General features: G+C 40.6%; 1 protein-coding gene across 2 annotated transcripts; it reads left to right on the forward strand.

Moving 5' to 3' along the window:
- The first annotated feature begins 12,190 nt into the window (after window positions 1–12,190).
- ATP10A (ATPase phospholipid transporting 10A (putative)) lies at window positions 12,191–120,585 on the forward strand. 2 transcript variants are annotated; one of them, XM_061377890.1, is made up of 21 exons: window positions 12,191–12,782; window positions 52,272–52,476; window positions 69,472–69,557; window positions 76,948–77,054; window positions 77,160–77,291; window positions 79,619–79,752; window positions 81,294–81,546; window positions 91,479–91,696; window positions 93,186–93,380; window positions 94,776–95,337; window positions 101,550–101,653; window positions 101,825–101,951; window positions 104,120–104,304; window positions 105,616–105,937; window positions 107,986–108,062; window positions 111,811–111,936; window positions 115,757–115,957; window positions 118,033–118,113; window positions 118,201–118,305; window positions 118,636–118,823; window positions 119,484–120,585. In XM_061377890.1, exons 1-21 carry the CDS (start codon window positions 12,340–12,342, stop codon window positions 120,187–120,189), a joined length of 4,557 nt encoding a protein of 1,518 aa, XP_061233874.1. In that variant the 5' UTR covers window positions 12,191–12,339; the 3' UTR covers window positions 120,190–120,585. The 2 variants fall into 2 exon arrangements, with proteins under 2 accessions (XP_061233874.1, XP_061233875.1); XM_061377891.1 differs by lacking the exons at window positions 12,191–12,782; window positions 52,272–52,476; window positions 69,472–69,557 and adding an exon at window positions 74,986–75,776.
- The last annotated feature ends 23,594 nt before the right edge of the window (window positions 120,586–144,179 follow it).

Genomic DNA, 144,179 nt, shown 5'->3' on the forward strand with positions numbered 1-144,179 from the left:
GACAGCAATAAGTGACTCACCCACCCACCTACGCTCCAAGGACACCAGGGCCTGATGTCTCTATCATGAAGTTGTCACACACTGAGTTCAGACAAACAGTTTTTCCTACTGCCCACAGTCTGTACAGTACTCATCACTTGTTCACTTTTCCAGGTCATCAACCCCTAAAATATCTCAAGGTGAAAATGAGTGGGAGTGACATTAAACAAACACTTCCCTTTATTAGTAAGCTTGTACTAATATTTGCTTTAAAATCTGTTTGTTGATAAATGCTAATTAAATACTAACTCAAAGCTTCATTTTGACTCTCTCTTGGGGACTTTTGGACTCCTTAATTTTCAGGGCAATCCATATCCCACCTAATGTTTTTTGTAAGGTGATTATAACCACAACTTGGGGGGGAAAAGAAGAGGATTTATATAATGGGGAAAAAGTTAAGAGAAGCATCTGGAACAGAGAGATTATGAGAATTCCCAACTGCGTCATCAATTTATTGATGATGTGAAAATGAAGAATGGCAGTGACTTTTTCAAGTGATGGTCAATGAGCTGCAGAGAATAGTCCATCTGCAAAGAGACTCAAAACCTGGTTTGTCCAACAAGACATCAGCCAGTTCTTCCAGAGCTTGAGGAAGACGCATCTGCCAAGGTCTAGCACACTACCTTATTTTGTTGTGCGTTGCACGGACATAGGAATTGGGGTGAATGTTGTCTAGAGATCAAAAAGAAATACTTTCTTGGTTCAATGTGGGAACAAAGCAAGCTAGTCAGGTGGAGAAGAGATCATAAAGAGAAGAGACAAAAACAATGGGTTAAATGGAAATGTGAAAGGACAAAATTTCAGCCTTGGAAACTGCTTGCATAAATCAAATGGGCCAGGAACTGATCTCTTCAGGCTATTAGGACAGTACTGCTCACATCTGAAGAGCTAAACTATCTCCTTCACAATCCCCTCCCAAATACCTGGTACATACTATGCTACAAGCCATTGGCCAGACATTGCCTGAAAGACCGGTAGGTGGCACAGACCAAAACAGTATTGGGGACCAAAAACTGAGCTAAAAATTAAGAATTTCAGGTGATTATATGCTGGTGCTGTGCCCAAGGTTTATTTTGGCTTTGCTTTTCAGCATGGAGGAGTCAAAGAAGACAGAGTTCTGCCCCAAGGATTACATATGTGACCCTTACCCACAGAGAACCTTAAGGCGAGGAGGAACAATCTGACTGAACTCTGTACTATTTGCACAGTTGCTCCATCTATTTTATTAAGTCAAATTGAGTAAATTGATATTTAAATAACATATACTCACCTAAGTTCCAAGTCTCCCAGAAGAACCTGGAGGCTTCCAAACCTAACAATTACTCTGTGATTCTGTGATTCATGTACACTTGCTAAAAGGCAGGATCTCAGCCCCTGCAGTCAGTGACCACTGTATCTTAGCAAGGGCTGGACCCCCTTCATGAAGCATCCCTTACTTTCAGGGTTCTTAGACATTTTCTCAGGAGTGATGTTAATTCCTCAGTATACTAGCAGAACTGTAACCCCACAGGGTCATTCTGCATGCACAGCAGAACCAGAAGCTCCTGTCTCTTTGATAGGGTGAGACATCTTTTCCTTCCTGAATTAGCTGCCCTGTGGTGAATGAAGCCTTAGTACTGAACTTGAAGGGTGACTAGTCAGATACGACCATTTTGGTATGAACAGCTGCCAGCAATGGTTCTGCAGCTCAGGTCTGGGTGTGTGTTCTTGCCACCTTCTCCCCTCATCACATAGCCTGAACTTGGGGATAGATTAGGTGGTTTTCACTGGGTTTTTTAGGCAGAGGACAAAGAAGTATTGTAGAATTTGAACTAGTTTGTTCAGCAAAAGGCAGGTGGTGAAAAATAATAATAATCCCTAAACCCCCTGATAATCAGATTGTGTTACTATTTGAGAATCTCCATTTTCACATAAGAACTGAATCAGGAATTTAGTCCTGATTGCCTGAAAATAACTCCCAACACTCCGAATGCCAGATGGAAAATAAAAAAGGCCCAAATGTACTATTTTTTCTTTTATACATTAGAACGGCTTGGGGAGGAAAATACTCATTTTTATGTGCCTAGCTTTAGCAGACTGATGCAAAAATGCTCATATCTAGGTAATAGGAAGATAATTTTTGAAGGGCAGGCATGAGGTAATAGAAAGTGTGTGGAGAATGTGACAACACAGATCAGACTACACAGGATAAATAGTGGTGAGGTGAAATATATGGTCTGGATATGTTTGAGATGAATGAGACAGAGCAAAGCAAGACAATGACTAAGAAAGTGGGCAAAGAGAGAGCCAAGGCCATGGTGTGAGTTTAGGTTACATACTTATTACCATTGATCTGTGGTGTGCACAAAGGCAAATTTATGTTATGAGTGCTGTATGAGGTCACTTGGTATTGATAGGCTACACTCTGGCAAAATGGTCATATTCCAGTTGCACATTAGACTGGGAAAACTCCACTTCTGCTGATAGCGCTTGTTTCAGCCCTCTTGAGAGAATAAAAAACCCAACCAGGTATCCTGTAAAAGAGTACTTTTGCTGATACATCTTAATCCTTACTAGGGGTTTCTGCTGGCACAGCTATGCTGGTTGCAGATCACACTTCAGCACTCCTCTGATTGATGTGCATACCTTGCAATGGTTTGCACAGTGATCTGGCCAAGGTCTGTGCTAGGAGAGGGGGAGTCAGAGGACCAGGCAAGGAGGGTCAGAGAGCAGAAGAGTAGAGAGGTTTCCATGTGGCAACCAATTGGAGAGTGAGTAACAGTGGAAAGAAAATGAACATATTATGAATAAACAGTACTCACCACAGTTTATTGGCTGGACTTCTAATTCCAGCCATATATAAACTTGGAGATTTTTTTGTTGAAAAAAGAAGTCTCTGGTTTCCATTGCTGTGTTGGCTGTCTGGTGTTTTTGTTGAAAGAGAATTATAAGATATATTGTTTCTTAATATGAAAATATATTAGCTTGTAAACTTGAAAGGCTGCCTGAAAGGTTGTTGAATGCATGGGTCTTTAAAAACCATGGGCTAGTGCTTCATCACATGTAAAAACTGCTTTATTTTGTTCAAAACATTGTGTTGCCATTGCAGTTCTCCTCCACCCTTTAAATTTATTATGCTGGCTGCTCTTCAGATTTCTTCTGCTGTTGATGCACCACCCTTTCACTGGCATTCCTCTGGTTTCCCACATATTATTTATTTAAAACATTCGTTATCTCAGGTCCAGTGCTTTTTTTGCAAGGCATACAGGAGCTTGAGTTGCAGTGTGAAATTATTGCTGTGGCTTAATGAATGTCATTGATTTAATAGAGGCAAGCAATACCCTACTGAAATCTCTCAGATTACAGTGTCATTACTCCACGCTGTACTACATCTCTGCATACCATGTATAGATCCAGTGTGTGTATGCACAGACTATGTGTATAAATACAATGGGTGAATGTATATGTGTATATATTGTGTACATATGGTGGGTGCTGTATAATATATATAGCCTATTTATGGCCACTCTCAAACATGCAGGGCTTAATAGTGTTACCTGATGATATAAAAATACAATCAATAAAAACCTGCTTAAATTAAGGCCAGAAGGGAAGACTGGAGTAAGGAAAGAAACACGGATTATTGACACTGCTGACAAAGCAGAAGTAGAAATTTCCTGAGCCAATCAGACAGCACAGCACCATGGCAGTATTGTTCACAGGGAACTGGATGGAAGTTTCATTTTCTGGGCAACAGCAGGGGAAGAAAGAACCATTTTTTCCATCACTGAGAGTTACTTCCAGATCAGAAGAATGCCAGCACTCATTTTCTATTTTTCCAAACAGGAAAATCTAGTTGATTACAAAAAGCCTCCCCTCCCATTTCAATACATGGTCTTTGATGTATAAGCTTCTATTTATTGCATTAGTTAACACTGAATTTGAAATTGGTTTTCAGCTGTTTCTGTGACATACATTCCCTACTGGTACCTAGCTGTATCTGATGCTTATATACAATGCACTGCAATACAACCTTGACTAGCTATAATTTACTATTCAATAGAAGGATCCACAGAACAGTAATATGAATTGTTACAGCTAGAAAATACCAATTTCACTATTACACACACAAAAAACCTAAACCAACCAAACAAAAAAAACCCAACCAAAAATCACCCCCCCCCAAAACCCCCAACTAACCAACCAGCCAACCAACCAAACCCAACAACAACAACAATAAAAAAGAGAGTGCATCTGAAACTTTACAGGATTTTAAACTGTTGGAAAATTCTAGGGCATTCATGAGATCTCTTGAACCAACTTTAATAGGAACCAGATAAGGTCTATTTAGCATTGAAGAAACACTTGGTTAGATACTTTTATTAAAAGCAGGTCTCCACTGAAGTTAATTAGTTTTAATAGGCCAAAAGTATGACTTATTTCCTATGATCAGCAGCATATAATTTAAACAGACACAATAAGTTTGACACGTATCACAGTGTTCTTAAAGTATGCAGTCTTCTAGCAGTCTGTGCTTGGAATTTTTAAGTGAGTAGCAAATGACTGTGTGGTTGGATCTTGGCATTCAGCACTGAATTTGGATATAGGTATTAAAAGCGGAAGTAGGAATTTTCTACTTTTTGTTATATTATTTTGTAGATAGTCTGAATTGGTCCCAAACCACTCCTTTACTTAAAGTATTTTTCAGGATGCAAGTTATTGTAATACTGAATTTGACAGTTTCTTTGCTAATAGGAACAGACACTTTAAGAATCCTGAAAGTTGCCTGAGCAGCTGGAAGGGTCTCAGCTGCCAGGGGCCAATGATTTGGAGTCAGGGATCCCAGACCTTAGGGGACCCCTTGCCGCTGGAGCAAGTGGAACAGCAGGGTGGGCAAACCTCCCCATGAGCAGTATCACAAGTCCCTTGACAAACCCAGCAAGCACCACACAGAATGCTGCCTTAATTTCAGCAAAAGCTCTTCAGGCTATTAGGTTTCAAACAAAGCAGTCAGGCTCAATGAACCAGAATTTCTTCTGATCAGTTCTACTTACAGATGAGCTCCCCAAAGGCGGGAAAGTCACCCTTTTGCTCTCACACTGTTTAGGGTTTTTTCTTCCTTTTCCTTTCAAATCTTGTTGTTTACAGCCCATTTACACCATTTTGTACTAAGCCTGGCTGTTCTGAGTCAGCACTAGGCAGGAGACAATTGATCACTACTGCTCTAGACCTGCAGCAGACTGAAAGTGGCAGTTGCCTTCCCAGGAGAAAAAGCCTGCAACCACCTCTTTTCTTTGCACACCCAGCATCTGATCTGAATGGGAGTCTTGTTTTCATGTTGCAGAGTCACAAAATCTGACCACAGTGACTACCCAGCAAATAAACCATGTGGTAATAGTGGTTTGCACAACTTTCTCTTCAAGCAATCCTGACTAATGACCAAATAGCACAAGAGCCCTCACTTCCCTTTGTTAGTTCTCCAGTGAAGGCATAGGTCCCCTCAGACAAATGTAAAAACTCATTCAAGCAGCTCTTATTAGCCTTTTTAGGAGAAGTTTTTAAGAAACCTAGGTATAGCAGAATATAAGCATGATCGGTCATTAGTTATCTCTTAATTTGAAAAGACTCAACTTGGCATTCAGGAACAATCTCTTCAGACAGTATTTTCTTTTTAGAGATGTGAAACTCTGTAAAAAGGGTTTTACTCCATGCATACAGGAAATCTTACAGCAGCTTCTATACAAGTAGAATCATTGCCAAGTGCTTGATGCTAAAAAATTACCAGGATTAAAAAACGTCACAGAATTGCTTTAAGAGCTATGGTGTTTTCTAAAACATAAACTTAGGTCTTTTTATATTCTCCCATTTATTTTCTGCTTCTGGGGTTCCCACTGTCAAGCTTTTTCCAGTCAGAGTTTCTTGAGTTAGTGAGCTGAGGTTGTTGAAAGATCCCATTATACAAGGATATGCAGTTTTAAGAACAGCAACAAATACTGAGAGACTGGCCATAAAATAGCAAGAGTTGGCAGTGCCGCAGTAAGGATATTAACTTTTGTGTCCTCCCAAACTGCAGTTTCTATAAATAGCTCCTGCCTGCTTTTACTCCTGCAGTTAATTACACAGATTTTCCTGCATTTCCTTTTCTGCAGTGTCTCTGTGAATCGGTATCTTAGCTGATAGACTGAAGCAATGCTTGTGGATGTTCCCCAGTAAAGACCTTCGACATTAAGCATTAATACAATGCAAGTGGGGAGTTTAAGTGGCTAAGGAGCTGTCTCTGCTTTTCCACTGCAGAATGGGGCAACTTTAATATATTTTATACATATATATATGTAAAATTATATTTTTGGCAGGTGTGCCAGGCACAGCTGAGTACCCACAGGATCATGACGTGGCTGGGGTTTCTCCTGCATGCATCTCTTATTGCTTGTGCCCTATTCAGTTTAACCTTGTCTTTCAAAGTTGAGAACTGGTTGTTCTGTGCTCTGGACTGGTGTGGGCAAGACATTAAGAGGGAAATTCACCTCATCCAGGTTTAGAAACACCTTTCTCTGCGCTGTTATTTAGGAATCCTACAGTCTGTGGAGTGCTTTTGAGCTTTTTTTACCTACTGACCCACTTTAGGATGTTCCTGATGCCCTAGAAGTGCCAGTCTCTCTCCATCAACTGTGATGGCACTTTTTCAGTTATTTGAGATCATTAAAGTTCCAGATTTGAAAGCTACAGCAGTGTGGAATACACACCTTTGATCTGTGTCTTTTGTGGAAAGAAGCCTGCTGTAGCTTCCTTCTTATTCCAGACAGTTTATCTGTGAATCACATATCAGGCTGAGCAGCTGGGTCAGGCTTATAGTGTGGTGGGGCAGGAGATCCTGCAACATGCTGGCAGGATGAGAAATGTAGGTACTCTCAGGGCACAGTAGAGGGGTGAAACATTTCATTGAAATGCACACAGAATGTGAGGTCCCTGTAGCACTGCTCTCACTTCCAAAGGGCAGAAGCTGTTCCTCAGTCGGGTCTTATCATTGCACTGAAAAGGTCCAGCAGGGCTGCTGAGGCCCCGCAAAAGATCCACTTCCTTTAATGCCGTGGCACAGAACATCCCTCTTTGTCTTTCACAAGTGGCTTCTGCTCATCTAGGACTGAAGCCTCCCCTCTGGCTGTGGAGAAGCTAAGGAATTGAATACGGAGGCTGCTTGTGGTATATATGACTCCATGCGTGCATGTGTGTGCCTGTGTGTATCTGTGTATCTCTCACAGAATGGAAAAAAATGAGGAATTATGCCATTTTGACTGTTGTCTCTCCCCATCCAATTCTGGCATTTTTAGCAGGCTGTTCACACTCAAAGCCTCTTGCCTTCTTTCTGCTAGTTCAAAACAACCTGTCCCCTTTATAGAGAGCCAGATGGGATATGTCTCATCTGCAAAGGGCAGAACAGATTTTGTCTGATGTGTGCTACCATGTCTTTATAGCTATTTTTATAGTTCTTAAAGCCCCAGACTCTTACTGAGGCCTCTGGCTGCTTCCACAATATTAAGCAATTAATATTAAAATAAGTCCTCTAGAACAAAGGTGATTCTTTATGAGAATTGAGCATAATTTAATAGATGTTTCTGGCAATATCCAACATGATAAATCTTTATTTTAGGATCATATAAATATTACAAAAGTGGCCTGGTAAATTAGACAATGTGTTAAAATTAGATTTGCTTCACCTTCTGATGACAGGAAGAAGTTAATTGTTAAAACGGAGTAAAGATAACTCCAAGCATTTAAAAACCATTACAACTTAAATCATTAGTTGTATCAGTAACATATTTGGGATCCTTTCTCCTTGCCTATGGTTCAGGTGGAGGCCATTTTCAAACTGTTCCATGCAACTATCAGGCCAAAGGCATTTTTTGTTCGAAGTTATGATTCTCACATATCCACAAAACCCCAAACCAGAGAAAATACTTAAAATATAATCAGAGCTGATGACTCTGGGAATAGGAAAAAAATGATATTTCATCTCTAAACAACCAGCCTGATCATCTAATAAGAACTCAATAATGATTTCAAGCTGTAGGGCGTGTGGCATCTAGAAGGCCAAATCAATACAGTATCTTGGGTCGGGCAATTCTGCAGTTCTGTAGCCTTAAAAGCAGTGTCATACCTAACATAGCCTAGGCTATCAAAGATGAGCTCATTATGCATATTATCAGCATAACGGATGTTTAAAACGACCACTCTTCAACTTTAATCCTTGATTTGAAGGAAATATGTGCAGTTGAAGGAAAGAGTCACGCACTGGGAAAGGTTCTGGTAAGAGCCTGAAATTCAAAAGCTACTGGGTCTTCAGAGGCTGGGTTCAGGTTAATGGCAGGAGAAATCAGACAACAGATACCCAGCAAAATGCAGAGCATTTTGACCACTGAAATGGAGGACAATCAGAAGCAGTAATGTGACAACAAAGGAAGAGCTCTGTACAGGAAGGAGACATCAATGGATGGCATGGATTGCATTGGAGCAAAGAGTAATCCTCAAACATTCTCCAGTTTTAGTGCTTTGCCCCAATGACCCTAAAAAATAGGAAAGGGCCCATATTTTATTTCAGGTTACCCAGTAAATCTAATTCTTGACTTCTGGCTCCTCAGGCTTTTCCAGTTATCTCACGTTTCTTGAGGGTGATATTTCTTAGGGACCATGCATCATCTGGACTGATTTAAAGCCAGTCTCTTTCCATGCTCTTTCCTCTAGAAGACCCCATAAAAAGCACATGCAGGTGTACTGCAGTTAGCAATAGAAGCAACACACTCATCATTTAGCAGTCCAAAAGCTAGGACCAGACTTGCGCATGTGTAGTTTTACCAGCTGAAAATTTAATTCGCTGTCTGCCTCTTATTTGCAGCCTCACATACTTGGACTGTGTGGGCAGGGAGAGCTCGAATATGAGTTCAGATACAAACATTTACACTTCCTCAAATCTTTCATGCACAGTTTTATTTAGAAGGGGAAATACTAAATTCTTGGGAGTGTCTAGATTGCTGAAATCTTTGGCTAGCAAAGCCTGAGAGACACTAGATTTTATAGTTGGTTGTTTTTTTTTAAATAAGGCCAACTCTTGCTTTTATTTATCATGGATTACACGTCCTCGGGTTTTAATATAAATAGCCAGGACTTTGGATTCCTTATGTGACTGAGAGGATATTATAGACAGTGGAAAAACTTTCACTGCCTTGGAATACTTGAGCTTGCCTATATTAATAAAAAAATGGTTTACTGGCAAAAGAGAAAGTCCCTGTTGATGATCGGAGAACAAGAGTTTTTCCACTGTTGACCAATGGGATATTTCATACTTTCTACTCTTTTTTTACAGTTACAGTGAAGTTTTGCAAGGCTGGCCCTTGACTCTGGCATGCTCAAATACAAAGGCTTTAAACTGTTTTGAAATTAAGGATTTAGCAAACAAACACAGGAATCTTCAGAGGCTCCCACCCAATTGTTTGTTATCTTTCTGCTGCTGTATGTATTTGTAAAACTCAGCTATGCGAGCTGGGGATTACATAAGAACTTTCAGCTTCTGTCTGATATCTTTAAAGTTCTCTCCTGCTACTCCTTTGTGGAAGAAATGTGCTTCTTAATGTGAATCCTGAGCACTCCAAAGCAGAATGCAAGTAAAATGGGTTTAAAAATATAGCTTGTAACTGACAATTTTGGAGTATCTCATATCACAGGTTCAGCCAATATCACTAAGTGTAAGCACAATTCATCCCAGGTTAGGCTCTCCAAACATGCCAATACACAGGTGTTTTCCCCTTTGTCTTGAGGACCATGACTGAAAGTTCAGTGTTACTGCATACCAATCCTTACTTCACTGTCAGTTACTGTTTGCTCAATATGCAGTGCAAAACCAGAACTATTCATGATTTCTTAAACACCATCAGTGTGGAGAGCTCACCTGTTTCCCAGCGGCTCAGCAAGCGGCTTGCTTCCCCTCCCAGCACTGGCTAACACTACCCTGCAGCACTGGTGCATGCATCATCTTTCTGCTCAGACATGCCACACTCAAGGTGCCATTCATGAGTAACCTGGCATTGATAAAGATACGAATGGTTTTCTCTGAGAGGTGATATGCTTTGACATTAGAAAAGAGCAAAGGTTATTGTTGCTTCTCCTTTAACTACCAACCATTGCATAAACAAGCTACAGGGTCAACCAGAGGAAAGATGAATCCGGAACAGTGCTTGAGCTCCTGGGGGCCAGGGGTGAACCAAAGGCCCTCAAAACAGTGGGTCACAGAGGCCAGCAGGAAAGTGGCAGAAAGTCCAGCAATCTGCTTTCTGCTGCCTGCAAGGAGCCCTCAGGTGGGTAAAGGTTGGTTTCTGGGAACACTGCACCATGATACTATGTCCTATCTACCCCATTTCAGCATTTCTGAAGCAGAGGAAAAGCATTTTTGTTCATTCCAACTTACCTTTCAAATGCAAGCAAGTCAGGAACTTGTTAATGAAGGCAAAAACCAAACACACACACACACACAAATTAAATTGAGAGTCTTTTTTATCTCCCTTTTCTGGATGGTGTAACATTTTTGTACTTTTCCCTTTATCAATAAAGTAGCAGACTTAGCAAAGAAACCCATGCCAGTCCTCACTTTTTCCCTTGCACAAAGTAAAACCATATTCCAAGAGCTGGGAAACCCAGAAAATCCCTGTGAAGTTTGCAGCAGCATCAGAGTTGACAGAAGGATTGGAAAGGGTTTGTGGTTTCACACAGTGCCAATATCAGGCCATGTGTCAGGGCCCCTGAAAGGGGTTCATGATTATCTACACACTTTTAAAAACAAGCATACAGTAAATAGGGGAAGGGCAGATTAAGACACAGCACTGTGTTACGGCTACACGCTCAGAGGTAATGGCTTTCACCTCTTCGTTTTCAGGAATTTTGTCCTGGTAGCATTGGTAGCATCTGAATCATGGAACCCAGGTACTCTCCACAGAAGATGCCCCAGTCCTATCCTGACCTCATATCAAGACTAGACATGTACACTTTATGCCTGTTTTCTTTGATAAGAAGAAACATGCTGACAAGTATCAGGGGCTTGCTATTGACCCCAGTTTGGGATATCACAGCATAAGCGCCCATGTATCACAAAATACATCTCTGCTACAGTTTAGACACAGCCTGGAATGACTTGTTGGCAGCCTTTTATGCTACCTGAGGAATCCCAGATTCAAAGGGTCTGCTCTTAAATCCCAACCTAAAGTGATGTCGCAAAGACTCATATCATGCTTAGTATCAATAAACTTTGTACTATTTGTTCTTTAAACATATGTATACCTTCATTTGCTTGTGACTTTGGCCTAAGTCTTTCAAACTGGATTATTCTCTCCTGTATTTCAGGTCTGTCTTTCTGTATTTCCTGTCTTCACCCACAACTGTGTCTCTCCCCACAAAGCGAGGTGCGCACACCCTAGAGTGAGAGATAGGCATTTTCCATCCCTGGCTGGAAAGACCCACCACACGGGAATAGAAAATTCCACATAGACCCAAACACACGTTACAGCACACCGCAGCCTGGCCGTGTGTGGGGCTGGCAGTGCCCAACACCTCCCATCAGAAACCCCATCACTTTCGGTTGCCACCTTCGGGATTGTCCCGAGCACTAACTGCTCTGGCACTGCATCGCCTGTGCCAGGCACAGAGACCGGCACTCGTGGCACAAGCTTTCACTCAGAAAGTGGAGAATTTTGACATGAGTCAGCGCAAAAACTCCCGCCCGCCGCTGCTCGTCGGGGTCCTTGGATAAAGGCCGGTGCAGAGCTGGAGCGCTTCAGTGGAATGTTTTAGTTCCTGCACCCAAGCCTCCCCATCCTCCCCGTCCCCATGTGTAAACCCGAGAGTCAAGGCAGCCGCTAACGTGTCACCCAGGGGCGGCGGCGCGGCCGCTGGGGCCGGCGTGGAGGCTCTCGCCCCGTTTCCCTACCACGGCCCCCGGCCCCCTCCCGCCCCGCCATGTCCCCCGGGGCGGCGGCCGCCCCAGTCCCCGCGCCCTGGGCCGGCCCGCCAACGGGACAGGGCGAGGCCCGCGGGAGGAGGGCTCCGCTCGCCGCCGGCCCACGTCCCCTCCCCGGCCGGGGAGGAGGGGAAAACGAGAGAGGTCCCGGCAGAGCGGCTGGGAGAGGGTTTTGAGAGAGCCCTCCTCCCCCCCCCCCGCCTTGAGGGGAAGAGGAAAGGAGAGCCGTGGCGGGCGGCGGAGGATGATGATAACTTAGGGCCGTGACTGGCCGTGGAAGCTGGCCGTGCTGCCTGGGCGAGGCGGCTGGGAGGGCGACAGAGATGTCCCAGGGCACGGTAGGGGGAGCGGGAGCACCCCAGGTGCTGCCGGAGGGGAAGGAGAGACAGAGGAAGAGGAGGCGGAGGAAGAAGAAGGAGAATAAGACACGGCTGGTGCACTCCAACTTGCTGTTACCTGAGGCTGAGCTGGAGAAGCCCAAGGGCACAGTCCTGGCCTGCAACCGCCTCAAGACCACCAAGTACACAGCACTCTCCTTCCTGCCCAAAAACCTCTTTGAGCAGTTCCACCGGTTGGCCAATGTCTACTTTGTGTTCATCGCGCTCCTCAACTTCGTGCCGGCTGTCAACGCCTTCCAGCCGGAGCTGGCCTTGGCCCCCGTGCTCTTCATCTTGGCGGTCACTGCCATCAAGGACCTGTGGGAGGACTACAGCCGCTACCGCTCCGATAAGGAGATCAACCACATGGAGTGCCTGGTGTACAGCAGGTGAGATGGAGCGGGTGGGTGCATGGTGGCAGCCCGTGGTGGGGCCCTGCTGGGCACGAGGACTTGGGCGAGCGGAGGTGGTCAGCAGGTCCATTGTGGAAGGCTTTCGTTTCCAGTCCATGTGCGAAGAAACTTAGGAGTTGCTCCTGGAGCTGGTGTCTCCATCTCCTTACTCAGAACTGCAGGAGACCCTGCAGTCCTGTACCTTGTGGTGACAGCGAATCTGCACTGTTCGATGGTGGCCCACTGTAAATCACTGATTTATGAGTAGGCAGCATTTTTTATAGGTATACACATGTGCTCCAGGCTTGTTAGTGTTTTACGCTTTAAAGGAGAGACAGCAGACAAAGTGAGTGTAAGCATCACAGAAGCAGTGTTTGATTTGCAAGCCTTTCTGTGAGCATTTCCCAGTGTGAGTGGTCAGTTACACCAGTGAATAGTTTAAGTCATTAATTTGGTTACAGCAATATGAGACCTCACTCAAGTAATCTACTATTAAGCCTTCACTGAGTGAAGGAAGGATAGAGGCCATAGGCTTCTGCATTAGGTCTGTGAGGTTTCATGACGTGAATTAGTGAGCTTAAGCTGTGTCTGCTTTTCTACAGAATGAGGCAGCCTTTTCTTTCAACATTCAGTTTTAAGCAAATGCTTTTTATTTATCATCTCAAGTGTTATTATTCCCTGTGACTTAGTGATTTGCCAGTGCTCATGAATAGAGCATTAGGTCATTTATCTTCTAGAGATTTTATTTTTTTTTCCCCTAAATGATCCAGGCTATATATTTAGATCACAGCCTTGGTATCCATAAATCAGACTGAAACGAGTTCTGCACCAATATATATGCCCTCAGAATCCAGCTTTACTGAATTTTTGGTTTGCTTTTCTCTCAGTGCCAGATAGTCATCTTGTAATAGCTAAGGCTATGGTTTTCTGGGAACTGAGAGAAGAATGTCTGTTTTGTGAGAGCAGGTTTTAGTTTTGTTTCTGAGGCTTCTAAGTTTAGCAGAAACAAAACATGTGCCAAGAAACTTGCACTGTGATTCCACAGGCTGGCTGGGAGGGGTCCTCTGGGCTGTCCTAAGCACTGAGGCAGGGAGTAACTCTCCTATTGCAAGGAAGGTGTGTGGGAAGAAAACCCCAAAAGCTAAAAAGAACTCAGAACAAACTGATTTTTCAACATCAGCAGTATCAGTTTGTTATTTCACAAAATCGTATAATGCAAGAAATCTCACCCTGGGATATTCCCCCACCAGTAGGGATGCATGCATGGGAGCACAAGTAAAATGGATTATTTCTGTAAACTAAACCAAAAATATCCTAGCCAAATCAGACATGTAGGCATTGCTAACCTGAGGCTGTGCTTATTGCCTTGCTTTTCTGTAGTTGTCCTTAACTGTGAACACTTTTGGTGATGGGTGACAGGAAGGCTAATAAAGGACTACGCTTTCAGTAAAGGATGATAGTGCTGATGAGGATGGTTAAACTAGCCTTTACCAAATGAAATCAGTTCAGAAATAAGCTTTCATATCTCCTAGGTTGAAAAGAAAGAAGTACCTATTGCAGAAGCTAATCAGAATATTAATGAATACCAGTACTGGGATATCAGTTCTAGAATGTTTCTTCCCCCTGCAATTTTCCATATCTTTCTCTGCTGCCAAAAAAGTAGACATGACTGTGAGAAAAGGTGTACCTTTGGTGTTAAAATCACTTGTGCTCTCTTAGGCATCCTAGCTGACTGCATTGCCCTTTATAATGCCTGTGCTGTTCCAGAGTAAAAGTTAGAATTGTTCCTTTTACTGCAGAGTTTAGATTACTACTGAGTGACACATAGATTAATCTGGGAATAGTTTGCCGCCTTATTTGTATCGGCCTAATCCCTGTGGGGCATCAAACGTGTAAGCTTAGGAACTCCATTAGCTCTGCAGGCACAGCTTTCTGGCTGGGAGCAGAGCTGAACAGTGAGTCCATACAGTCTGTTGCAGAAGCCTGGTTCAAGGTATCAGCTCACCTATTTCCACCTTCCAGCAATCCCTAGGAAAAGCTTCCCTCCCACAGTTTAAAAACAAAACAGAAGGTTAAAATAATTTGCTTTCTAAGATGACCACTTTTTTTTCTTTTTTAGCCTTTTTTAAACTTCAGGTTTTTAAACTTCACCAATCCACCTTTTTGAACATCCTCCAGCCCCAGTGAGCGAGGTGGGACTAGAAACTTGCTATTTTGGGAGATAGAAGCTAAGATTCTCACTAATTCGAATGAGAGGGAACCGAGATTGAGAGATTTGTATCAAGGTCATGAAAGTTGCTGGGTGTGAGTTCAGAAAAGCTGTTTTCTCAGAAAGGTATCATGCCAGGAGAAACACAAGGGATTGGACGTGACTTTTTGTTTCCTCATTTTGTTTCTGGAAAAATGTTGAAGTATAAATGTCACGTAAGGAAGCAATAAATGACAGCTTTTCTCGCCACATCCGTTTTATCTTGATCACTGCATCAGTTTTAACACTTTTGACCAAGCCAGACTCTCTCTCACACCTGCCCCCTGCTCTGCCACTTCCTCGTGGTATGGTGGAGGCAGACTTTCATGCAAATGCTGTCCTCGATAGAGATGATTCTGTAGGTAGGGCAGGTTAATGAACATAGCTGTATTTGTGTGCTCCCCTAAGGGCTGCCAGAGAGCAATGACTCCTCTTGCTGGTCAGTACTTCGTAACTTTGAAGGAGGCCTTCTGCACTGTGATGGGCTCTCTTTCCTGCCAGCCTCCCACACAGCTGCAGGAGAGACACCTGAAACGTGGACCACGGCATTCAAACACAGACTACAGCAAATGACAGCTAATTGTAACAGTCAGCAACTTGAGACAGGGACTTTTGCCTCACAGGAGCAGAGAAAACTCTATCTCACCCCACCAAGTAATGATTTGAGTCGTATCCTGTGTGTTCTGTCATATATCCTCCATGTGCTGCTTTCTGGGCTGCTGAAGTACATGTTCTCGTCAAATACAAGCAGCAATTGATGCAAGATCTACAGGACAAGGAGAAAGCATAGGGATGGGCAGAGCCTACTGCTACTCATTAGAAGGAGGTTCAACAGCATGTCAGCAGTGTCCACTGTGAGGTCTCTAGAACACCCCATGCAGGCAGATCATGTCTGTAGTCTGATCTGGGGGAAGATACTGTTCTGCTACGCTGACTGCTTGACAGCTGGTGTACAGACTATGCCTTCTTCCTCCTGTTTGCCCAGTCGTGTAGACTCAGATGACATATTCTCATGCAGGTACTGCTGAATCAATGACTCAGTGGCTTATAGTTGGCAATTCTTATCATACGATAGAATAGCAAAGGATGATGCAACCTAAAGTAAAAAGCTGAAAAGAAATGCAGCTTGTTTTCTCAGAAAGACTGCTTTAATTTAGAAATTCTGGATGTTTTTGGATAGTCCTTCCAAAGATACTGCTTTATAGAGTCAGATGGTGGAAAGGGGAAAGACCTGGTTCTTTGAATAATTTGAAAGAAGCTGTTGAGTTTGAATTGGCAACATATGTCAAAGAATGAAACATGCTGGAGAACTGCAGACTTCTGCTGCTCTCTGATGGAGTTTGCAGGTCTGCCTGTAAGAGTAGCCGGGGCCTTGACAGGCAAAGAGGGAGGGTTTCTTAACCAAGAGAAGTTAATAGGACCTTTAAGGATACCTCTCCCATTTGGCAATACAGAGAAAATTAGGCACTTATTTAGGAGGACAGTTTTACAGGTCACCTAGAATTTAGATTCCATGCAGGTGCTTAAGTTAGGAGTGCTGGATCACAGCCAAGACTCTTTCTTAGTTTATTTAAATGGAGAGAAGCTGCAAAGGTATAAGAGCCCAGCTTGAAGAAAATTGCTTTGTGTACATAACCTCTTGCAAACCCGTGATGATCTTAGCCTCCTCCCTTTGTTCCTTTCCCTTATTTCCATCACCCAGAAATGGACATGGAAGGCTGGAGAGTACAAGTTCACAATGCTAGCAGTGTAATCTTGTTCGGATAGTTATGTTTCTTCATTATCTTGGACTTGGACAGTGGGAAGGTGATTTTTCTCTTTGCAGTTACTGCCCTCCGGCTCTCACCAGCTTTGGGTGGAGTTGTGGATCGCACATGTAAATGTTTGTTCCAGATAATTCCAGGATGCACACATTGCTGCCATTGTTAAATATTCGATAGAACTAAATTTGCTACTGGAGCAGAAGTGTTAAAATTCTTCTAAGCAGGGGCTTTGTTTTCAGTGTGCTGTTACAAAGTATGGTATACATTTACATGGTATGTAAATAGAAGATGAATAGTGATAACTACAATCACAACAAATAATGGCACTCATCCAGCAGGGAATTACTCAGTGGTGTGTTGGTGAAATAATCTCTGCTATCGTTTTTCTTTGAGCCTCATGTTCAAAACCAATGTGCTTTGCTTTTTAAATCTGCTTTCTAACTCTTGCTGTGTCCATTGAAGAGTACTGCTGAAGAGTGTAACGGTATCTGCATACTGATCAGAGTGTTAACTACTTCTTCTATCAACCTGTGACTTAAAAAATCCATGAGAAATTGGAATTTATGACCGGATATTTGTCTTCCCTGAGGTGTGGAAAATGTTTAATGGGGCACTGAGGCAGCTATCAAAGCAGGCTGTTTTACATTAAATGTTATTTTTTTTCTGTAAAACTCGAGGAGAGAAGAGAGTTTGATGTGGGCAATGTGTTTCATACAATTTCCAAAATACGCTCCCATCTTCCTCCCCCTCTGTCAGCCTGCCAGTGAAAGCAATTCAAGCCTTGGAGAAAAAAGATACAGCAGTTTCCAAATCCTCCCAAGGGCACAGCAGATCCCACTCATGGCCTCTGAAATAGCCATATGACTTCAACCGCTTCACTTCTAGGTGCCTTATTTTGCTGGCAACACCAGCCTTTAGGGAGTTGGATTGTGATTATCTCCCACTACTTCTTGAATAAACCAGAGTAGTTTCTTGTACCAAGATGTGCTGGCTGGGTAAGACATTTCTCACCAAAAGAAATAAGCTTGTCTTATCCGTTTCAGAATACAAGTGTCAATATAAGTATGATTCAAAAGGAAACTACCTGGGATTACTCAGTTTCCTCTGTGAGTGAGCTTAGTGCATGAAAGCTGAAAGCAGAAAGTAGGGCTCTGAATCTGAATCTGTTGGTGAAGTCGGTGCTGCCTCCTTGAGTTTTCAGAAGGGTGCAGCTTTGTGCATTTTACCATGTCTTTCTTTATCCTTTGCTTCAGTTTTGGCTGGGCTGTCAGTGAAAAAACTCACTGGGAGACGTAGTAGAGGCTTTTCTGTTAGACTTACAGGGAGTGTTTTCATTCTGCAGTAGAGTTTATCCTGGTAGCAAGGAATGCCTGTGTTAATCTACTGAGATATAGCCATCTTCAGTGCGCAGGAGACCCCATCTGTCTGTCCAGCTATGTGCATGCAGTTTATTTGCTGTTCAGTGTAAGGCAATTTTCTAAGTGCCTGAGCTTCACTACTCGAAAAGAAAAATGTTTGCCTCTTATTACTAAGCTCTTTCACTTGTATAGGATGTCATGAGAGTAGTTGTAGGCTGTTTCACATGCCTCTGGCTAACTGCCAAAGATGTTGTTAATCTCTACTGAAAGACCTAGTGATGTCCCCAAATTAACTTCTGCAGATACATGCTGTGCTCCGGAGAGACACCAAAGCTTGTGCTAAGCAGACCACAGCCCAGAAGCATATGCAGCCACCCTGTGCACAGATCAACTTGCTCTAGTGTGTCAGTTTTACCTTGATACCATGATTATTGCTAGAGGTGGCTGAAAGAATAACAGAATCTGAAAAAGGATTTGCTTGATTCTGTCAGAATACATTTCCAAAGAAACTATATAAGAGGAAATTGCATGTGTTGTTCAACTCTGCCAATACTGTAATTCCAGATTCCACCTTCCACATGTCAGCAGAACTGAAAACCAGAATTGAAAACCCTGATACCATACTATAGATACATGTTTTATAGAGCTGCTTGTTAGCTAGCATGGCATAATTTAGTTAGGGCATTGCTCTCACTAGCAGATGAGTCCTCAAGAAGTACTTATTAAAGTAATGCTCCCAAACTCTGCCTGGGAGGCCCTAATTTTACTATGGGAGTGTTGAAGGACTCCAGGGAATGAAGAAGACTGAAATCACTTGTTGTGATTCTTCTTCTTCTGACTAATCTTAGCTGATAAGGAAAAAGAAAATAGAGGAAAAAAGCAGAGTTCCTGCCACAGGGCAGGATTTAGACTAGGCTTCCACATCTAGCTGTATCTAGGCTTTCAGAAGACTTATGGGTGGACATACCATGGTATAGCAGTAAAAGTCAGAGTGCTGAGTCACTCTTTGCCATGTAATCCAGCATACTTTCCCCTTTGCAGGATAGTCAATCCACCCAAGAGCAGTCAAAGACATGCCTTCTCTGCCTGCAACACCAGGCCTTTTTGACCTTTTGAATGTATGGAGCTTTTTTGTATATACACAGTATGGGCAGTGCAGCTAGCAAGCCAAAAACACTGATTCGGGATTGTGCCCAATTTTCAGGATTCATGCTGTGCAGACTTGGTTTTAGCAACCACATATACTGAGACCAGTTAGGTTCATGAAAAACAGAACAATTTGTTTCACTTCCCATAGCTGAGGAGGCAAACCAGTTTCTAGAGCTTACCTTCAGCCTCAGTGTTTCGACTTTGGAGTTGGCACTAATGCAGTTTTTCTCGTGGTCAGTCCTGTTTATACCCAGAAGAGACCTGCAGCAGAAACGTGGTCCAAACTTTGCTGCTATCCTGCAGCAATACATTCTACTTTACCTTGTCTCACCAGGATGTGGAAGCAAGACAGCTGGACACACACTAGGCCAGGGGGAGTGCATTTCACTGAACAGCATACAGTGAGGCACTGACACAATGCTAAAAGCCAAGACACTGACCTCTTACTGATAAATTTCTGTAGATATGGGCAGCAGCTTCCTCTGATGTATATCAAGCACAAAAGTTGGTGCACACCCAAAATACAGCCACAATGCAAATGCATGAAAGATGCTAGCTTATAGCTTTTCCTAGGTAGGTGCTTATGCTAGTGTGGAGGGGAGAGGAGGTGCAGAGGGCATGACAGTGACATCCTGTCTTGAGAGCTTGAGTGGCTCTAATATTGAGCTCAACTGAAGAAATATACATATACAAATGTATTTTTGATTCTGAAAGATTTGATAAAACAAGCCTCAGATTTAGTTGGAGGAAGATGACCTGCATGTTTCTGAATGAGTTGGTTTGTTCTTTGCTGTGTACCCAAAAGGTGGGAATGAGGGGAGTTCAAACTAAGATTTTACAGTGCCTGCAGGATGTGAGCTGAGAGGAACAATTTTCTCCCTTTTACTGTTTCTAGGATATAGCTACACAGCCCGTCCATAGGAAGCTGCTAGCCACCCAGCTAATAGGGTATTCTATCCAGTGGACTACTGAGGATATCTAACCGTTATTAGCTGGCAAACTACCACCTAGTTTTCTTGATCCAATAGGAGCAGTGGTTTATTCTGTGTCGAGACTGTTGCAGGTGAAGATATCTGCCATGGTCAGCCTACATTCTGAAGGCCATGCTGGTCAAAGGACAGTCTTGAACTGGCAAGGCATGCATTTTACATGTGGGAAACATCTGCCATCCTCTCTTCAATTTTATTACAATTTTATTCTTGTCTTATCACAATTTCTCTAGGGTGACAAATAGGTCAGTCTCTCCAGTGCAGTGGCCAACATTTGCATCATGCACAGCTTTTTCATAAACCCAGACTCTGATGGAGATTTATTATAATAGGCATGGAGGTCACTTGTTTTGTTTTTATGTTCTGGTTGCCTGGAAATACTGACCTACTTCAAGGAAGAGTTTAAATGTTTGACTGACAGCTGCACTCCAGTTCTTACATATCTGTGCTGCTATTATAGTAACACTGAGGGTGTGAACACTATTGCAGAATATTTGGTATTTCTGTAGTTTTGGTGGAGGTTTTAGTCTTTACCTTCTGGAAAGAATGTCTGTTATGAAGTCACAGCATTTGTAACCAGTTTTTTTACCTTTGGATGTTACCTTATGTTTGCTAGGCTTTGTCTTGATGGTACAGCCACATACCTGTATGCTTGCCCCTTGTCTTACTACCTTTCTGCCTTCCAATAACCTGAACATGCCTGGTTTGGCTACGTTTGCTGATTTTGTTCACTAACAAGTCATTAGGCAAGTTTTGAAATCCCTAAAATTTTGAGGCCAGTATATGAAGTGCTGAACAGCAGTCACCTAAATACAACTGTGAGCATGTTCAGGATCTCAAAATCCAGACATGGAACAAGATGCCTCAAAAGAGATGCCAGTGGACATATTTTAGCAGGCAGATTTAGCAGCCAAACCGTTAAAGATACAGGAAGTTCATTAGATACAGGAAGTGAATTAGAAACATATAACCTATTTTGGCCCAAAGTAGATTGTAAGAAATCAAATCTAATTCACCTAAGTCTGATCTGGCACTTGTGCATTGGTTTTGTGTGACTGCACACTTATGTTTGGGGGTTCACATGCTTTCTATATTGTATTTTTCTTTGTTTTTAGAATTTCCATGTTCTCATTGTCAGCTTCCCCTTGCTATACTTCCCTCTGCTGTACACCTGCAACGTTGTGAAGCAAAAACTTGAACTTACGGTTTATTGGAATAAAGACATACATTGTTTTTATCTGAACACTTGAGAGCTTTTTGGTCTTCCTTCCTTCACTATCATATATTCATATTTTAATAGAGATGCTTGGATAGTTGTGTCTGCTGATAGGTTGATTTGTGTCTTAACCTTTCTGCATATGCCATTAGTTTTCTTCCCTGTAAACAAACAGTAGTGAGCCTCTGATTGTAGGTGGCTGGCAGGGGCCCCTCTCAAGTGCTAATTAGGTTCTCTCTGACCTGACAAGGATATTTCCTGGGACATGAGGTGAGATTTATTTCATGTTTCTTTTAGCTAAAAGGTATGTGTCCAGTCATATGACCAAATCATCTACACTTGTGCCACAGTCAGTGGAGAGTGGGGGGAAATTGAACTCCATTGAACAGTTCTGGAGTGGGGGGAAATCCTTCCAGTTTATTTGAGACACTTGACCCAGGTTAGTTTGAACTGGGAGGTCCTCACCTCTGTCCAGTGATGATACAGGTGAAGATAACTATATGACTTACTTAATCAGCTACCTTTAGGTAAGAGAAATCCTGTTAGTAAACTCAGAGGGGATAGATTTTAATTCCTGCTAATGACCCAACTGCTTTTTGGACTGCAGAAGATTAGCTTGCCTGCTCAATATATTTAATGATTGATTTATTTAAGAACTACACTTTGAGAATCACAGTTGCAAGTATGTTACCCTGTTAGGTGAGGGGCATAACCCAGTATCAACTCTTTTATCTCCCGCCACATTCTGCCTTCAGCATTAGCCCTTAACGTATTGTTCATACTTGTGAAAAGTATTTATAACATTCATCTCAGTACTGAGAAACAATGTAAGAGATGAGTTGTTATCAGTAAATAATTTTCCTCTTTGAATAACTGTTTACATTTGCATTTCTGTGGAGATTTTCAGGCTGCTCACATAATCTTGGTATTTTGGGATGTTATTTGCTCTTTAACCTCCGATGCAGCTTTTGAGGAAGAGTGTTGAAACATAAGGTAGGAGGTTCCCAATTCTGCTGATTTCTATTTGTCTGGATGTACCTAACTATTAGGTCAGCTAAAACCACTTTGCAACACGTGTCTCTTAAAATGCACAGGGCAGTTGTGTGGTTGACGTTATCATGGCTGTTACAAGAGTGAAAGTGGGTCTCCAGTGTCAGGCGTCTCACAAATATTACATAGGGATATTTGGCTTATGTTTTATGTCCAGTAGGATCTGATGTGAAAAACTGCAAGTGAGATTGCTAGGTGATCAGCGATTGAACCAGAGGGATCTTTAAGCATCACTGACATACTCCTTGGATGCCATTTTTTATGCTGGAATTTTGATGCCTGTCCATATGGGAGCATAGGCACATACAAACATACTGTATAAGAGGTGCAGCACCGTAAGACATCATGCCACTGTTTGCTATCTTGAAAGTCCTAAGTTCTGTTCATCTGATTGCAGCATTTGACACTCCGCTGTTCCTGATTGTTTGGGCTTAAATGTACTGTCTCCTATCAGATGCTTTTTACGTATGTGTCTAATTTATTTTCAGTGCAGTTCCCTGTGTCTGTCTGTTTTTCGTGACAGGATCATGTCTGTGTGTGGGAGCTTCTGTTTCTGTCAGATCCTGTGGGAGCTTTCCAAAGTGCAAGTTCAACAGAAAAGCTCTACTGCAGCTGAGCCAACCAACCATCAGTGTAGTAGTGCTAATGTTTAATGTACTGCACCTATTTTCCAGGAGTCCAGTTTAAAGTCTGACATAGCCATTGTCTTGACCTGAACAATCTGTATCACTTCAGTTTGAGGAATACCACAGTAGAATCCTGCTTTTTAATACACTAGGTAGAATTTATGAGCTATTATCTCAGTTTCACAACTGTTAAAGAACCAGTCTGATGATAGAATCATAGAATCACAGAATGGTCTGAGTTGGAAAGGACTTAAAGCTCGTATAGTTCAAACCCTTTTGAATGGGCAGGGACACCTACCATTAGACCAGGTTGCTCCAAGTCCCGTCCGGACTGGCCTTGAACACTGCCAGGGATGGGGCAGCCACAGCTTCTCTGGGCAACCTGTGCCAGTGCCTCGCCACCCTCACAGTAAAAACTTCTCCCTAATACCTAATCTCATATCTGTCTTATCATTATCAATCTCACGAAAGATAAAACTCATGAGAAAAGTCCAAAACATTTATTCCATTTTAAAGCAGAAATACTGGAGGAAAATCTAGCATGATAAAGAGAGAAATAGTATCTTTGAAGCACATATAGTGACCCTACCTTTTAAAGTCTTTGTCCAGCATTTTAGTGTCAAATTTCTCTAAAATTCCCCATGGTTATTCTAAATTCAGGCCTCCTTGGAATGCAGGGAGCAGAAGAGAAGGAGGGGAGAGGTCCTGAGTTTATTTTCAATGGCATTTGGTTTGGCTTGGAGGAATTTTATAATGCTAATTTGGTCTTTGTGTATTAATTCAAATTCTTCCTCTGCTGCTGCTAAATTGGAACCTTCCCATTTTACATCTGGCAGTTTTGTCCTTAGTTATTTAACCTTTATGCTTTATCACTAGAAATAGCTGTTTTGTGCAGTGAATCCATCCTCTTACGCATAATAACATTCCCTTCAGCTGTCCTATCTGGCAACTTCTAGAAAGGTCTTTGGGTTTGTTTTTGTTTTGTTTTTTAACCACTGTCCACATTTACAGAAAGCATGCCTGAGTCCATGGTGCTGTACTCTACCAAAAAATTTTAAGCAAGAAAAATACATGTTCTTTACAACTGGGAGGAAAGCTTGTGAACACAACCACATCTGCAGAAGTGGTTCAGACTAATAGTGCATTGTTCCAGCTAGTAAAGCAGTGTTCAGACTAGACACAGACCTGATTGCTCATCATCTGGAAACAGAGTTCTTAACATTTCCACTTACTGAGTATACATCCAGATGCCCAGCACTTCTGTGGGATGTCTCCTCATCCGTGTCTAAGTCTTCTGTGACCTGCTTTTGTAACTCATTAGTTAGATTCCACAGCAGTTTGTTCCACAGAGGTCATATACAGTATGAAAATATTGTCTGCAAAGGAAGGGTCCCCAGTTAGTGTTCCTGTTACTGTGGTATGTATCTGTACCTGTTAAGTGGGAGCTCTTAGGTTAGTATACGGTAGTACACAGTGAAAAACTATGCATTGTGTAGTTAGAAAGCTTAGTCTGCTCATCTTTTTGCCTTAGTACAACTCAAATAAGAGGCAAAACCCAGAAAAAAAAAGATAATTCTTTCAAGGGTGACTTCCTATGCAGCTGGTTAGATGAATGCCAGCCCTTAAAACTCTCAGCTGTAAGAAATGTGGTTACATGGCGCACATTCAACGTGAAGCAGTGCTGACCCAGCTGGTGTATCTAAATGCCTTCAAAGCACCGTGCAGAGGTGCTTGCTGCTCTGGAAGCAATGTATGCTGTTCTGTCTCTTGGCAGGGCCTGTGGCCAAGTTCTCATGATCAACAGTTTTCTGTTTCTGGGTGGGGCACAGCTGGTGGGAGTTTGAGACCCTGCTCTAATTTAGTGTCCTTAGACTGAAAAAAGCCAGTAAGAATGTTCAGTAAGTGCAATGCAAATTGCATGACTACGCTTTATTTTGGGGGTTATTTTCAGTTTAACTGTGAGCACTTGATAAACCATGATTCTCAGTACTGGTCGTTATTGTATCAGTGTTTCCTGAGTAACTTTGGATGAGGAAGTAAATTGTAAAAAATAGAACCCTGTCAAAACATTTTATTTTTTTTTTAAGATACATGTATATAATAGGTGTGCTTTACCACATCAGCACACATGAAATTACCAGGGGACTCATGATTCAGTGTTGAAAAACAAATTAAACAATCTGGATATAGGCTGAAGATACTCAAGTGAAGCAGGTATTAACAAGTGCTACTGCCATTTGTTATCTTTCTACCATATTTCTGCCATCTGAATCCATTTTTACTGAGACTTTAATGAAATGAAAAAAGCTGCTTTTCAGTTCTTGGGAAGGAAGCACAACAGTATTAGGAGTTTTCTGAAGCTTCAAGAAGGTCACCTGTCAGTGCCAAAGCAGTGTACGCAGTTCATGTTCCAGAGTAATGTTTACCCTGCTTGAATTCAGCAGGAGAACTTTCTCTGAGCCATGAGTTTCACCCTAGCTTTCTAAAATAAGACCTTTTTTTGCAAGTCAGACCTTCCTTTGGTCAATCTGACGCCCTCGTATGATGTGCAGGATCACCTCCCATGGCCTTAAACTTCCCTGTCTTTCATACTTGACGTCTGTCTGCCTCTGTCCCTGTCATAAGGGCAATCCCTGGTGATTTGTATAGGGAATACAAAGGCGCATTTATGCCACCCCACAAGGAGGTCTGTATTGACAGACCGCGACAGGCTGGTGTGTTGGTCTGGGCAGAGCCCAGCACAGCATTACTGGGATGAGTGTCTCCAAGCTGCTTGGCAAGGCTTGTTAGCTAGTCTATGTTAGGCACGTAATGCTTCGTTATGGTCCAACTGTTTTGAGAGGAAAGCTGGCTGTAAATTGGTTCAAATGTCTCCAACTTGAACTTCAAGATTATTTTGCACCCTGGAGCACTCTCTGAGCCTGGTTTACATGCACGTTCTAATCAAGAAGAAATAATGAGGTTAAAAAGTTTACAGCTGTAGATAACGCTGTCAAATGTTCAATCCTTTTTCTGGGCAAGTATTTAAATAATATACAGCAAACAGCCACGGAATGGGTAGCCATTACAAAAGCAGCGATGGATATTTTTGCACAAGCCTCTGAAGAGTCCAGAAACTGATGGTCAAAATAACCATAGTGTTTTCATGGTACTGAAAGCAGGCAATGTAAAATAGCCAAGAAAGAGAAAATCCAGTGTTTTTACCATGACCGAGAATTATCCTTTGGCCAGATTTTTGGTCCTGGTTTTACGTTTCTGGGAGAGGTACTTCGCTTCTGAAGCTGTGCTTTGAACTCACCTGGTGCAGAGAGGGTTGTTGGTTGACAAAGACATCAGGCTGCGAGGGTGGTGTAAGCAGTCTGTTACTCAGCGTGCTAGGAGAGTGGAGAACAGAGCCAGACTTCATGCATCAGTGGCACTGGCTCTGTCCCCTGTTTCAAGCTATTAAAATAAAACTTCAGTGTTGTTTTAACAGGCATTTTCCTAAATGCTCTCTAATGCCTGTAACAATTTTAGATACTGGGAAGTAAATATTTTCTTCTACCAGTGTGTTTTTGTTTTGTTTGATTGGTTGGTTTTTTTCCCCCCACTTGGAAAACACTGGTACTTCGGGGTTTTGTGTTTTGTTTTGGTTATTCTTCTACAATATTTAGGATGAAGTAGAAATTAGGTTTGCTACCAACACCTTGCAGATATACACAAACAAAATACTTGAAGTTGACAAAACAAGTTATTTTTTGCATCAGTATTCTTGAGTTTATTTTCTGCTTGCATGTTTTCAGAAAAAGAACGCTTTTTACCATCTGCCATGAACAAAACACTGTCTGCAAGATCAGCAAACTGATGGCTACGTAGTACTGTAGTGGTCAGCTATGGGAGAGATGGTTGGAGAAAAACAGTCAAAATCAGATTATTAGAAGGGCACTTAAGACCAGTGTTAAGATAAATAAATAAAAAAAAGGCAAATGGCAAATATGGTTCTGACCTCTAATGTCAGAAGAAATTAACTGTTAGTGCTTATAGCTGGGCCTTGAAATGAGCCCTGGGAGTACTCTCAGGCTCTGTGATGGTTTTGATTTACATCCAGCCCTCAATTTCCCCCTTTTTTTTTTTTGTTTTTTTTTGATGGACAGTTTTCTTTGCTTTTAAGCACGTGAACTTTCCCTGCAGCAAGATGGGAACATCACCTGTAAGAGAAAGCAAGCAGTCCCAATGCAAGCTGTATGCTTCTGAAATCAGGGCTTTTAAGGGCATTGGTGAATGAAGATGTCTTTACTGCATCCTTCCTGTTCATCCAGAGCACTGTTAAATGTCCAATCTGTGTTGGAGTCGTTTCCCTCCTGCCCTTTTTTTTCTTGTCTTGTTTGGTCTAGTGTCTTTTTGAATTGGTGAAAGGCCTTCAAGCATTTGGGGAAAGAGAACAGCATCAAATCTTAAACACTCATGGGAAGTCAGCACATCTCCATCTTCAGCAGGTTCTTGAGCAACCTGACTAACCCTTCCTGTGCATAAAAGTCATAGTCTACAAAATGGGAACAGCATGTTTTATTTCACATGGTTTTTGAGCTTTGAACTGGGACTTATAAAAAAGGTCTTTGTTGTGATTTGATTCCCCTTAAAACTGATTGGGGGATCAGTGTCTTGATTTTCTCAGGCATTTTCAAAGGAGCTATGTTAAGTGGAGAAGCTTGTCTTCTTTTTTTTTTGTCCCCTTGGATTTTTGGGTTATTAGTAATCTGATTTCAAAATTTCTTTAAATGGAGTAACAAACAGCTTACAGAAAAACCAGAGTCACAGTTATAAAGAAATCTGTATCTACCATCTGTAAGGACCTGATTAGTCCCAACTCTACTGTGGTAAATGGTTTATTATTACTCTACTTCTCCCACAATTCTCAGGAAAACTCTGTAATAAAAAAGATTTTAAAGGGGCATTGTCAAGCACACCAGAAAAAAGGTGGGCATTTAGTTAAGACAAAGCAAAACGTTTAAAGGTGCCATGTGCAGAAATAACTACTTTCAGAAATTCCTCTTTACTGAAAACATGTAACTGCATAATAACAGTTGCCAGCTGGTAGAGGTGGAAGAATTGAGAAGGAATGGAACAATGCAGAATAAAAGTGTACATACAGTAACAAACTGTGGGCAGAAGGAGGGAATATTTCAATCTCTCCATCATGTTCCTTAGCTACAAATAATCCTGTGAAACATTTGTTCCAAAGGTCAAATAAAAAAAGACTTCAAAGCATGAAAGGGTAATGATGAAACTGTCTCTAGCAAGTTTATTCTGGAGGTATTTCAGAAGGTGAAAAACTTTTCTCATGCAACAGTCTCACAGGTTTTTACTACAGATAATGAGGAGTTCTGCAAACACCTAGACATGAGGATCACTTATGTCAACAGACTAAAAGTGGGGTGCGTGTTTTTGGAAAATGTGTTTGGAGGAAGTGCTGATAGGTAAGGGAGACACTAAGCCAAATTCTGTGTTCACTTACCTTCCCTTGGACCGGACAGTTTTAAACTCAAAGATTTGGATTGCCCATTAAGAAGAAATTCTTTACTATGAGGCGAGGTACGTAAAAGGTTGCCCAGAGAAGCTGTGGCTGCCGCATCCCTGTCAGTGTTCAAGGCCAGGTTTGCACTAGAAAGTCTTTGGAAGTCCCTTTAAACTATTCTATGATTCTGTGAGTCTATGCAGTAAAATAAAGGACTTCCACACCAGTATGTGATCAGATGGAAAGCTGTGCAAGAGTAAGGCATTAGTTACCCTCTGTATGCACCAGCTGAACTTCCTTTAAGCTGCTGAAGTTGCTCAGTGTTCTCTGAAACCATCTAGAGCAGCACGAGAGTTGTCTTGATCGGCTTTGGTTATTTGTATGTTAGCCATTCAGTCCTAACAAACTCTTAACCTCCTTACTAGCCTCATCAGAAAGACAGGCATCTCCAGACAGCTGATGGTCCCATCCATCTTCTACAGGGAAGAATCACCCACTAGAAGTGCCCTCGCCCCGCTTGCCACCTGCTGTGGATGCGGAGACATCTAGTCAAGCAGAGCAGATGAGGTCTCTCGTATCTGGGCAGCTGAAGTAATGTGAAACGAAAACTTTGTCTCACCAGGAGAGTGGATATGTGTAAGGGCAGTCTTAACATGAAAGTATTTTATCTTTGTACTGATGATAAGAAAACTGAATCATATTAACAGACCTGTCACCTGCTTGTTTGATTTTTTGTAAATATCAAATTTGTTACGAATTTTATCCTAAATGTTATCAAGTTTTAGGCCTAATTGCTGTTCTGTTGCTTTCAACAAGCTGGGGATATGCTCTCTCAGAAGCAGCTCTCCTCATTGTGCTGCATGTGTCACTAAGCTGTTCATCAGCACTAAATCCCATGCTCCATTATAGGCCAAATTTTGTCAAAACTCCTGTAATTTTGTTAGCGCACCTGCTGTTTTTCTAACGATTATTGTGCTTCACTTCTCACTGGAGATAGTTTGCTTTTCCTGTTGAGTGTGATTGACGCTAGCAAACGTAGCAGCAAACCAGAAGTCTAGACCCAGGCTGACACTAGTGCTGTGCCAGAATGGTGCCAAGGAACCCTCTAATGTCAAACTCATGTTGCCAGTGGATGGAGTCTTTTGCCCATGTACCTCATATATATAGGCATTTTCAATGCTTTTCCATTTTTCACTGGCACTGACTGGTTTCCTCCAAAAAAAAAGGATAAATGTCCAAAACTGTCACATACTTTCAGGAGTCTGCCCATTGCTCCTGCTGTCTTCTGTTCCTCTGTAATAATTCCATAAACATTACACCATTTGCAATACAAATGTTCTGCTTTATGCAGAGGGGAAAGAGAGATTGCTGAAGAGCTGAGAGTGAAGAAATACAGAAATGGAAAATTTACATATTTACATCCAGTGTGGCTTTCTCTAATTCTTTTGTTCATAGTGGCACGCCTTTTTGTCTCTTTCCAAGCCTTCGGTTTTCCCTGGTTTGCTCTTCAGGGAAGTAGGTGGGAGGAAGGGGAAGGAGGAGGAAGAAGAGGGTAAATAACATGTGAAAAGAAGGAGCAATTTCATTTTTCAGAATGTGAGCCAGAAAAATGAGCCACATGTACAAGATGTAAACTTTAAAAATTAAGGACATATTTTGTAACAGGCCTATAACAAAGCTTTGGACTCTTTTCTGTTGGAGTCTGTACCCTTCTCTACCTCTGACAGCTTGTCTGTGTGCTCTTGGATATTTTCTCCTAAAATGCACCCAGCAGTAGTTTTCCACCTGCATCTACAAATGTGTAATGACTCCCACAGAAGATGCGGGAGGAATTACGCACAGGTTCTGTGGAAGGTAAAAACAAGCTTATTGTCAATAGCCTTAAAATGCTGGATCTGTACTTCACTAAAAAAATGCTTGCATGTGAAAACTAAGACCTCAAGAACCTCTGCTATCACTTACGCAAAATGAAATGGTAAATTTTCTGATGTCTAGTGTTTGGGACTGAAGCCAGCTTCAAAATGCAAGGACTTTGAGACAGTCGTCTGCTTATTTGTCCCGTTCAGCTATTTTCATCAAGCTGAGTTGTTGCCCCAGCACCTTTTTGCTCAATTTTGGAACGTTACAAATATAGCAAACGGACAAAATCTAATTTAGTGCACTCTAGTGAAAGAAAAAATATACTCATTCTGTTATCACACTTACTGCTGTCACCCATTGTTTATTTCCAGATCATGCAATATGAACAAAAGAAGTGTTTGGTGTCTCTTCAGGGTGAAAAGCTGTAGGTTTATTCTATAAAGACAACCGAAGCAAGCTTGTAGGAAGGGGCTGAGGGAGGGCTGTGCCTCATGCGGCAGATAGTTCCTTACTGAACAGGTAAGGATGATGAGTAAAGCCTCTTTCCTCCAAAGAGTATTTACTTGATTCTTGGGGGGGGGGGGGGAGCGGAGGGAGGAAGAGGAGGAAAGAAGGGAAGATGGCAAACAAACAGAAGATGAGAGTGTTCCAACTATTTGTAAAAGTTTTGTTTTCACAGTGTGCTTCAATCTCATTACAGCTTTTGAGGAATAACAATGATAGTCTGACATTCCTCAAATGGGAAGTGATTAGGGTGTGAATTGCTGTAGAAAAGCACTATTTTCAGTAATAACATGGCAGGTGTTTTGAAAGAAAGCTGCTCTAACCTTTCAGATTGCAGAGGCATCCCAGTAATTCTAAGAATCACAGTCTACAAATGCCTAATTTCACTGTTGCTTTCCTAATTAAGAGGGAAAAAAAAGGTGTGAGGAAGCTGAATTTTATGACATTCTAAATATTAGCAGTTTCCTATTTCTGATCTGTCACTAGAAACATGAAGGCCATTTACATGGAGTTTCAGGATCTCCATACCAGAGTGTAGCGTTGTTAGCACTGATAGACACTCCCAAGTAGAAAAACTTATGCTGTGATGAAAGCCTAAAAAATTTAAACGCATTGCATCAACTTTGGTTAGATTTAGTTCTTAGCAAGTGAATTTTGTTCTTTCCTTGCCTGATCACCTCTTTCAGAAAGCCTTGCCCTGGGTAGCTGTTAACAAATTTTAATCAGGTCACTTCTCATCCTTCTTTCTTTTCATTGACCCATGGTATAGAAACCCAGTATTATTGCTGTCATACATGTTATACCACAAGCTCAAGATTTGGTTAGCTTTTTCTCCTACATAGTTGTACATTATCTAGTCAGTTTACAAAGAAAAGTTCTTCATTTCAATGCTAATCCATTCTCGAGAACCCAAGTTATGAGTATCATCAAAAGAATTGAAGGTCTTCTCCTACTTCAGTTAAATAGCACAGGTTCCATTATTTCTGGTGGATGAAAAATTAATTCCCTCATTTTGCACAGTAGAAGTGAAAGAATCAGAGTAAATAAAATAAATCTATCTGTCATGTTTTCATAGATTACATGTTGTTTTATTGCTTTGGCACAGTGTTCTGTCTTTCACTACTCGGTAAGGACTATATTTTGCCTGTAGCTTTCATGCAAATCGGCTATTAGTATAAGGGACATTATCAGTGTCAAACATCATGCAAGGTATTCTGAGCACAGTGAGAATCAAACCTGTTCCCACCCATTCTAGCATAGGAGTGTAGGAGTTAGTTCAGAGCCTTTTGCTTGGCAGAAATCTGAATGCACCAGGGGCTTGTTCCAGAGCACACGGAAATCACAGCAAAAAACCTCAGTGACTTCAGTGAATTTGGGATAAAGCACTGAGACTTTCCTGAAAGGAAGAAAAAGGCAAATATTTCTAATTGTAAGTAATTTTAAACAGACCACTTTGTTCTCAAAAATCACCTTTAAGGAGATGCTAGAGACCAAAACCATGTATAATTTGATTAGTTTGATGTCTAGGATATTTTTTTCCTGCTTACATTTTTTAGCTGATGGAAAAAAAAAAAAAAGATAATTTCATACAAACTTACCTCAGATATGATCACAGATAAATTAAAGAGCTTTGATGTGGTCAGCAAAGCATATTTACTGATCTAACAACAAATACAAGTGTTCTTGGAAAAAAACTCTCGGGCGTATACTGAAATTTCATGTTTGTTTTCCTCCCCTTTTTTTGAATAATAAAAAAAATGAACGCCTTTTTTTTTTTTTTTCTTTAGGAATGTTTCCTCAAGCTGATTGTTCTGCTTTAGCTAAACACATACTCTGTGACAGAAGGGTAAACAAGTACAGCTTTGTACTTGGTCCAGAACAAGAGACCCTACATTCAAACTTATCTTAAGTTTGAAAAAGACTCAAAAGCTGCTGATAACTTAACCTGAGTTATGTTGCTGTTGCTTGGCTTTTGTTGCCTGTAAAACTTGCTGATACCAGGCTTATTTGCTCTTACAGTTCCCAGTATTAGGAAAGATTATATAGAGATTGGAGGTTCTCTCATATGTCTTAAAATTCAAGGGTAGATCAAATTCCCATTGGTTGGTAGCCTTTCTTCTTCAGGAGGAAGAGCTGTGCATTACAGCAGTGCCTGGTGAAAAGGCCCTAGGACACTTCTAGCTGACAGTATGATAGTGTGCTTTCAAATTGCTGGTGCTCAGCATATTGAAAATAAAAGACATTTGCTTAGGCACTGGAAAGGCATAGGTGTCAATGCCTTACTAACCTCAATGGGGACAGAAACTTGCCTGCCTGCCTAGAAGCACAGGGCTGCAGAGGGTTCACTATGATGGCAGGGTCTTCATTGTCAGAAACTTGTATTAATGCACGGCTCAGGTGGAACTGGCTCATGAAGCTCTGTCCCTGCTACCTGTGGAATAGTCTCCTTTGTGTATATATCATACTTTGCCTTTAAGTGCCCGTGCTGCTTGCTCAGCTATTGCTACGAGAAGGATGCCCTACTGTGCCTTCCTCTGGTCCTCAGAAATCCTGTTCTTTCCAGACTTAGTTTTTCATGGGCAGTTTTATGCTTACTTGGTCTTGTCCAGGGATTTCACTCGTGGTTATATAGCTGTTCTCTTCATCTCAGTTTTTTTCTCATGGAAGCAGTCAAGCCACCTTCTCAGCTTTACTTTGTATGCCAAGAAAACCAAGCAGATGTAGGTGAAGAGGGATGTTCTTTGATTTACCTTTAGATCATCTTAAAGGATCAAAATAAAGCCAAAAGCTTTCTGATGGATGCAAAGTGATTTTTTTTTTTCCCCTACAGTTTGATCACTGAAAACATTTAAGGTATTTTTCATTCTGGATTAAATTCTTCAAATTCTAAAATCATTGGAAAACAGTTCCCCATTGTTGCTAACCAGAGAAATATCAAACTGCTGAAAATGGCAATCCATCTGCCATCAGGCATCTTCAAGATCTAGTGCTTGCTGTGGAATAGCCCTCCCTTTAATTTTTCCTTCCAAGTTAATCCCTGCTGCCCTTCTCTAGTTGTCTGACACATATTCTCTGGCCTCTCTGTCCTGAGCCCAGGTAACAATGCTACATACAGCAGAGCCTTGTGCCCTGGAAATAATGCTTTTCTCCCTGCCTTTGACACACAAGCCCTTTGCAGCCCCGAGCTTTGAAAAGACAAGGCCTGTCTAATACTCGATTTCTAATAAATTAGCAGTTTTGAAAATGCAAACTCCTGTCTTAAAGTGATTAAGTTCCATTTGGAGATTCTTGGTTTTAGATTGTTCCAGTGGTTAGGGAAATCACTTAAAATGTGTGCTGTCCCTGGCTGCTGAGTTACCAGAGGGTGGTTCTGCCGAAAACTGAAAGCCCAAGGTTTGGGTTTTTTTTGTTTTGTTGGTGTTGTTTTTTTTAATCCCCTGAAGCTATATAGTAGATTTCTGTCATGGTTGTCTCTAGAACTCCTAATGAAAACCAGAACAGAACGAAGCTGTTGGGAGACAAATAAACCTAATATTAGTTTGGAAGGAGTAAATATTTATCCAGGGAAAATGAGATGACTTATTTAAGGACTGACCTAATTTATTATTTAGGAAAACCACCTTCAGTATCCCTCCTACAGCCAAGAATTGTCCTTCTTTTTCCAAGGGAATATTATAGTTTAAGAAATGAACCTCACAGCCAAGAATATACTGACAAGGGCAGTCTCCCAGAATGGAACTACTCATTAAATTCATTTATCCTCCTAACAGACCATTCTGAAGGTATCACAGTGCATTAGGGACAAAGCTGGACTGCTGAAAGGTCACAGCTCTCAGAGACAGTAGCTGCAGTGGGAGGCACTCCATTCAGGTTTGGGTTTGTACTAGCAGTTTCACAGGATGCTTGTCTGCGACAGACATCTTCACTCAGCAGCTCTGTTTAATACCTCATTTTTTAAGCTACGTGCCAAGTAAACCCATGGAAAAATAAAGTCTTGGAGAGTAGGACGGGGCCAGGGGGGTTGTTTTTGTTTTCCTCATTTTGTACTTGTTTAAGGTTCAGAATCCTTGATGAGGCAGGGGATCATAAACATGGTAGAGTTTCTTAGTTGAGATTGATGATTTTTTTTTTTTTTTCTTAATTCTGTGCAGACTAGTAACAGTAAGGAATAGTTCTTATTTGTTGATGGTGATAGAAGCATCAGATAGTTTGTGGTCCTAGTGTAGGGGGCAGTGCACAGGCCACCTCAATTATTGGCAACAGTGACGCTTTTTCAGCAGAGAGGGCTTGAAAGCACTTGGAGAAAGAACTGCTTTTCTCCACCAGAAACATCCTCTCTGACACAGAGCAGGGGACAGCAGTGTGGTTACACATCTTGTTCTATCTGCAGCTGAGCCCTGCAGATGTGGTTACCCTTAGGACCTTCTTCTACCCCCTCAAGCTGCTCAGCTTCACTGCTTTTAAGGTCTCTTCCTAGTGCAGTTCAGTCAAAATGATCCAGGTGAGCTCTAGCACTTCTAATAGTAAGGTTTGGGATTTAACTGACCTAAGAAGTAGCCACAGCAACAGCTGTGGCAGGAACTGGAGGTCACCTGTTACAGGAAGGCTGTGGTGAGCAGTCTGAGATTGAGCTGCAAAGCGTAACCATTTAGCTGGGCACAGCTGTACTCAGAACAGGCAAAGCCGTTTCAGTGCCTTCCCAGAGCAGTTCAGGGAAAACATGAAGTACCACTGCCTCTGCTGTGCTAGTGCTCAGGATGAGCCATGGGGCTATCAGCCTTTCCCTTCCTCAAGTGTGAATTAAAACACAAGGTTTCTATCAGCATGTGTGGATGTTGTGCTCCTTGGGCACAGCAGTAGTCCCCATCTAGTAGTCCCAGTTTGGTAGTCTATGTTAGTATATTTGCTGCCCAGATGTAACACACCTGATGGAGTTTCGTTCCTTTGCTCTGTCTGTGCCCCTTTGTACCGCACTAAATACGCTTTCCGTCTTTCACGTAACAGCTCCCAGTATTTGTGAGGTTATCACACCTCTGCAGATGATTTGAATGCTCTGTACAACATAATTATTTTTGTATTTCCTCATAAAGCTCTTCCCATGTTTGTGTTCTCTGAACTCTGCCCAGATTCTCATCCCTTTCATTCCACTGTTGAGGTTGCTGGCAATTTTTCAAACTGCAGAACTGTCAGAGTATAAATCCCTGCTAGATGAAGTGATCATCTCTGCTTTTAGCTACAAATTGTGCTGACCTGCAACTGCTGTGTTTCAAGATAGCATTGCCATCCACACCCTCCATCTAGCCTGAGTAGGACTCATGCTTCAGTGTGTTCTTGCATCCTATCTCTGTGTCATCTAGGCCAGTGACTTGACCAGAGGATATCACAGCCCCCTTCCACCCACACTTTACAAGCCCATGCTTATGTGTTATATTTAGTAGCTCATTTCTTTTCTTCTTCATATGCATAATTTCCAGAGGGGTGATTCAGGGCTGCTTACTTACCTGAGTATTACGCATCTTTCTACAAGCACTGAATTAGGAACCTCTCTCTGAAATGAGGAGCTATCTTAAAAATTGACTGAGACTGAATATAGCCTAGTGCTAATAAAACTATCAGTTTAATTTAATATGGCTATGACTGTGTAATAAAGCAGATAGGAGAGAACTTACCGCAGTAGGTCCTGTGCTCTATGTATTTGATGTGTCTAGTTTACCATGGTGCATACCACTGCCTACAGATCATTAGTTTTGATGGTAACTAGAACTGGAGCTAATCACTCACTCCTCTGATTCTCTCTTGCTACTCCATATGCTGTCATTTATTATTAACCTATGTCAACAGCCCTTCCAGTAATTTATAAACCATATTGCACTGCTCTTTACACCTGATATTATTAAAAGTAACATTTCCAGAAAGCTTTTGTGAAACAGTACATTGATGACAGCAGTTATGGTCACACTTTTATGTGCTCCCTTTTCTTCTTGTACTTTTAAGCTTTTGGAGATGCAATCACATTTAGAATTATATCCTTGTAGGTGTTTCTCAGCAGCTGTTTATTGCCAGACACCAGCCAAAAATCTGCAGTTGTCATCAGTGAGAATTTTGACACGTAACTCTCTGAGAGGTCTGTGATTCTTTTGTCATTGTTATTCATTCTGGCACTTAATGTATTTCTTCATGTATTATACCATCATCCTAAGAAAGTGATTTAAAGTTCTGAAACTCTTAGTACCCAATTATTTTTTAGAGTAAAAAAAAAAAAAAAAGTCAAAAAACAAACCCTGAGGATTTTTGAGTATATCTGTGTAGTCCTCTGATGAGGTCATGACAAAATACAGACTCATGTCTCTAATTATAGCAGGGGGATTGGAACTAGATGATCCTTAAGGTCTGTTTCAACCCGAACCATTCTATGATTCTGTGATCATGTCACTTGTAAGAAACCACCATAATAGTCCACATCTTTCCATAAACTCCAGAGTTTCTCACAGACTGCAACAGAATATTCTTTTTTTAGTTAAAAATTGGCTAAATACTATCAGATTATAATCACTATGGTGCAATCAGTAGTTTTATTTACTGAGAGTTATTCTTTCATACAAAGACATATACAGTGTAAGTGGTCTACTTTAGGCATAGAATTGAACGAGGTACATTAGCAGCTAAAACAGTCACTGTCCCCAGACAGGTCTTTTCTAATTTTTCCACTAAACTATTTTTAAAAAGTATAAAAGCATATGATTCTTCTTGAAGAAGGGAATGCATGTCTTTGTATAAAAAGGATCTATACGTTTTTATTGTAAAGGAATTGGAGAATTCACCTTCATAGATTGTAGACATTATTATTGGACTTTTGCTAATTTCTTAGATTTTCTCAAAGTATTTGATTAACCTTAGAGATGCACCTTTTTGTATTTTCTGGTCTACATGCAAAAGGTTTTGTTAGACAAGGAATAACAGATTTAGTGATACTCAGAGATGGTATTCCATCTTCTATTAAAATATAGGCATTCTGCCTATCCTGAGGTCTTAAGTTTTCATTGAAAGCAGAATGACAGTAACATTTACTAAAATGTCTCAGCTTTTGAGATAGGGAGGTCTGACACCTGGGAAGAACATGCAAGCTAAGTACCTATTTCTGTGGCTTTCTTGAAAGTGAGATAACATGATTTAAAAATACTTTATTTCAGTGTTCTATGATCTGAAAACTTAGATTTTCTACTGCTTCATAATTTTTTCCTTTTAGAAAACAATGAATTATCTTTCTTTTCTCTGGATTTCCGATGACCTTATGACAAACACAACTTGCCTTGGTTTAGGCTGATTGGTCAGTTCTAACCACCAGTGTTTCAGTACTTTTACACTTAGCATTTGTGTAAATTTGTAGCTGGTAGATGCAGGAATTTGAATAAGGCTCTCAATTTCAGAGCCTTGCTGGACAGATTCACAACCTGGTAAACTTACGATTGCCTGACTCCCACACCCATATTTAAAACCTTTCATTTTGAAGCTCTGCTGTGCATGCTAGCTCAAATTAATCAACTTGAAGTAAAACAGGTTCTGAAGTTCAGTCTGGGCTTCTGTGCCTTAAAATGTCTTGTAATGTTTTGCTGGGGAAATATTAAGTCCAGCCTGAGCCCTGGGCACCTGAGTCCAGCTCAATACTGCGTAAGTTTAGTGATAGCTGCCAGCAGACAGAGCTCTGCTGAGCTCAGAGTTAAAGTTTAAGCTACTTAAACTGAATGCAGAATACTCAGGCCACTGCAACATTAAATAATTTGAGGCTTTCTGACTCAAAGATGACTATCAGTATGTGCATGTGAAAAGATAAAATGTTTTCACTGAAAATTTGGATACTGGTGGATTCTGGCTTTCCCGTCTGCTGCCATGCTTCTCTTACCTCCCTGTTAGGGATTGAAGGAGACACGAAACTATTGTATCTGGGTTTAAGTTATACAGTCTGCTCTTTAGTTTTCAGTTGCTGGATTTCTTTACATAAAATTCACTCCAATAAGAAATAGAGTTTATTGATAAACTATACCCATCATCAAATCCCAATCTATTGGTGATATCATTTCACCCTTATCCTTTTGGAAGGGTTTTCAGTCTCTCCATCCTCAGTTTCCAGATGGATTTAAAAAAAAATAAATATAAATAAAGAATTCTAAATCAAAGAATCAGAAATTATCTATACAGCCTATGTAATGCTTCCCAAGTGAACTAATGTCAAAGCGAAGTATGATTGATAACAAAGTGTAATGGAATGTATTGTACATATCATACATGCAAAAATATTACAGGTTTCTTTAGCTTTACGTTTAACATTTGTTAAATGAGCAGAACTCAAGATGCTTTACCAGGTGAGCTAAGGCAGTCTGTGAAAGACACAGAGAAGGAAATGTTTTCCCTCCATAGGTTTCTCAGGAGAAACTGAGCAAGACTCACTGCTCTGAGGTAGATCTTTGCAACACTGGCAATAAAATACAACATTTTGCTGTAGCCTCCCTCTGAAAACTAGTATGCCCTTTGGATGAAACTGAATGTGAAGAGTCCATTGACATTCTGTTTAATGTCTTCTGTCTGCTTTGCTGAAAGTCACTTCAAGAGTGCAGCCCTCAACATATATTCAGCATGTGAGTTTATTTTGCAGCCTATGTCTCCAAGGACCATTATGGCCCACAAATGGGTAAGGTCTCAAAACTAATGTGGCAGGTCCAGAAGACAGAGCTGCACAGCGCTGCCCTTCTGTGCGGTCTTGGCAATAAACCTTAGGAGTCCCCAGGAAAAGTAGAGTCATAGGAGCAACAACCTTTTATTGCTGGCCAGCCTTAGTTTCTCCCCATTTTCATATTGCACACCGATTTTGACCAAAACTGGAACTTACGCACTGTTACTTAAGGTGAAGGAAGTTTTCCTTAACAGCCCTTGCTCTTGTGTTTTAAAATGGTCATTAGTTCTCCTTCTCGGCTTTAATCTTCTTCACAGGCTTTCCTCCGTGTATATCTCACACTTTCTTATTCTATATGTGTGTATCTCATGTACTTCTTCTTGTATCTCATGTACTTCTTATCTCTCTGTCCCCATCCAGCAAACTCTTCTGCCGTCTGTCTCTTCATCAGTGTCTGAGACATATGTGTAAAATTGAGGTTCTCCTAAAGGATGTAAACCTAGCCCGGAAGGGATCTGCTTGCTGATATAAAGATGGTAAGAAAGGAGAGAATTTTTTTGTATTTAAGTGTCATGGATATAATTTCATATCTATGTAAAAAAAAAATTTATAGACTGGCATATTCTTAGGGTTAGATGTCCTCTTTTGGTCTGAATTGAAAATCAGTTGCATTGTAACTGAGGTGGTTTGATTTCACAGGTACCTTTCCCAGACGTAGCTTCATTGTACAAGTGCCAAATGGAGTTTCTTACAGGAGAGTCACTTGGTGCTGCCTCAGACTAAGGCAGATGAAACGTGTTACAGTCAGTGCCTGGTCTTCTCCAGTGGGTTGCCCGCTGCAGTGGAATAGCATATGAGCAGTAGCACAGGCTGTAGAAGCCTGTTTGCTAGAGAATGCCATCATTTCTCATGGTTCATTTGACAGTCTCCAGAGACTAAATATTGTTAATCGGGAGCTGTCTAAATCATTGCGTCTCAGATTAAGATCATGTCAGTGTTTCTGCTATGTCCTGTTGTTTGAAAAGATGAAGGAAAATGATGCACCATACGTAGAGTTCTCAAACAAGGCTTTGGGCCAGTAATGTTTAAAAGTGACTGAAGATGCCTTTTTGTCCCCCATAAAATATTTCGTGTATTTTTATGCAGAATATATGAATTTAAAAAATGTCAAGGAAACATATTTGTTTGAATTATGCTAAAAAAAACCAACCAAACAAAATTAGTTTAACCCTGAAGAATTTATGTATCTTTCTCACACCCCACTCTTGCTCTATACCACAGCTCAACTAGCATTGCTTCTGAAAGTGCCAGTGGCATATTGCTTTTGTCTCTGTAGACAGACCAAGCTGTAGGGACCACACAAGCCAGAAGCATGCTGATGGAGTGACTTGCTGGACACTGGAAGGTGTCTAGACTGAATTTATGTCCTGAGACACAAGTAAGTCTTGGCATATGTTTACAGAAGAAATGGATTGTTTTGAGGATAGTCGGGAAATCATTTTCAGAATTTGTACTATGCATTTACAGAGCAGCTTGGTCTAAATTACTGTCTGCAGATAAAAGGTTTTCTTTTGATGAGTAGGACCCACGTGACAGGAGGATTGTAACCATGACTTTCAGGTTTAGGAGTTTTGCAAGCTGGGTTATCTTCCTTACAAAGAATTCTCCTTAGTTAACCTCACAGTTATGGAGGTAAAAGCAATCCATTTAATGTCTGGAAAAGTGTTTTATCCATTAGAGGAGTCCTAAAAAAAGATACATAATCATTCATGAGGTTCTAACAGAAAAGATCACTATCCACAAAAGTATAACAAAAGCTAGATAAGGAGGAAGACATTGCTTTGGAGAGGAGTTAGCTTCCAACTCAGTGTAGCAAAGGGGGCCATTGGGTGCAAAGTCATTAATTGTTGAGGATAGAGAAGGAAAGTGATTGTAGAAAAAACTGTGGAAAAAGGATGGAGGGAAGACTGGAAATCAGTGTCTTACTGAGCGTTTGGCATCAAGGAGAAGCACACATTTAAGATGTGCTGGGGTTTTATGATGGGGAAAGGAGTGAAAAATAACCCTCAGTTATGGATTTGAGTAATAGAGTAAATAGAGATGTACAAGGGAGAGGGAAAAGTCTTCAAAGGAAGTTTAAGATCTGGACTTTGAATGTGTTAAAATTCAGCTAATTTGAAGATGTGTGTTCTCTAGAAAGCTGTGATTCAAATTTTTTATTTCTTTTTGAACTTATTACGGAGTTGGGGAAGAAGGGTTCAGGATAAAAAAAAATCATTTGCTCATTCTGCAGCTTTTATCTGCAGGACTAGATTGGTTTAATTTGGAATACAAAATTGAGAGATCAGATTAAAGTTTATTTTTAAAACTGGTGTTTCTGCCTTTCTAAGCTAGCTTCTGCCTAGAGGTTGTAACACAAATGTTTTGGTCTCAGTATATGCCAGACTGCCAAGTGCTGCTTTTTCTGCTCACGACCAGGGTGGCCTGCCACCTGCTGAGGTGTTTCAGATCACACAAACTCTTTTAGGTTGTTTGTTCCCCCTCCATGACTCAAATCCTTTCAATAAATAGTTTCTTTGAAATTGCTTGCTCTGAGCCCAGTTTCTGGGCATTTCAAAAGCGGAGTTGTTTGCAGCCAGTTACTTTCTTCTTTTGGCTGCAGTAAAGACCTTGGAATTTATTTTTTTCCTAGGATATTGAATTTCAATGTTTTATCATTTTTCCCCCAAGGAAGATACGAATGTGAAATAGAGAAGTTTTCTTTCTGGAGCCTGGCCAGAAAGAGTGCTTTCCACCTGAGTTTGGATGGAATATATTCAGGTACCTTGCTGAATTTGGGCCAAGATTTGTAACTTGGTTTTTAAGTGAACAATAAGTTAAAACCATGCATGAACATTTTTTTCTTAATTGTGAGACTGATATTTGCAAATAACTTATTTAGTAATTACCAAGAAGTACTGAACTTGATGAGATAACCTGTTCATAAAAAGGAATCAAAGCACAATACCCATTCTTATTACTTGGCCCACTCAGATTTTAAATTCTTTGATGTGAATTCAGAAAGAGTTTCTATTAAACGGTGTTCACAAATTACACTATTTCTTTATAATAGGGCATAGTAAACAAGAATTTGTAAGTGTGCATGGCTTTGTTTAAGTATGTATGGCCAGAACTGAGCACAGTCATTCAGGTGCGGCCTCACCAGGTTTAAGTAGAGGGGGAGGATAATGCCCTTGCTGCTGCAGCCAAGATACCCTTGGCCTTCGCCACAAGGGCATATTGCTGACTCATGAACAGCTTGGTGTCCACCAGGACCCTCAGGTCGCTCTCCACAGAACTACTTTCCAGCAGGTCAGCTCCCAGCCTGTAGTGGTGCATGGGGTTATTCCTTCCTAGGTGCAGGACTCTGCACTTCCCTTTGTTGAACTTCATTAGGTTCCTCTGCCTATCTCTCCAGCCTATCTAGATCCTTCTGAATGACAGAACAGCACTATGGGGTATCAGCCGCTCCTTCCAGTTTCATTTCATCAGCAGACTTGCTGAGGAAGGACTCTATCCCTTCATCCAAGTCACTGATGAATAAGTAAACATTACTGGACTCAGTATTGACCCTTGGGGGACACTGCTAGTTACAGGTCTCCAACTAGACTCTGTGCCACCCATCACAACCCTGTCAGCTCTGTCATTCAGTCAGTTTTCAATCCATCTCACCACCCACTCATCCAGCCTGCACTTCCTGAGCTTGCCTATGAGGATGTCATGGGAGACAGTATTGAAAGCCTTGCTGAAGTCCAAGTAGACAGCATCCACTGCTCTTCCCTCTATCGAGCCAGTTGTCCCGTTAAAGAAGGATGTCAGGTTGGTTAAGCATGATTTCCCTTTGGTTAATACATGTGACTACACCTGATCACAGTCAGTGTCAGCTGACCAGAGACCCTCATAGCATTAGCTGACTGTATCTCATAATTCCATTGAGCTGACTATAATGCGTAGTCATTGTGATTGTAAATCAGTGGGAAAGAAAAGAAGTGCATTTATCTCTGTGGAAAAAAAAAGTATTACTCTAGCTTAGTATTTCATATTCAACTACACTCATTGACTGGCTCCAGTAAGTTTGGAATATTAATGAGATGAAGACCAACATCTTTAATTCAGGGAAAGCAACAGGTAGTATATAAGCAAGGGCTCTCAGAATAGTCAAATTGACACTGAAAGCATTAAAAGAATTCTTACCCTGATTTTCTTATACGTAGGTACCAACAGTAGTCAAGTTGTTGAATCTGAATTACTCAAATGTTACTAACGGCATCCTACATTTCCTTTAAATAGTAGAACTTTGCATTTTGTGGTTCTCACTTCTTCAATATGGATCTCTATTTACTTTCACCACAAATTTTGAATATAAAATTTTCATCTGTAGACATTCGTGTTCAGATTTAAACTTTCAAAGATTCATATCACTGCATATGATTTGCATGGAGTTCGGTCATCTAATTCTTCTCTGATGTAAGCGAGGAATATTTCTATATTCTGTGAATGTCTACAAAAACAGGCTTATATAAGTCTGAATTAGAACTGCATCAGGGCCTACAGAATAGCAAATCGAGACTTATGCACATACTGGTTTCACTCTAATGAAGGATCCAACCTAGTGCATGCAGTCAGTCATGGATATTTGGAATTGCTCCCAGGTCCCAGTTTACATGTGGCCTTATCAATCTTCATTAAGAAGGCATTCTTAGGAAGTACCTTGTTACTATTTTATACCAGAATTCTAGATTTTCAAATTTACATTTATATTTGTTTAGAGGACACTGTGGTAATTTAAACATCTCTTGGTACTAAGATATAACCTAAGGCTGTTTGCTTTTCCTCCTATTAGTATTCTTGTCTTGCTGGGGCAAGCAGTGATCCAGACACCTAAAGACAGATTAAATAACCTGTAAGAGCAGCTAAATATAGAGAAATTGGCTACACAGAGCCTAAGATAAGTTCCTACATTTGAAATATCAATTGTGCTTTTCAGATCAGCCTCAGATTCTCCCAAACTGAGTATCAGTGAACAACTCCCTCAAGACTGTGAATGTAATTAGCAGTAAATACCATTTCTGATAATTCTTTGAACTGTTGCATGTTTAGCTAAAAAAAAAAAAAAAAGAAAGAAAGAAAAGGAATTATTTTTCAAATAAGAGCTGTTGCACTTAGGAAGCACCTTACTTTAGTAGTTATTTACAAATGGCTTTTGTGTGTACATAGTGAATATACCGATGCATTTTTATGGCCCAGGTCAGGTAGTACTGAAATTAAATGCGTCAGGTGTATATAACCAGAAGAATGAAAAGGAAAAAAGAAAACAATTCATTAAAGTGTCTGAATATGTTGAAGAATGGGATTTTCCTCATTTCCTCATGCTAAATTTACCTTTTAAGATGTACATTAATATATGAAGAGCTCCCTTGGAATGGTCACCTGATTGTACTGGCTTAAATGCAGTGAGAGCACTGAATGGAGGATTTAGTCCCCTGGATTTATGCATCTAATTCACACCTGAATTTTAGGCTCGCAGACAGTTTTCCTGAGTGCCCTCATGCCATTAATTATTGGTTTAGAGGGCAAGGGTCCTGGAAGGCTTTTACATAGAGCTCATGCCTTACCAAAATTTAGCATCTAAGATCTCCTTGAAAGAGTTCCTGCTTTTTCTGTATCTGTTTTGGAAGCAGGCACAGATACAGGACATTTGTGTCATAATGTATCTGTTATTTGAGTGGGGTCCCTTCAGGTAAGGGATTGTTTCTCCTTCCATGCTTGCAGACCACCAAGCTCAGCTGAATCTTTTTGCAGTGGCTTGGAGCAGCACTGCAATGTAAATACTCGACCCTTATATCTCTGGTGGCTCTGAAAGTCAGGATGAGAACCTTACCTGTCTGTGGGCCCTCTGCTGGGATAGCCATCTCCTTTGCGTTGTGTGGTTTTTTGCTCTAGGTACCAGTAAGAAGTGTTGTCAAGTGCAAGGGCTGTGTTTGGTGATGCTCAGAGGAAGACATCTGAAGATAAGCACTTCCTGCGTTACTTTGTTCAGAAGATAAGTTCTCGTATCGCAAGCTGTCAAAAGCTTTGTGGATTTAGTATGGAGGTGACTGACTCACGGGTTTTAAAGTCTGTAGGACTGGATGCAAATTACATCCAGGCTGTTCCTTCACTTTCTCCACCTCCTTATATGACACCCATTTAGGAAGCCCCAGTACTAACCATTACCTGCTCATCCTGCTAAATAAAAGCAGTTGGTACGCTTCTCTCCCAATATATCTGTTTAGGCAGTAAACCTAAGAGAATCATACCACTTAAAAAAAAAAACAAACATTAATACTAAACATCTCTCTAAACAGTCTTAGAGTTTTAAAATCAAGTTCTGGAACACAGCTTTTTCTTCTTCAGTTTGTATAAAGTTTCATTAAAAGTTCTGCTTTTATGTTTCATATTGTTATTAAAAGCTTCTTGGCTGAAAAATCATTTATTCGGGGTATCAAATGTTTCATTTTGGTGAACAATACTGAGGTTTCTTTCAACATGAGGTATAATGGAGATGACATTGCCAAGAGAAGTTAAATTATTACTTCCACATTATAAATCTGAATCACAGAGGTTTCCTGGGTACATTTTTTTTCACTGCAAATGTGAGTTGTAACAGAAAAATTAGCAGTTTTCAGGAAGTATGCATCTAATAAAAGGCACCTTTATGACTCGTCATTGCCATACACACACATTTGCTTCTAGCAACTGTAACATACATGTGCACTTGCTAATCTTCAAAAAAAGAAACAAAGAATATTCTAAGTCCATGAAAACAAGAAAACTTGTAAGTGCCCTTAAAATAATGTGCATATTACAGGATCTATTCAGAAACTTTTTCAGTCATGGAGAGATTTTGTTCTCTTCAGTGTTTCTCAAGAACACACTCTTAATCTGTTTTGGCTGATTAATATCAGATTCAGAGCCTTTTCATGATTTATTTTCATAGAAACAGATGTTATCATTTGTGGTGGGATGGAGACATATTCTGGGTATTATGTAACCTTCTTTGGCATTGACTTACATGTTTTTCCTTCATTTTGCCACTGTATTGTAATTGTACCCAAATGGTTCTAACGTGGTTTCCATAGATACTTAGCATGTTCAGACTTTGTGTAATATATGCCTTGGTCTCATAGACAGCTCTTGTTTTGAAACTCTGAAATCTGCTGCACCTGTAGTTTTCAAATCGTAATTAGTACTGGTACAGCAGTTTTGCGCCCATATTTCAGTGCTACCCAGCAGCTCTGCTTTTGTAGCCTGTGATGAGTTAGACGAAATCGCTGCTTGCTACCAAAGTGTTGATAGACTGCTGTGGGCTCAGTCAGTGTGAACCCCCTCCGTATTTGCAGGAGTGTCGGGAGGAGAGGTGAAGGATTGAACATGAGGCTGCAGCCCAGGCAAGAGAAATAACAGACAATTTGGGAAAACTCTATAACTGTGAAGGACCTGTTGAGAAACAACTAGATGCTGAGTCCTCCCTAAAGATAGTCTGGCTTGACATGACATTCTTATGCTTGTGTTATGGTTTGTGATTCTTCTTTGGGAGTTGCTGCTCTGCTTGGGCCCTGCCAACAAACCTTGAGATTTTTTTAGTTAGCTTGGTCCTAACCAGGAGGCTTGTCACAGCATTTGTAGCCAACTGATTTGAACATTTTAAGTCACTGGTAACAGATACATTCTTTTGTGCTCCCGCAGTCTGTTTCTGCCTCTTGAGATGGAAAAGAAGGACCTTGCTGACACCAAGAACAGCTCTGCCTTGTACATACACAACTCTTTGACCTGTCTTTTGTGGAGGGCTTTTCCTCTTCTACAGACTTAATTGCTTGCAGTGTTTCTTGTAAAGCCTATTGGTTCAATGACCATCCTCAGCTGGCAGGGAAGGCAAAGGAGTCTGGTTTCTTTTGAAGTGAAGATGATTGTTACTTCAAAAGCAGGCCAGCGGATGGGCCTGGACTGGGAAACAACATTTCATTTGGATGTTTTGAGAGGCTTAAAAACCTCTGGGTCACAGGCACAACCTTTGTAGGAAGTGGTATGCTGTGTAAGACACAGTGAACAGACTGAGGACCCCAAAAGGTACAAGAAAACATCTTTTGCCAGATGTATTTTACAAGCCCTGCTGAGATTAATACAGGAGCCTGTGCTGGAACTAAGCTAGGACAATGTCACATAGAAGGATGAGTGCCCCAACCATTCACTGGAACTGGAGAATCAAACCTGCGTCTGCCATTCCCACTCATTAGCTGTATTTTTTTGCAGTGGAGAAGTACAGGAAGTAAGAAATGATTACCTAGTAGTCCCATCTTCTTGCTTTAACATGTAAAATTTCTGCTCTGCAGGCCATCCACAAGTGGAACAGATTACAGCTGCATGGCCCTCATATTTCCTTCACCAAGTTGCTTGTGATATTTTGGCCAGAATTTAAAAAAAAAAAAAAAAAAAAAAAGAAAATTAGAAGAGGAAAGATTCAGATTATATGTGCAGGGGTTTTATCTCCCTTAGAGAAATTTTGAGTAATTCCTTATTACACCAAAGCAGTTCAAAACTATTCAAAAGAAAGAAAATTATAAGTAGAGACTGTTTGAAATCTTCAGCCTTTTGCAGCTATAAACTGATGTCTACATGGCCAGAAAAGGAAAATTATGGACATGGTCTTTATCACCTCATCCTACAAACTAGACCAGAAGAAGAAAAAGCATGGCTAATAGAAAAAGATAAAAATAAAAAAATAAAATAACCAATTTCTGAGTTTCTGTATTTCTAAATTTAAAACTAATATTTAAGGAAAAGAAATCGTCAATATTTTTAATTTTGCTTAGGTTTTGCTGTTAACCATAGCCAACCTCAAATTTGGCACAAAACTGCAGGCTGTTCAAAACAGAGCACAGGCCAAATACATGCTGTAGGTAGACTAATACAAATTTTTAACAGCAATTAATTTTCTCTATAGTCATACCCTTGAAAGGATGCTGCAGACTTTCCCTTGTATGTTTGAAGGTGAATATGCTGGGATAATTGCATTTTATTGTTGCAAAAGAACATTAGCCTCTAGAGGAGTCTGACTCCTGCCAGGACCACGTTTGCTGTTGGCTCACAACAGTGTTGATGTCAATGCAGCTGCTCCATCTGACGTTTTAGCCATTCATCTTTAGATTTCATTCAATGTCTACCTGTAAAGATACACTCAGAAAAGTAAAAGCACTGGCAAGTTCTGCTTCTGATTGTGGAAGAGAGGAGTGTGAAGATTTAGATGACTGTGGGTTTAAACCACAGCTGACAGATACATTCTTTGCACGTAAATGTGTTGATAAAAAATAGGTTGTATGCAGAAGAATAGACATTTTTAATACGTGAGCCCAACAAAACATGTTACAGTAGCTGGGCTTAGCTGTCTGAAACTAATACTTCACGGTAGTAATTTCACTTGAGAGTAACAATAGTATCTATTCCCATTCCAGAGTGGCAGTAATTCATGACAGCGTATTGATTTGGAAGATTTCTATCTACTTTGAAACATAAGAAGGTTTTGAAATATAAGAATTAGTATCTCTGACCTCTTTGTGGTTTTCATCATGATTTTCAGCTTTGGTTTCTTGCAGCATCAACCTTAAGTTTATTATAGGTACTAAAATCTATCTTCAGGCTTGTGGTGAGGGCAGCTACAAATGTTGGGTGTTAGCTTCTGTTCTAAATATCCATATCAGGGTTTTCTGCAACCGTGGGAAGTTGCTGGGCCCACTACCTGAGATGGTGCCTTCCTGTTCCTGTGTTCCTGACAGAATTCTTTGAGCCCTTCAACAAAATTGTCCAGGAGGTCAGATGATGTTTACTTAAACTTGACAAAGCATGCTGCTGAAGCTGTGGAGGACTGTCATCAAGGACTCAGTAGCAATGGACTCAGGACAAACCAAGGATAAATGGCAAGGTCTAAGAGAAATTGACCAATTCATCTGTTATAAGCATTAATTTCTCAGCTGGGTAATTATGAAAGGAAAGACAGCATAATTTGCAGATGATTTTAGGACATTAAGGGCCAAAGACAGGAAGACCTTCCAGAAGCACCTACAAGGTAAATGGACAGACAGGACCCTGCCAGGCAAAATCATGCTGACTGTTGGGTAAATACCATAAGATGATTTGCGTTGGAAGGGGCCTTTAAAAGTCATCTAGTCCAAGCCCTCGTCAATAAGCAGAGACATATTCAACGAGATCAGGTTACTCAAAGCCTCATCCAGCTTGGCCTTGAACACTTACAGGGGTTTACCACCTCTCTGGGCTACCTGTGCCAGTATCTCACCACCCTCAGAGTGAAGAACATCTTTCTTATATCTGATCTAAATCTACCCTCTTTCAGTTTAAAGCCATTTCCCCCTTGTCCTGTCAGTACAGGCCCTTGTAATTGTCTCTTTCTTATAAGACCCCTTTAGGTACTGGAAGGTTGCAGCCTTCTCTTCTCCAGGCTGAACAAACTCATTTATCCCAGCACAGCCATTTTGCCTTGTGTTGCTTGATATCCACCCTTCCTGCCATAGTGTATACAGTTGTGGCAGTTGCTAAGTATGTGAGAAATGAGGAAATACTAAAATAGCAGTGCTTTCCAAACAATAGAAGTTAAATAAAAAAATTTAGTGCTTATAGCATAGTATGGGACTACTTGATATTTTTAGCCTGATCATACTTCTGTACTGCTAATCATTGTACATGCATTTGAACATCACCCAGTTTCACAGTTAAATTAAAAAGGATGAAGGGCAGTGGCCACATGTGGAGGAATTTAGAGTTACAGGTTGCAGGGCTAATGAACCCTCCAGATCTGTGGTGCAGTGATTTGTACTATGCTGTGGCACACTAGGTTTCAAAGCAATTCATACTCGTTAGCAGGAAGAGTTAAATGTTAGTTTCAGCCTGGGTGTGAAGGGAATGAGTAATTTCAGCACCCAGTATGTATATTACCTGCCTTTGTTAAGACTATCATGTTTTTAACTTGGCTCTTTTTAATTCTTTTCAGGCTTTATCAAAATAGAAATCACAGCCATAATTTACATTCCTCCCATTATAAACTGGATGTTAGGAAAGGACAGTGAAGAAATTCTGGGAAGTAAAACGTGATCTAATACATCCTTGTCGTGCTACCTGATGCATTGTTGTTCAGGATATAGGCTAAATATATGAATAAAATACAATTAAGTTACTAATTCCTGTAACACCAGTGAAGGAATGACAAGGATGAGTTAGACATGGCATGACTAACAGTAACTCCAAGATAATAACACTGGCAGAAGTTGCATGTTTTCACTTGCTTACAAATCTATTTACATTACTACTGAAAGTGATGTATTTTAAAACAGTATACTTTAAAGAACATAAAAAAGCCACCACCACTCCCCAGTCCCCATCAGAATCTCATTCTGCCAGTTAAAGTGCTGTCACAGGAGACTGTCTCTGGTGACGGTGACAGTGACAGTGCCAGCACTGACAGCCGTCTTGGTGCTCGCATGGCAAATGGCCTTCTGACAGCTTAGAAAAAATGTCAGAATAGCAGCTGCCCATTTTCTGGAGGTGTTTTACCAAGTTAATGTTGTTGCTGGTTTGAAATTAATTTCTTTGCAAAACACGAAAGAAGGCAGCAATTTGCACAAATGCCAAGAAGGCGCACGAGTCTGTGCGTCATGAATTAATTAAGCAATCACCTGCTTCTTTTTCTTCTTGCTCTCAAGAAAATGTTAAAAAATAGCAAACTAGCATGACCTTTAAAACTAGAGAGTTTCAGTGGTCATATCTAAATGAACATACACATCACTGTTTCAGGTGGGTTGGTCTTTGAATTGACAAAAAAATTACACTCCAAAATAAAAGGTTCAGCGTAACTAAGCAGAAATCAGCTATGTAACACAGTGCTATGGCTAGAATGAAAATACTGCAGAAATATTTAAAAGAAATGGCAGTGCCTTTTCCCAGTAGCGTATCTGGGACCATGTTTTTCCACGTGACATATATTTGTAATTGTAGGTTTAGTGATAAATAGTGAAAATTCCTTTCAGTTAAGGATTTTTGGCTTCTTCATCCAAATATGACATGCAACACTATACAAACTTTGTCCCTGTTGAAAAGAGGAAACAAGGGGAAGCTGTCTGAGGGTGCATCAGAGGGTGGTACGTGATGGAGGGAGTTCAGGAGCTGTGCAATGTGGGTGGCCTGCACCCAAGCCTGTATTCAGTTCTCTTCTTGCCCTGAAAGGGAATCCTTTTCACCCAGTATGGACAGCAGCCCTCTCCCCTTCTTGGGGTCAGGCAGATGGCTCAGAGCAAGAGGGAGGGAAAAGAGAGTGTGTGAAGCTGCTTCACCTGCTTAACCAGGTCTAACATTAACCAGTTGTCCTCTAGTCAAACCAGATCTTATGAGAAGAACCCCATTCTCTGCATTTATTTTTTTCTTTTTTTAAATATAAGTGCTGTTAATGTCATCTTATTTTCTTTTTTTTTTCCCTAGAAATGAGAAGAAATATATAAGCAGATACTGGAAAGAGGTGAAAGTTGGAGACTTTGTGCAGCTTCGCTGCAATGAAATTATACCCGCTGACATACTGCTGCTCTCCTCAAGTGATCCTGATGGGCTGTGCCATATAGAAACAGCTAACCTGGATGGTGAAACTAACTTAAAACAAAGACAGGTGGTGAGGAGGTTCTTAGAGCTGGTAAGTTGCCATTCTTAACTCTCACTTAAGGTAAGAATTTGTTTCAGGTAAGTAAACTGTTCACCAATCCACTCCTTACCAGCTAAATCTGCTTGTTCTAGTAATGCCAATGAATTATTGTTGTGGTTGTCATTGAAATACTAGCACTTGCCAACAGCTGACCTCATCATAGTATCAGAAGTTTTACCATAATTTTTCCCTGAGTTTGAATAGGAATTATCTGGTGCAATTGTGTGTGGTTGGAAAATGTTGGGGGTTTTTAATGGCTTCTATTGTAGCTTGATTTTTGAAAACAGATTTTAACTCCCCAGTGAGACGATATTTAAATATAAACAACTACTTTTCCTGCCTGCAAACCAGATCAGTTTCAATTAGGAATTTTGCCTGAAACTCCGTGTTGCAGAATATCCCTCCAGCACTCGGAGCATTAAAGCTTGTAGGATTTAAAGGGACAGCATACATGCATCCTGGAGGTGTCTGTGCTGAAAAGCTGTTGTACTGCTCTCTCACTGTGCTTATCTCTCCCCAACAGCACTACTTCGAAACAAAACAAAATCCAGATCAGTTACTTTCAGCAGAATTAGAGGAAATTACCTGAAGTTTTACTTGCTTTAATAATCCTACTGAAATAGTATTCCTTTGTATACCCTCCTTTCTCTTACCTCTTGCTAGCTAACCCCAGTTTCCTGTATTTTGTTAGGAAAAAAAAATTGTTTTCTAGATTTCAGCTAAGTCTTTTTTTCCTAGTAGCTCTTCTCATTTGATAGATTTTGTAAACAGTGGAGCTGCTGTGCTTACCACATCCATTAAACGTAACTACACAAGCCTATAGTTATACTGAGGTAATCACCATTAATGAAGCTGGAATCCTTTGAATAGGATAAAAATCAATGTGCCTTCCAAATAATTCTTTATGGTAGATAAAGCCTCTCTCTGAATAGTGTGTGAAAACATGAGATAAAGACTTGTTTAATAATCAGTGATTTCCACATAGAATTTAGACATGACACAGCAGCTACTGCCAAAGCAAGAAGCCTAATCAGCTACAGGCCAAATGTTTCAAAAACTTTTGGTTGTTTCAAAGCAGCTGATTGAATTGCTTCTCCATCGTCCCATCTCCTTCCCACTGAATTTTTTCCCAGTGAGTAGAACTCCAGGGTGGTACTTAGATGATGTATCCCGCTGCTCTGCCAGCATAGACTTCCTACATGACCTCAGGCAAATTATGTAGGACAAAAACTATAGATTGCATATACACTACTGAATAGAGGGATGCTTTCATGTTTGTGGTTACGGTTACAAGCTAAAGGCACATCCCAGCTCTGTCCCAAAGGAAGACCTGGGAATGTACCAGTTCCTCCCCTCATCCACAGCAAATGGTTGGATTTCTGTGATCCGAGACTATCTGACACACAGCAGGAGGTGCTGGTAAACAGTGTTGAAGTGTCTAAGTACAGATCATCACAAGACTGGCTTTCAAGAGCCTTGGTGCCCTGAGGAGTCCCTTGTACTACATCAGGATCCCCAGTTTCCTGTGGCAGAGTCATGATTCATCACTAGGAGTGTGATTCTTGGAATCTGTTGGGCTGTGAGGGAATCTGTCGACCCTAGAGCTGTGAAGCCTAAATGCATGCCCAAGCCATCAGTTGTGGAGTCGCTCTTCTGTCTTCAATCAGTAAACTCATGCGTGCGTTAATACAGCAGGAAAACCAGGAGGGAATACCCCTGCAATCTCATGTTTGGCATACTCAGTGGGCATTAAATTGCTGATCCAAACCAGGCAGCTGAAGACTTCTCAGTGGCAAACAATGATAGGACAAGGGGAAATGGGTACAAACTGGAACACAAGAGGTGCCACTTAAACTTGAGAAGAAACTTCTTCTCAGTGAGGGTGACGGAACACTGGAACAGGCTGCCCAGGGAGGTTGTGGAGTCTCCTTCTCTGGAGACATTCAAAACCCGCCTGGACACGTTCCTGTGTAACCTTATCTAGGTGTTCCTGCTCCGGCAGGGGGATTGGACTAGATGATCTTTTGAGGTCCTTTCCAATCTCTGACATACTGTGATACTGTGATACTGTGACTTCGAGTCTGGGTTTTGTACAGTTTGGCAATACCTGTAACCTTTAGACTGTTGTATGGAAGTGAGTAGCAGTGCCTTTTCCTCCTCGAACAGTTAAAGGTTATTGGAGACTGCACTGGACCTGATTAGGCAAGAAGGCTGAGGAAACAGTGTCCACCTAGGGAAGCAAAGCTAGGTTCATGTGCCAAGCAGCTTAGCACATCAGGGTATATGTGGCGTAACTTGCTCAGTATACCCAGCTTTACTGAGGAAGTCAGATATCATACAGATAAGAGTGAGCTTAGAGTCAGCCTTGTAAACACCTACAGCACTTTGCATTTCTAATTCATCCTCCTTCCAAATCTTTGTTTTCTGTATTATGATTATAGAGCTTTTATATCTCAGAAGTGTGCTCTAAGATATGTAGATAAATAATTTTTTAAAACAGATTTCATATCACAAGATGCCTAGCTACAGTAGCAGAGAGGTCTATAATAAATTGTCAGTCATTAAACAGGGACCAATGACAGAAAGCTCATTCATTCCAATGGAAACAGTACTGGGCCCCAAGAAGTCAAGTATTGAAAGAGAGCTTGTAAGAAAACCACATGTGACTACCTCCCGTCTCTTAAAATAGCCAAGAAGCAGGAAATACCCAACCCTCGTTTCCTGCATCAGCTAAATCACAGGGAAAGTGCACACTTTCAAGTATCAAGTCCTCAGTCCTCAGCAGCTGCAGCATCACAGACTATCTCTGTAACAGCGTCCTTTAAGATATCCAGCAGAATACTTGCCATCCTTGTTAAAGTTTTGGCCAACACCTGTCTGACCACACTGTTAATTCATGCAGCAGCATTAGCTTCCTCATTTCATGCTAGTAGGGATAGGATCTTACTTGTTTTTGAAGGTGTTGCTCTGCTGAGAGGCGCTCAGCAGTGGGATAGGGGGAGCTGTTTTGGAAATGTTGGATGAACAGTAGGCCCACAGCCAAATACTGTGGAATAAGCAAGGCGATGCCCGTTTTTTGGAATGAAGTTCAGTTCCTATCTGAGTATCTCTTAAGTGGCAAAAACTGAAGAGAGCTTATTGTTAGATCTCATAAAATACTTTGGAAGACCAAAATTCTCTTGTACCACACGCTGACCCTCCTTTTACCAAATCTCAGGAAAGTTCATTCACAAATCTTACAGGACCTGCTCCCCCACTTGTTCATGCATTGGACAAGAACACTTTTACATTTTTATATTACCTCTGCACTCAGCAGAACAACTCTCAGTTATGCTTATAGTTGTTTGGTCCTGTGTCATTCTGCAGCCCTGTTTTTCAAGCAGGAAAACAAACAGATTATATAGATCTAACCGTCTTTTTCCCACACTGCTAAACTCTTCCCCCACCTCCCTTACAGGATGACGTGCCTGGTCATGTGGCTTATCATAGGACAAGAAACACAGATTTTTTTTTTGAAACTTCTTTTTAAAATAGCTGTCAACAGCTGTCTTGAATAATGTCTCTGTAGCAGTATCACAAGTATTAAAAGAAGCTTTTGTGTTACAAAGCTTGGCCTTTCTGTGTTTCTTATATGAACTAACTGGTAATTTCTGAGCACATGCCTGCGAAGCAGGTCAGTGAAGGATAAATATTTATATACCTGTCACTCTGCTGAGCATGGTCAAGGAGCGGTGATGGGGCTAGGAACAATTGTTTTGAGTGACTTTTATGCTTTCCTTATTTTGTCCCTGCCCTGTGCCTGCCCATGCAGTTTACAGTCCCACAGGTCTGTGCTGAGCTGCTTGCCATAGAGAGCCTGGCTAACAATTTGAAGTCACTGAAGCGGGGTGTGCGCTGGTTAGTCCTCTTGCAGCTGCAGTGCTCTCTCCAAAAGCCCACTCCAGAGGCCAGCAAGCCCAGTGCTGTTACATTGGGTACAGCTGTCCTCTAGAAGGGCAGCTGTTCTGCCAGCATGTTCTGAAGGATTTTGTGTGCCTCTCTTGAGCATTAGCAGCATGTAAGATCCATAATCTCAGAGAGTAAAAACTGTTACAGTTTCCCCCTTCTAAAACTTCATTCAGAAAACTACTATTTTGATCTCTTTTTAGCCTGCCTCTTGAAGCAGCAGTAAGCAATTATAGAAGCTGTTTTGTATGCTTGTCTCCAGTGCTTTGCAGTCATCGTTTTACTCTAAACATATGCTGAGAAGATCCAAGATCAGCATTTGTGGGCTTGAGTTGGACCTCTCCAGTTGTGAATTTCAATAAACTGTTTTCCTTTATAGTGCAAGTGACCAGAAATTTTGCTTATTTTATTGCTGCTTCAATTTGTCTGAGTGATTTATAGTACACTGAGAACATACTGCTTTTTAGCTTTCTGTGTTTGTTAACGAATGTGATCTGTCTGGCACAAACCTGTACTTTCTGTATGTGAAACCCTATCAATACGTAAGCTGTGGGAAGGGTCACTGTTGTATTTGTCTGTGGCTTGTATGTCTGAAGATACCAGTTTGCATGTATACCTTTTTGTTCTACACTCAAAATAGTTAAGAAAAAAGAAAAACACTCAGTGAATAGGTAGTAAAAAGGAAGCAGATTTCCAAAGGCCTTGACATTTTTTTTCTGCAAGACTTTAAATACTATGGACTTGTTATCCAGCTACTACAGTGATAGGGTGTGATAGAAATGTATAAAGCAGTTAAAAAAGTAATTCTGCATGTTCTGTCTTAAAGTCAAATGGGTAGTGGACTGTGTTCACACTGAAACATGAACCAGATCCATGTGTGCAGCATGACATTCTTGACAGTGCAGCTGTGAGAAAGCGCTGTGCTGTATCCCAGTGTGAGTGATCTAACAGTGTTAGCAGTGACCACTAAGCATCTCTTGGAAAAAACGAGTGTTTCTTGGTATTCCACCAGTTTCCTTCTAATTTCTAAAACGCCCTTGCTGTTGCGGAGTCACAGCAGCCTTTTCTGGTATGCTGGATCTAACAGGGGACACAGTAGGCAGGAGGAATCAATGTGTTTTCTGTGCTACTCTGCAGGCTGCTGTGCCACCACACCCTCCACAGTTGCTTATGGAATGTTTTCCATCCATCTGAGACGTGTCAACCGCTCTTCAGAGAGTGGATAAGCAGATACAGCTTAGGCTGCGAGAGCTCAGAACTCCCTTTCAGGTTTCATAAACTTGATTTAGGATATTTTGATAGTATGAATCTAGACTCATGAAAAACATTTACATTTCCTTGCTCCACTGTTTTTACTCAGTATGCCTTTTAACAAAATCCACAAAGACTCACTGTAGATTCTGGAGCAGCTTATGGTTTATTAACCACTGGCCATGTCCTGGATGTTTATGTGGAAACCCTCCGTTCAGCTGAAAGCTAAGCTAAACGTAGCAGCTGCCATTGAAAAGGTGCATGTATCCTTCTGAGAGCTAGTAGGGTTAAGGGATGCATTTTTTAACTTTTCCTCTCATTTTCTCCTAAGAGCAGACCTTGTTCAAAACAAGCTTGTACCAGCATGATTGCACAGATTTAGATGAGCCTTGCAAATGACTTTGTGGCTGCTTATTTACTTTGTCTAAGAAGCACATCTGAATTTGGTGTCTGCCTGTTTGGGAGGATTCATTTGCATGCAGACTAGTACCAAAATAACTCATCAGTCTGATTTCCTCAGCAGTCTGTATGTGAACCCTTCTGGAATATGTATAAACTTAGAGCATGCAAGCACATTTGTTCATCTGTCCCAGCCTGGAAGCTGGGCTGCATTGACAGATCCAGCTTTCATTCCAGCCCACTGTTCATTTCACTTCCACTGTTTTTGCACAGGGCTGGAAGCATACTGGGTACAGTTGGACGTAGAGGAACAAGCATTAAGCTATTTACATTATCTCTTTCTTTCCCTGTGCATCGTAGGCAGAAACTGGTCCAAAAGAGAAGACTTCTAGAAGAAGGGCTGCACTGTAAGCTTGACTGCTGGTGACTGCAGGCAGCTCTATATATGAGGTACTTTATGAAGGGCAACTCAATCTGAATTGCATGAAAACAACTCACAGGGCACCTTGGTATCTCAATGTAGGTGTTTATTTTGCATTCGGTTTTTCTCCCTCACAAAATAATAATAAAAAAGTAAAAAAAAAAAAGAAAAAAAGAAAATAAAGCAATTTTCAAATTTTGGTTTAGCCTAAACTGAGCTAAGATTATTATGCAGCCATCTGCATTAGTTAAACCAGCCCAGTTTGAGAGAACTGCTGAAGTTAAACCAGCACAACTCCCAGGCAAATTAGTTTTCAACTCACCTGCTGATACAAGCTTCTTACCTCAAAGAGTCTGATTGAATCTTCTAAAGCAACACAAAAATGGGCACAGCTATACTCTCCCTGGAGCTCCTCATCTCACTAATACAGCCCTCAGGCTATGACCTGTCTGAAATGAGTGGGAATAGTACATTGTTGTTTAGACTGTAAGTGCTTTAACAGGGTAGAATCAAGCCACAAGAACAGTTGAATTTCTCTGTAGCATCTTTTGGGGGTCATCCCTTGTGTCTTTCTTTTTTGAAGTATTTTGAGAAGGTTCACAAGGCTAGGAAAAATGGCTTGAAAATTCCAGATATACACATGCTAAAACAGCAGATTAGTGCTCCATCCCACACATGTTGCCAAAATTAGATTTCCCCAAGGGAAAAGAGAGTTAAAAAAAATAACCAAACAAGCAAAAGAAAACAGTGTTTTTTCCCTGTGCACTACTGGAATATTAAAGTAAAACTGTCTTTTTATTTCTGCAGTTTTGCTGAAGATCTTAGGGAAACAAATCTTGTAAGATGTGTTTGTCAGTGCAAAATGCACGCATGTCACACCCTGTGAAGATCTTTGTCTGAGTTCACACCTTGAATGTTCAGTAAATCGCTTTGATGAGGGTTGAGTCCCTATTGAAGAGCTCTGCACCTATATTTTGTCTTTCTTTTGGATAGTACAGTGTTCAGAAATGACGTGTGGAATCTGTGGACATGTCTAGTGTCTAACAGAATCAAAGGCATGGTGCAGAGCAGGGCCCAAGCCACTGCTGTGGCAAAGTCTTGTGTGAGCTGCATCTCCTTAAAGGAAGGCTGAGAACAATTTTTCACTGTTGTTTTACCATGGCATTTACTTAGCAGTCTCACATTGGGATATATGGGGAAATAAAAAACTCAAGAATTATGGTCCACTTGCTCCTTGGTCAACTTTGAGCAAGGTTGCTGTCTTTTTCTGTTTTCCATTGTGCAGGTGTGCAGGCCACAAGTTTGACTGTTGAGAGAGCTTCATTAGGGGGACAAAGAAATCTGAACAACTGTGAGAGAAAATTTTAGATATCCTAATTTAAGCGTTGGGGGATGGGGAACAGAGGAAAAGTTAATTTCTGAAGAGTGCTGAGTACTTGGCTTTTACCATTGGCATTGGCTGTTTGTTTTTGTGGTTTAATATAGGTTAAAGGGGCTAAATTGATGAACCTAAGTTTGAATGTCTTGGTCAGGAAGAACCTCCCATCCCTAGGGTATTCCTTCCAGCACTGGTGGAACAGTGGTAAATCCATGTAAGAACATGTATTATGCCAGTACTTGTGCTGCATTTGCCCTCTAAAGAGGCAGGACATTGATAGTTGAGCATCTCTCCCTTCTGTTTCTATGAAAAAGCATCAGAAAGCAAAAGAGCATTCCAGGTCCATACAGAAAATAAAACGCTATGCTGCTTTCTAGTGACAGAAAAGTAAACATTTACATTTAAAACAAGAGGAGAATTTCCAATTATTTTTTATTATTATTACTTTTCTCATCTTCTAGCCTAATGCAGTTTTTCTGAACAAAAGTTTATTTCTGGAACTGTTTATTCCTTAGGCATACATCTCTGCCTGTCATCTGGGAACAGGAAATACCTAGAATACCTGATTTTAGAAATTAAGATTTTGTAATATAAGATTGAGAGCTCTTGATTTTAGGGCTAGGATTTTTGAGCTGGAAATATATCATGCTACACTTGTCTCTCATAACCACAACCGCGGCTGGCAGTATCAGTGGTTTGGAAAGGATGGAAAAGCCTTCTTTTCCAGAGCAGGAGGGTTCACAGTATTAAGCCACGTGTAACCCCATCTAAGATGGTATGGGCTCACTTTCCTTTGGAAGCACTCAGGTAGAGAGGGGGTCTGCTTTTCTGCCAGTAAAGGCAGAACAATGAAATGAGGAACTCCTGTATTTATCTCAGCATCAGGGATGAGAACCCTCATCCCACTTCTGTTTTCTCCACCTGCTACTCTCCAAGCCTTCTACACATTTTAGTACTAATAATGCAATGCAGGACAGCTGAAATTTGCATTGAAATGTTGCTTACATGGGAAGTGGCTGGCCTTATCTATGTCTCAAAATTGCTGTTTCAGTAAACTCATAAAAATTTCCATTAACGCAGTTATACTCAGGTTCACACGTTCCAGCTCTGCTATGACTCGCTGATGGTCAGACACTTTACATATGTGTATGTGCTTATGAGAGAGAAAGCTATGATTGTCCTGTAGCTACGTGACTGGAGAAGAAACTGTTCTCCACCCAGAACTATAGTGCTAGTACTTCCATTTGGGTTTGAATTAAAAATATCAGTAGTACATGGAGATTTATAGACAGTAGTGCTAATACACTAATTCAGCTTTCTTAATGATACAGTAATGGACTGTTATACATCAAAGCAGGGAACATTTAGCATTTTGGCTTCTAAGAGAAAGAGATGTTTAACATACGGCATGGTTAGAAAGTGTGTGTAAGTTGTCATAAGCATTTACTAGCCTGTCTCTAACTTTTTCAAGCCTGTTTTCTTATTACATTTTTGGCCTGACTTGATTAAATACCAGGTTTAAGCCATACCTCAGATGGCTGAAGATACTTATGTACCTGTGCAGCAATGTGGCCTGTATGGCTGACATCACAGGGATCTGACTTACAGGTTGCTTCAGTGTAACAGGGAGCGATAGCCAAAAGCAACAAAAAAGAAACAAAAACCAATGGGGTATCTCTTGGTGCTGCCCTTGAAGCTGTCTTGGTGATCTTTGATTCAGATAGATAACTTGATAATGACATGGAAGAAAAATTGCACAAACTATTTTATTAATAGATGTTCTCACTGTTCATCTCATTCCTGACATTTGTTCTCACTGTTTACATTTCCACATGTCACGTTTATGGAATGCTTATAGTAGTTAATGTTTGCATAAGAATCACATAATCAGAATACTTTGGGTTGGAAGGGAACCTTTAAAGACAGTCATATTCATGTATGTTTTAAGTCCACACTTAACTAAACAAAGCATACAGATTACTGAAGACAAGACTCTGCAGGAACTTTGTAAGCATTGTGCATGCCTGAAGCATGAGGCTGTCTAGAGCACTGAACAGGGAAGCAAACATCAATCCCTACGCAGTGATATGTGTTCATCCCCCTCAGCTCATTTCCCAGCTCTGCTGCCCAGTTTTGGAACTGGCAAGGCCATTTTGAATTTCTTTTCATAAGATGTATGCAATCAGCTGGCGTCTGGAAAAAGCCACCCTTGAATTCCTTGAGGTTTTTTTAAAGGTGTTTTTCACTTTGCTACTGGAGTCTTTAGCATGTTGATTGAAATTTAACTTGCTCAGTTACTCAGTAGTAGATGAGAATAGACAGACTGGAGAGTGAAGCTCTTAGTCAAAGTGCCCAGCAGCCATCCCAAAATCCCCCATATACCGTGCATTGCAACCACAACCATGCCACCCTCCGACTGACTCTTAGTCTTCACCGTTGCCCTTCCATCCTCTTCACAGGGCTATGAGGGAAATAGAGAAACATCTGGGTTTAAGTGCAGAAAGTGCACTCTGAGTGCAATGTTTGCCTCAGAAGCATAGTAGGGCAGGCATGTGATGGTGAATGTTGATACAAGATACAATTCCAAGCAAAGATGGAATGCCGTTGTCCAGTCTGGGGAGTTTTCACTTGGTCATATAGCCTTCTCACACTGGAGATGCTTGTGGAAAGGCTGACAGACCTATGGTATTGCTTATATGAATGCTTCCCTGTAATATTTGAGATAAAAGGTGTCTTTTCACTAAGACTGCTTCATTCCCTCTGTGCTCTCCTGCAGCTGGCAGGGGCTGAAGTTCCTTGAGCAGTTACTGTATGTAATAGGTTTCCCTCACGTCCTAAAAACATTTCTTAAGCATATAATGCCTTGCAAAGTAAAGCTGCTTTTATCCAGATTCTCTGTCTTCGGATTGAGATGGGCTCACCAAGCTTTGGTGTGTTTAACTGCATCCTGACATTACAGCTACTACTGTTAAGTTTTACCATTCATAAGAAAACCCCTTCATTACCAGCTACTCTCTCTTCTGTCAGGACTCTGATGTTCTGGTTTTTATTTGTGGAAAGATGCAAGAGTGGTGCTTGACATTTCCCTCTTCTGGTTGAAATGTCTTAGTCCTTCCCATTCCCATTTCTTCTGGCAGAACTTCATCCCACAGGAAGGCAGACTGGCCAGCAGCCCAGACTAGAGCAGGAGTAGGCCAAGGTATATTCAGAAGCTGACCTGAGCTATTGTGCTGCTAAATTTAGATGACTGTGCAATGTTTTTGCCACTAGTCAAGTGAAGTTTTCTTCCAGCAGTTATGAAATGCAGCAGAAATATTGCTAGAAATCTCTCCAGAAAGGGGAAAGTACTGGAAAGTGGAGAGGGTTCCATCCCACCGAGTGTCTGTGAACACAAAGTGAAGAGCCTTTATAGGAGCAGTGCAGGTTCTACACAGAGTTTTGCAAGCCCTTGAGAAACTTGGTTTGCAGTGTAGCTGAAGGGGTGAGCTGATGCTGAGGTTGGTTATTACAGACTATGAACCCATTCATTTGTTTCAGTGGCTGGCTTTTGAAACAGGCAGATACTACTTTCTTAATTATCAGCGTCTGAGTCCATATTTCAGCCTTGACATGCTCTGTTCCCTTGCTGTTCTTCAGTGCTGCCATAGTCCCTGGATAAATTCATTCACACCACTGTAATTTTCAGTGCTTTGCTAAAGATGGCCATCAGTCCAAGGGGGGACGATACAACTTGCATGGACATATTTTCAGTGTTGTTGACTTTTGGGTTTTCATACTTTTGTCTTTTTATTGACTAACAGCAGTTTCTTCAGCTGATTGTCATAGAATTATTGAGGTCTTCCTAGGCCTTGCAAGCAACACATTTTTCCTGCAGGATGGAGACTGTGTTCTTCTCTCATATCGTTTTCTACGAAGGGGAAAACTTTTACGTAGGTCAGCCAGAGGAGGATCAACCCCCTAACATCTTTTTGGCTTGCTCAGCTGTTCCAGTGTTTCTGAATGCTGAATATCTCTATTCCATTTAAACAAACAGTGCTGGAAAGAAAATCCAATTACAGTAGTAGTTGTCAGTGTAGAAAAGCAAGCTATTAAATTCTGGTGCGCGGCTGAATCTCTTTAGTTCCTAAATAGCATAGATCAAACTGTTTCTTCCTTTTTTGTGAATTAGTGGCACAGATAAATTCTGGCAAAGAGACTAATGCAGTTTAGACATTAAAACATTTCACTCTTTTAGTATATAAACAGTCTGCATGCTTTGGATACATAAAATCAATATGTAATTCCAATTGCACATTAATAAAAGGTCAGATTAATTTTATATGGTAAATGCAGAGTACTGCTACATAAAGCAATAATGGGATGGACTGATGCATTAGGAGGATGCATTCTTAGTGTGCTTATTACATGCTTTTAAACTGGAAAGCTATTCTTCTAGCTGAGGCAGACTTTTGCCCATTAAATATTTCCTTCAAGTTGTCCCCATGATTCCATTTCTCCCTTTTTGTTTCCTCCCGACATACATGCCAAAACAAATCCCAGAGCCCTCATTCAGCAATTGTACTGCAGGGAGAAGTCTGGATAAGATCCCCAGCATAGCCAGTAAACACAGTGTGATAAGTGGGTAACTGTCACTGCTGCCCAAGGGCATCCTGGGGTACTCATGCTGCCCTATTGGAAGGAAGGACTGAACTCAGGTTTCTGCAGCAGTAAAGTAGGGCAGATGAGTAAAGGACAACATTTTAATAATTATACATTATTTATATCACTAGCAGGCCATTAAGTCTCCCATACAAAATGCATTTAATGAAGGGGAATATGTTGTTTGAACACTGTGTAATTGTCAGACTAACTCATCTGGCACAGCAACATGCTTTGCTTCTTGAGCTATGATGACAGTTTCATGAAACTGCCAGCAGAGTCAGAAAGGTCAGCATTTCACTATAGACATTCAGACTGATCTTACAGCTGAAGCTCCAAAGTTGTGTTGCAGAGAGCTAAATTCAGTCTCCTCTTTTTTTTGTGACAGATCTCTATAGCTCCTTCATCGGTCTACCTATTGGTTTCCGATTCTGTAGATGCATTGTAACCCTTTTTTTCCCTCTCACCACTTCACCTCAGCTTGGGTCCTAAAGATGTGAGATTTTCAGAGGATGACAAAAAAATCTTTCCATTATGGTTTTTACCCTGTATGCATTTGTGCTTCCTCCAGAAACACAGCCCAGTTATTGAAGTCCTAAGTTATTGTTTTAAGTGAAACTCTTCATCACGTTTAATAGGTGGAGCATTGTTAAAGCCTAGTCAAAACCCTCTCTATCTGCAATTTAACTTTAATTTGATATTCAGCTTTGAAGGAATCAATATGTAGCAGGGTTTTGCAATCTAACTGGGTCTGCTTGCATAAGGAAAATAAGCCTTTTCATTACTGCATTTACAGTAACAATGAATTTCAAAACAATTTTAAGAAATTGGAAAAATAAAATTTATGGATAGGATGTTAAATATTTTCCTAGCAAGAAGACTCCTGAAGAAATGAACTATGTTCTGTGGAATCCCTGAGTACATAAAATGCCTATAACTGTGTGCCCTTTTGGCAAGTTTCAAGCTTTCAGAAATACCTATGAGCTCCTAAGAAGTCAGCAGTTTTTTCAGAGGAAGGCAGTGAACTAAGGCTATTTTGGCAAAATCAAAATGTGAATTCAGGTATTTGAGGAAAATCAGTTTCTTATTGAATTGAATCTCATCATTTTTTTCCTTTTTTTTTTTTTTATTTTGATATGGCATAATACGACAGAAGTAGAACAAGAAGTGGTCTTCACTCCTCTAATGTACTTTGTGCATCATTTCATGCATGCAGGAAGACCTGTTTTTAAAATTATATCAGTAAGAAGGACCTCTTACCACTAGAGTGAAGAGAGAAGCATTTAATCACTGAAGGCTTCTGTATGCTGGCTATGAACAAACCCCATGTGGGGGTTCTGTGCATGTATTTCTTTATATCAGTATTTCTGAAATTCTCAAACCATATGGGAAGAAATGGCTCAAACCTCTGTTTGACATCTTTCAAGACCTTGTTATGACTTATCCACAGAAAACTGTGTGCTGTGGTGGTCCAAGGAGCATGTTCCTGGTGTCCTGCTAAGCCACGCAGCACTGGACAAGTAATGCCAACAGTTTTTTACTTTCTCATTCCCTGTGTGCAGGCCTGTTCTCTAAGGGGGAAGTAAAACACTGAAAATCAGGCACATCAGGTAACTGCTGTGCAATGTCTTTTTTTTTCTGGGTTTTCACAGTGTTACAGAAACTCACTGGAGAGAATTAAAGATAGTGGTGGGGAATTCATTATTTTTCATGAACTTTCATCCAGAAAACAGCACAAATCATGATTTGTGCCCTGTAGCACTTTTGGCTTTAACTTCTGTCTAGATGCAAGTTCTCTTATCTGTTAATACATGAGAACATCATCACAGTTTATGTTTCATTTGCTGCTGAGGTGTGGGTATCAGCATAAAAAGGAACAAAATTTTAATCATTGTGAAATGTTATGTTACCTTTGTGCTTCTTTGTAACCACTGAAAGCAGTTACACACAGGATGTCTAACTTCTGTTCATTCATTTGCCAAAAGGCATCTTCACAGCAAAACAGTCATCAGCTGTAATGTACAGTGTATATCTACCCTTCCATTTCATAGGGAAGAGATGGAGCTATTTGATTTATAAATAAACCAAAGAGCTTTTGCCATAAATCAGAATTCAGTAGATAGCTTTGTTTCCTTACGTAAAGTACTATTCTAGTTGTATTTTCTCTCCTCCCAGTTATTATCTGTTTAAAGATCTTAATCACATATTTCAAGTTAATTGTAACAGAATACAAATACACAGACAGTTAGATTTAATGATAAAGGACTTTTAGTTCCAAAACTGAGTCATAAATGAAAAAAATCCAACAAACAAAGGAGGGAGAAAGACTTACGTTACATGATAGCAATGGGAAAATCACCTAGGTAGGTTTAGTCCTCTCTGATCTTGGCAAGATCTTTCTTTTTTTGTGAAGACTTTAGTTCTAGATTCTAAGTTGTTTTTTAATTCTTATTTGTAAAGTTGCTGGCTTTACTGGCAGGCTTTCTTAGCAGAAAAGGAATTCAGTCTGCAAACTTCCAGTTGCTCTAGAAATTAATACTGTACAGCACTGAAACCATGCTCTCTGCTGAGTTCAGCAGGTGCAGAAAATCTACATTTGATTATGTTGGGTTTTATTATTAAGTGTCTCTAGGATTCCCTCAGGGGTATTCATCAAAGATGTTCAGATTTCTTCTTTTTTAAGACCACTGAATGAAAATTTGTGCTAAATAAACTGTATTATATATAGCATAATAAAAGACAATAAATGTTTCCCTTTCCAATCTTTTCCCTTCAGTTTACAAATGCAATTTAAGCTACAGTGGTGATTCTTCTGTAACACAAGCCTTAGGCAGACAGACAGTATATTATTGAAATGCCTTGAACAATGTTTGAAGATTATTTTTCCTGTACTATTTTTTTTCTGTTTTCCTGCCAAGGAACATACCAGGGCAAGGAGGGAAAACATGATGTTCTGGGGCAGCCTATCAGGTGTTACATAGACAGCACAGGCTTTCCCAGCACAAGAAGATCTGGAGTAACTTGGGAGAACTTTACCTTCTACAAGAAGCTCCAAGTCAGCTGCCAGGTAGCACTGGCTGCTAGTATAGTGTCTCTGTAACATGAACCTCCAACTGCTGGAGGCAGGAATGCAGGGAGAGTGTGTACAGTTTAGGAGCTTAGTAACAGATTTCACATGTCAAGGCCTGAAAGCTTCATGATGCCTGTTCTAGCCAATGATTCTTTCCTTGTCACTGCTGACGTCTGTCACTGTCTGAAGTGAGCAGCTGAGGAACAAGGGTCAAAGAGAATAAACATGTGGCTTTACATTATCTGCCCCATTCTACAGCATAAGGATGCCTTAGGGCCCTCTGTATAACAAGGTACTTCCGAGCATTCACAGCATCAAACTTCAGACACATAGAGAATTTTTAGGTTGACGATGGGAAATATCTAATGACCTTAATACCAACAGTATTTGGTGCTGGGAAGACAATCTGAATTTCTTCCTAAGTCTCAGGTATTTGACTGCCAACTTTGGTGTAATTTAGGAGCCTGATTCTCAACACAGCAATCTTCCTTGTCAGAGATGTCCCTTGTTTTTACTCTTCTTCCTCCCCTCCTTGTTTACAAGCTGAATTCTGCATGTAAATGTGATGCTTTCCTCTAGTGGGCTGTAGCTGTCTCTAAGTGACAGCCAGTCTTCACAGTTCTCTTTATCATCTCTTGTTTCTTGAACATACAGGAAAGATCTGCAAAAGTGTCAGGCATGGGTTGTTTGAATTGTCTCCTATATACTGAAAGTCTGTCTGTCCTCCAGGTGTAATTGGTAGAAAAATTACACAGGGCATTGATGATGATGCTGACATATCCTCTAGTTTCTTTTGTCTCTTATTTAGAAACTAGTTGCTTACAGCTCTTCTGAGCCGAGTCAGTATCAAAAAAAGACACACCTGTTTCAGGGAAGCTGCCAATAAGATTGTGTCTGTCCTTTGGTTACTGATTCTCCGTTAGCTGTTCCCATAGTGTGTTCTAAAAAGAAGTGGTTGGGATCTACAGCTGCTCAGAAAAACCATTATAAAAACATAACATTTGCTGTGTTATCATTGTGGAAAGCTTATAATATGGTAATTCATAATTGGTTCTTTCATTCAAATGGTATGCAAAGTGATTTTCTAAAGGTAGTCCTCACTGATGGAGACAAACAGTCTTCTCAGCAGCACCAGGACTATCTCTGATTTCATTGTGTAGTTTGTTTGGTCTGGCAAAGAAGGGAGAACCTTGATTTTTATTTAATAAAATCAAGTAATTATGCTGTGTGAGGATGTTTTTCCTCAGACACAACAACATGCTAACTACAGGTAAACTTAAATAGTCAGCAGAAATACTAAATTCAGACTAATGAGCTAGAGAATCGAGAAGGTTTTTAAGTGTTAATTAGGAAAAAGTTATTCTGCTATATGTGTGTAATTTGCTGTAGTAAATTAATTCACCTTTTTTAGCATAAAGCGATTAAGAAGTCTTCTAATATTTCAAAGGCTCATATTAGCTTTTTCATAATTGGCAGTGTATTGACTTACATTGTCCTAGATTTCCAGTAGCTTCACTGAACATGGAGTATGTCAATACTATTGAATAGTTAGAGCCTTTCAAGATAAATTTCATTTTTCCATTCCAGAAAAAAAACATTTGACTTCTGGGCTTGGCATCTTCTATTTAACACTTTTAGAAACTCACATTCTTCCACATGCAAAACAAAAAAGTCATACTTGTAAGGAAGATTTTGGAAGACATCTAAGGAATTTTGGCATTCAGATCCCTGTGATTTTCAGTGCCAGTGATCAGTGTCATTTATTTGACTGCCTTTGGAAAAAAAAAAAAAAGACTTTAATATATTAAAAGCTAGAAAATAAAGTGATTTTCGCTATAATTTGCAAGTCTTTGCCCTAAGTAATTAACACTTTTATTATTCCAGGACTCAGAATTTGACCCCTTGAAGTTCACCAGTGTCATTGAATGCGAGAAGCCAAACAATGACTTAAGTAGGTTTCGAGGTTACATGTGAGTATTTCATATGCTATCATTAAGTAAACACTACCTTTCTCTAATATAGAATAAAATAAACGCTAGTTTGTTTTGAGCTGTGTTCTCTAAATTGCATCTTTGTAAGGGCTGTGTATTTAAGGCTTTTTTTAGAGGATTCTCGCTTGAGAATGGATGGGAGCCTCACGTTTCCATTCCTTGGGACGGATTTAATTGTCAGCTTTGATCAGTTTACACTCCAGAAATTACTGGAGTGTAAACTGATCAGTGCAGTTACAGACATGCTTCTCCCTTTCCTTCCCTCCATAAATCAAAAGAAGCTCATCTGGAAATGGGAGGAAATAGAAAACCGGTCTAAGAGAGCCAGCAAACAAACACAGTCTTTTGCACACTGCGTTTATGAAGATGGGTGTGTTTGATGTTTCTTTTAATATGTGTCGTTGAGGAAAATCAGAAGGTAAAACTGGTATTTCTCCAGCTATGGCAAATTCCTTTCCTCTCATACAGACAAAAGAAAGCAGTTGATTCACAAAACGGATGTGCTTGTAGAATCGCCTATGGCCACTTGACTTAATTCTAAACAAACAGAACTGCATTAACAGAGTGCTATGTCTCCAGCCAATCAGTCCTGCTCAGAAGCAAATGTTTTAATATATGCAAAGCACTTTGCTTCTAACATAGCCAGGACTGCAGTGTATGTGAATGCTGATAGTGGTGACTTGGGAGATGCACTCTTGCATGACTTAGTTTTCTAAAATATGTAACTATGGAGGGTGAAAGCCCAGGGTATTTAATTTTTGTCTAAATTTTAGTGAAGAGAGTTAAACAGACAATCCGTTTAGAATACAATGATTTATCACCCATATTGATTAGGAGTGATAAGCAGTATTGAATTGCATAAACGGCACAAGGTAAATTGCTGGACCTTTGGGAGTTTTTTATAGTGATGCTATTTACCATCTCAGTTACTACTCTCAGATGTAACAGATTGTGTAGGATGTACTGTCAACTGGGTAAATTAGGACAGGTTTTTCGAAACTGCATCAAGTTGTAGTGTGGGAAAATGTGTTCCTTTATTTAGCAGCTCAAAGCCCTACAGTTCATTTAAAGATAAAAGTTTAGTATTAGACATTACTGCATGAGGGTGTGTAACTGTCTGCATTAATAGAGAGCCTACCCTACTGCAGAAATGACATTTCCAGATATGGAAATGGAAAGTTTGGCAGGTTTTCTAGCAAATTTCATGTGTGTGAATTTTAGTTCCCAAAATATTGAGCAGAGGTTGAGTACTGTAGAAGACATGTATAAATTTGTCTTGTGTACTGGACGGAAGGGGTGCTATCTGGAGTGACCTTGACAGGCTCAAGAGGTGGGACAGTGCTAACCTCATGAAGTTCAACAAGGCCAAGCGCAAGGTCCTGCACCTGGGTCAGGGCAATCCTAAGTACAACAGGCTGGGTGGAGAATGGATTGGGAGCAGCCCTGGGGAGAAGAACTTGGGGATATTGGTTGACAAGAAGCTCAACATGTGCCGGCAGTGTGCGCTCACAGCCCAGAAAGCCAACTGTATCCTGGGATACATCAGAAGCAGTGTGACCAGCAGGTTGAGGGAGGGGTTCTGACCCTCTGCTCTGCTGCTCTTAAGAGACCCTGCCTGCAGTACTGGGGCCCTCAACACAAGAGGGACATGGACCTGTTGGAGCATGTCCAGAAGAGGGCCACAAAATGGTCAGAGGGCTGGAGCATCTCTTCTATGTCACCCGTGTTCAGCCTGGAAAAGACAAAGCTCAGGGGAGGACTTGTAGCAGCCTTCCAATACCTAAAAGGTCCTACAACAAAGCTGGAAAGGAACTTTTTACAAGGGCATGTAGTCACAGGATGAGGGGGAATGGCTTTAAACTGAAAGAGGGGAGATTTAGATTCTATATTAGGGAAAAATTCTTCCTGTGAGGGTGGTGAGACACTGGCACAGGCTGCTCAGAGAAGCTGTGATTGCCCCATCCCTGTCAGTGTTCAAGGCCAGGTTGGATAGGACTTTGAGCAACCTGGTCTAGTGGAAGGTTGGAACTAGATGATCTTTAAGGTTCCTTCCAACTCAAATCATTCTGTGATGATATGATTCTGATAATCCATGTAGAAAACTACTGTAGGTTGGAAATTGCAGAACCATTTGAATTATGTAGCAGGAAACATGGTAACATCTTTTCAAAAACTGTTGTCCAGTATTGATTCTCTTTAACCTTTGTTATGTTTTGATGTTTTGCAAAGGATAAGAATATATTTTGCCACAGCAAAAAGCCAAGACATCGGTTTTAAATCTGGCAGAAAGCATCAGGTGATTTCCTGGTCTCATCAGTTACGCTGCAAGAGATCCACAACTGAAGGATCACAGGGCGTTTGAACTGGAGTGGGGACCAACCCGTCAACAAAAAACCTCTCAATTTCCTAATTTATCACAGGAAAAGGCTTTTTCTTCCCCTCTTTTTAGATTTCCTTGATTAGTATCATGAAATCATGGGTCTATTTCAAATGGTACATTAGTAAGATGAATAGTAATTTGCACATCTGAATTGAAACATGTCATTACTGCATCAAACTCAGATCTTAACTCTCATTCAAAAATCTTACCTGTAGTTACTGCTTGAAAGAAAGGTTCAGATAGCTCCCAGCTGATAACAGCTCAACTAAAATGTTTCTGAGATGCTTTAATAGGGATGCTATGAAATAATAGACTTTCAAGAAATCCATATGCAACAGGTGTGCTAAGACAGTACTTTTGAAGCTTGCTTGAAGTTCTGTCCACTTTTTAGGTTACAGGCTTGATTAAAACTTTTTTTTTTCATTTGCAATATTTTTATGATTTTTTTTATTATGTCTCCTTTTACCCTGGCCTGCCTGTGCTATAGCAGTTACCTATAGTGATCCCATTTCAGACTAACTTTGGAAAACAGAATTTTTACGTGTTTACCACACACACACACCCACAAATATTTCTATTCCCAGAAAATTAGCACAGCCATTAGAATCAAAGGAGCTCTTTATATTTAAAAATGCACTGAGGTGAGCGTGGACCTAACCTATATGTGCAGAAGTGTAGCATGCACATTATTACTACATATGACTTCTTCAGTTATATTGGCACAATCTTCATTGAACACACACTGCGTGTGCAGATGGAGAGGCAGACTACCAGTTCCATTCAGGTGCTTACTTTACTAACGTTTTGCAATTTCTGCAACCTCAGATAGCCTCATTTTTATTTCCCCTCTAAGAAGTCTTCTGTGCAAAAAGAATAGAGTAAAACCTTACATGCCCCCTGCCTGTATGGGTCTAGCCAGATTATGTACAGTATGCATGGCATACTTTCAAAAATCCCATTCCAAGTTCCAAAAATAATAAAATCAGCTTTAAAAACTTGTTTTGTGTGTATATGGGCAAAGGAAAAGGGGAAGAAGGAGTTGGCATTCTGGATTTTCAGCTTTTCTCTTGAAAGTAAAAGTTTTATTATTAGACAAGAACAGAAAACTTTATCTGATCATACCAAAATAAGTATAGCAAGGAACTGTTATAATAATAATATGAATATATGTGTATTCATATTTCAAAGCTTGTCATAAGATAGCAAACCCAAATTAGTATAAAATCATGTTACAACTTTTTAAGGGAAAAAAAAAAATTTAAATCTATACAGTGATGTCTCTTTAATGTATTCTAGTGATACCACCTGTCCTGGGGAAAAAAAAAAACACAACAAAACACACAAAAAAAAAAAACAAACAAAAAAGAAACCAAACCCCCAACTAGATTTGAGTTTCATCAGACTTGAGAGTCAGAAAGATTCTGACTGATGAAGTGTGCTGTGGCTGTTTAAGATTGTTGAATATTTTCTGTGGGAGTGTCAAGCCTTGGAAACTAGTGTGAGCTCTACCATTTGCTTTGTATGACGCTTGAGAAACAGAGACTGAAAGAAAATGCTCTCTTTTGAATACAGTTTTGATATGTTGGACGAGGCCTTGGGTAATATGGTTTAGAGCAAGGTGTCCCTGCCCATGGCAGGGGGGTTGGAACTTGATGATCTTAAGGTCCTTTCCAACCCTAACTATTCTATGATTCTATGTCACTTTGTTATTTAATGCTGGTAAACACGTAACAAGTAAAAATAGAAGATAGAAAGGAGCTACCATTGGACTTATTTCTGCATTGCTGTATTAAATTAGGAGGGTTATTTCTACACAAACACTTTCAGAGAGCTGTAGCGAAGTAGTATCCAACTGCATCTGATCTGCCCATTTCTCCTAATTTGTGGTGCATGTGTGTTTTAGATGTTTAGATGCTGCATATTTGCGGTGTCATCCATGTGAGAAATGTCATCTGTGTAAGAAATTGCGGACAAAAAGCCTTACACCTGCACTTGCTAGTGCATTTCCTCATGGACTAGCCATCATGTTTAGGCATCTTGAGTAGCTTCAGCTGGCTACTTATTTAAATCTTGACAGTGAAAAGTTTCTTTCTTTGCCTCCAAAGTTATACTGGCCTGAATCCAGAAAGGGGAAAGTTCAGCCTCTTGGAACAAGCTTAAGGCTTTTAACTCTGCAAGGCTACAGGTGGGATCTTAGCCATCTCTAAATCCGGGCATAACGTTATGGCCTGCGGAGGTTTGTTATCAGAAAGAGCAGCTTTATCTAACTCATAATGACTAGTTGTCATTATTTTTTAACCCAGACCTGTATGTCTGTAATTTTTAATTTTATCATCAGTGTCCAATTGCCTTATATATATGTTCTGTTAGTGAATCACTGGGAGTAAGTACAGACAAGAAGGAAACAGTGAGTTTCCTCCAGTACCCCTGCCAGCTTCTATCTCCCAGATCCTGATTCAATCCATGTTTTCTAAAGGTCTGGTGAGTTGACTGACTTCATTTGGATATGGAAAAGTAAAAAGCCATACCAAGCACAAGTAAGGATGAGTTGTGGTGAGAAGGCTCAGCCTGTGCATGAGGGCAGTAGATTGGGGTCTTAACTTCAGATGCTGCACCATTGCTTTGGAGCAGTTGTATAAGCTAGGATTATGGGCATGCTTAAATTACTGCAAACTTGTCCTGGTTTCACCTGGGACAGAGTTATTTTTCTTCCTAGTAGATGGTACAATACTGTGTTTTGGCTTTAGTCTGAGAATAATGTTGACAACACACTGATGTTCTAGATACTGCTCAGTAGCACTTTAATCAAGGACTTAGTCTCTCATGCTCTGCCAGGGAGGAGGGGCACAAGAAGCTGGGAGGAAGCAGAAACAGGACACCTGACCGAGACTAGCCAAAGGGGTATTCCATACCACAGCACATCATGCCCTGTATATTAACTGGGGGGAGTTACATGGAAGGGACTGATCACTGCTCGGGTTGGGCTGGGCATTGGTCAGTGAGTGGTGAGAAATTACTATACGCATAGTTATATTGTATAAGCTAAGATTACTAGGAAAAAAGATATAATTCTATAGAACAAATACACAAGTAATTATATATATATAAGATTGCCATGTGCAATATACCTGTCATAGTCCAGTGTTACTGTGAAGTGTAAAAAACTGATGAAGGCTATAAAATCATAAGCCAAAGCAATTGATTCTTAAGCAGGTTTATCTTTAAAGACACATTTGTTAACAGGAATCATAATTATCAGTTAGAGACTTTATTGGAAACTCAAACTAAGTTCCTCATGATTTATGAGAAAGGCTAATGTAGAATTCAGACTTAAAAAGCAGAGGAATGGCAGAATCTTGTTAGTAGTGTAATTTCTACAGTATGGAATCATTAAGAAATTATTTCCCATAGTCTAAACCCAGCCAAATGTGGGTAATTCTCCAGCTGGCAATCAGTGCTTACACCTGTTGACACACTGCAAAGACCGCTGTTAGGCAGCACCCAGGTTTTGAAGCTCCTTTGGAAAAAGGTGAGGCACTGGGTTATGAAAGTTTTCTGAAGAGGATAGAAGCAAAACCTGTGCTCTTGTATCTGAGGCTGGCAGGGAGGGATGGAATGAGCAGGAGAAGTTCTCTCCTGATGAAAAAATGCCTTCGTATGAGAATGGCAAACTTGATGTTATCTACTTTCTCCCTTCTCCATTTATTTCTGGTCTCTAGTCAGAACCCAGGACAAAAGAATTCCACCTTATAAAAGACACAATTTTAAGCCAGTTAGCACATTTCGGGAGACACAGGATTTTAAATGCTCAAATCCGGGTAGCCATAAAATTTGACACTGCAACAATACAATGTTTATTTCAATATAGCACATGTGCTTTTCCAGTATTTCTCTTAAAATCCCAGCTTTACTATTTTTTACTGCAGTCCATTTTTTAGACTTTGGAGATGTGATGATTTTGATGCTTCGAAAATGAAGGCAGAACTTTTAAACATTTCCGACTTAGCTTTAGTCCTCTCTGAAGCATTGGGATACTGCAGTTGGTTCAATTTTATTCATTTAGAAAACATCTGAAATTATTATTTGGTTTGGGTTTTTTACCTAATAAAACATTCTGATGCTATTTTGTTGTTGTTACTGTTTAGCATTTCCCTGGTGACTGCTAATTCTCAGAATGTTATTTTCTGTATTTTTCTGACAGCTGAATTTGAGTCAGTCCATACATAGCAGACAGTACACTGTAGTGGAAAGATCACTTTGTTCTGTTTTTCTCCTGTGTTTTGGAGCTAGTCAATAGAAATCATCAGGTCATTTCATCTTTCTTAAAGAGTCAGGCAGACACTTCTCAAAGGATTTTCTCTTGTTCTCGCTGATGAGCACATGGAGTTTTTTTCCTTTCTCTTTGACTGAACTGGTGCATATTATCCCTGGCACGTGTTCCATAGTATCACTGCTTCTGAAGTGGAGTCCTTTCCCAGTTTCACCATATTTCTTTCCAGGGTTTCTTTGATAAGAACATGTGAATAGTTGGTTAATCATGTACATTTATCAGCTGCTCTTAGGTGGACTGTCAATTTGCACATGTCAATTTGCACATGTCAATGTGCACATGCACTGTCAATTTGCACATGCAATTTGCACATGCCTAGAAAGTCCAATACATTTTCAAAGCATTACACTGCACACGTGCTGTAGATTTGGTGTGCATATCCCTAGTGAGCATTTGTCCAGTACATTTGTATATCCAACAGCAACTGGTACTGCTCCAGCTGGACTGCTGCATGTCTGGGATTCTTGGGTAGGTTATTCTTAGTTTTCAAAGTCTGTCAGAGTATCTTCCCAGGAGGAAGATCTAAGGAAATATTTCACCATCAGGTTGACAAAACCTTGATGATGTTTCCTGGGCTTGTTATATTACAGAGTAGTATGATTTAACAAGCTTAATGTTTTGCCATGCTGTGCTTTGTTCTGTTTTTAATTTTTCTGTAGTGTACATAAGAGTGGAAAAAAGGATGGACTGTTCAAAGAAAATCTTTTGTTACGTGGATGTACCATTAGAAATACAGAAGAGGTTGCAGGAATAGTAATCTATGCAGGTAAAAGCCGTTTTTCTGTCTGAGGAGACATACCACCTTTTTATAGTTTCCTTAAAATAATAACAAAAATCCATATGACATCATCTGATGTAATTACTTCTGCAGGGCACGAGACCAAAGCTTTGTTAAACAATAATGGACCCCGTTACAAACGCAGTAAACTTGAAAGACAGATGAATGCCGATGTCCTTTGGTGTGTCCTAATACTTCTAATCATGTGTCTGTTTTCTGCCATTGGTAAGTGCTCTTTAAAGCTAGAAACTTAGGTATCAGGATCTTTTGGGATTCATGTACTTTGCTTCATCAAAAACATATGTATTTGCAAAAATGTGAAATTCATAAAGCTGCCTCCATATTGTCTTCATTTTTGTTGTTTTTCTTCTCTGAAATCAAAATGTCTTGATAAGCTCATCTGAGTAGCTTCTTAGTATCAACCAAATTAGTACCAGAGATCTGAAAGTTTAAATTCTACAACTCTTGATAGTATCCAAAAGAAGCTGCTTCATATGTAGTCCTCTCAAAATTACAGGTGATAGAGTATAACGTGCCATTAATCAGTCAACAACGTAATTCATGAGCAGAGAATAAGCATAATTAGCACAGTGCAATTCCACAGTACTATTTATTAAATCAAGGGCACAGTGCACAACATTGACACACTGTCTGTAAACTGCAGCTGAAACATAAAAGAACTAAATAAAAGTCTAAACCTGCAAAAATCCAAGTAGAAGACTCTCTAGACTTTATGGAGTGTTTAAGGAAAACTGAGGTTCACATTAATATACTTCAAGCCTTTTTTCTGTTCATTTGTAAGAAAGAATTTTTACCTTTGGCACCTAAAATTATTCTCTACACATGGCATATGAATTCTGTATCCTTAATGTTTGTGTGTGAGTCATATGGCATAAACACCAGAATGTTTCCTAACAACCATGGTGTGGTTTAATAACAATCTTACGGCATTTTAATACGTTTCTGTGTGCCTTTTTCCAGGTATTGTTAAATGCTGCTTAAAGATGAGTATTTCCAGCTGTGAATCAGCCAGCCAGTTTGTTTCCACTGAGTCTTTTTTAGTGTCTCAGTGTTGGGGGAGCCCAGTCCTCAGGACTGAAGTGCCATTGTAGGTTAATGGCAGGGAGTCAACACCTACAGCTGTCCCCTCTGCACTCGAGGTATTGCCCCCAGAGCAGTGGCAGCAGGGTGCATGCTGCAGTGGCTTTGGTTTGGCTGAAACTCCTGATTTGCTTGAATGTGAATGGGAGACAGAGGCGCACAGCAGGTAACACAAACACCTTCACTTCTGACATTTCTGCTACAAGGCTAGAAACCTCCAGCAGAGGGCCAGAGGTGCTACCAACCAAAAACATCTGGAAAGAAATGTGCTTTTTGAAAACAGAGATGCCTAGTGATTCAAGATATGCAAAGCAATGTCCTGTAAGAGTCAGGCACTTCACGTACCTTCTGTCAAGAAAGTGTGAGTGGAGATATGACACTTAACTAATTCTTTTGAAAATCTGAGTCAGGATATTTATACAAGAAGTCTCAATATAGAACCTTGTCAGCATGGGGTTTCCAGTATTTGCTCTCAAGAATAAAAATACAGACATCAATATAGGCATCAATATGGCAATACTGGTAGTACAGAGGCAAAATAAGTTGCTTACATGGCTTACCTATTGTTTTTATTTTTCAAGAGTTCAATGCTGGGTTTATGTATCATGATGTAAAAAACCTTGTCAGGTGTAACAAAAGATTACTTTTAAAGTATACCTTCATTCTTTTTGTCAATTTTCAACAGGCAGTGAAAATAGCTTGAATGCTTCTTATCATGTGTGGGAATTCTTTGTTTTTAATCTTAAAAACATCAGGCATACCATTTTTAGGTCTTTTAAGACTGCAAATCCTAGTGCTGTACTTAAAAAGGCAACTTTCTGTCTGTTTAAGAATGCCACTTTCCCAAAATAATGGTAACAAGAATAACCGTATCTTTATTTGGTTATCAGCACAATCAATAGAAAACAAAGTTTTGAGCAAGGATTAGGATTTATTCTGGTTTTACTTCCTCAGCTTCCATGCTGTTGAGTCTGCTGATACTGTTATTCCGTTAGTTCTGTAAACATGGTAAGATTCACACAGTAAGGTTAAAGTCAGTCCTGACTTTACCCATCTGAAACTAGTTTAGCAATAATTGGCTGGTGTTATACCTAGTGCAGGCAATGGAGTACTTTCATTCTAACAAATTGAATATCACTGAAATGATTTACCTTCTGAAGTTTAGTTTTCTTTGCTGATTAGAGAGCCTAAACTACTAATTTAGACTAGTCAGCTCACTTTATGTGGATAAACTTACGTGAAATGACTCTCGGATTCTGCCTGTAAGGCCAGGCAAACCCCTTTCTTAAACTCCAAATCCTAAGGCAGAAAAAAAATGAGTTTGGGGCCTTTTTCAAAAGTCATGCAGAGTAGTTGAAAATAAATACCATTTATTCACATAACTCTAAGAACAAATTTATACCATAAGCATTTTTACCTGGAGTTAATTTTTCTTTTCAACTCTTCTGCAGGTCATGGCCTATGGGTATGGCAATATGGTGAAAAGAAGAAACCAGTTTTTGATGTTCCAGGGCCTGACGGCAAATACTTGTCTCCTGTTTTAGCTTCAGTATATTTATTTCTGACAGTGATCATAGTTTTCCAGGTAATCAAGTTGTACATGTTGTCATCTCTGTTCATAGTTTTCTCTAATAAAGCTATAAATGTATGTACCATTTCTACCACTAAGGCATGTAATCTAAGGCACTAAGCTAATCAAGCACTAAAAACAAGTACACCTATCCACTTTAAAATTATGTTTTAACTATAGGGAATGTGATAATATATATCCAGAAAGCTAAATTAAATAACAGTAGTGGTCTACCCAGGGGTAAAATGATAACTTCTCTGAAGAATAAACAAACTGATAGATACAGTAAGCTGTCAGAGTTACCTTGGCATCTGAGAAGATAATTATCTGAGAACCTTCCCCAAAAGACTCAGATATTTTGTTTTATTTTAAGCAAGTAGGAGGAGATAGAATGCAATGGGCCCTGTTTGGAGAATACAGGCATTATTCTTCATATCCACCCACTGTGGAACAGCATCTCAAAGACTGTGGGTGCCACTTTGTCTACAGTGTATTGATATGAACATAGGTTGTGTGCATTTTTAACCACTTTCCAGATAGACAGCTCTTAACTTTGTTATCTCAGCTACATAGCAAATCCTGATAGAAGTTCTTCGGTTCTTGACAGAAATGTATTCAATTGCGAAGGTTGCAATAAGCTAAGAGAGATAACAGAGACTCATGTCACTGGGACATATGGACATATGCCCAGGGGGACACTAGAGGAGACTGCATTACTGGGGGAGCACCTCCTTTATAGGAAGGAATGGAAAAAGGATGTTAAATTACTTTTTGCTCTAAGGCCCAATAATATGATATTTGCTAAAAAATATCACCACAAAATTCCTTAAATGCCAACCTTTAACTGCAGGTTTTGTTTAAATAGACACATTTGTCACTTACACACATGGTATAACTTATCCCTCATATCTAATTCAGCAAGCTAAATAATGTATGCAGTCAGGAATTTCTGTCATGAAAAACATCTGCAGAGAAAAACTGAGGTACAAATGAGGTATTTCATGGAGTTTTGACAATCCTCAAGAAGCAGTTGAAAATCTTTTCTGGTGCAACTTCTTCTCACATCTCATTGTTATATGCCAAAAGCATTGTTCCTGTGGAGAGATTAACACTTCTCATTTTGTTTCTTGTATTCCTGCAAGGTTGATTTGTAAACAGTCTATTACTTATGCTTATCCAATTCTTTCACATTTATAGGATTCTGACTGTAGTGTCTGTTTCGGATAGGGTTTAGTTGTTGTTTTTTTTTTTCTTTTCCTTTCCCAGCTAGTTTCAAGCTAGCCTTATTACCAATAAAAAGGATTTGCTTCTGTCCAAGTTTTGATAATTACTCTTCTAGACATAGTAATGCATTTCAGCTCTGCAATTCCCTGTAATTTTTCCTCATCTAACACAGTAAATAAACTCTTCTCAAACATGATAACTTTACATTAGATGCTTAATGTACCTAGCCTCTTTATGTCCTAGTCTAGTACCAAGTTAACTAGATTTTACTAATTTGTTGTATCCTTGCTTCTTTTGTTTTCTCCTAATTATCTTTTTTTTTTGTATTATAGGTTATGATTCCGATTTCTTTGTATGTATCCATTGAAATAGTTAAAATCTGCCAAGTGTACTTCATTCATCAAGATAAAGATTTATATGATGAAGAAACAGACACCCAGCTGCAGTGCCGAGCTTTAAATATCACAGAAGACTTAGGTCAGGTGCAGTTTATCTTTTCAGACAAGACTGGGACACTTACTGAAAACAAGATGGTTTTCCGAAGATGCACTGTTTCTGGAATAGAGTATTCCCATGATGATAACGGTGAGCTCATGATCTTGTTTTCTATCTAATAGTTACACTTTGGGTAATCTGAGGTAGATATAAAAATTACTGTAATCTTAAATCAAAAAGAGAAACAAAAGAAATTGCATGTGTCCACTCAGCAAACTGTAATAGCTGTTTTTAGATTAGTGTAATTTGATGGCTGTATTTCAGGTAGTGATGACAGTCTTACCAAAGTGTTCTGTAACTTCTGCAATATGTTGTCAAGGTAGTTAAAGCTTCTGTCTTTAGCTCCTAGTCTACTAAAGTGCTTGTGCACATGGCTGATTATGTGATTCGAATGATCCTGCTGGTATCACGGTTGTTTGGGGTGTTTAAAGTATACTATGTAAAATACCAGTTTTAAGCATACAGCCATATTAGTGTCTGATTGAATACATGGAATGAGATTATCCTTTTGTGCTGAGAAATAAATGTAAACAAATCTGATGGTTTTCATATTAACAGGAAACATAATCTGATGTAATAAGCATATTTTATGTTACCTTTGTCAGATTCTTTTCAGTGCTGCATAACAGGTGTCTGTGTTAAGGTACTGTCACTGCTGTATGAAAACTGCAGTTGGGAGAATGTCCCCAACTGTCAGGTTCTTGAAACACTAAGAAGTTACTCTTTGTCCCAAGGGAATGTGTGGCTTGTCATCCATGTGTCACCTCATCAGCCTCTTAAAATTATGAAGTTATTTCCTGTTTTGTGATTTGTTTATAATTTGTTATTTTCCTCTAACATCTTGTGGTTACCATTTTTGACATAACAGATCTTAATTTCTCAAATCATACTCTGTACGCCAGAAAATATTAATAGATACATCATTGCATTCCTGTTTGAGAAAAATAAGTTTCCTAATCTACATAATGTATAAAGATCACTGATTAGAAAGTTTTCTCAAAGACCACTGCAGAAGTTCAGCTTACAAATAATATACAGAATAAGAAGAATAACCAAAAAGGACCAGAGAACCTAAAACATGTTTTAGAGGGTTCTTAAGATTGCAGATAGGAAAAAGATGTCTTAAAGTTTTGGGTAATGCAAATACTGTTCTCTTTTTCTCCTACTGTAATGTAGGACTGAGACCTTACGTTTAACGCACTGATTTTCAGGAAACTAGATGTTTGGGTTAGTGTTATTATTACAGCATTACAGAAGGAACTTAAACAGGAACAAACTGTGAGTTCCTACTTCTGTACTGTAGGTAAGAAAGAGAAAAGAATTAGAATTAATAATATGTTTCTGGACTCTAACTCTGCTTGTGACACTCTGGTTATTCATTCTTTTTTTTTCTTGCCACTGAGCATTTGCTTGTTTATACTAATTTCAGAGTGTACTCTGTTCCTTGCAGGAATGATGATGGTACTGCCAACTAAAACAGTGCAGAAAGGTTATTTTTATGAGCTCAGTATCATCAGCTAATATGTAGGCTGAACTCAGGCTCCTGAATTTGAGTATTGAGTTTCAGATCTTTTTTCTTCAACAGAAATCTAAGTTTGTTTGTACTTTCATCTTACAATTTCAGAATACAATGTAAATGTTAATGAAAGAAGAGTGAATTTCATTAGAAACCGAAATGTCAAATAAATACATAAAATAAACAGATTTTTTTTTTTTTTGGTCATTCTTCTCATGTATGGCTATGTTTGGGCTTTCTTGTAACTCCAGTCAGTGTAACATTTCTGACAAATAGTTTTTAAATGGGTGCAGAACATATGCACAATATTATATACGAAGTATTTTAGTCAATTTATTGTCCTCTACAGAAAATAGGCATTTCTCTGTCATTCTGTGTATAAATTATGATAATTTCTATTGATTTTGTTCCCTAAAATTAAGATTAATAGCACAGTGAAAACTGTTTTTTGTTCAAGTCTTTTGTTAGCTCTATTCTCCAGTCTGATTTTCTAACCATCCTTGCTGCTGCCAAAGCTTTCTTGTTTAGGTATGATAAAATGTCTGTCAAAGCTCTTTCTGGTTTTAAGGAGTGCATTAATGGCATTTATTGGTTATGTACTTACTTTCAAATTGTTTGTCAGCTACTTTTCTATATCTTGTACCTCAGTATCTGAATTCCCCCCATGTTTGGGGCATATGTTATAACTGATGCCATCCTGGTCTCAGGTTTTGCTGAAGATATCATATATTAGAAAATTCTATAATCTTTCATTTGGCAAGTGATCTGAGGCTGCCACATATGTAAGGAAACAGTGGAAATTCATGTGCCTTTTCTTATATAAGATCATCTTTTCTAAGATGATCATTATTCGCTTATCTGAGTAATTTTTCTGGCATAGTGGTTTGCTACTTGGAATCAAATTCTGAGTAGCACTTTAGATGGAGAAGTGAATTTTAAATTATACATGGGTCAAGATTCAAAAGCTAAAGATAACAGATCATTTTCTACTGTAAAAACAGATAGCTCAGGGTAGAAATATTATTATTCTGAGCAAGTTGGCCTAAGTTTGTTACTCTGCTGTGGCTGGTAGCAGTGCCTGTTGTTCCAGTTGCTTGACCCTTTTCATTATAAGATCCTGTTTTCAGTTATGGATAAGCTTAAAAGCCTTAAATATTTGGTTCGTGTTTTCCATGCCAGATGTTTGCCTCAGGCATGAATCCTGGGGGCGAAATTTCAGTCAGAAGATCTCCATTCACCCATATCCAAGAACAAGACTAAGATGTAACACACTTTTTTCTCATGCTAAAAAGTTCTGGCAGACTTTCCTCTGAAGTCATCTAGAAGCCCTGTATTCCTGGGGCTCAGCCATGCACACACACAGAGGGGGAAAGTTACACCTACAATGGAAGATAGAGATCTGAAATTTCCTCACTTTGGAACTTTAGTTTTCTGTGGGACCATTGTTTTCTGCCTAATGTAGGACTCCTGCATATCTGTCAATAGATAGCTTTCACAGATTTTTCTCTATGCTGCATTATAAGCTTTTCTCCCTAAAATCTGCTCACATGTATGAGCAGGCATCCCGTTCTTTTCAATTCTACAGGCATTGTTGTACTGCATTTGTCATTAGCGTATCTGAGTTCCTTCCACTAGTTCATTAAGCAATGTGTGTGACTTTTTGCTTATGTGTAGCTTGTCTTTCCCCTTTTTCCTCTCCCTATGCGGAGCACATTTTGTTTCAGACTGGGGGCTATTTAAAAGGCATACACGATGCTGTATGGCATATTTGAGACAGCATGTCTTTTTCTTGAGTGCTGGGAGCGTCCTTATTTTCTTTGGAAATTTATTCCATAAAGCCATATGAATTCCCCATGCATGTGAAAAGTGAGCTTTATGATTATGAGGGAGAGTTCTGTCTTGCATCAGACATGGACATGCTAATCATGGTTTTCATCACAGAGGTTTATGTGGACCTTATGCAGGGTTGAAGCAATTAAATGCTTGTAAAATAAAAACTGAAACCCTGAACAAGACTTAGTATTTTTTTCCTTCCAGATAATAGAGAGAACAAGGGGCAGTTTTCATGAATTTGCTGGAGGAAACATTTTCCTCCAGAATTCCCTGTTAGCTCTAAGTTTCTTATGAGGCTAATGGCACTGTGCCCAGGAGTATTGTATTGTTTTTGTCTAGACAAGAGGTGACAAAAACATGAGTAATAGGGGCCAATAAATTGCACCAGCATGGGACAAAAGCATTTTGCCAACTGGAGGAAGTACAAGGTATTGCTCATGGGTACTGCTATGTGAGAGCTTAGCACCAAAGAGGAATCCAGGAATGCTTGTGAAGGCTGTGAGGGAAAGTGTAAGTGTACTGAGCAACAGTTCCATGATGTAAGGTTTATCCAATATTCATCATTGTTGAGGTCATCTATAATATTTTGGCAATGAATTATACACTAGCTGGGATCAAACTACATGAATTCACACTGCCCATTTAAGTCCTGCAGGGACTAAGTTGATAGGGATGGGATTCTTTTTAAGTAATTGTGGTTATTTGTATGGAATATAGTTATCTTGTGACTTTACAGTTACTGGAGAAAATTAAGCATTTGTGGGATGTAATTCATCAGAACTGTTTTAGACATCTGCATTTCTTGTCAAATATGTGCCTATTTCTCTGTGGCTTAGAATTCTAACTAGAGGTGAAGAGGATTCCCACCTCACGTCTTCATGGCCTGTGTTGTTAACTCTGTTTTGTTGCCTTCTTCAAAGGTTCTTCTTGATATGTGAAGTGTTAATTCAGGAGCAGGGTATATCATGAAGCACTCCAAGTGGAAGTGGCTTATCCCATTCGTAAATGTCCTGGATATTTATGGAATAACCATTGGCACTATACACTGATTAAATCCCAGAATTATCCTTCCAATCAATAGTTCCTCCTAGCCAAAAAGAATGTTAGCACCCAAAAACCCATAAAAATAAAAAAATAAAAAAAATTCTCTCTATATATGTCAAACCCAGAACAATGTACAATAAAGGTGCCATAGCATAGCTCTTCCCTGGCTAGTAGCCAACTTCTAACAGTTCTTGGAACTGGTCATGTCCTCAGCCTGTCTGCCGAAACAAGAGATAGTAGGTGCCCAAAAGCTGACTGTGCTTCTGAAAGTCATTATATGATTTAGAGACAACCAGATGCTCTTGGCATGACATCTGTCCTAGTTGTTTTCCAAATGCTGAATTAATTGCACTCTTGCCTATGGGGTGTGATATCTGTTTTTCTAGTTTTAGCCACCCATTGTATGGAACTTTTGACAAAACACGAGCTGAATCTCCATGAAAGCAACCACACAAGTCTGAAAAATCTGAATTTTGGATTATTTGCATTCTTTCTCCTTCCTTCCAGTGACTGAAAAAACTCCAGACAACATAAGACAAATTTATGGTGGTGAAGGCAGATGATGAAAACTTCAGTGATTTTTCTCTTCCCCAGCAAAGTTTCTTAAAATTTAATCTGGGAAAGAAGGGGTTTCTTTCTGCTTTTTTTTTTTTTTTTCTTGTAGAAGATTGGCTAGCAACTACTTGTCATAGGAAAGTGCATTATAGTAAAAAAATCTCCTTAGTTTGAGGGGCTGTTTTGTAGTGGAACTTTCTTACTCTTTTTGTGTCTATTCAAGAGAACATAGACTGCACATTCCAGCCACGTTGGAGAATTGGATTTATTTAAAAAATAAATTAATGAAACCTTTTCTGTACCTGCAGCTGTTGATTCCCAAAGGTCTTCTCATCTGCCACCTTTACAACTTGACAATCTTCAGAAACCAGCATAGTCCACTTAGACCTTCCCCAGAAAGATTTAAACCTTTAGCAGAAGTAGGTGTTTCAGCCACTCGGTAGCTTGTTTGTGGTTTCTCTTTACATTTGTTATTGCTTTTAAAAAAATTGGATTGGTAACTTTAAGGAAAGAACCAGTGCCAGAAGATGTAGAACTCAATACATTGGGAGAGACCCATTTCAAGTCCTACAAAAGACAAACTCATATTTACAGACAGGTAATACTTTTTCTAAACACACCCTTACACTTACAATTGCTCTGGAAAATCTCCAGAACTGTTTGAAAATGGCATCCATTTCTAAATGAGTAAAGAGGTCTTAATGAAGAACTTATTGTAAGCCCTTGAGGATGCCAGGAGGGGAGAGGAAGGAGAACCTTGGGGTTTTTCTAACCTCAAGATGTGTCCTTATGAGGAAGTTCTTGCAAAGTAAATAAAGTTAAAATTATGTTAGCACACTTGTACAAATTTATAGCATGCTAGCTGGTTGACTGATTCTTTGTGTAGATGCTAGAGTGCACTTCAAACTGAGATAAGCTTGCACTCATAAAATAATAAGGAAATAATGTGGTGTAAGTACTGCACATCTAGATTTACATCAAGACAGTTCAGTAACAACCTTATTCAGTGCTTTGGGGAAAATGAAATTATTCCATGGTGAAGTCAGGGCCCTGCACACTGGCTGCTGGTTTAGGGGGTCTGCAGCTTTATTCTGCTTGAAGGGAAGCTCGTTGAAGAGTTTTGTGATCCCTCTTTTCTAGTTGGTGGAACATCTAGCTGTGTGGCAACAGTGTCTTCATCTGCCTGCAAAATGGATGCCTTATCATGGAACATGGACCATAGAACATTCCCTGCCCATGGCAGGGGGGTTGGAACTAGATGATCCTATGGTCCTTTCCAACCCTAACTGTTCTATGATTCTATGGAAGGTGAAAAAAAAGCAAAAACAAAATAATGAAAATAAAAGGGCTTTTAAAATAAAAGAATGTATATTCAAATACTTAGCAGCTACTACAGTTTTATTTATAGCTTACAGTTGTCTTCTGAAAGATAGAAGTGAGTTCATGGAATAAGTATTAATTATTTTTTCATCTTTGTGTTGTAAATATAAAATGAAGTACAGAATAGTGAAATTTGACTTTCATGAATTGCATTGCTGTGTTTCTCAAAGTTGTTTGTGTCTTTGCTCTTAATAAAAAACTGTCTATCAGACAAAAGATCAAAGCCATCAGTTTTCAGCCCTGAAACTGAAAAGCATCCCACAAAAAATCTTTCAGGTTATAATGTTCACAGGAAAAGGTTCTGAATCGGAGAGGGCTGAGTGGGTGGAGAGAACAGCATGTTCCCAAAGAAGCACGCTTTGCACAGCTGAAGCATTATGAACCTTAGCCATAACATAACAATTGAACTGGGTTTCGTTATTTCTTCATACTTCTTAATTCTTGCTGCATAATGTGTAAGGCTGTGCTGGAGAAAATGTTGAAAGGTGCTAAGGCCTGGTTTTTATTGTTAAGCTTACCTTGGTATAAACTGAAATAAAAGTATTTGTACTGAAGGAGTTTCATTTGACTTGGGTTAAATGAGATTCTAGTCTCTTATCTGCTTTCCCTGTTTCTCCTTTTTCTTAGTGGCAGGAACAATTAAACGAATGTGTTACAATGAAAACCTGTAAAGAGAGCAAGAGATAGTTAATATTACGTAGGCTAGAAAGGACTTGGAATAATGCTAATACATAAGCTAAGTGTTGCATTAGGAAACAGTTTTTGCTATGTTGAATAATCAAATTATGTTTTAAAGTAATGTAAGAAAGAAGAAAGAGAAATGAATAATACAGAGCTATGATATACAAGCATAACTGTTGTGCATTAGATGTATTGTCTGCTTAACTATAGAGTTTATATACATGTAATAAAATTATAATCAGTTCAGGGTCTTTGGATTCATGTATTTCAAGATGTATTTTCAGAGTAGAAGCTTAAATTAGGTATAATTACTAAGGGAAATGTGTCTTTTAAAAAAAAAAAAAAAGAAACCTGTGCTCGGGAGGGAGTTGGACCAACTGGGTAGCACATTTTGAAAGGTGGAAAGAATAATTGTACCCTTGTCCTTCCCATGTCAAGGAATACTACCTTTTGCAAGAAGTTCAGTGTTCTGTCAGTCTACCATTAAGATGTCCAGCATCCAGTGAGGAAGATTATCCCTATGGCAAATCCAAGCTTTTCTTATGGCTTTCCTGGGAGAGGCTGAGCAGCTACATGTCACACTAGGATGCTGGGGGGAACAGTGAGCAGCCTGGATCACATGCTCGTCAAGGACCTGAATTAGTGCCTTTAACATGCTGCAGATCACTTTGGGCCCTCAGTGTAGACTCCTAATATGGACACACCTATCATGACTTGAATTAAATTCACAGTATAGGGATCTGCACTTCCACTGGGAAAATGCATAGCAGCTTACAGAGTAGAAGCAAGTGAGAATTAGTGGGCAAAAGTGATGAGGCAGGTTGGAACTGCTCTGTCCCAAAGCATGTGCAACAAGTTGCAGGAAGCAGGCTGTGCAGCTGAAGTGAGCTTTCTCTCCTTGCAACTCATTACCATGCAACAGAAGGGCCAAGGAGATCAATGACCTCCCTAATTTTTGAGCTGTCCTCTAGGTTATGTCACATGAATAAAGGACAAGGTAGGCACTGAAAGGAGCAGGCAATAGTGCTTTGCTTTTCTATTTTCAGCTCTGTGGCTGAAGGAGCAGCTGCTCTCATAGTGCTGAATGTGCCATTGCTCAACCTCTTTCCCACGGCAAAGCCTGAGTCACACCAAAGAATGCTAATGAGGGAAGTCCTCAATCATCTGCAGTTAGTCTACATCAGCTTCAGGGCTGAGGCTGCAGGGCTGGTTTTGAGCTATGGGGCAGAAGTGATCTGCAGTGCGCCCTGCATTCTCCTCTCCATGTCTCCATATGCACCATGTCCGTTTCTACCTCCATGGCCTGCATCTTCTTCCAGCAGGAGCCAGAGTGCAGTGTAGGGTGTTGCATACCTGGGCATGCAGTTACAGCAGCAACCATTGGTTGTTGGTTGCATTCACAGCAGGACTGGGAAGCTCTCCCAGCTCCGACATTTCAGACAGAGCCTATACGTGACCCAAATGGAGTTGAAAAAACCTCTGATGTATGATACTGTGCTAATAGAGCTATCATCATGTGCTGTGTGTGGTCTGAGTTCAACTCCTCCAGCTGCTTTCTGACAGCTAAAACATGTTTGAAAATTGCACTGGATGGCAAGGATGGATTTTTGTTTGATCATAAAGCTAGCTACATTAGAAGTGATCCCATGCCAAATTTGCTATATGTAATGCAAGATTCTTTTTCAGGAAGTATTTTGGAAGATTCTTTTGTTAGTGTTCATTAAATGCTTGAATAATTAACTCACATAATTAATTTACAGTGATTTGTCATTTGACATTGGGATAATCTTAATTTGTTACACCAGAGACATAGGGATAATCTTAATTTGTTACACCAGAGAACCAAAACAGAGTTGAGCCACAAGTACGTAACTTGCACTGTATAAATGGATAGTGTGGATTATTTTGAGGGTATAATGAAAAGCAATGAATACCTAATTAAGAAATAAATAGGTACCTGTTAGAGTGGCATGTGTCTGCCTGATGAACAACCCAGATTATTAAATGCCCATGGTCTTTAGGAATGGGAAAAGTACATCCTACAACAGTTAGACCTAAGCAGAGCCTGTCATTAGAGGGACTGGTTTCCACGGCAGTTTCACACCTCTTCTTTCTGCTTCCTTTTTAACTTCTATGTATCAAACTGCCAGGATTGGTTTCTAACATCAATTGTTGTAATCGAATTCTTGACTGGGGAAGCATTCACCTCAAATAGATCAATCAGAAAACACTCTTTCATTCCATGTAAACTAGGTATTGCTCACTGGAGCAAATAGAGATAGAAACAAGTGTTGCAGCAGGCTAAGCTACCCTGGTTTTCATACTGCATGCTGCAATGTCCTGCCTATCATGCTGTCCAGAGAGGAGGGCGCAGACTCCAGAGTGGTTTTAACACTAGGCTAGGAGTCAAGAATTTGGGTTCATGTCTCCACTCGGCAGCAGATGGCCCTGACTGAGTTTTTTATGCTGTCTGCCTCATCTCTGTATATAGAATAAGGGCAATAGTGCTCTGGAGGTGTGTTGTTCTGAGGACATTTCAGATGTCAGTTAACTGGTACTGGGTATATGCGACATTTTTGCTGGTAAATACTTTCTGTGAAATTTACATATTATGTTGGAAAGGACATGAAAATTTTCTCAGTTGTTTATTTCCTTCTCTGACTGCAAGTGAAGACCAAATTATTTGGTTGATTTCATCAGGCTGAGCTGTGGAACAGTCAGGAATGCAGTGAGTTATTGCAGAGTCTTAACTCCCTTTCAGAGAGAGTGTGATGATGAGAGAGGCAGTGGATTGCTTTACGTTTCTAATTATGTTACATGCATCCTCTGTTAGATACTACCATTTAATTAAGAGACTTTGTTATCTCTTGATAATGAAATCATTCATTATTACTGTGAAAGCACAGTATAATATTAAAAACAGGTCACTTGAACAAAGTCACCATGCCCTTCTCCCTCTTTCTCAGCCACATTTAACATATACACCTTCTTCCTTCTGTGTTTTTACTGATAGCCAAACGCTTAGCGATGTACCAAGAACCTGATTCTGAGGAAGACGAGGCAGCCCCAAAAGGAGGGACTCTATCCCAGCGTGATAGTATCTGCAGCCATCAGAGCATTAAAGTAATACACAGAAGCCAGAGCACCAAAACCCACCGGCGCACGGGTAGCAGAGCTGAAGCAAAAAGAGCAAGCATCCTTTCAAAGCACACTGCATTCAGTAGCCCAATGGTAAGTCAACTGTAAAGCACAGTGTCCTGTATCTTTTGATAGACTATGGCCTGAAAACGGGAAGGTAAAGACATCTGTAGCACATTGCATACCTCTTGCAGACGTCATCTTGACATTTTTTATTCTGAAGTCACAGATGTTTCTACAAAAACAGTGAAGTGTTGACATAGATCTTACCGAAATGTCTCCTTTGTGGAAATGAGCTAAAGACAATCTGAAACCTTTGTTTGAGTTATACCTTGATTTTGAAAAGAAAATGTATGCCTTCCCTTTATCTACAGAAGCTGAGAGTAGCATAAGGTTTTAGGTCAGGGATTCTAATTGACCTGCACATGCCTTTTCTCTTTTGTTGGAGGATTTTAAAACTAAGAAGTGCTGGGCTGGACACTATGTATTCCAATTCTTAGATACTGCTGACCATAGCATAATTTTTAGTGTGATTCAAGGTTATCAGTGGATTGCATGTGTCCTATTTTAAAAAGTAAAAACCTTTACATTTCAAAATGTTGACAAATTTGTCCTTACAAGTTTACATTATTAAATTTCTTTTACATTGTTTTTACTCTGTGAAGTTCTACGTGGGCTGAATGGTCATAAGACTAGAGATGCCATGGTGTGTCTGTCTAGGGATTTTGCGGCGTTTCAGTGTTGACACAAATTCACCCTTAAAGCAAATTACAAATATAGACACAGAATGGTGCTGTTTGTAGTGGTGGAACTGCTTCAGTTCAATCAAGAGTAAGCTCTTTTGGCACAATTCCAAGCTTCAGTTTTACACACAGGGTTCTGTGGTTGCTCAGATTCATCAGCTGGTGAGCATCAGCAGATAAAATTCTGCTGAAGAAAGAGCCTTACATTGGTTTTCCTTTTAATCTTTCTTTATCCTTGCCTCCTTCTATGTTAAGAAATACCGGAGTTTGCTCTGACAAGAAATATATTTAATAAGTGAAAAGTGCTCATGAAATAGAGTGGAAAGTGCTCTGTGTTTCAGTGTAAAAAAACACATGAATTACCTTCAAATGTGTAGATGGTGGTTCTTTAACAAACAATCCAAGATGGTTTCATTTTGTTATGATGATATAAGTCCAAGCTTTGACTATCATTGCTGTCTAATTTTTTCACTCTTGTGGTCTCTGTAGTATACCACCCTTTAATAATAGATAATAAATGTCTTGAATTAGACAGGAGAGAAGGAGGTATATTAGTATGTAACTCTTCTCCTATCTGATACCCCCAAAGTAGATGAATATTGCTGCTATAAATTATCTGTAGTGAAAAAGTTGGTAACACAGTTACTCACATTTCCATTTCTATCAGTAGTCTCATTGTTAACTGTTTATTGTCTGGAATTGTCTCACAGTCCTTTCCAGCTCCACCCTGTGGTGTAAGGCGACCATAACACTCTTGATGTTGATACTGCTTTGATTGCTTATTGCTGCTTTGGAAATTTGCAGAATCACAAGTATTAACCACTCTTATTTATTACTAGGAGAAGGACATTACACCTGACCCGAGATTGTTAGAAAAGGTGAATGAATGTGCAAAGCATCTGGAGGTCATGAGAAGCCATGAACAGCCATTATCCCATCTGAGTCCAGAACTATGTGACATTTTTGATTTCTTCATCGCTTTGACTATATGTAATACAGTCGTGGTTACTGCACCTAATCAGCCCCGACAGAAGGTGGGTTAAAAAATCAGCAAAAGAGAGTTTAAGCCTCTTTTGCATTGATACTAATTTATCTTGTAATTTGAGGAAATTAAAACCTCTTGTTCTTGTGAGAAACAACTATGACTAGTTGTGAGACAGCTCCTAGAACAACTATGTGATTGAGTTGGTTTAGTTAAGCATTTGTTAAATGGGATATTTCACTTACCTTCAAGGTAAGATATGCTTTCATTTACAATTTCAGGATACTTCTGAAACTTTCCCATTTTCTTATGCTGTAACTTACTCATTTAATCAATGTAAGTATGTGTGTCAATATGTGTGTAAACTAATTTGTAAATGTTAAAGACTTCCCAGAAAAGAATATAAGCTGTCTCTGAATATTTTGTATGCATGGACTGAGTTAAGAAAAGGATGAGATACTCTGGAAAAAAAATAAGAAGAGAATATACTTGAAAAACGTTGCGTAAAACTTTCAAATTGTGTAAAAGATTCATCTTAAGCTCATTATGAGAAATAATGATCATTATGGCTTAAATCAGCCTAAACCAGTGTCATTGATGAATGAGAATTTCAAAAATGCAATCCCAACATGATCTGTAAGACAAAAATATAATGAAATGTAGTGTTAAAGCTAGCCAGGAGCTGGAATTTCCATTTGGGAGAAAATTCCATGATTTGTGGCTGTTGCAGTTTGGAATAAAAAGTGAACTAGTCTGCAGAATGACATGGTTTTATGCCAGGGAAACATTTGGAGAATGCTCAGTTCTGCTGTTTCAGGAATGCTACACTGTGCGATAATTTTGTATTGCTATGAATATGCTATTACTATTAATAACATTTTATCTGTAAAAATTATTTATGTAAACTGCGATGAGTGGTAAAACTGAAGCAAAATGCTTTGATGCTGAAAGAGAAGACAGTGGAAATAATTTATTTCAATGTGTTCCTGTTGAGGATGTTGTTGACATTGATGTATTCCCATAAAACTTTTCAGATACCACACTTCTCAATTAACTTTTCTTTTTCTACTTTCACTGAACATGCACAAATGCCAGTGTTTCCTACTAATGGTAGCTTTTAGTATGCACTACTGATGGTAGTGCAACATTGATAATTTATCCATTAGTATTATCTGAAGAGATGAAAGAAGAAAAAATGGTTTTTGATACAAACATAATGTGCTTTCACATGGGTACAATTCTGTTTTGCTGTTGAGTAAGTTTGGGGTTTTTTTGCTGTTGAGTAAGTTTTGTCGATTTACTTTCCTTTCTCAAAATACAAATACCATTACTTTCTTCTCTCAAAGAAATTCTCTTTAGTTGGAGCTGCTTAGGCTGAATATCATGTCAGAATTATTGTACAGCTTTTCTTTGGGTTTTGTTCACTGGTTTATTTTCCCTTTTAAAGGTTAGAGATCGATTTGAACTAAAATCTCCAGTAAAAACTATAGAAGACTTCATACGAAGATTCACTCCAAGTCGCTTGACCTCTGGCTCTAACAGCAGTAGTTCATCTAGTCTAGCTACAAGCAAATCAATGCACAGATTTGGTTTAAGTCTGCTTTCATCTACATCTACGGATAGCACTTTATTAAAACTGGAAGAGAAGCTGGCATACTCTGCACAGATGAATAACAATGGCTACAGCTCCCAGCAAGGCAGGACAGCTGTACGGGGTGGACCTGAGGAAGGAGAACTCCGTTATGAAGCAGAGAGTCCAGATGAAGCTGCTCTTGTCTATGCAGCAAGGGCATATAACTGTTCTCTGGTTGGAAGGCTGTCTGACCAGGTATCAGTGGAGCTACCTCACCTGGGAACATTAAGCTTTGAAGTATTGCATACATTGGGCTTTGATTCCATCAGAAAGAGGATGTCAGTAGTGGTCAGACATCCTCTCACAGATGAAATAAATGTTTACACTAAAGGAGCGGATTCAGTTGTTATGGATCTTCTTCTACCCTGCTCTTCAGGTACATTTCTTACTTACCTTTGCGGCAGTGGGGAGTCAAGGGGGGGCAATTCTGCTTAACTGCTGAAAACCTCATTGTATCTTGCTGCCTTCTTCAGCAAGTAGACCTGCCTGCTTTTGTGGAGATGGGGAATAGTCGAATGGCAGCTGTCTCTTCTTTTGTAATACTTTATTACTGTTACTATTTACTGTGAGAGTGGTTGAGACACTGGAACAAGTTGCCCAGAGAAGCTGTGGGTGCCCCATTCCTGGAAGCGTTCAAGGTCAGGTTGGATGGGGCTTTGAGGAACCTGGTCTAGTGGAAGGTGCCCCTGCCCGTGGCAGAGGGGTGGGAACTAGATGATCTTTAAGGTATCTTCAATCCAAACCATTCTGTGATTCTATGATTATAGGAAATCATCTGTAAGAAATTGCACTTCATTTTGCAGCTTCTTCTCATGTTTCATTTGTGAATCTTTACATCCTTTTGCTGCACTATGTTTGTATATAAACCTGGTTTGACTATGACACTGAAGGGCACTGAAACAATCAGCCATCAAAACAGAAAGGTTGTGGCAAACAGAGAGGTGCTATTCAGATGAGAAGTCTTGTCTTCAAATACTTAGTTGACTAGCAGGGAGCAGATATATAGCTGTGAACATGTAGCTATAAACAGGGAACTTCCCTAAAGCATGAAGACTTCTCCAGCACCCAGCTGCCACATGAAACAGAAACAACTTTAAGTAGCTGATAATCTTAATCTGTTGGGTTCAAGAAGAACGCTGTAAGCTTTCAGAAGTTAGAGGAGACACACAGGTTTCAGTTCGCATGAATCATTTTGCATCTAATTTACTGGATTTTCACCATTGAATTTAATCCAGTGTTTAAAGGTTACCCCAGTATGAATGGACAGAGCCCAAAAGTGCTAGAGGTACTTCCCCATCTTTCACTAATGCATTGACTTTGCGGTTACTTTGACATTATTTGGAGTAAACAATTGTGAAAGGCTTATACTGTGTAATTTTAGTTTAATGAAATACAGAAAAATGTTGGCATTAGGTTTCTGTTTACAGCCATATAAATCAACGCTGAGCCAGAAAAATTAAGAACAACTTGTTCTTAACTCACAACAAAGTATTCATGAATAATTTTCTAGCGAAGATCTGATATCACAGAAGGTACACAGAGCATCTGTGGAAACTTGTTTCCCTCCGAAGTACTAACAGAGAATTTGTAGTACCGAGAATTTCTAATAATGTTTGGAAATGAGTTGTCAGAATGACAACCAAGCATTAATAAGGAAAGGTTAGTTTATGCCAAGCCTTAAATATTTTGTCACCATATAACAGACTACTTTGGAAGCTGCTGCGTCTGTTCACAGTAGACTCAATGGATCAAGGAATTTTCAGGCAAATTTCAGGCAGATCTAGAACCCACATAGGTAAAAACAAGGCCAGTTAGAATACCAAACAGCAGCAATATTACCAAAGGTGGTGTATGTCAGAGAAGGGAAAGTAGAGGTCCTGAAGATTGGTGTTGTCAGTGAGCAGATTCTGTATCTGGGCAAGTACAGCGATTCCACCATCTTTACAGGCAGGAAAACTGAAGGTGGCTTTGAAATTGTGCCCTTTTAAAATTTTTTTAGCACAAATTGAGTTTTAATATATTTTGCTATTGCAAGCAACGTAAAGTGCAGCCACTAGAACCTCATAAGCAGTTTCCCTTGTTTTCTAGCCTTCTGAATCACTGCTAGCTTCAGTAATTCTGTACGTTTTAGTGGATCTGTCTGGAAAACATGTGACATTTCTCTTGAGCAGCTTCACCCCTGGACCTGATCCCAAACTCGCAGTCTGTGCCTGCAGTGTTGTAATGTCAGTGGATATGTTAATTTCCAAGGGAGTATCATCTTTTTCCCATGGTGGAAAGGTATTTCCCAGGTAGAGGGAGCCTCAGAAGATTCATACCGTAGCTATTATTTATACTGTGAGAGCTGTCAGTGGTTTCATCCTGTTCTCTGGTGATGGTGGAATGTGAGTGTGAGAGGAGATATAATGCTAGGAGAGGATTCAGGCATTTATCATTTTAAGGAATTGACCAATAAGTGAATAGACAAGACAGCTTATCCTAGTGCTTGCTTTTGCTTAGTGCCGGAGGGGCATGTAAGTTGTGTACCAGTCAGGAGTGCATCTCAGGACTTTGTAGAACTTGTGCCCTTACACTGAGGGAGTAAGGCAACACTGTGTCCATAATCCCGCAACTCCAACAAACATCACATGGCATGACTGGGTCCTATCAGACAAAAAGGTCCCTGTTTTGTCCCACGACATGAGGAACAGGCCGAAATCAGAAGCAAAAGTATTATGTTGTAACTTCAGTTGTGTCTTACAGAAAATCAGAATTCACCATGAGCTTCAAAACTTTTAAGTTCCTGAATTGACTCCATTTACTCTGTCTGTGTATTTAGTTGAGGCTGTGAAACCTGATTCTTTCTGAGAGCATACAGTTATTTCCAAAAGCCTTGAAATGATCCCCAGGAGCGTATTGTTTTTACTTTATCTCAATCATCATGTTCACAAATAAGAAAATTACAGTTTGAGTCAATACCCAACTCACACAGGAACTGGGAACATAAGTCATTGAGAAAACAGTGATTGGACTGGCTTTCTGCAGCTTGTGATTGTGGAAGGAAATGAAGCAGGCAGAACACCACTATCTCTCTGTCATTCTTCTGGAGACTTACTTGCTGTTTGTCACTGACGTGGTACATGTGGTCACACTTCTCAACATAGAGACTTACATCCCAGCTGAAAAGAATCTCCACAACTGGGTTCTATCTGCGAGAGATTCCTTCCCCCCTTTTAACTTCTGAGGACAAGGTGAATCTCAGAGGAAAACTGGTGAGGAACATGAAGAGCTAGAAGGGGCATTAGCTGTCATTGGTAAGCTAGTGGATGAGGCAGATGGAGTCGTCCATGCTGGAATTAAGAATTTGCACAGAAAATGGTGTGCACATCTCTACTTGTAGATAATTACTGTCTTTGTTCATTGAAGGTGGTATTAGCATTTGACATTATGATCACTGCATCAGAGCCCATGGTATTCAGACAGATCTGAAGTGATTAACACCACTTAACCTTAAAGGGGTAGAAACAACTTTTGATGTGTTTAAGCACCTATTCAAGTTTGCACCATTTGAAATCAGCCGGTGATGGAAATAGCCACTCCCGCAGGGCAATTTAACGTGGCTTTTACAAAAAATACGGCATTTCTCTCTAGAATAGTAATGTACCACAATAAATTAGAAAGAATGCGTGCCTACTTTATTCTTCTGAAGTTAGAAGAGCTGACTCACTAATACAAAAAGCCTCCAAGAAGGTTTGCTGTATTACTTCTCCCAGAAGAAAGAAAAAGTCTTATATTACACAGCCAAGTCACGTATGCCAAAAAGATTATAATTCACAAGTAGAAAAGAAGCTAAATGAGACTGAGGTAGGCTGCCAGTTCAGTATGGTATATTTCCACTTTATGTTTCAGCTGAATCTAACTGTAAGTTGTTTTAATAGCTTCTGAAGGAACCGTGTTTGTGTCTGAGCCACAAAGTATAGTGTAAGAAAGGGCTTTCAAATTGCAAGCGGTGTTTGTGGGAATATTCTTCCAGAATAATATATCTGTATTGTCCCTTTGAGAAAATCAATAGTGATAGCATAGTTAGCTTTATAGTTATAGCATGGGTAGCTTTAATAGATGGGCAGGTGCACCAGAATATTCCTACCAGTATTCACCTCATGACCTTAATCAGAGATGGAACTGAAACAAAGGTATGCATGAAATACCACAGTCTTCTTGGAGTCCCTTAAGACCATCTGGGTATGTACACTCCCAGCTTTACAGACCTACAGATTAGGATGGTCTTCAAAGGTGAGAAAATAGCTATACCATTTGTAAAATGTGCTGATACGTGGTTGAGGTAACAGGAACAAAACCCAAAATATTGGGATTCCAAGCTCCCAGCTTCTTCCTACAGCATCAGTACTTGTATGTGTTTGTGCTGGAGCCTCTGGATGCCCAGCTAGACACTGTACTGCTGTATAAATGTCAAAGTGCTGAATGCTATGTAAGTTTATAGTCAGATGTGTGTATGTATATACATGGTTTCACATAGCAAGATCACAGTGGGTATGAATGCAAACTGGGAAAACAGGTGCCAAAATGTATAAACAGTAAGACAATTGTGTCATCTAATTTAGGTACCCATATTAAATGCATTGTATAAGGGTATAGTGCCTTTAGGTTTTCAGTATGGTAAGCTGAGCATATCCAGTAGTGAACTGAGGTCATATGTAGTAGGTCTCTTCAGGAGCTCAAACGTCTAGTCATGAGTAGCATTCACCTGACTCTGACTGATCTTTGTGCAAGTACCACTAACATAACTATTGCATTAAGCAATATTTGTAACAACTCCAGGTTCAAAATTATAGAATCACAGAATCATAGAATCATAGAATAGTTAGGGTTGGAAAGCACCTTAAGATCATCTAGTTCCAACCCCCCTGCCATGGGCAGGGACACCACATACTGAAACATATCACCCAAGGCCTCATCCAACCTGGCCTTCAACACAGCCAGGGACGGAGCATTCACAACCTCCCTGGGCAACCTATTCCAGTGCCTCACCACCCTAACAGGAAAGAATTTCCTCCTTATATCCAATCTAAACTTCCCCTGTTTAAGTTTTAACCCATTACCCCTTGTCCTGTCACTACAGTCCCTAATGAAGAGTCCATCCCCAGCATCACTATAGGCCCCCTTCAGATACTGGAAGGCTGCTATGAGGTCTCCACGCGGCCTTCTCTTCTCCAGGCTGAACAGCCCCAACTTTCTCAGCCTGTCTTCATACAGGAGGTGCTCCAGTCCCCTGATCATCCTTGTGGCCCTCCTCTGGACTTGTTCCAACAGTTCCATGTCCTTTTTATGTTGAGAACACCAGAAGTGTACACAATACTCCAAGTGAGGTCTCACAAGAGCAGAGTAGCGGGGCAGGATCACCTCCTTGGACCTGCTGGTCACACTCCTTTTGATGCAGCCCAGGATACGGTTGGCTTTCTGGGCTGCAAGCGCACACTGCTGGCTCATGTTCATTTTCTCATCGACCAGCACCCCCAAGTCCTTCTCCGCAGGGCTGCTCTGAATCTCTTCCTTGCCCTGAAATGATTCTACACCCCTAAAACCATGCAGACTTTAAGAGAAAAAAATAAAAATACATCAGGATGTAGGAAAATGTGCCATAAGTTACAGGGCATTCTCATTCAGTGGTTCAAATCTAAAAACTTACCAGCTTGTACTAACCCTGCAATTTATATTATTTAAGTTTACATAAACCTGTATTGACGGTAGATGATCTAAAAGATGCAGACCACCTGTTTTTAACTTTTGAAGACATCATTTTAGGTAACGAGGTGGAACAGATTGTATTACTGTGAATTCATTACTCTTTTTGATCATTGTGTGAGCAATGTGAGCCAGTCCCAGCTACAGAGAGAAAAGGATCAGCTGCTCAGGCCTGATTTTGATTTCTTACACATGGCTTTAAGTGAAGAATAAAGCTAAGTGAAAGTTATGTGGCTTCCTTCAAGGCAGAATCTAGCTGTGAGATCTGTAGAAGTGCTCTTCTGAATGAAAACACACTCAGACCCAAAACTTTTTGCTTTGACTCAGATCGATAGGTACTATCAGTACAGCAGTAACAGAATGACCTTTATACACCTAGATGTACAAAATGACGCACTGTTTCTGGTTCTTTAGAGATATTAACCTTGGTGGAAAACTAAGTGCTATTTTTAAGTGTCATTTTTTGCATGTGATGAGATGTAAGGAAGCGTTTGCTAGTAGTGTATTTGAAATTATACTTCCTGACAATTATGATTTGCTGTGAAAATTATAATGATTTCTTAATTTATTCAGAGCAAATAAATACTTAAGGAGTGAGGTAATAAAGGTCTTTCTAGCATATATTCACAATGACTTTTGAAGAGAGAAAAGACAGAACAAAAAGAAAAGGTGTTTTTTTCTAAATGGAATGTTTTACTTGAGTTTCGCAGGAGACATCAGTAGCTCTTTAAAAGTATCAGTTATAAAGTGCTGTTACAGTGAGTACTGTAGACAAGGTTTTATTCTCTGAGTCCATTCAACTGCAGTTATTTCTTAATCACTGATTTCTTTTTTATTCCTATGTAGATGACCCTCGGGGCAGACATCAAAAAAAAATCCAAAGCAAAACTCAGAATTACCTTAATCTGTATGCTGCAGATGGACTGCGGACCCTCTGTATTGCAAAAAGAGTAAGTAAAAGAAGACTCTTAGGTTGCTCTTAAGGAGAGTCTTGACAAAGATCACTGAAGGCAGTTATTAATTTATTGCTCTTGATTCATAACTTCTTTTTCATTTTATTCAGTAAAGTATGAATGCCTCTGCATCACATTGACTGTACCCTCACATACTCTTTTTAATAGGTTCTTAGCAAGGAAGAGTATGCCTGTTGGTTAAAAAGTCATTTAGAAGCAGAATCCTCTGTTGAAAATCGTGAGGAACGTCTGTTTCAGTCAGCACTGCGGATAGAGAAGAATCTGCATCTGCTAGGTAATGAAATGAGAGCTGGACATGAGATTAAAATGTGTTAAAAAAATCTGAGAGCTTGGCTATGAAATCCATTCTTTCCCTTAAATGGTTTCTGACAGTATAGAAATTGGCTTCTTTTGGACTTTGTCATGGCTGTCATGTGGAGCACCACAAAGGAAGGGATATAATTAACATAACAGACGCCCTGTTTTCCTTGCTCCTGGCATCATTTTATCGCTAGTGAAATGTGTGTAGTAGTACCAGGGATGAATTAGAATCAATATCATAAATGGGAACTGACCCTTGAAACAGGAGGAGGACTTGGCCCCAAACTGACTACAGAATTTTGTTATCTTAGTGACACTTCAGCGTGTCAGAGATTTGCATGACTCCAGGGGCATTCATAAAGCAATGCTCATAAACTGCATTTGTGAGAACTCTCACACATCGCGTTCAGCACATGCACTCAGGGCCTGTGTATTCTGTGGAAGGGGATTGCATTACTTCCTAATGATGCAGTTGAAATCAGTGTATGCAAGATGTATTCCAAGAACTAAGTCATACTCTTCATCTGCTGTGTTGAGATGTTGAATGCACTGAGATTCTAAAATGTATATATATATATATTCACTATTACTCCAAGTATCCAACTGCTGTCTCTGGCAAAGAAACCGGGACAGCCATAACACTGTTGAAGATAATGGCTTTCACAATTGCCAACATGCCTGTCTCCGGGAGATGAGATCCAGCTCACCCAGCTTCTCATGTATTTACTACAGATCTCTAAGGTTCCTCACATAACCAGTGGAGAGACAGAAGAAGAAAGTGGAGTTCATTCGGTCTGTCCTAGATACCTGCTTTAGGATTAAATGAATCATGCCCTTGAAGTGTCTGTTTCTGTCCTCTGACTTGAAGGGCAGCATGAGGTGACTAATCTGGACCACAGCAGTCAGGAAGATCCCACCATGGTTGTGCCTGTTGGCTCTGGCTGCACTCTGGGGAATGAGGGAGAAGGAATTGAAGAAATTGAACTGCCAGACAAATAAGTAAGCTCTGGCCAGTAGTAAACTACCTGTTCAGTCATTCCCCAAGAACCTTATACTGTGGTTTGTATCTTCCAATGATCAGTTATGAGTAGGTTGTGGGAATGAAAGAGTGAGTCTGGAACAGGAATGTCTTCTCTTTTTTCTGGATAGTAATATCTCTCCCAACATTGCCCTAAGAATGTGTTTCTGCCAACATGACTGATGGTCAGACTTCAGGTGGACTTCTACTGCTAAAGTGTTTTCTTCAAGGAACAACCATAGGAGTAATACATAGCTGATAAAAGTTTATTTTGCTTTTCCTGCTGTTCCAGGTAACTTGCATGTCTGTCATCTCCTCATTCCGTAGTAGTGAGGACTTACATTTTCTCACATCCAAGCCTCTCAGAAACATAGTGGAGCACTGATGGCACTGAACTTGATCCTGAGCAGCTTTTGCTACAGTATTTGAAAATCTTGTTTCTGTCAATTGATCTATGAAAGCATAGGAAAGATACTTAGAAACAGGTATAAAGATACATTGGAAGCACGAAAAAGCCACATTTTACTTTCATATCATGGCCAACAGATTTATGATTTATTCTCTGCTATATCTCGTTTGGCAACCAACGTCTTTCTGCAAGAGCAAAAAGTGGCAACAAGTCAGGAAAAAGTTTATGTCTGCAGCCTAATGTGCTGTTGCCAAGCTCCAGTCCTGCCATCCTTCACCTTCTAATGGGAGAAATCTGTAGTGACCCAGCCTCTTCTGGTTGAGGAAAGGCAGTTAAGACCCTTAAGAACTGAAATCTAGAAACAACAGTATATTCTCTAACAACATTCTGAAGAAATGGTGAAGAGGAGAGAGAGAATAAGCAAAGATGCAACCTTTGTGAACCTCTGAGACTACAAATGATGTCATAGTGCTTCTGAAGTTTTGAATTCTGGATTTGGTGTTGACTGTTGATGAAGATGTTTACCCCACCTACTTCCCACTTCTCTTTCTTAATACCCCCAAAAAGCTGCCCAAATCTTGCAACCATTGGTAGTTCAGCTATTTCCAGTAAAGGTACTTGCTGGGGCTTTTTAGAAAAATGCAAACTTAACAATTTCAGGTGAACCCTAAGTGTTTATTTAATGGGGAATGTTTTGCTTTTTCTATGTGCTTAGGTGCAACTGGCATTGAAGACCGTTTACAGGATGGTGTTCCAGAAACCATTGCAAACTTGCGTAAAGCTGGGTTGCAGATTTGGGTTCTTACTGGAGACAAGCAAGAAACAGCTGTTAATATTGCATATGCCTGCAAGCTACTGGATCATGATGAAGAAATCATCACTTTGAATGCTGAATCACCAGTAAGCAGATCTGATACAGAAGTTTACTTGTGAACTAGCTTTGCTTTATTTTCAACTTGTACAATTAAAAGTTTGATGGCTTTCCTCTTTTTTGTGGATTTTTTTTTGTTTGTTTCCTTCTTTTCCTGCTTTGTAATTTTCAGGTACGACATGTCTTTGAATACTTTTCAGTGATGCATGTTTCTAACTCATAGTGTCATGTATCCTAAACTTACTGAAGACATGTGTAACAGACATGTAACTGTGTGTAGTCGTCTCCAACATGAAGTAAAATATGCCATAGCAGCATTAATGCTTTCCTTCAGTATGCATTCTCAAAATATCCCTGGTTTTGCTTATTGGCACTAATGGGTCTCCAAAAGCAACCTGTTGGGAATTTGTGCTTTATTTTTAACTGCTGAAATGTAGTCTTTAGATAACTTAGTCATTCGTGTTTTCTCAGGTGGCTTTTTCTCTGGAGATAGAAGCAATACTTAAATTTTGATGCTAACACTGAGAATCAGCAAGCCACATCTACAGTAATGTCTTGCTTCCTAACAGACCTTTTCTAATTCTTCTGAATTACTGGTCTTTCCTGTGCTCAACTTTGTAAGCACAGTCACAAAGAGTTTACTGGTACGGTCTAATATACAAGGAGCCAGACTGATAGTGCTGTCGTCCCTTAATGGGATGATAAAATTAGACTTCAGATCAGCAGAGAGAGGTAGGCCAGCAGTATCCAGCTCCATATTCTTTTGAAAAGGAAGCAAAGATAACAGCATTTTCCATTCTTGAATGTATCAACTGAACTGGTAAATTTATTTTCCATGTTCTTTATTTTTTGCCACGCTTACTTGTAAGACCATTAGCATTTCATTTCAAATGTTCATCTATTCTTAATAACATCTTCTAGTTGAGTATGGCTAGGTGAGAGAATTCAGCTTAAATAACCTTTAATTGGCCTTTAACAATGCATAACTACTTGATCTGAGTTGTAGGCGTATGCATGGTGTTCATCACCATACTTAACTTGGTACTGATACTGATTGTATCATTTCCCAGCACTGTTATTCTGAGAACGAGCTAAAAGAATTTAGTTTAGCATATAATACTGCATGCTAAAAAGGAATTAGATTTTAAATCTTTCAGGTCCTCATTGCTGCAGGAATTGAGTGTTTAGGGCAAATAGAAAATTATTAGAAATTAAAACTTTAACAGTGCAGCAAATATAACACATTCCCCATATTTCTTTTGCCTAAATATACAGCAAACGAAAACATTTGAATACATGTTCTTTTCGCTCAAGTGTATTTATTTTGAATTTTTTTTCAGGAGACATGTGCTGTCTTGCTGGAACAGTGTCTGCAATGTGTAGAGTCTAAGTTTTCAAACAACATGATAGACGAAGCTACTGGAAACATGACTGTTGGGTTCACCCCTCTCTATCCACCCTCTTCCCCTGTGCTTTCCAGCTTGGGCCTAGTGATCGATGGAAGGACTCTAGCTTATGCCCTGGAACCCACACTAGAAGATAAATTTCTTGCACTAGCCAAGCGGTGCCGTTCAGTACTGTGTTGTCGCTCTACTCCACTCCAAAAGAGCATGGTAGTGAAACTAGTCAGAGACAAACTCAAAGCAATGACCTTGGCAATAGGTAAATATCTCAGTTTAAATTAGCCTGCCTTGATGTATACTGTGCCTTGAGAACTTTGATTTTTTGACTTGTGATAGGACCCTTCCAGCTGCCTCACAAGTCAGATAGCTTTCCAGTTTTGTCTGAAAATGTGTCCAACAGCTCTTAACATATTTATTCAAAACCAAGATAGAACTCTGGAGTAGTATTTGGGATTTCTTCCTACAGAAGTTAGGCAATCAGGACCCAGGTGTGCTATGAGTTTTTGGCATGTCCAAACCCAGCTGTGAAGAATTGGGTTATTTGGTGCCATGCACACCCCTCCTTTGCAGTTGCTGTATTGCACAGAAGAAGTTTGTGCTCAGTGTTGTTTCATCTAATCATATTTAAACTCAAAGTTCTGTGGTTTTAATCATAAGTTGACCATACAGCTTAGGATATGACTTGGCCTTGTCAGCATAAAGAATGGATTTACAACTGACATCATTCCAGTGCTTACACTTCTTCCCAGCTAATAGCTCAGTTGGTGGAGGGGAGATTTTGTCAGTTACCATGTCTTAAATCTGGCACCATGTTCCATGTTTTCATGATTTTTGTGTAAGAAAAGTCAACCAGCTCTTCTCAAATTTAGGCTTGTGCTGCATTAGAAGATATGATTGCAGCATGTACTGTCACAAACACACTAGCTTTCATCTGCTTGTCTTAGTTAATCATAGCAGGAACATGTGGGTTGGACCCCGTGAGAAGCTCTAAGTACATATAATAATTGCCAGACTCCTGTGACATCCACATCACCAAATATGTACTGATGATAATACTACTCATGCTCACTATATTATATCTAGCTCAAGTGTGCCCCCCTCATACTGAATTTATATTTTTGGCAGACTAACTGTGCACATAATCATTTGCATATGTTGTCAAAAACGTCTCTCTGGTTAATTTGAATTATCCAGAATGCTTAAAAACACCAGTGGAGACTGGGCAGCTTGTGCTCTCAATCTTCCTGACCCTTTTCAAGGCCAGATTGGACAGAGCCTTGGGCAATATAGTCTAGTGTGAGGCATCCTTGCCCGTGGCAGGAGGGCTGGAACTAGATAATCCTAAGGTCCTTTCCAGCCCAAACCATTCTGTGATTCTGTGTTCTTGAACCTGGGGGTTGAACTTTAGCTCTTGTTCTCATTTAAAAGCCTAGCTGTGTACATCCTTCCTTTTAACCAGCAGGAGCTAACTCGGGGTTGTGTCACACAGTCACAAAGACATCAGCTTTGTCAGGTGAGCAGATACCACTGGTATATGTGCCAACAGCAGAGAAACTGGAGTGAGATGTGAATCAGCCACTGAATTTTAAAACCAAGTGTCTTTTCATCAGCTGATACCGTTTCATTTTCTACTAGCACACTGGCTGTAAATTTAAGAGATTAAGAAGTAGGTACGTGTTCCATTCTGGTGTCCTTTCTATGGCACGTCACTTGTGGTACCATGATGGGAAGCAGAGCAAGGGGTGGTGACTATGCAACCATTGCAGTTAAATCTGATAGGTGGCGAGTGTATTAAAGATCTCAGACTGGTCAACCCAAGTCAATAATTCATCTACTTTTTTACTTTATTGTATTTTTATTGTGTAGACATTACTGGCTTTAGGCCTCCTTGCAAATTTCAGTCTTAGTCACACCTCATTGCAGGAGAGAGTTAATCAGGAAGCAGTATTGGGAAGCTCATTCTTAGCCTTCTAGTGTTTTAGTTTTTCTGCATTTCAGGACTGATATTTGAATTTTAGGTCTTACTGAAAACAGAGGGATTTGCTTTTTTTTTACTTTTCCATGATTTAACAAAAAAAAAAAGGTCTACAAAGATCAGAATGTCTTGGCAATTTTGTCAGGCTTTTAACCTTATATTACAAAGATGGATCCTTTCCTACCCCACATTGCCTTTACTATACTCACCCAACAGTTAGTACTTGCTATACTCAGTCAACACTCAGTAGCAAATGGTATTCCTTTGCTTAGCTGCTGCTAACTGTTCCTGGTCTACTTAGTGATAACATAACTCTATCTTGTCATCTTCAGGTGATGGTGCTAACGATGTCAGCATGATACAAGTGGCAGATGTTGGTGTGGGGATATCTGGGCAAGAAGGCATGCAGGTAATGTTGCTCGTTCTCTAAAATGCACTCCCATGAAAGGGTGAAACCGGCATTCCCCATATGTCAGCTTGACCAAGCTGCCTTTGGGTAGCCAGCACAAAAAAAAAGGAAAAGCAGCAAGCTGTTCTCAGGAGTGCCAGTTGCACATTGTGAGGATGATGTCAGCCTGAGTTTGAGCTTCTGTTAGTTCTCAGATCTGTGGTAAGTTTAAACATGTTACCTTCTCAAAAAATTCAACTTACCATATCCCTTTAAGCAATATGTTTTAAGAAATCATTTATGAACTACTGGCTTAGAGGAGGAAAAACCCTCAGCTGGGCATTATTCAGGAAATAAAGGTTCACTTTATTCTGGCTTTTATTCTCCTCTCTCCTGTACTGCTTGGGTATGCTTCTCCTGGGGAGTAGCTGCACAAGCCCATCAAGCTCATACGGCATGTTTGCATGGTGTCGTGGTGACCCTTAGCCCAGTCACACACAAAACTCCCTCAGCTTTTTCAGACAGCAGAACACTGAAGAAAGAGAAAATTGCAGCCCTTTGCAGAACCACTGCTCCCAACACACTGTTCCAAGTCTTGGTTTTCTCCCCATTTCCTGCCCCAGGGAACAGCAAGATAGGGGGACTTGCCCTGTCATCTTTTGAATGTGTTCAGCCTGTGTATTTATCACAGGCTGAACACATTCAAAAGATGACAGGGCAAGTGCACATGTAGGGTGTATTACCTACTGCATTACCTATTCCCTCTGTCTCTTCTAGTGCAGTTCAGTTGCAGTGTTAGCACTGGATGTGCAGGAAGACGCAGAGAATGGATACCTCATTTCCATAACCTGCCTTGCATTTGGGCTGGGTGCAGACTGATTACATGAGAAAATAAAGTAGCTGAGTATATGTCAAAGTTCTTGAGAGAAGGGGGGAAGTGTTTCCATCCTGAGGACCTGAGCAGATGAGCATGATCCTTAACTTAGTTACCGGTGGGTGGTTCTCTGACCCACATTACATTTTTTGCAACACTGGCTGGATGTTTTGCTCAAAAGGGAAGAAGAGCCTCCTTCACACAGTGCACAAGTTGGCTATGGAATTCTATTCCATGGGATTTCATGAATGCTGTAATTTATTTGGGTCAATACACAAATTTATGAAACAGAAATTTAACTCAGCTATGAACTTGGATGTCAACTTTGTGCATTTCTGACATGCACATCACCAGAAGCTAGGACAGTACTCTGGAGAAAAGTCAGTAGCTGTTTTTCTTCTTTATTCATATACTCTTCTGAAAGCATCCTGTCTTGGCTGCAATTGAAGAATGGATAGTAGGGAAGACAGGCTTCAGATTGACCCAGCAGAACTATTACTCTTGTTCTTCTTGTAATCACCCAGTGGGTTCAAAGTAGTCTCCAGGGCAAATGGATGTCCCTCCATGCTCTTCAGACAGACAGATTTCAGGCTGCAATCCATTAAAAATGTTTCTTTAAACATCTTAGCAGCTGTAAATTAGACTAGAAAGAAGCTACCACAAAAATATTCAGATATTCATTGTGTGTATGGCATCCCAGCTATAGATCCTGTGAGTCTGACTTTAATGGCTGATGAGGGCAGAAGAAAAGGAAATCTTGGATTAAGCTGATACCGAGTGTATTTGTTATTCCACAGCCTTTACCAGGCTCCAAACACTTTGCATAACTTTTGCAACATCATTCTGCAGGCAGTCTAGGCTCCAGAGAGTCCAAAGGAGATTGTTTTAGTGGGTACCCTCCAAGCCTGCCAATTCGAAGAAGCCTGCCCCCAAATCCTTGGGTCTTATCCTGTCATGAACTTACCAGCTCCTATCTCTATGTATTAATTCAGATCGCTTTTTTTTCCCTCATGAAGACATATAGTGCTTGTAGCATTTTTTTTTAACTCCTCTCGCCATTATGCCACTTCCAGTTACACACTTACAATAATCAGTCTTCAAATGCCCCTGGCTTTTGTGGTATATTTAAATCTGACAGTTATTTGCTCATTAACCCATTAAACTACCTGTTTTTTTCTAAATGAAATTTCACCAGACTGGAAAATGTTTATAGATGATTTCCTTTACTGCAAAGTCCCAAGGAACCATGCAGGCCTCCTTACTATAAACAACTGTCAGAATCTTACACATGCAGGTACTCAGAAGGCGTTGAGCATTTAGATGTCTGAAACAGCAATACTCTCTGATTTATTTTCTTTCCACAATCTATAGAAGCATGTGGAGCATGAATCACTTTTTCCTGTGAAAAAGCTGGAAGAAAAAATAAAAATGTGAAAATCAAGGGGATATTTTGAGAGGAAATAAACATGCAAATGTAATTGGATAGCACTGTCTTCCTCACTGTGTTCCTCACTGTAATAAAAATGGAATAAAAAAGAAAAAAAAACCTGACACTTTTCACAGTATGTTGTGAAGTACTATGTTAGAAGCACAAATGAAAAGAAGCTAACAGTTTTGTTTTGACATGGGAATAGGCTGAGATGGGGTGGAGGACAAGGAAGCAGACGTAGCACAGCTCTCTTCTCCTCAAACTACAAGAAAGCTGTATGTCTGCAAGACAAATCAGACTGTTCTGTGCAGAGAGGTTATAATAAGTGTATTATACACTATATACCTGAGAAATTCCAGAATGTGTCTATGTATTACAAAATGTCCTACTGCTTAAATTACAATCATTACTACACCTTCTCTTGCATACTGTTTTAGAGTTTGTTTTAATAGTGTATGCTTTTAATGGTTTACCAAGAAAGGGAATTAAGAAAAATTAAAAGGAAAGATGACTCTCATTTGAAAATACAACCAAGATATACCCTGCAGAGTGTGAGGAAATTGTTGCCCCTTTGGAGGTTTCTCACCTTTTCCTTTCAGTTTCCTGAACTGTGAGATGAAAGGTGATATTAAAACATAAAATTAAACGTAAAATAATGTTCAAATGAAACCTTAGTGTGATGCTAGAGATAAGCAGAATAGTGAAATAATTGTGATAGAGCCGTAATTTACAAGAAGTTCTCATCTAGAGGTACAGTACCCTGCATTCTAGTCAGAAGTAGAGAGAAACTGGGTGATTCATTTTGTCAGTGTGATTTGGCAGTCTGCACAGTCCCAGAGGAGTCTCATCCAGTGTGATTTTTCATAGCCAGTTTTAGGAAACATGCGATTTGAAAGATTAAAATCCCTCAAAATACTGACACCTCAGGAAAGCTGAGTAAACTTTATAAGCCAGGATTGCAAATGTAATTAAAGCTAATATTTTTATTGGTTTGTATTTTAAAGTGCAGTATTTATGGTGCAACCTCTTAATTGTACTTTTCTCATTTTATTCTCTGGAAATTCATTTTGCCCTGTTAAGTACCTTGTAGTTTTTGCAGAGAAAGATATTACAGCCACCAAGATGTTCACACGTGGGCCCTGAGCCTTCATGCTTATGCAGCTGAATTGCCAGCCATTTTCCCACCTCTCATTTTTTGCTGCTGCTTGTCACCATCTGGAATGTAGGGTGTAATCTCCTTTGGCCAACGACCAAGTTGCATTGCATGTTCTGCCAAGCTGATGTGTTTGCTCATGGGTATTCCAAATCAATGCAGCAGTTGCTGCATTTCAGATGCACTGTAATGGATTTCATTCTTCATCAGTACAATTTCCATTGACTGTATGAGTTGAGAAGATTACTAGATTCACTGTTGGTGTTCAAAGTGATGCTTTACAACAATGATTCCAACTTTCCTTTCATTAAAGGCAGTGATGGCGAGTGACTTTGCAATCCCAAGGTTCCGGCATTTGGAGAAACTCTTGCTTGTTCATGGTCACTGGTGTTATTCCCGACTTGCCAACATGGTGCTGTATTTCTTCTACAAAAATGCAGTAAGTGTTTGACTTGGCAGCTTTATGCCACCACATGTTTCCATGGTTTATTTTGTGCTAAGTGAGCATTAGGTCAGCTTTCAAATGGTTTGTAAATAAGCTGCAAAGAAATGTGCAGAGTTGAAAGACAGCTGGCTGCCATTTGCAGAAATACAAGACTCACTCCATAACAGCTACAGTGTGCTGCTGAATGTGCAAATTAGGTAACAGAAATAACAAATCTGCTTTAGAAAAGTTTCTTTATAGAGCAGTTTTGCAGAATTCAGCTGGCTAGACACAGGCGTCTGTGATGCCAAAGCCATCCAGCATTGGTCCAAAGTAGCAACTCAGTGTGTTTTTTCATCCTGACTGTATCTTGTTGCTTTTGAATCACGGTACATATTCCCTAGTGACTTGAGATCATTTGAGTCCTCTTTATGTCTCAGATACAGATGGAGAAGGTTTTTTCTTGATTTATCTCACTCCCAATTAACCAAAAGAGTTCATTAGAAAGGAAGAACACTATGTTAAAGAACAGACTACAGGTCTGTGTTTCCTCCCTAGTGTATGAAACGGGGAGTTAGTCCAGTACTGGGCACTGAGCCATCAGTAGCTTGACTCCTTGGCCCTAACAAAGGCCCTTTGCATTGATCTTGGAGTACAAAGATGATTGATTGAAAACTGCCTAACAAGACAAGTGAGAATTCCATACACTAGGTAGGAGTCACTGGCAGGCACGCAGGTATGCTCACTTGCAAGACCTACAAATCACCTTGGGAGCAATGGATATGAAGAAGCAAATGAAAAGGAAAGCCAAAGCTTTCAGACTTGTGTTTTCTTCAGAGGGCAGTTTGTGAACTGTGAGCTGGAGACTGGATTTTATCCTTAATATCAGAAAAAAAACAGCTTTTATATTTTTAAAAGCTGCTTTTCAAATTTAATCTAATTCTCTCTTTTTTTTTTAATCAGTGGCAACTTCTTAATGCAAGTTCTTCTTGGTCTGACTGATTCCCATCTGATCTTAGTCTGAAGTTTCATATTTTATCAGGAGAAGACCATCATTTGCTCAAACTTTTGAACATCATAGGAGTACCTGAGGGAGCTAAAGAATTAATAAAGTGTCTGTGTTAACACAAGCATGTTAAAATACCTTCTGTGGCCTGATGAGAAACTGCATGCAAGCACCCTTCCAGGCATAAAAGAAAAAAGGGACTTGGATGTCTGAACTGCTGCCTGAGCCTAAAATAGCAAGCAGATTTAAATAATGCTGCACTGAGTGGAGAGCCACCTGTTGAAGCACAGCAGTAAAATCTGCTCTGGTGTTCAAATGGCTGAATTTTAAGGCATTAAGGCCTGAGTGATGTTGAACATCTGTACTCCCACCCCTAGAGCCATGCATTTCCAAGATACCCTTTAGCTTGACAGTATTGGATCTGAACTTCCAAGAAGTGTGTACAGATCCATCTTACATTGAAATACTGATAACAAAAAGAAGTAATACACGTCAGGCATTCCAGCAATCAGCAGCCAAAGATTATTTTTATACATCTACATTTTAGTTCAGCTGTTGTAAAATCTTCCCTTTCTTTTGGTACAACTTCCCTTGATTACGAGTACTATTTCTCATGCCATTTTGAGTAAGACATTTTCAGAAGCTGCTGCCTCAAGGCAGCAGAATATAACTGAAGAAAATTCTTTGTGTTGGCTCTGCTTCGGCAGCCGTAAGAGCTTTCTGAGCAATTCTTGTTGCTACTGACTCCAAAACTGTAGAGAGGTATCCAGCATATAGACATGAATATGTCTGACATAGTGTCTGCCCTTAAGGAAAGAATATTCCAGAAATGAAAGATGTGAGCACCTGATCCTTTTGAAAGGAGACTATTCTGGATGATTCTTTGCAGAGAGTCAAGATAGCTACACTGCAAATGTTCTGCAAGCTTTCTGTTTCCTCAGATGGTTTTTTTTCCCCATTTGCTTATATTATGAAATTTTCCGTTCACCACTAGGACCTGTTTAACTCAAAGTTTAAACTCCAAATTGCTGCAAAAGCCATTTGGAAACTCAGTTGACTTATCCAAGGAGATGTTTGGCTTGGTGAAGATAAAAAAATACAAGTGAAATATAAGCTAAAACATAGCATGACTGGGAATATCTTAGCTTGATGAAAAGGGATTTCATGTAAAGAAAATTCTACCTGCAGAAGAATGCACTGCTTCTTACCCTTTATACATTATCTCTGCAAGACAGCACTGGACATCTTTTGATATATACTTCATTGACTGAGAAATTCTGCCTGGACTCACATTCACAAAGCAGTCTCATCTGGGGAAAAGAAGGAAACCTTTTGTATTTAAAATCTAATTCAGTTTTTATGTAAATTTGCTTGACTTTTTCAGGAGGGAAATGCGCAGAAGCAAAAGGGAACATTATATTTGAAATTAAATTAAACACTTGTTTAATCCAAAATAAAACTTCAGAGGCAGAGGGAAATCTGATTTAAGCTTGGCTACTGAAATGTCATTTATCTGTACAGCTTTCTTTGACAACACTGCTGAGACCCATATGAGAGGGGTAGGAGAATTTTCAGCTATTTTCATCAAACTGCCCATTTTTGTCAGAGCCAGACTGTTCCCAATACAGGTTAATTTTAGCAAGGCTCTAGAGAGGAAAATTTATTAGGTCCAGATTAGCTGGATTTTGTCTATTTCAAAGGAGTAAGAGAAAAGTATCTAAATTCACATATTTATTGCAATTCTATTTTGAGAAAAGACTCAGGAAGTTTTGTTGGGTTTTGGATGTGGAAAGGAAATAAATTTCAAAATCTGTTCACTTTTGCAATTAAAGTTGCTGTCTCCCAGCCAGTTGTACTGCAGAGGGTGAGCTCTGGTAACTCACTCTCTGCTGTGGCCAGAGGAAGTTAAAACTGGGGAGAACCTCAAGGGACAGTTGCCAGGGGTTTTTATTGTTCCCTTCGTCTTGGTGTTAGTCACTTTACGAAGAGCAAGAAAAACTGCAGGTTTAGGAGGACCAAGCCTAGGAATTTATTTCCCTAGGAAGCTGCCCATCTTTTTCTCTGCCTCAAATCCACCCTCACCAGATGAGATAAGCACCTCTTCTGAGTCCTAAAAACCTCTGGTTTCTCCATGCTGCAGAGACTGTAGAATTGTGTGCTTTGTCCTTTTCTGGGTGATTCCAACCTGACTATGTGAGCAATCCCACTGCAGCTGTGTGTACAGCTGATTTCTTTATACAGCCAAAGAGTAAAGGAGATGAAGGGTTCTTAACAGCACTGCTGATTTACCTCATTTCAGAGCACAGAGACAGAACAGTTGTGACAAATCTGCTACACCTTACAGTTTCACTTCCCTTGCTGCTGCTAGTCTCATGTTGGTCTTGCAAAAAGGCTCTGCATTTACCTATTGCAGACCATCAGAGCCTCCCAAAATACCTCAAGCCAGTAGAGGATATTACTATGGAGAAGCTTACTCTTACGATAGTAATGTTAGTGCTGTGACATCAGTACTCGGATACCTAGAGATCGGTGATGGTTGGGAGAGCTTTTTATGGCTAGAACTGAAAGTTAATTTTGTGTGAAGGCATCCCTGACACCTGAGAGCTGAGGTTCCAGCAGTAGAAAGACTGGAGGTGTGCCAAATATTTGTAGTCTAGCTAAGCAGCAGGAATAGTAAGTTAAAGACTAGGTATCCTTAGAAGGATTACTCATGTGTTTAACATTCATAGGTAAGTCCTTGCAGAACTGGAATCAGAATGGTTTCAGAATACAATTAAATGATGTTTCTGCTTATGTTGCATATTTACATCATTGCTTTTTCTGTTTTAGATGTTTGTGGCCCTTCTCTTCTGGTACCAGTTCTACTGCGGGTTCTCTGGCTCATCAATGGTTGATCAATGGTATCTCATCTTCTTTAATTTACTCTTCTCTTCTCTTCCACAACTGATTACTGGTGTGCTGGATAAGGACGTGCCAGCTGAAGTGTTAATTGCTGTGCCTCAGCTTTATAAAAGTGGCCAAAATATGGAGGTAAACACTTCTTGCTTTTCATAATCTTTTTCCTAAATGTCTTTAGTTTCAATTGAAAACCAACCCTGTTCCCAAAGGGTGGATGACTGATAGCAACAGGCTGAGAAGTCGCTGTTACTGTTTTGTGGTATTTTTCATCGGAGTCAAAGTATCTAAATGCCAGAAGCGCATTTAAAAGAAAAAGAAACACAAAAAAACCCCAGCTGTATTTTGAAATAATGGGAGAGAAGTCTGCATGCTCTAAGGCTCACAAATAACCACAGAAGTGAAACAGATTATACCTTGTAGATTAAGGGAAGACTTTTGTAGAATAACCTCAGAATATTTACGCAAGGACCCCAGCCCTTTACAGTCAGAAGAGAAAAATGGCTTTAGGAGTAGGCACAGAGGTCAATAGATTCTGAGGGAGATAGTCACCAGCAGATGACAGATTAAGCTGAGATGTCTGTTGAAAATACCTTGTTCCCATCTGCTTGAATTGTACAATGAAAACAGAAGGAATTGCAAGAGGGATTTGAGCCAAACCATTTTTGGTAATTACAACTACAGTGTACTGTGAGAAAATCTTTCTGCTTGGCAAAACTATCCATTTTTGAGACACTGCTTCCAAGGTGAAAGCCTTTCTTAAAAGTATCTGACATTGTGCCCTCTGAGAGGAGACAGTGAATGGGTTTGGCTTCTAACTGTATTCTAACCTGCATTTGGTACCCCACACATCTAGTGACATTGCTGGACACTGTCCTGGAAAGGTGAAAGGAGAATTTTAGTGTAACTTATTGTTAGTGTTTTAGACAAAATTATCTCTTTTTCACCCAGATGTTGTTTTCCGTTTTCTGCATTTCTTATGTTCTAGTACATGCCACTTTAAAGATCTGTAACAGTAATACCTTCCTTTCTTGCACATTTTTAAGGTGATAGAAATCTTGTAATGGCTTAAGCTTGTTGGATAGTTGGGTCAGCCTGTCTTCAGCAGGCAATCTGAGGATAGAAGTCTCCCAGGTTCACAGTACGATTATTTCTCATAGGCAAGCCCATGGACCATTTTAAGTTTGTCTGAAATCTAGTAAGCATATACTCTGAAGTTACCTAAAAAAGGCATTTTAAAAACTGTCCAAAAATCCTGCTTCAGGCAGGATGCCTTTCAAAAAGATATCACTGATTCAAGCCTATAGAGCTTTAGAGTAATTCAGATGGCTCTGGAGGCCATCTGATCTAGACCCGTGGCCAAAGCAGCTTCAGCTAGATGAAGTTTTGAATGTTTCTAACAATGGAGATCCCAGTGTCTCTCTGAACAACCTGTTCCAGGCCTTAACCGCATGATATTTCAGTAGGCAAAAGAACATCATAATTCTTTCTAAGCATCTTTCAATTCCTATTTTTAGGCTGCAGTGATATTTTCCATAGAGAAAAGGAGCTCTGATGAACCCAGTGGTTGAAGATGTAGCCTATAAACCAAAATTAAATAAATGTTTTGCTATTTACTATTTTTCCTTATATCTAGGTCTTTTATATGACCAGTGATGCCCTTGTAATTGCACATTTCTTTAAACCAAAATGTTAGTTAATATTTTTTCATAACAAGCAATTTTGTGTACACACAGATACATATATATGTATGGTTTATATACATATTTATAACATTTATACATTGCTGCGTTAGTTATTGCTAAAGATCGTTGTGGGTATTCTTTTCTAAGTATGTGTGCATTTTCTGTTTTCTCTCTCTTGAGAAGAAATACCCTGTGCTTTTACATACATGATGAAAAACCCATTTATTCACGTGTTTACACCTAAGAGCAGCTTGTGAAATCAGCGATTTTAACTGTAGTGCATAAAGTTGAGCACCTTCATAAATGTTTGCTGGCCTGAGGGTCAGATTTAAATTACACCTTCTGCCAGAGAAAAAAGCAAGTGATTTTCAGATAGGCTCTTCATACTTGATCCCCAAGGGGAACTGATGGGCAAAGTTGTGAAGCTGTTTGTACAAGGAATTGGAATATCCCCCTCAAATACCTCTCCCAGCAAACTGCATTTTTATTAGGCTCTGATTTTCTTGTATTTTTTTAATGTCACAGGAGTACCAACCACACATGTTTTGGATGAACATGATTGATGCTATGTATCAAAGCCTGGTTTGCTTCTTCATCCCCTATTTTGTAAGTGTTTGGTTTAAGCCATTCTATTTCGAGCATTTTGGGAACTGGCAACATAACTTGAGCTAAATTCTGTCTCCTCCTTTACAGGCTTACTATGATTCGGAGGTGGATATCTTCTCCTGGGGTACTCCTATCACTACAATAGCTCTTTTTACCATCATCTCGCATCTGGCTATTGAAACCAAAACTTGGGTAAGGTGCCCACAGTCTACATAGAAAATCACTGGCATATATGTCATTTGTTTCTTAGTGCTGTTCTTCAAAAACAGAAGATGGTAGTTTTGTTTCCTCAGCGTGTTCTGTTTTTAGCAATCATTTTAAGCAAACATGAAAAAGGTTTTAAACTGTGATCTGCAAACAGCTTAGTAGCATTGTATCTGTAATTAGATTTTTTGAAAATAGAAGGCTCTGAACTGTTTGCTGTGCATGGATTTTGCTCCAGGCATTAAGAAGTTTTAATTCAGAATCAGCAAATTTCTCAGAATACAAAAAATGATTATTCTGTTGGGTTTTTTGTTCTAGACTTTTCTCCACTGGTCATCTTGCATCTTCAGTATCCTCTTATTTTTCTTTGTGGCTCTGGTTTACAATGCTTCCTGCCCAGTATGTCATCCTCCATCCAATCCCTACTGGACTATGGAAAGGCTGATGGGAGACCCTATGTTCTATTTCACTTGCATTATATCACCTGTCATAGCATTGCTGCCCAGGTATTGTGTCTTCTTTCATGTTTTTTTCATATATGAAAGTAATTTATACATGTTATGGGGAAGACAAGAAACATTCCTTTTTTCAGTCCCCCTCTTTTTTTCTTCCTTACCAGCCAAGTCAGGTTTTTTTCAGTGGCTGATTATGTGAATTCAGGTTGTTTAACCTCTCCTGTGCTTCTGACCACAGGAAGAGACACATATAGCTCCTGGCCATAGGCCAATTGTAGACTGTTGGTCAAACCTCCTGGCCATGCAGAGGTTTAGTATCCTGTGAGGTTTCCTGTGCTGCTTCTTTATTCAACCCATTCCCCCATAACATGCACAGTACAGAAATTCTGATAGCAGGTTGTTGACTTACTTGCCTACTTCTGGATGTAGAGGGCATGCTCTGCAGACTGATCCCCATTGATTTTTCGTCAGGAAAGATGAAAGACTGCAATCACAAGGTGGATCACTGGCTAAATGTACAGATTTATTATGCTGCTTGTTATTAATCAAAATATTAGCACAACATTCAGAGCTTTTCATTTGCAAGATTTCTTGTGTAAAAGGCACATTAAAAACTCCCTTATTTTCCTGTGTTGTCCTTTTGTCTTGGATATTTTCTCCTAGATACTTACTTCCTTCAGTTCTTTTCATGTGCACATTCTCCTCTTGCAGATTTCTGTACAGAACCCTTCAGGGAACACTCTTCCCAACCCAGCTTCAGCTTGGACGCCAGCTGAGTAAACTGTCCCCAGAGATTCGCACCCAGCTTCTGACCAAGTTGAATGTAAATGAAACAGTATGTCAGACACAACCCTTTGCAGTCAGCTTCTCACCAAGCCTTCGCTCAAACACTAGTGATTTTTATAAGGCTTACAACCAAAGCACACCTTTGTCAGCATGTCTTCAAACAAGCGAGTCACTCTTCCAAGAGTACCCAAAGGCGGAACATACAACTGATCAGACTGTGGCTGCCTCTCCCCAGGGTTCTGTGTTGTATGGGGAAAATAAATTCCCCTCATCATCAGGTAATCTAGAAAGGTCCATGGGATTTCATGAAGTTAGACACAGCACTTCAGACGTGGAGTCATTGCCTGTTGGAGCAACATTCCCATGGAGCTCAGCAGTCAACCAAGCAGATTTCAGTTTGCTGAAGTGGATCACATCAACTCCGTTGTTCAGTCGCATTGGGACTGTTTTACAGGTGTCATCGAGCAGTTTACAAAATGAAACGCAGGACAGTATGCGTGTGCTTGGCTCTTCTTTGCATGTGGACTTCAAAGGCTTAAAAGAACAGAGCTCAAATAACTTGCAGGACAAAATGAAAGGGTCCTCATCTGATCTTTGTAAAAGTGACAATTCTGAGACCACCTTTTTATGACATGGGCCTTAAATATATTTATATATTTTCTATTTGCACACGTTTATAATGATATTATTTGTTTCCAAAGATGAAACAGAAAACCAAAGGTACAGAAGGATTATTTAAGAATGTTTAAATACAGTATATTGAAATAAGAGCTTTAAATATAAAAAGAAACCCTTGAAAGTTCCATTTATATTGTTTTATTTTTTCATCTCATTTTGTAAGGAAATGCTGTCTTTTTATTTTTCAGATGCTTCTCTTTTATTCTGACACATACTGTAAAGGCAAAGGACCTATCTACCATATACAAAAGGAATAGATTCAGCAATAATTACTGATATCATCATAGACCATTCAGTTACCAAGGAGGAAAAAACATGATAATAAATAGGCACTGTATTCCATCCATCATCTGCTTGCCAAGGTGTTTTGTCACTGGATCAAACTATTAGGCAAGACTATCAAATCATTATACACGTCTCTGTAAATGTTAACAGTATCTTACCATCACATTAATAATACTGGTATTTTATAAGTGACACCATATTTTGATATTGCAGCCATAGCATTTTATGTGTCATGATAAAACAATAAATAAATGACCATCCATATTGCAAAGTGAATTCCCAGTCTGGCATTAATAGTAATTCAACCCTTCACTTCAGAGTAGCTCATATTTGGCCAGTCACAGCATTACATCAGGCTGATCTATTTCTGAAGTAAAGCTGCTGCTTGTTTGTGAGGAGTGATTTGGTGACAAAGAGCTGATGCATTGTGTCCACTGTAGAGTGTGAGCAGGGAGGGTCTGTGATCTTCTATGCTGGAGCAGTACCACAAGTAGGCTGGTTTTGCTGAAGTCAGTCCTTGATAGTGGTGGGGCAGAGCACAGTCAGGGTGGAGTTTTGTAGGCACATTCACTGCTGTTTCAGCCAGGTTAAATCAAGTCCCTGGTGATCAGGAAGGGGCATGACCAGCTGTGAGGGTGCAGTGCTGTGCAGAGGTACTTGAGCCTAGTTCCAGTCCCAAAAGTAAGGAGCTGAACTGCTCTCCGAGGTTATGCCTGAGCCGACACCATGTGGTTGTAAATCAAGAACTGCCACTGGTACATGGTTGTGCAGCTGCACTGTGCAAGCCTGGTGGATCTCAGGGGGATTTAGCCCTGAAAGGCCGCTTAGTTCTTTCCTATCTAGTCATTATGACCATGTACAAATTAGCTGCTGCACTTAATTTCATTTCCTCATTGCAGGTTTTCAGATGGCCTTTTCGTTTCTTGCCTTCGGTCCTGTAAAGCCAGAATTTGTTTGTGCAGCCTGCCTCCCACATGGATTGCTTCAGCCCATCAGGCCACAGTGCCAACCCACTTGCTAACCTACTCAGGATCTTTTATCCCGAAGATTTACACACTGGCCTCCTTCCCAAAAACAGAATTGATAATGTGAAACACTAAAATGCCAATGAAGTGAAGAGATGAAAGCAATCTAAGTAAGAGCTGTCAGCCTGTATTTACCATCATGATACATGACATCCACATGTAGCTAAACTGCACTGTGGGATTAGAACTGACTAGGGACAGGGCAGAGACACTAAGGGATTTAGTCTCCCAGTCTCCAGTGAATAGTTTTAAGCATGTGATTGATGAAAAAAAAAAAATGTATCTGAAGCGCAACTTCTTCCTTTAGCCTCTAGTTAAAGGGTAACAAGGCTCTATGTGTCTATATTTTAATGAAGGAAAGCATGCCTGTTGACTCATTTGTTACTGACTGAAAACATTTTGATGTTTCTCTGATTTATGACAGAAATGGGGAACTAATAATGAGCACTCGGTTTCCATGAAGGTAGGTGGGCATCTGCCCTATCGGTGCCAACATGAGCTGGGAGCTCCTGAGGTGTGCATCCTGACACACACTCTAAAGCAGGGCAGAGTCCCATGCCCTCAGAGAACTTGTTTCTCGCATCTCGCTGGAAAGACAGCCTGCTGACTCAGCTCCCTGTCTTTGCAAGTGTCTCTGGCGGGGTGAGACAGCCCTGAGGTTAGACATCTCTGCTTGCTCTACCAACCTTTTCGTTCTCAATAGTAGCTCTGTTGGGATGACTTTGCAGGTGGTTTTTTGCAAGATTAACTGGCTGTATTTAAAGCAAACTGTGCAGAGATTGTCATTGTAAATAACTCGCTTGTGTGGAGCTCCAGTGCCTTTTAATGTCAAGGAGGAAATCGAGTGACACTTTGAAATGTGTAAATGTTGCCATCTGGTTAGAAACGTTCTTCTGCTTGTAAAACAGGATCTCACAGAAGGACACAGTATCAGATACCAGGTAGGCAGAGTTTGCAGGTTTGTGAGACATTAAATTCTGAGTCGTGGGGTCGCAGCAGGAGCTTCCCATGTATATCACACGTGAGTGCCCTCTCTGTTCCTGCAGCAGCCCCAGCAGGCAGGTGAGGCTCTCTCGATGTTGACTCCTCCTTGTCTTTCCACAGCATGTTTGGTTCCCACAGGCCTTCATGGGACTTGCCTGGCGCTAGCAGAAGAAAGGGCTGGAACATCACTGGGCTTTGGCTCAGAGCTGTATAATCGCCTCAAAAGGAACCTCAATTTCTTGCTAGCCGTGCCTCCGTGATACCAGATTCAGGTGGTTGTGCTTTCAGTGTTCCAAAGACTGTGTAGGTAAGGATAAAAGGGTTCCTCTGAGACTGAGAGGTGCTCATACACTGCCAGAGAGTTGTGGTAAATTGCCACTGTGAGTGTGAGAGTAGTACATCTACGTTAAATATTTAGGGAAGCTATAGATCTGAGTCCTCAGCTGCTACAAACATCATAGCCCCTCCGGTCTCTGCAAGCTGACTTACCCCAGCTGGGAATCAGCCCTCAATAACTGCTGTATTTTGTCGCAAAACCAAAAATCCTTAGAGATATATTAGAGTGTAAATGCTCCTTCATACTAGAAGATCTTCATACTAGAAGTGTCTTTACTACAGGAGCAGCCTGCAAACTTGGATGAATTTAATCTCAAATAGACCAAATAATCCTGCTGACCTTAATGGAGCACTGGCCTCAGCCGGATTGCTTGTGTCCGTACAGGTAGACGGGAAGCTGTGCCACACTGAAGCCTTCATGTGCCAAAACTAGACAGTGAGATACTTAGGGGCACAGCAGGATGTCAGCAAGCAAGGTGTCTCCATTTGCTTCTGGGAGATACATTATAAAATAATATAAATAAAATGTAATTTAAACCACAGTTTGGAGGAGAAAAAAATAAACACTTTTTCACATTTGGAAAGAAAATATTAAGCAAACTAATTCTTCTCATTTCAAATCGGTTCTGTCTTCAGCTGCCAGAAGAAAAACACATCAAAGCAAGTTACTTGCTGGGCTTTAGGGCTTGTCAACATTTTGAGGCTGCTGTTAATATTTGAAACATTTTTTAACTAAACAAATACTAATGGCTTTTTGAAGATGTATACATCGATTTTTGTAAGACAGAAATAAACTTTTACAGTTAGTCCTGTCAGTGCAGTTGAGCAGTTGTCAAACCAGGAAAAACAAAGCTTTGAGTTCATGAGGTGAATCCTCAAAAAGCATGCAAGGGTTTATTAAAAGACTCCACGAGGCAATTAAAACAATATTCATGTTTGGTCTGTTACCAACAGCAGTCCCCTGTATGCTGTGTAAAGTATTTGCTCTGCAGTCTGCAGGCATTGCTCCATGTTGCTGGCTGGAGTAGTCCATCTGAGTTAATGAGTGAGAAGAGCATTATGAATTAAGCATCTTACTCTTATTTATGTGAAATAACTCTTATCAGAAATTATGTCTCCTACATATCCCAGTGCACTGGAACTGGGCATATAAATGTCAAAACAGGAACAGAACACTGGTATTTTTTCCCAAGATTTTCCAGCTATACGTCACCGGTCTGTGTGCCCAGACAGTCATGCACCTGTTTGCCACCCTCCTGCACTGGCTGTGGAACCATGGCCCTACTGCCTCATGGCCTTTAAATAATCTATGCTTTTCACAAACTGGAAAGCTGATGCAGTTTTAAGGCCAGGTTGGATGGGGCTTTGAGCAACCTGGTCTAGTGGAAGGTGTCCCTGCCCATGGCAGGGGGGCTGGAACTAGATGAGCTTTATGGTCTTTTCAATCCTAAACACTCTGTGATTCTATGCCAGTTCTTACTGTGGCCATACTGAGTGACACCTTGTATTGATTTTAGTGCCTCTTTGATGGGGAGACCTCATCCTTTAGCTAGGAAAATTTAATCAGTCCCTGTCAAATTATTCAACCAGAGACTGCTCTTGCTTCCATTATATGACTTTCTCAACTACCTTGCATTGAGCCTTGACTTGTCATTTATTTGCACCCAGTACTGCCTAGGGCACAGCCTGTGTATCTTCAGTTAAAAAAAAAAACCCAGCAAAATACTTTTGCCCTGACTTAAAAGGTTCATAATAGGGAAAGATTTACAAATGTCTTTCGTTCTGGACACCCAGATGGAGACCAGTGTTTTCCAGATGTCTGGGCTGTGAAACGCTGTAGTGCATCACACATTCAGAGGACCTCTGGTGCTTTATGTGCTTCAGATTTTCCTGGGTTTTCCTGGGAGGCTGGCCACCCTGAAATCCCAAAATCTAGAATTAGGAGTCACTGTTGAAAATGGTAACTGTGCCACAAGGACCATGTTTTATTTTAACTTTAAAAGAGCAGCAGAAACAAAGGACTAACTTTTAATGAAGGTTTTCCTATATAGCTACATGAGAAATCATCTCTATTTTGAGCAGCACCTTCCATGTGGTTTTAAGTATGACTGTTTGCCCTGTGCAGTAACGTCTCTCTTGATACATGAAGTGCAGCACTACATAAATCTTTCCAAAAGGCGGTTTAGCCCATCCAAGCCAGGGCAGGCAAAGACAGCCAGGTCCTACAGCCAGCTTTGCTGCTGGAAGGACTTTAGCTGGGTCAGCTCTCAAAGTCCTGTTCCATCAGCTTGTCTTCCATAAGGACTGCCTGCATGATACAGCCTCATGAGAGGTATGACTGAACAAGACCCTTGTTAAAACTGGATTGAAGACTTCAATGTTTATCATGATCATTGATGCTGCTGCTGACTGAGTTTAGACCACGACAAGCGTGCGTAGTGCATGCATGGAAATAGTATCTTACTGAACACAGCATGCTTGAAAAACCATTTTGAGAGACTGGAAAGTATCAATGAGGGGCTGGCATGAGGTGAATAGAGGCTGCTCAAACTGGGTGGAGTGCCTAGGTCCTCTGAAGGGAGATGTCCCAGGACTTTAACTGCTCTTTATTACCTGGGCACTTGCCCCAATCTGGGGCAGGGTGAGGGTTTTCAGAGGCAGTGCTGACTCGGAATTGGAGCATGGGGCCTCATTCAGGCCCTGCAGTCCTTTGGGTGCTAAAACCTGACGCTTCACTGCTGTAGCTAATGTCAGTAGTTCCTGGCCCAGACTTCCCAGTGTATATTGCTTGTGTTTGCTCATTGCCTTTACCAAAAGCTGTAAGTTTTAAAGTCTCCAGTTTATTCGTGGACAGCCCGTTTATGTACATGAAGGCACCAAACTGGCCATCTGGCCAGGCTGGTATGGATGCAGTTCCAACCTTTCTCCCCTTCCCAGCTTTCCTCCCAAAACATGGAGGCCACAAAGAACACTTGGACCTTCAGAAACGAAAACCAGACCAGAGATGCTGCTCACCATTTATGTACCTGGAAACAAGACAAGTGTGGCCTCCAGGACCCTTCTGTTAATGGAAACAGCAGAGATGCCTTTGTTTTAAGTAGCATCTTGATGGATATGTCCTTTGTACCCTCCTCAACTGCCTGTCAAAAGGGGCTTAGCAACAGTCCTTTATGTGCAAATGCTCCAAAACTTGGGACCACAAAGGGGGACATTGCACCTTTAATTGTAAAAACTTGAAAATAAAAAGCTTTTTTCTTTTTTTTTTAAATCAAATTCCTGATGAAAATGTGGGGGTTATATTTACTAAAAAACGGAATTTATGACAAACTCTTTCAATCAGCCGTGTGTACTGTTAGAGCTGCAGGAACCAATTTTATCCCGAGTGGGCTGGGTGTTTGCAGTTTGTAAGATCCTTGTCATTTTCCAGACACAATTAACTTTGTGGCTGGTTTGTTTTGCCAAGCCCCCAAGAATTCAATAAAAACGTTATAACTGAAAGAGGTTCAATCTGCAGCTCTACGTAAGATGATGGAAGTACAAAGTTGTGTTACTGTCATCTGGAAACCGAGGGCAAACGATGACACCACGGGAAGCATTGCAGGTAAAGGTTCCTCTCTGTTCCGTGCCTGTGGAAAAGATTGAGATGAACAAAGGGAACAAGAGCTATGGTTCACCTGAAGATGTCTGAATTTTGAAGGTTAAAAGTGAGTTAATTCATCAATATCCAAACATCCTGGTGGTGTGTGCTACCAGCAAACCCAGGCAGCAGCTTTTCCTGCCCATCAAGTGTTGCTTTAAGCTTTAAGGCAAGATAGTCAGGGTCTTGGATTATTTGCTGCCAAAGAGAGAAGCCAGCTTTTCTAGAGCAATACCCCGTGTGGGTTTCTTGCATTCAGTTGGCTTCAATTGTAGCCTACCAGCAATCACCCCCTTGCCAGATGGCTCCTACTCACCCAGGGCTGAAGTCAAGTGGTGTCTGACCGTGAGGCTTTAGGGACACAGCGAATACTGTGAGGTTTCATGAACACATCTGCCCTCACCTCCTCCCACAACAGAAGGGTGATGGCAGGGGGTGTCTCAGCCTTCTTCCAGCCTCTGTCAAATCTGCACTTCCCCATTGCATGTGGCACCTCCAGCCCTTCACATCCCCCTCTAGTCCCTCCAGGGGCTGCAGTGCAAGCAGAGGAAATACATTGCCATACCCATTTCCAAACAAGCACCCATGGCCCCTTCTCTGCATCCCAGATCCCTGTTCTCCTCTCAGTCTGACATTATAACCTTATAACCATACAACCATATAACCATACAACCATATAACCATATGGGATCTTGCTCCAGCCAGTATTACTCTTCTGTAAATTATAAAAATAAAACACAAACTGTCACATTCTTGTAACCAGGAGGGTGGCTGACAGAGCACAGCCCTGGGACACAAGTCCTCCTAAGGCTGTGTGCTCCAGGAGGTGCTTTATCACATAAAGAATGTTACAGGCATAGGTGCACCACTGGTATTTGCCATCCCCATCCCCTTCTCTCCTTTATCACTGCTTTCTGAGTGGGGGGTTTCTCCTGTGCCAGGAACAGATGTTCAGCTCATTGTCCTCATCCATCCTCAAGGACAGGTCTGCAGCTGGCACCCTCAGCACAGCCCAGAGGCCACTGACACTGGCCAGGCAAGTCCAGGGGGCAGCTCCACTCTCGGGAGCCACCAGAGCCCATTGGCTGGGTTTTGAAGAGGAGAAAACTCCTATTGTTCAAAGCGAGCAGAAGGAAGCACGCACGCTTCTTCAGGTTTAAATAATAGGTTCTCAAACACTTCTTACGGGTAATTTAGTGTTGTCTGAAGAGAGAAGCAATTTACATTATCTGTTGTTTGTTGGGAGCAGGAAAAACAGCAAGGAGAAACGTAAGTGTCTGTATTAGCTTAATGTGGACATCTTGTCTTCAACTGCTTCAAGTCAAAAAAGAAACCCCTTGTGTCCTTCTATTGCTGGCGCTGGCCTTCATTTCGAGCCACTTGTTACCTACAGAAAGTGCTTCTGCACAAGGGGAGGAAAAAGACGTTATTTAAAAGAAAAACTGTATCGCTTATTTGAAAGCGATGTGGAGATTTTAAACCTGTAACAAGGTGCCTTGAGACAAAGGCTCAGATTCAAGGGTCCCCAAGTAAGAAAACCACATTTTGCTTCTCACACTAAAGAAGAAAGTGTGAGCTGAAAGCTGGGCTATTTTCCATTATATTTGCTTCAGATTTATGTGAGGCTTATCCTTAAGGAACCCATCTGAGGCAGGTTTATGAAGACATTTTGAAAGGTCAGGGTATTTTTAAACCACCATTACTCTGGAAAAACACCCCTCCTGTACTGAAAACTGTTTCTCACACCTCCCAGAACAGCACACTGCTCACTAAACCTATACCTAATTATTACCTTCCCCCAGCTTTTCCAAGGGGGTGGGTTTCTGGGAAAGCTGTCCCCCGCCTGAAGGTGTGCGGGTCCCACAGGGCTGAGTGGTGCCTGGGCTCGGCGGGTGCTCCTGGGTGTCAGGCTGTGACAAACCTCCAAAACAAACCATCACACAAAGGCAAACTTGTCTGCTCCCTCCCTCCCTGATTAACAGCTTCCTGTGCAGGGCTGGTCTCTTCTAGAGCTTTCCCAGGCAGTGGAGGGTAAGCAGCCAGGCTTTAGACCCAATAAAGAAACAGCACACAAGCCAGCAGAGAAACAGTAATAGTGAGGGAACTGATTTTGTTTCTAGCATTAAAAAAAAAATGAAAAGATGAAAAGACGCCACAATGCTGCTTAGGTTTAGCAAAGTGTTCTCTTCCTTTTCATCTCCTTGATAACACATGTGGCTCCGTGAACTTCGGCATTCAGCATCCCTCTCTCCAGCCCTGTGCAACCGAAGTGGATACATGTCTATGCACTGGCTGGGAAGTGAGCCACCTCCCTGTGCACTAACTTACCTCACTGACATGTATTCAGAGGTCATAAACTGAATAAACCGTACCAGTTACATGTAGGAGCCAGGGAAGATGGAAAGGCAGCATCTTTGTCCATGCACCAGCACAGCTGGAAAGAGTAAATGAGCTCTACTTCAGTGACAGGGCAGCTGAATGCAGAAGGATACAGCAGGGTGCTACAGGATGCTGTGGGATGCCACAGGATGCAGCAGGACCTTGCAGAGCACAAGATGTGCTTGTGCTGCAGACGCTGCCATGGGCTCGCTGGGCTGCTGGCAGGGACAGGAGGTCGCCAGTGCAGAAGCAGCTGCCAGCTTCCCTGTGCAGATGCTGATGCACAGATAAAAGTCCAGTGTATATGCAGGGGAGCTCAGTATGACTGTGTTTGAGAGCTCAATAAACAGATACCCAGTTTATTCCCTTATAGAACAACCCAGGTGGTGTGCAGTCAGACCTCGGAGATGAATGTGATAATGTCCAAGGCGTATTTCCCATCTCACTCAAAAAGGCAGAGCAAATTTACGTCTTTTTTTGGCACCAAGTACTTTTATATCTTGCACAGGCCAGAGCAAATTTCCTCAAGGCTCATGTGAGAATTACAGACTAAACCGATCATCTATCAGACTCCCAGGATGGAGGCTCCCTGCTTGTTTCAGCCACTATCCCGAGAGGAAAACCAAGTGACAACTCCCATTTAATCCATGAAATGAAACCCAGCAGGCACTGCCTGTGACAATAATTGGTGAGTGTTCTCTCAACACTCTTGCCCTTATCTCAACCCATGAGCTTCCTATTATATTTTCTTTCTGCTGTCTAGCTGAGGAGGAGAGGGAGAGAGTGGCTTTGGTGGGCCGGAATATCCAGCCAGGGTCAACCCACCACTCAGTAAAAGGCCATCAAGTTTGTAAAGCATTTATTTCCCCCCAAAAATATCAACAACAATAAAATCAGGTACTTTCTCTTTCCCATAAATTGACTGCTGTCAGCTGTATTGATTTAGGAAAGTGCTAGGTGATTTCTTTGCATTTCTTTAGTTATTGTTTTTGATCTGGGGTACTTCTAAAGTTACTGGCCATAAAAATCCCAGGATTTCCCAAGAACCCAAAACATGGCTGTGCATGACTGCAAGGCATCCTACACAGACTATTGCTTTTAAGCCTGGCGTCTCCCTTCTTTTTCTCTTTTTTAGTTTGTTTTGAATCTGCTTTCAGACTCCTTTATAGAAGGAAAACCTCTGACTGAAGAGCGGGTCCTTCCTTATGCTCCCAAAATACTGGGGCCCTGTCTTTTTCTCCTCTCAAAGTAGGAAGCTGTAGTCCAAGTGTTGCTCCACAGGGAAATTCCCATCCCTCTGGGCAGTGCTCTACAACTCCAGGAAAGTATTTGCTAAAACACCATTACTCTTCTGCAGCTCACCTCCTCCAAGGCACCATCACTATCTGGGGATGCCCTGGCAGCAGGGCAAAGGCCAATGAAGGCATTGCCTGATGCTGGGTAGATGAAAGAGGCAGGGACTACACCTGCCCCAAGCAGCTATGGGGTGAGGGGGTGGGACTCCCACGTCGAGACTGAGAAATCTCTTTGCTCCCCTTCTCATGAAGTGCCTCAAAAACCCATCTACACCAGCCGAGTACCACACTAATTTCTTCCAGGCAAGCAACAGCTTGAGATGCATCAGGGCTTTGGGAAACCTGGAAGAGCAGGGGATGCCAGTGCAAAAGCAGAGACTTCATTAGGAAACCTGGGAGGGTGTCTGTCTGTATCCAAGGGAGGGTTCTGGTGGTGATCAGCAATGTACAAGGGCCTAACCCAGGTTAGCCCTACCCTGGAGGCTTAGGACCCACCTTGGCAAAGAGCCTGCTCCTAAGTGGTCTCCAGTGATGGCATGGGAAATTTTTCCATGCAATAATTATCCAGAAGCTGCATACAGCTTTTTCCCTCTTCACTTCCCTTCACCCCTACACCCTCCCAGTCTCATCCTGGAAAAATACCTCCATCAATAGGGTTTTAATGTATTTTCTTCGCTTAATCATATCATAATAGAATCATAGGATGGTTTGGGTTGGAAGGGACCTTTAGTGAAATCTAGTCCAACCCCCCTGCAATCAGCAGGGACATCTTCAACTAGATCAGGTTGCTCAGAGCCCCATCCAACCTGACCTTGAACGCTTCCAGGGATGGGGCATCTACCAACTTTTTGGGTAACCTGTCCCAGTGTTTCACCACCCTCCTTATAAAAAATTTCTTCCCTGTATCTATTCTGAATCTACCTTCTTTTAGTTTAAAACCATCACCCTTTGTCCTATCACAACAGGCCCTACTAAAAAGTCTCCTTTCTTACGCCCCCTTTAGGTGCTGGAAGGCTGCTGAAAGGTTTCTCTGGAACTTTCTCTTCTCCAGGATGAACAACCCCATCTCCCTGAGCTTTTCTTTAATGTATTTTCTTTCTGCATCCAGACTTAATTCATCTTCAAACAGCTATAAAGATTACTGGAGGGATTAGGTGCACCTAGAGGCAGCGATCAGATACATCCTTGGTGTCAATATGGACTGTGAGAAATTTTACACTGTGCCTTTGGAAAAAGCCTAGTGGAAAGCACACTGAGGAAAAAGAGGAAAATTAACCCTGTCTGTTGCTTACAGTATTTCTGAAGCTTCCTGAGGGATTTGGCTTCCCTGCAGCATCCACTCAGCTGCGTGCTCCAGTGACAGAAGAGACCCCATGCCCCCAGGAAGAGTCGCTTGGCACTGGGAATCACTCAGGGTCTCATTGGAGCTATTTTGGGAATCAATGTCCTTTTGCCAGTGGAAGGTGGGAAAATGAAGATGCCTTTCTGGAGAGCAAGGGGGTTTTAAACCCTGAAACATCGCTCCAGCAATGTTTCACTTGCTGTGTCAAAGGCAGGCTGAAGGTGCCTGTCAGAGCCCTGCAGCCACTTCAGGTCAGGCCATGGGAGAAGAACAGGATGAGGCCTCTCTTTCTGGCAGAAATTACCCCAGATTTCCTTTCATAAAGTGCTACAGAAAGGGCTTATTGAGCCATGGCTTTAAACTGAAAGAGGGTAGATTTTGATTAGGTATTAGGAAAAAATTCTTCCCTGTGAGGGTGGTGAGGCACTGGCACAGGTTGCCCAGAGAAGCTGTGGCTGCCCCATCCCTGGCAGTGTTCAAGACCAGGCTGGATGGGGCTTTGAGCAGCCCGGTCTAGTGGAAGGTGTCCTTGGCCATGGCAGGAGGGTTGTAACTAGATGAACTTTACGGTCGCTTCCAACATGAACCATCCTGTGATGATTCTGTGTTATATTCTTCAGGTAGGTTAGGTATAGAAACAGTCCTGTGCCTGATCTGGGGCTAAAAAAAGCAGATTTTTTACAAGTTGCGCAACTTGCTGATTGAAGTTTTGGACTGAGCCTCTCACTCAGGTACGATGAGGCCCATCTCTGCCTGTACTGATGGTGTCAGTAGTACCACATAGCAGTTTCCCTGTAAGGTTGTTGACATATCCTGGAATGGCTGGAGTGCTTGTGAAGTGGCAAAAAGCACAACTCCTTTGTTGCTTATACGAACTCGCAGCACAAATGCCCCTTCCCCATTCAGAGTGTGTGTAAGCCAGCTTTTCACATTCACATTTTCTCTGCTCATCCAAAGAGCGTCCATGCCCCCATTGCCATTTCTAGATCAACAGCAATACTGTGTCCCTTGCTTTCACACCTCTACCCTCCTAAAAAAGCTGCTAAGGCAAGGACAGTAGAAAACCTCTGCATTTCCTTGTTATTTCTCTTCCCCCTTTTGCACTAAATTGTGCACAAGCAAGAAAACAGATTAAATAATGTGCCTTTCAGGGCACACGTTTCATAATACTATAGAGAGTATAAGCTTTTAAAACAGTTCTTTATCCACTAAAATTAACACAAACTGCTCTGAGTAGCATTTGCTAGGCTCAGCGGGGGTGGGGAGATGCTGATTTCCAAGCTACTCCTCTATAGCTTGTTAGCAGGCATTGCAAAACATATGCACTTCCCTCAAGAATGCAGTTAGGATGTTATTATCCATCCTTCAAATTATTTGACAACGTGTGCACTTGCATCACCATGGCAGGGAAATTCTGCAACCACTTGTGTGCAGGTGTGTAGATAACCAATAAATCAGGGTCCTTCAGGTAGCTGTCCCATCCCCCAGCACCTGGCCCTTGGCCCAGGGTACAGATGGGGATGTTGGACCAGAAGCTGCACTTTAGTGATCCATACAGTTATTTATCAGTGGGGGTTGTTTTCATCCCTGCAGGGACAATAACATAGAAAGCTACATCAAGACTGAGACGAGACAAGACGCTGCAGACAGCCTGGAGTCTTAGGTGGGGAGATGGGACATTAACAGCTGGAAATGGCATGGACTTTTTCCAATATCCACATGTTCCTGCTAGATTTTTGCAAACAGTGCACATCTGTCAGAAGAACTCTCCCCCCTTCCAACAAAATAAAGTATCTTAAAAGTTAGTGTTAAAGCACTGTTAAACACTTCCTTTCATTTTTTTCTTTCTGAAAAGTTGATATTGTGGTGCCACAAATCCAAATGCAAGTATCCCAAGGAGAGAAGAAAATCATAATTAATAAATGTTGTTTTCTAAAACAACCTGCCTTTGGGGCTTAATAACATCTTGACTTTATAATCCTGTGTCTTGAGACGTAGCCGGACCTGAAGCAAATGCTATGCCTGACTTCCATTGCCTTATATCCCTGAGCCAGTAAACACCAAAGAAAAGCTGAAAGACTTTCAGAGGTAGCCCAATACACTCAGCATTAGCATTTCTCTAACTTTTCCCTTAGTTAGAGTGCAAACAAAGCACAATGTGAAATCTTGGAGCAATTTTCATCACAGCCATCTTCCAGCAGAGACCGTGTGTGATTTCAAACAGCAATACCAATCTAGATATATTTTGATAACAAAAGTATGCATTATGTTTGCCCAACTAAAGCACTTTTGAAACCTGGCTGATTTAAACTGCATTTTAACTGTGTGGAGAGACCCGTGGTTTCCACATTTAACTACTGCATTTTCACCCAGGGGGCATTTTGTTCTATAGCAATCCTCTAACACTGTTAGTAACATTTATCTCAGCATGGAACATAATCATAACAGCTATCTATTTACTTGATGGAGATGGTAAACTGGAAGAAACATGTACACAATAGAAAGGAGAAGAAAGGGGCTGAGCTCAGAGAAGTACAGGGGCTATCAATCAGCTGCGGTCTGAAATCACAGATTTTGCTGGTGAAAGGTATAAAGCAGAACATTGGATTTCATTAACAAACTCTTTCACGGACAGAAATATGACTAGGAGATTTGCATTTTTTTGAGCTTTGAGGTTGTAAGTTCTGCGAAGATGGAGAGATAATTGCCTTTAGCAATGAGCAGCAGAAAGCTTTTGTGTAAAAGCCCAGCAGGAATTCATTTTGGTACCTATTCGGTTTGTACACGTAATTCAGAGGCTTTTTACATGGTTCAACTATAGACACTTGCTCTTGCAGGATAAAATAATTAAAACTGCACCTGAATATCATGTGATGCTCTGTGCACCAGCCAGACCTCCCTAGCCTGCCCTGTTTGCCTATCAAACTTAGATTTTAATTGACTGCAGCTTTCATTGTGCCATATTCTTTAAGGCTATAAAGAGGCACAAGAAAGGAAACCACTGTTGAGGGGTGAATGCAGGTGGTCAGTGTGTTGGTTCTTAGTCCTGGGAGTGTCCTGAAGGGCTGCTAATATCCGGTTTCCAGGACTCTGCTGGCTAGACCTCCTGTCTGAGCAACCAAGAGGATACCCAAGGCACTCGCTCAAGAGGAACAGGGTTTCTTACTACAGGTGCACCCATCTCAGTCCATACAAAGCTCTTCATCCTTTGTAGCAAGGTCTACATGATCAGTATTACTCCCCAGAGCAAGATCAGACGTTTTCCTGGAGAAGATTTCCTTGTTAGGGGTATGAGATTGTCACAGGCTTCATTCACCCTGAGCCCGAGGACATCCCTTGGGCTGCCTGGAGATGCTTTCAGGCTCTGTTCCAGAGTACTATCAAGAGTCCTTGAAGGGTTCTTAAGGAAAATGATGCATCCCCAGGAGACCACTACATCAGCTGCTTGGCTCCCACTTGCTCATGGATGTGCAAATTGCTCCATGCAACTATTGCCTACAGAGGTGTCTTTGTTGTTAGGCGTTACAGATAGTGAAAAGAGGTAGGCGCTTCTCCCTTCATTATAGAGGAAATCTCCATCAGTCTTGTAGAATAAAGTGAGGCCTAACAGCCAAGAGCAATTTGTCTGTGACTGGGAATTGCAGAGATCAGCGAGCATGTCTATCCTGGAGTGCCTGAACTTGTGTGTATTACAAGCCTGCGATAGGCCTGCAAAAAAGACAATCACAAATGCCTGAATTTTTTAGGTAGCCCCATGTGCCCCAGTGTAATGGCTGCCATACCTTACCTTGGTCCCACTTGGCTGCAGTTAATACCAGCGAGATCACACCTCTACATCCAGAAGCCACACTGTGGGCTTTGACCCCGCAGCTCACCCTCTCGGTAAGTGCTTCACTGCCTCATAAAACACAACAGCAAGAGTGTTACCCCTGCAGCAAATGTGCTGTGGTGCCGTGCGTGCTGCCAGCACACAAGAGGCAGCGCATGAGCTTGGATGCAACTGCCTCAGAGTGAGAACCATCGCCTGCAGCCTCAGGCATTTTGGTGGCTTTTTTGCATTCACGGTACAGAACTGGTTTGAGAACAAAGGATGGATTTTCAGGTTTGTTCATTCTGCTTATTGTTTCTACCTTACATTTTTCTTCTTCTTTTTGGTTGCCAGCTAGCATGAAGAGGGGAACAAACAACGAAAGGAGAACTCAACTGCCCCCTCCTTCCCCATGGAGCTACTACCAAAATGTAATCAGCCTTGAAACTACTCTCCCAGGAGTCTCTGCATGAGAGGCTCTACTGAAAGGGAGAGCCTGGTGCTGCTGCTCTTGCTGTGGGGACAGGTAGCAGGCAGTGGAGTTAAGCAACCATGAGCTGTGGCAGCAGCTCTTTCCTGTTTCCAGTGGCTTTCCTTAACCCCAGCCCAGGCAATGCAAGCACATGATGGTCACTCAGGGGGTCTGACAGTTTCCCCCAGTGCCTGGCACGTGAAAGCTTCTCCAATGTAGCTAATGGTTGCACAGGAGGTGGGGTGTACTTCTTCCTGTGGCCAACACAGTTAACCCAGAGCAGCAACACAGCAGTGTTGCTGCTGTACATCGCTCCATGCAAGAGCAGCTTAAGGGGTTTTTAACCCTCAAAAATAATCTCCAGCATGAGAACTTTTTTCTGCTGGCACCTGCAGGAGCTGTCCTACTTTACCCATGCAGAGTTCAACAGCAAAATACGTGGGTACCATTATGGTTTCTGTGTTCATTACTGCAGGAGGGAAGTCTGGAGACACAGGCAGCCCCAGTACAGGCATAAGAGAGCAGCCCGAGGCAAGCAGGCTAGTGGCAGCTCCCTTTGGGGGGGATCCCTCCCACAGCTCAGTTACATGGCCTGCAGCTACAGATGTACGGTCCTGAGCTGAGGCAACAACCTCCAGGGACATGTTTTTTAAGCTTCCTTGAGCTCATTCTTGTTTTCAGCCTGCCACAGCCTTTGCCAAGAGATGATAACCTGCCACTCTTTCTGATACTGCTGCTGTCACTGGACTCAGGCTGTCCATCCATCCACAACACCAGTGAGATCCTGTTTGCAGCTATAATATAGATTTTCAAGGTACTTAAGAGGATTATGACTATATAATGCACTCAGCCTAATCACAGGAACATGGTAGAGCTGAAGGAGGGCTGACAAAGCTTCCCCAGGAGAAAGTCACCTACTTGGGCCTGGCCTTACAAGCAAGGAGTGATATTTGTTCCCTCTATTACAAGTCAAGAATAAGCTGTCTGGAGCAGGTCCAAGGTGACCTGCTTCAATACTGAAGAAAATGCATCAAATCAAACTGATGCTTGTGCCTGTGCTCCCAACCATTAGCAGGAATTAGTATTTCTCATGTATGTCCTCCTGGCACTTTATCTTCAGACACTGGGGCTGGCTGGTGAGCTGATCCTGCTAGCCGGGCTGGAGGTTGCATCCTCTGTCTTTTGCTTTGCGCTGAGGGAGTCAACTCTCCTTTCTGAAGATCAAAAGCATTCCTGTTCCCAAAAGAAATTCAAGGCCACTAAACCCTAGTATATTTTAAGTTAGAAATAATGATTCCCATAGGGACGGAAAAGCTAGTCAAAAGGCATACGTCCCTTCTTCCTTCTGGGGTATTTATAGACCTATATGCAACATACATTTTAGGTGCAGGCAACCAGAAAGCTGCACTGTGTAATTCAACTTAGTGGACACACAATTTTCCTCTGAGAATTTCTAATTTGCAGAAGGTTTGAGTCCATGTAAGAGTGCCTGAGCTAAGGATCCTACTGTTGCTTTGCGTGAGTGGAGCCATTAAATTACACCATTTAATTTCAAGTCCAGGAATAAACACCAGATTTTGTCCCCTTTACGCAAGTGTATTTCTGGTTTTCTGTGTGTGTGGAAATAGATATGTATAGATACAGCTATATAAAGTCACAAGGTTACATTTTTTTTATAATAACATAATCTTTTTTCTACTTAGGACATATTTAAATGTATCAAAGGATGCCTGACTATACCAACCTCCAGAGAAATACGTATCTATTCACACCTAAACACATACACTCACACGTTGGCTATGTGTGATACTATAGGAAGCTCAGTTTCAAACTTCCTCTGGTTGTTTTGTTAAGTGCCTCAGCAGAATTGCATAAACAAGCACAATACAAGGATATAAAGGGTGGGGGAGTGTTTTTTTACAACATACGGTGGTACAAATAGCTGATAACAGCAAAAAGAGGTGATTGCCTCAGAAACTGGAAATCTCTACAGCTGAATGGTGAATTTTCTCCTTTTTGACCTCAAGAGCATTCAGGAGCAAAAGGTGATTGTCCTACTTTGCTGTCTCATTCAAATCTGGTTCTGCAGCTGAATTTGAGCACCGAACATGTGTTCAAGGATGTATTTTCTCTCGTTTTTGCTCTTGTTGCAGAGATTCACAGAGTACCAAATATTTTTTTAAAAGGATGCCAAAATTAAATTCCCAGGAGAAGGCATTTTCCAAAGATTTCTCATTATTGACAATATTTTTGTCTAATAATATTCAAGAAAAAAAACCATCAGAAGCCATTCAGGTGGTACCTGAGTGCCATGAATGCTCAAATTAAGGAAGCTCGGAACTGAAGGGTGTGTTATCAATAGAAATCATGTTAAGATAGGATTGCTGATGGATGTGGCTGATAGCCTTGAAAATATTGAGTACAATCCCCTCTTCTTTTATGTATTGCTTGACACCGATATCACTTTCATTTTTCTGAAGAGAATTCAGGGCAAAGGGGTCTCTGCGATGTTTCTGTGGTGCAATAAGGCCAACGTAGCTTCAACAGATCAAGCTGCCTCTCAGTACAGCACCTCCCACAGCACATCTTGCTATCCTGCACCTAATACCCTCCATGTTCTGTCCTGGGTGCCCTACCTGCAAATAGTATATCCCCCACAGAATCTGTCTTGTTCAAATATTTTGCTTTATAGTGCAGCAAAGTTCCATTTACAAAAAGCCTGTGAGTTCCACTATTGACTGGATCTTATTCTAAAGTCATTTTAAGACACAACTAAACATATCTTCATACTTTCCCATGCACTTAAGAAGATAATCATTCCTTCCCAGTTCTGAAGTGTGATAACACAAATTATAACAATGCAAACTGAACTCATTTTGTTAGGAAGATGAGCTATATCCATCCCTCTTTTTTCAGCACTCTGACTTTAGCACAGAAAAAAGGTACTTGTCTCTCTCCTTCCTCCACTTCAGTCGCCACATATTCCACAGACCTGCAGCTAGATCAAAGGCAGCCAGATAATTCAAAGATTTATAGTATTACTTAGTAAGGGCAAGTGCGAAAGTCAAATGGTAACTTCCCAAGAGAGACTGATTGCTCTGAACTGCAGCTAATACAATTCACTGACAGAGAGTTATGGAGATGTTAGTGCACACCAGGGCAAAGGAAAAGTGCCATGTAGATGGGTGTTCCTACCAAACCCCTTCAGCACATTGCTGGCAAATTACTGTTCAGAAATATCACTCTTTCAGGCATCCATGGACCCCAGTGAAGTCCCCCTAAAGTTTCTAGGAAACTGCATTTTCCAGTGTATTTTGTTCAATGGCATTGTGTTTTCATAACCTGAGTGGCAGAGCTCAAGTGAGAGCTCTGTTTGGCATCACATAGCCATTTTACAACACACACACACGCACCCCCTAAAGCCCTTGTGCAGTTTCTCTGCTCACACCTTCATCTAACCACTATGAATGCAAACTCAGTTTCCGTGAAGCCAGCCTATCTCCATGGTATTTCTCTTCATTGCACGAGGGCTGGAGCCAACCGGAGTGCATCTATCGTCAGCAAATGGCCAACTTCAACCTTGCCTCAGACTGCTGGTGGATGTGCTGCCTGCACACAGGCCTGCACCCAGAGGTGCCCTGGGGCTGTGCTCTAAAGAGGAGACACGTGCCTCATTCCCCATTGTCCACCAGCTATCCCTGGGACTCAGCATGCCTATAGCCGCTTCTGAGACCACTTCTCGCTTCTTGGTTGGTCACAATCAAGATGCACGGTCCCACTGCTTGCACAAGGGCTCAGCTTGGCCATTCTCTTCAGTTAGCAAGACAGGAAGCTCCTACCTTTTTCTATTTCAGTTTTATGATTTTTTTTTTCATCAGGCCAACTGGGGAGGGAAATAGCAGGGAAGGATTGAACATTTGTTTTCATTTAATGAGCTTTGCACTTGCCCTGAGAGGCCGCTCAGGAGAAAAATCCTTGCAAGGTTTAATTTATACAGCAGTGATGAAGGAAGTTATGGGAGGTGGGGGAAGGGTGAATAATTCTGTTGTAGCATTTCTTCCACTTACAGAAATAAAATGTATTGAGGCCGTGGGAATGGCCGTTGTCTTCTGGGAGCTTTAATTCTCTGCAGTACCACTCAATCCTGCAAAGAGTAATAGCTGAAGGAGTCCTCCACAGATCACCTCATTACACTCCAAAGACCAACAAGGGAATAGGAACCTCCAGAGCAGTGTGAGCTGCCGGTTCTGGGGAGGTGTGGGGAGTTTCGCTTCCTCTGCCCCATGCGGGTTTTCTGTTTTCTCACAAGGAAAAAGCTGGATTTGCAGAGACCTCCTTATAGTTTTCTTCCACAGGAACTGGAGGTGCTCCTTCCAGTGCAAACCCACTTTGGTCGGTGTACGTCTTCTCATTTATTCAGGCCTATCTCCACTTCTTGCTGTGTATCAAATCCTGCCTCCTCATGCTCAGAGCAGTGATTTTTACACCCAGCAAGGAGGCAAAGAAAGGAGACTTATCACTGAATATGTTTGCTCTAGCCCCTTCTCCCTGGATAACAGCTATGCAAAACAGATATTTATTCCCTGTTTCTGCTATACAATCTTTACCCTCTTTTGCATTTTGCCTGAGAGGATGATTCACAATGATGACACCTCCTATCCATTCCCAAATTCATACCCCTCAAGCAGAAGCAGATTTCCACCTTGGCAAACCAGATAATTTAGTGTCCTTAGGTGATGGTGTGCATCCACACAGAGCAGGCACAAGAACAAAGGGGCTCCTTAAGCCTTCAGAAGGGACTTGAGAAGGACTTGAACTGTTGGAGAAAAAGGCATTGCAGATAAATGCTGGGACATTTTCTTACATCCAAGACATCAAGCTTGAATCCCATCTCACAAGTCCTTTTGCCAGAAGAAAGGAATTAGCCCTAAGGAGCTCGGTCAAGGAAAACCTTACATTGAATCCAGACCTTACTGAGAAGGGTTAGGTCATAAATGAAGACTTTTCAATTAACAAATCATTAATGAACCAGGCAATGCTGCTAAAGGCGGGATGAAAGGCTTTTCGTGTGGTCTTCCAAGGTTAGCTAGGTTGTTTTACAGACAGGAACAGAGTCCCAGCAAGATAAAGCCCTTTATCTGTGACAGTAATGCTGAAAGACAGCAGCATGTCACAGGGACATTCACACATCAGGGATAACCTTTGCAGAAGGAAAGACAGCAAATGGGAAAATGGTTCAAAGCACCAGTGAAAATGGAAGATCAGTTTGTAAGCACCAGGTTGTATACCACTTTTCCTGTTAAACCCTCAGCAGTGACTTCTCAATGTGAGCTCGGCTAAAGATGTACATGGTAAAACACAGGCCAGATTACCAGTTTTTCAGAGGCTACTCTTCATGACAGGTTAAACCGTAATTCTGATATAACTTACTCCATCACTGAAGTTGCTGACATCTATAGCTGTGCTTTGAAACATTGGTATACCCAAGGATTTTACAACATAAGTTGTGACACGCCAAATTAGGCCATGAGCTCCTTGCAAAGCAAATCTGCAATGTGATACTTGAGGACATGGTGGCTCAGAGCTGCATGGCATCAGCACAAGACCTGACCTCCAAATGAGACACCTGAAGAGTCATATTCTGTTAGCAGGTGCATTCAGAGGCCCCATGCCCATTAGCAGTGCCCCACGCGTTAAAGGAGGAAGAACATTGCTTACCATTCAAAAGGACATCTAACTGCAACACAGCAGAGATGTGGCCAGTGCAAGACATCAGCAATTATACTATTGTAGATGTGAGTCATAAAAGGAGATCTCAAGGAATTCCCACACATGTAGACGATGCTCTGTACTATACCAGGAGGAGGTGAACACCCAAAGAAAGAAAAACAAAAGGTCAAGGACTGGGCAGTCCATGGTTTCTGTCAGAAAACACAGAAAAGAATATGTGTGGCCTGCTTTTTGTAGGGTTTCACAAGAAGAATAGCAGAGACCTTTACATTCCTGTCAGGTCATGATCAGAGAACCCTCTTTCCAGCAGCCAGTCTGAGTGCACAGGCTGGCTGCCCCTGTCCTGCTCCCAAAGGGAAGAGAGACTGAAATACAGTGAGGGTGACCCCAGACATGCTGGCCTGATGCAAGAGAGTAGTCTCAAGTGTGTTTAATTCAAGTGTAACATCAGTGTCCTACACTGTTAGCAGATTATGATTATCAGTGCCATGCAAGTATTCAGTCCAGGTGACTTGAGAATTTATCTTGAGGAGGCATCCAGAAAAAATAAACAACAGGAGATGCTGCAAACCCTTGTGTGCTTTCACTGTGACTTCAGTAGGATATTTAAAACATCAGGACTGATGGTTTATTTGCCCCAAACCTGGTGTTGCGTTTCTTAACCAGCAGCTAGAATCCTACATCTCTCTGACGAGCCTGGCATGCAGGCAAATGGTAACGCTGCTGGGTAAAGTCATGGATAAAGTCTTTCATTGGACCTGCAATTAGCCCTCAAGTGAAAAAGAAGTGTTTCCAGTGCTGCTCCCATATAAATTACAAAGCCCTATTTTATTCAGGATTCAAGAAAACACAAAGGATTACCTTGGTAAACTCATCTGGCTTTATCAGCAGTAAATTTGTTGTTCAAGCCACTTAGGACTGTTTACTATAAATTCCTGTGTAATTATAATCCAGATGTTCTCAAGGCCTCTTACCATCCAGCACGCCTTGACAAGCACTGCACAGAGGAAATGCAGCTCTGCAGTTTTCAGGGTGAAGATGCACTTTACGGAACACACCAGGAGAGCTGCTCAGCACAGAGGGGTGCTGGGGTCAGATCCTAGGTGATCCACAGGGGTCATTTTAATTAAGGCAAGCTGTAATCCTGAGCTAAGGGGTAATTTCCCAGCCCCCTCACTGGGGTTTGTGCATGTGAGCTGCCATTGATTGCTGAAACACTGCTCCAGCATGGCACCTACTGAGACATGGGGAGATCCCTGGTTCATTGCAACGCCAGCAGTATCCCCAGTCCCTCTTGAGTTGTTGGCATGGCTTTGTTTTTTTCGCACTCATACTGTTTGATCTCTCTTTTACTGTTTCTGGAATAGCCTATATATTTTGTTGCTGAGAAAATGCCTCAAAAGCATGTTTAAGCTCAGTCTAAATGCTATTTTGGCACCTGAAAGTGAAAAACCCTTCAACAAAAAGGTATAGCTTAAACATTCATAAATGATCTGGAAAGAAACCAGTAAAAATAACAGAAACAATGGTTTCTAAAGACATGCTTTATACAAAGCATATAATGAAGTCATTGAACTCATTGCCACAGGATGCTGCAGGAGTCAAAAATATGAAGATGTGGATGTTTCGTGCACTGAAACAACTTAGTTTCTGTCACACCTTGCTTTTTGTCCTTCCCCACAAACTTTTTGTTTTCTATATAGAAGCCACCCATCTGGGGAAAGGTTTTCATTCATTTAGAGAATGTCCTCTTAGAATAATTATTTCCAAGTCTTACAAGGCTTGGTCCATTTTGAATGTTACTCAATTTTTGGTGAAAATCTGTGGAAACATACAAAACCATGGAAGTATGTCTCAGATAGAATCAGAGTTTTAAATTCTTAACAATACTCAGAATTACTCAAAGGCCTCAGCTAATAGCAACTAATAGTTTCTGCTTTGTAGAAGCTACTACCAAATCCTCTGAGGTTAAGGACAAAGTTCATCTTCCCACTTGGCAATGGTAGTCATTGTATTTTCTTATTCTCCTTTTGCTCAGTCCAATGAAGCTGCTTAGTGTATATTGTAAGTAAAAGAAGAAATTGTGAATTTAGGCATTTAGCATTCCCTATTTAAAAGTAACTCCTGAAAAGTTCTAACAATGATTTTAAAATACCACATCCTCTCTATAAGAATTCAATATATATTTTTTCTTTGAAAATATTGCCTTTGTTGGTTGAATCACCATATTACTTGAGCTTTAGCACCTGTACTTACTATTATGTTTGTATTTTGAAGATGTTAGAATACTGCCAAATACAGCGTCTATCTAAACTCATCTCCCAAGTATGTGGTGATTTCTGTAATTTGGACATTAAGTCATAACACAATATGGGATTAATATTTTTTCAAGAGAAAAAATATTCATTGTAGACATAAGCATCACATTGACAAGGCAGGCAATGTTGGGGGACACTGACAAATCTCCAGAAGAACAAGTGTCTTGTAATTCATACAAGCAGGACAGATATTAAAAGGTCAGATGTTATAGTCACAAAGGAGTTTCTAAAAAACATATCTTTTGCTCTGAAATTCCATTTCCAGGAGATCCTTTCTATTTGATCAGACACTGGATTGATTATGACAGTTCCAATTTCACTTTAATTTTAGT

Source organism: Neopsephotus bourkii, unplaced genomic scaffold (genome assembly GCF_033783945.1).
Source record: "Neopsephotus bourkii isolate Nb327-2 ecotype Australia unplaced genomic scaffold, CSIRO-AGI_Nbou_v1 NB_1760, whole genome shotgun sequence".
NCBI classification, from domain to species: domain Eukaryota; kingdom Metazoa; phylum Chordata; class Aves; order Psittaciformes; family Psittacidae; genus Neopsephotus; species Neopsephotus bourkii.

Bases quoted from the DNA above. Each gene is read 5' to 3' on its own strand.
- ATP10A (XM_061377890.1), top strand. From the start codon at position 12,340: ATGTCCCAGGGCACGGTAGGGGGAGCGGGAGCACCCCAGGTGCTGCCG. The intron at 77,055-77,159 runs GTAAAAGCCGTT...TTACTTCTGCAG, and splicing joins AGGAATAGTAATCTATGCAG to GGCACGAGACCAAAGCTTTG. The intron at 118,306-118,635 runs GTAAGGTGCCCA...TTTTTGTTCTAG, and splicing joins CTATTGAAACCAAAACTTGG to ACTTTTCTCCACTGGTCATC.